Consider the following 144179-nt stretch of genomic DNA (forward strand, 5'->3'; position numbering starts at 1 on the left):
GCTTATCTAAAATCTGTTTTTCTTCATATTTGGGTTTAGGAGTTTACATATACAGTGTTTCAAGTGTTTTGTTTATGCTACAATATTCTTTAGAAAACCAAATGAGACTGATTATTGTACGAAAATTTATTACTTGCAATACATACACAAGTAAATATATAAAAACATTTATTTTAACTTTGTATCTAAGAATAGCATAAGCATAACAAAAAAATTCACAATGTTCACAATAGCCACTAAATGGCTATGTAATTAACACATACTATAGATTAATAATGCTTTCTAGATTACTGAAAATTACTGTGAAAAATGTGTCCATATATGCTTACATTGCTTCCGATTTGCTTGAATTGTTCTTGTAAATTAAGTAATATGTTTACCAATGCATAATTTATTTTTATGACGTAAATTATTAAATATAGAAATGTATAGAACAATACTCAAAATTTGTATTACTTAGCAAACATACACAAGTAAATATAAAAAAGGAACCAGTTATATTAAAGTTGTATCTAATAGTATAACAAAACAATTTCTGAGCATGCACAATTGTCACTAACTGTCAAAATGTTTACATAAATGCATTGTTTGCAATTTATTTAAAAGGAATTTATTTTAATGAATCTTGTACACTGAGTAATATGTTCACCAATATATAATCCATTTTAAATTTAGGAAATTAAATATAAAAATGTATAATAATGCTCAGTATGATTAATTGATATTTTAGCAAATGCTTAACTACAGATTTTAAGTACATGTCAGATTCACTTGTAGTTTCACTGATAAAGAAAGAGCGCATTGTGAAAACATTTCACTGTGAAAAGCAGATTTCACTCCTTCTGAGTAAGTGAGAAAAGCCGTCCGCGGGTCGATGTATTACCAGAATAAGTGTCAGAAGTTCCGTTTGAGAAAGAAGAGGAGATGTAGTTCTGGTGTACGTCTCCTTGACCCAGGCAGCCCAGACACATGACCAAGGCTCTGCGCCTGAAATACTGATCCAGAAAAAAGTAGATGGCTGGATTTACACAACTGTTGAGAAATGCCAGGCAGCAGGACAGCGTGAGTCCACTAAGTATGATCGACCTTGTGTGCCTGCTAAGATCTCCTGTGCTCATCAGCGAGATGACCTGGATTGTCTTGAACAAATTGAAAGGTAGCCAGGAGATCAGAAAAGCCGCAATTATGGCGAACACGATCTTGAGAGAATGTCGTCGTCTGGCTTCTGCACGTGAGTTTGTGGCAATATGACAGTGACGCCGCAGGTTAACCAAAATCGAACCATAACAGAGGCCTAGAATCAGTACGGGGAGCAGGAAGGTTAGAAATATAGTCAGGAGATTCATTCCTTGGACAAAAGAGGATTTTGAATCCTCCGAACACAACATATCGTCTGTCAACCGACGGTACACCAATGATGGAATTCCAAGGAAGAAAGAAATTATCCACACCATGCTACAGGTGATATGCACACACTTGCTGCTCCGTAGAAACTGAGAGTCCATGAGACGCACGACAGCCAAGTACCGGTCCACGCTCATGCAGGTGAGGAAGAAAATGTTGGAAAAGCGGTTGACCGCAATGATGAAGCTGCTGATCTTGCACAAGATCTCACCGAAGGGCCACTCATCATAATGTGCCGAAAGCGCCCACAATGGCAACGTGAGAACAAACACAAGGTCGGCTAATGCCAAGTTCAGCACGAAGGTGTCCACAAGACGTCCATTTTTCTGACGCCTTTTGCCAATGACCGCAATGACAAACAGGTTCCCCAAGCAGCCAATGAAGAACATGATGAAGTACAGCACAGGAATGTAGACCTTGGACATAGGCAGCGATATCAGATCGGTTGGGCTGTAGTAGTCAGCATATTCATCTGTGGAGTTCAATGGAAAATCAAGATCGTCGTAATTGCTTGTGGAGCTCATTGCAACTTCAGTGAGTGCCATCTCTGTACTGCTTGCCATCTGTGCACAAGTGATGGGCACAGCAGAGAAAACCTAACACGTCACATGCTTAGAAACCACAAACTGCAATAACATGCTCTCTCTCTCTATTTCCTTTAAAACGTTTAAATTTATCACTAAGAGGTGCATTTTCACAAACATACAGTTCTGAAATGTGAATCACTGGTATTTTAAGTTTTTATCTGTATCATGTCAATATAAAAAAAAGTTAGAGGGACTTGATTTACTGCTTATTGGGTCATCACCAGTGTATTTGCTTTTTAAACTCTTTGAAAATAACTGACTGAGAATCTAACATAATTGTATATATAATGTTAAAGCAGTTTTCTCACATGCAGTTACTTCCTCTAAGCAAGACTAAGAGAAAAAGCACCATGCAAGCAGTATATATAAAAAAAAGAAGTGAGAAAAAAAGTACCAGATGGTTGGTGAGATTCATTTTTTAAATCAACTGTGTCTCAAACGGATAAAAAGGGTGTGAAAGGTGCAGAGCTTATTTGAGAAGTTTACTGAGCTGTTGTGGTTTCCTGGTGTTTACAGGGGTACCACATATTTTACACATTTATTTTTTTTGGACTTGAGACAGGTTAAAGTTCAAAATATACTTTTATGGCCTACAGTCACAAGTAAAGTAGGAATAGTTAAAATGACAGTGCAAAGGTGTGATCACATTAGCAAAATGTCATTAAAATTTCACAGGCAAACCAAGGTTGATTGTATATTGTCAATATTGCAGTGATGTATGAAGCACAACTCAAACAGAAGTAACTTTCATTTTTGCATTATTGTTACTCATGCATTGACCAACAGATATCTGCTGGTTTGAATCACTTCCGGCATCAGAGCGCGTTTTCACACCTCACAACCGATTGTTTTGTGTCTTATGACAACAATGTGTCGTCACGAGCGCAGGGTTTAATTTGGATTTGTCTGTGCATGTTTTTTTAACTCTTATAGATGGTGTTCCCCATTGACATGCATTATACGACTGACAGACGGCAGCGGTTGGAGTTAAAAATCATCATTTGTGTTCTACTGAAGAAACAAAGTCACCTACATCCCCTGAGGATAAGCAGATAAACATCAAATTTTCATTTTTGGGTGAACTATATCCCTTTAACATTATAAAGGGACGAGAATACTTTTTGTGTGCCAAAAATAACAAAATAGCAACTTTATTCCACAATATCTAGTGATGGCCGATTTCAGAACACTGCTTCATGAAGCTTTGAAGCTTTACGAATCATTTGTTTCGAATCAGTGATTTAGAGCGTCAAAAATCACATGATTTCAGTAAATGAGGCTTCGTTATGTCGTAAGTGTTTTGAAACTTCAATAGTTCACGTGACTTTAGTAGTTTGATACATGCTATGAACCACTGATTCGAAAAAAAAAAAAAAAAGATTCGTAAAGCTTCGAAGCTTCATGAAGCAGTTTTGAAATGGCCCATCACTAGATATTGTTGATTAAAGTCGCTATTTTGTTATTTTTGGCACACAAAAAGTATTCTCGTCACTTTATAACATTAAGATTGAACCACTGTAGTCACATGAACTGTTTTAAATATGTCTTTAGTAGCTTTCTGGGCATTGAAAAAGGGAGTGTTACTGCTGGCGATGCAGACCTCACTGAGTCATCGGATTTTATCAAAAATATCTTAATTTGTGTACCGAAAATGAAAGAAGGTCGACATGAGGGTGAGTAATAAATGACAAAATAAATGACAAAATTTTCATTTTTGGGTGAACTAACCCTTTAAAGGGATAGTTCATGCAAAAATAAAAATTCTGTCATTTACTCACCTTCATGTTGTTCCAAACCTGTATGAGTTTCTTTCTTCTGTTGTACACAAAAGAAGATATTTTGAAGAATGTTGGTAACCAACGAGTTGATGGGCCCCACTGACTTCCATAGTAATTTTTTTTCCTACTATGGAAGTCAAAGGGTACCGTCAACTGTCTGGTTACCAACATTCTTCAAAATATCTTCTTTTGTGTACAACAGAACAAAGAAACTCATACAGGTTTGGAAAAACTTGTGGGTAAGTAAGTAATGTCAAAATTTTCATTTCTGTGTGGATTATCCCTTTAAGGCAGGTAAATGAACAGAAACGCAAACAAAGAAGTGTGATCATTTCACAACTAATCTTATACCTTTTTATCAGTATAAGAAAATCTGAGGTGAACTCCAGTGATTCAGCTGCGTACTGCTAAAATTCTTGCATATGTAATTAGATTTTAATCAATTTTTGATAAAAGTTTCCTTTTAAAATTTTATCTCCTTTAAAAATGTAATTTTAAGGTTATATTTTACTCATAATGTCTGTTTGGATGCTTACACCTGTTGTATTTTTTTTTTTCCAGATTGTTTTTGCAAGGACTAGCTTTTGATGTGGTTTCTGTAGTACCTTGTAGTGTTTATCACGCACTGGGTTTAGAGGCGGTTACATAGTGGTTAGAGATGATGGCGGTAACCTGGTGGGACGAAGATTTCCTGTGCTGATCATTGTGCAAGTCAGCAGAGAGACTGTCTCCTCTGCCAAAATTATGTGAAGACACTTTAAGGATAAATTAAATTAACAATAAAATTAAATGTATAAATTAAAAATTAAATACAAATTTTTATTCATGATAAAATATAAAACCACTGTGTTTGCTACTGCATATTTGTAAAAATTCTATATGCAGCCAACATGGCGATGCACTTGTTGAAGTTAAAAGGAATAGTTTTGTCAACAATCTGTAAGCTGTTCATTAAACAATAAAAAGAATTAAGATTTAAGAAGAATTAAGAATTATTGATTATTTCTACCTTTCATTGATGTTTCTGTTGACTATATTAAGTTTTTGAGGTGTTCTATAAAATATGAGACAGATGATAAAATAATCACGATATCATTATAAAATAAATAATTTAAAACCAATGATAATTTATGTTAAAACCAAGATTTTACTTGACTTATAATTAATAATAGATGTTTGATTAGGCCTGTCTTAGGTTTCACATATGGGTTGTTATTCTCTAATAATTCAATGGCAAGATACAAAGTTAGTGCAAACTTCAACACATAATAACTATTGCTTTGACTATCAAATCTCATCACTTTATATTTATCAACTTTAAAAATAACAATAAATGACAATTCTGCAAAACAGATGGTGTATAAAGATGCTTTTGAATACTTTACCATTGTTTTTTGTTGTTGTTGTTGTTGTTGTTTTTGATGACCTTTACACAGATATTTAAATTATTTCAAGATTGAGGGACTCCGTGGTGCATTGAAGGTTACGTTTGCCTTTAGATGGTAATCGTTTTGTAAAATCTGACATCTTTCCAGCACTGGAAACTTCATGACCTATTTTTTATGCAAAGATGCATAATTTTTATGCTGTCTATACAAACCTTTCTGCATTAAAGACCCCCTGTGGTGAAAATCAAGTTTTTAATGTTGTTTATATGTTTATGTGATGTTTTAATATGCTTTAAGACAAACCATGTGCAAATTCATAAGTCAGCACCATTGCTGAGTATTTTATGTTTTAAACTGCAGTAAATCAAAACCCCCCGGTTTGAAATCGTGGGTGTTTGCGATATGTCACAGACTACCTTGTAACCAATCACAACAACGTACCGGCAGGCTTTAGCATATCATTAACTATGAGCGCTCTGAAGCAGGAAAGTCTCGAGAGAAGCCAGGTTATCCCAGTAAATTTTCTGTTGATGTGAAAAATTGTGTAGATTTTTTAATATAGTGAGTCTATTACGATGTTATGATGAACTATATATACCTTTCTCCACTGATGTTCTGAGTTGTTCAAAGCGTTTGTAAGGATACTGAATGTTAGAAGGCAGCTGTCTGAGTCTGTCTGAGATAAAGAACAGGAATGGTGTGTATAACATTAGCAACACATTATTAGCTGTTTGATAACGTAGTCATGCAAAAGGCTATTTATATTAATTCATATTAATTAATGACAGAACGGCCGCAAGGGCTGTGCCAAGTGTGTGTGCGCATAGGAGCTCGCGACAAAGTAAAGTGACAGCTGACTTGAAGTAAAGCCAATAAAGTTCATGTTTTTGTCCTTCGAAATATTTTAATACTATAAAACATAGTTAAAACAATATTGCTCTGTGCGTGTGAGAGCTATTCAGTCCATTATAAATTCTGATTTTGGCCGCCTCTGGAATGGATCAAACAATAGATATTAGCCTACCTGATAAGTTCAAGTAAATGCGCTGGAAATCCGTGCTCATTCAAGGTTGTGCATTTATTTTATGTAGCCTATATCCACAACACAAACAACAAATTGCTCGTCACTATAGCAACAGTATACTCTCCGAGTTGGCGTGAGTGAGTGGAGGAGGGGCTAATTTGCATATTCATTGATCGGTGTATATTAAATGAGGCAAGGGTGTAGAGTTACATTCAAGCTATTTTAAGGCATGAAGAATTTTTTTTCAATTGGAATTTCTTTAAAATATGTAATTTTGGTGATCAAAGGTGAGTTTTAAGGGATACAATTGACTACAGGGGGACTTTAAGTAGAGAGAGCAAAATTAAATTATGTAAATAAAAATAAAATAAAATAAAAACTTCCTTTAATACACTAGCATACTAGACTTGTTTTCACGTCTCCGACTCCTTGCACGATATTATGTTATGATCTCAAAACACTTTTACTAAAGTCCATGATTATAAACAAATAACGTTACATTTTGAACTTTGCATCATTTTTCGAATGTAACAAGCTTGCTCGGTAGCTCAACTGGTACGGAAATGTAGGCCTACTTAGGATACGGAAGCCTTGGGTACGAATCCCGTGAAACATGATTCACGATAAACAAGCTCAAAGATGAGAGATCAAAAATAAGCTAAAACATCATGCTTATGGTTGCGTTTTGTGACATTTGCTTTTGTTAACACTATCGGGTAGGTTTACGTGTAATGTTGATGGTACGTTACGTAACTTAATGTAGCATTACACTTTTAGCGCCACTCACCTGACATTTCAAATCAGAACTACGGCGATACGTACAAAACCAACGTAGGCCTAATAAAAAAAACGTTCATCTGTTTCGGAAAAAACTGAACACGCTTTTAGTGCCACTCAGTGAGCATTTCACATTGAAACTCTCACAAAACGTAAATGGTTTTTGTTTTGCACGTTTTCCCACAGGTATAGCCTTCGTGACAGCTACGTGAGATATAAAGTATTAGCGAATGAGAATGTCATTATATTATACTATGTCATAGTGGCTTAACATGTTGAACTACTTTCATCTTGCCCTTTGGACCTCTACTATGCAGACTTTGTACTGGGTAAAGGGTAGACTTGTCTATCCAGAGCCTTGATGTTTCAGTGTAGCGACCAGGTCACTGGGGGAATCTGAGGATCTTTGACCAAGCCACGGCTATATTTCCTCAGGCGATCAGATATAGAATTATACCAGGTAATGAGCACAGAGATCACAGGGAGTTGCTTATTCTCAGAGCACAGGATAGGAAGTGCAGAAAATACCAGCTGACCATAACAAAGACACAATCATTTTCAGACTTATCTCTCTTTTTCTGCAATGATGAGCTGTTTCTGCATAATCTGATGTAACTCTCAGAAGAGAGGTTCAGTGAAATTGTAAATGTGCAGGCACAATCTAATGCGAGGCAAGTCATAGCACACATGGTTTAAACACATGCATGACGAAACCTGTTGTATTTACTATGCCAGATCAGTTAGTTACAATGTAGTTAATTAATATAACGCTGTACTTAAAAGTATAATTACACTGTAGCAATGACACCTTAAAATAAAGTGTAACCGTTAATAATTGTATTTTTTTAACAAAATATTATTGTCTTGAATATATTTTGATTGGATCAGTTAACATTTTAAGCTCTTGTTTGGTCATGTTCCAAATAAGGGGCATGTTTTCACAGTCCACTTCTATACTTTCGGGGTAAACAAAGAAAAAGTATACACAAAAAATGAAACTAGGCCACATATTTACTGGAGGTGTGAAATTAATGTATTGAACGTGGATTTACACAAACTGAGAAACTGTTGTGCCCCGCTACACTCATTTGAACAAAATGCAGTTAACACGCAAAAGCAAGACTTGATGTAATGAACTACAGAAAACAGGAAATAGACATGCATAGAAGTATAGAAAGTAGAGTGTTGTAGAAATAAGTAATACTGAACTCTGGTGGTGACATTGGACATTACATTAGGCATTTTTTCATACATTTCATGAGGATCCAGTTTGTTAAATGATGGACTGGCTAATTTGTTTTTTTGTTTTTTAACTTTATTTGGCAAATGGATTAAGAAGAGCAAATGTTTTGATTGCAATTCAATGTTTTTATTTCAAAACCAATGCATATTATTTCATTTTTACAAATAGATTTTAAAACATGAACCAAAACTTTAAATATGACCATTTAATTTTAGTTCAGTTTTAGTTTATTTTGCATTACTACTTCAGTTTAAACTAAACAAAAATGTTTCCTTAGCAACTAGTTCAAATAGAATAGGTAGAAGTTTTTATATTTTATTTTAGTTCAGTTAATGTTATATTTCAAGTAGTGAAAATTTTTTTTTTTTTTTTTTTTTATAGTTTGTTTTAGTTAAAGATAACAACCCTGTTTGACAGTGCTCTTAGTACCCATATGCAAGAAATTCACCAACCAAATCTCGACAGTTAATTCTAGAAGGCCACATAACCTCCACTAACAGAGTCACAGGAAAACAAGGCTTCTGGTTTTTAAAATTACTAACACAAGTGGTAACCATGGGCAGATCAGGACTTTGAAGTCTGCCAGTGCACCCAATGAGGCCACTGCATTAATATAAATATTTTTCTTAATCAGGCCTTCGGGCTCAGAAAATCAGCTGACTTTGCACCTGTGATTAATAAGCAGTCATGCAGATACTATCTGTTAGTGTCAAACTTCTGAGCAGAATGTCCCAACAACATTGTGACTTTTTATTAAATAATTGTCTACTGTATGTGTGTACTCAGTATCTTTTGTATTCAATTCAGATAACTTCAAAACTGTTTATGGGACACTTATCATACCATTTTCAGGTGAACAGGTTTTATGCATATGTTAAGATGTTTTGTTTGCTTATATTTGAAATGAGAGATAATTTAAACCATTTAATATGTAGCAAATTAAAATTATTATCATCTCATTCAGGTCTTTCTAGTCCTCCTAGCTCATGTGGAAAGTGATGCCACACTTGAACCCTCTCCAGACTGGTAATGTGATGATTGTAATATACATTAAATACCAAGCAAAATGGTCTGACTATATGTATGTATTTATTATTGTAAAAATAATACATTTTGTCAGGTAGACAGTGAGGAATTGAAGGTGCTTTCTTAGCCTCCTTTTATCTGTTTCAGCAGCTCACAACAAAATGTCCTTTCCTCGAGGGACTTGGATAAGTGCTTCTGCAGGTAGATTTATTGCACCAGTGAGTGGCATTTATTAGTTTACAACCAGTGCACCGATTCACTGTATATGCACAATTTCATCAGTGACATTTCTATTTTAATAATAGTTTCTTACTTTATTCTCTCATTTCAATAAGGTTCTTTAAAAACAGCATAATGGTACAAATATTTAATATATAATTAATAGGAAATTTGTCTATTTGGTTTTGTCATAAATTGCATTATATTACTATTCCCGACTACTGAAGAATATATGTTGGCTTATCCGAAGATCACTGAGAAGGGTTTTATGCCACGATACGATACGCATCACGATACTAAAGCCACGATACGATACGTATCACGATATGGTTCAATTTGGAATTTAAATTTCTTTTGAGCAGAGTTTAGTAACAGTAATATGCGTTTGTTGAATAACCAGTGTTACAACAGTCGTGATAACTGAAAAACAATTTTGTTTTTGTCATTAAATTTTCACTTGCAATGGTAAGTTGACTATAAGAAAACTAAGTTAATTATATCAGCTATTATATTATATTTATCTAAAAAATACGGGCTGCATGAGTTTACAATACACACTTTACAATAAGGTTCATTTATTAAACATCAGATAATGTATTAACTTACATGAACTAACCATGAGCAATACATTTGTTGCTGTATTAGTTCATCTTTGTTAATGTTAGTTAATAAAAAAAACTACAGTTGTTCATTGTTTGTTCATGTTAGTTCAAAGTGCATTAACTAATGTTAACAAGATTTAAATAAAGTATAAGTAAATGTTGAATTGTTATATAACTAACAAAGATTAATAAATGCTGTAGATGTTCAGTTCACGATTAGTTCATTTAACTAATGTGGTTAACTAATGTTAATTAATGAACCTTATTGTAAAGTGTTACCAAGTTATAAATTACAAATGTCATGTTATGATCATTTCTAAACCAGAGTAATGAAGCAGGTCAAAACAGAAAGAATGCTGAAACAGATCTGTCGCCACCCTGCAAGAGAAAGAATGTGGAATGTAGCGGCAGGTTATCGTGACATATGATTGGGTTGCTCTCGATGTCCAAGCATCGCAGGAAATTGAAACTCTCTGTGCAGAAGAAAGTGACAGCAGAACAAATTGCTGTTTCTGTTAAAAACTGACATGTTGGTATTGTGTATCGTGGTTCACACTCGAGAAGCAATTGTCTGAAGCCGTTATTCTCGACATGGCCGTAAATGCTGACATATGAAGCGCATTAATGTATTTGTAATCTTTTGAGATCGCCAAGACATTGGTAAGAGTTTTGAGAAGAAAGCATGAGGCATCGTTGGCTGCTTCTGGGATGACAGATAAATGCTACTAGGCCTACCTGCTACGACCAGGGCTGGCTGGTGTGGATGATGTCTTGACATATGCAGAGAGAGGTTCGTCGTGTTGCCGGAATACTTAACTTTTGTTTTGCAGTTCTTGCATATCGCATGACTCATGTCTAATGTCTGACTCTGTGGTTTAGCGTAAAACCCCAAATTCTCCCATATTTTTTATTTTACTTTTGTCGGCGGTGGAAAAATGATCCATTTTTAATGTCTCGCTCTGCTGCTTGCGTTGATAGCGCCAACTGACGTCACGTGACTGGCTACATTTAAAAGCACGAAAGACTCGATACGGCAACTGCTGTATCGATACGCGTATCGTCAGGAGTTCATGACGATGTATCGCTGTATCGATATTCTGAGCACAGCCCTAACGCTTATGTGGGGCTCCTCTGTTATGCTTGCCCTGGCAAAGTTCCCCATACCACTTTTGGCAGTCTTGTGTTGTCCATGTGTGATATGTTTAGTCCTGCCACTGCATTCCCATGATGGAAAGGAGGCACCACTGGTGGAAGTGTTCGAGCAGCTGGATGTGTTTACAGTACAGGACTCTTGACTCAGATCCACATATCAGGGTACTGAGAACTACTGCCTAGTAGACTTGGGTCTTCATTAACAGGTCCACCAGACATGTTTCTGGAGATGACCAAAAGAGCTGAAGGCTTTGACAAGTCAGTGGTCCATGTCCTAGGTTACTGTAGTGTCATCTGAGATGATGCTGCCCAAATAGATGAACTAGTCCACTTTGTGGTGGATGGCCATTGATGTTGATCTTGGGTGGGCTGTAGGTACCTTGTGGATACTTCTGGTACATGATTTCTTCAGGCTGATGGTCAGACCGAATGAGCTGGCTGCTGTCACAAAGTGGTTGATGAATGATGGAAGGGGCTACTTCTGTGCACGTCAACAGTGCGCAGTTGTCTGCCAACAGTAGGTCTGTGATCAGCTCCTCAGTTGTCTTTGTTTGAGCAGGGAAACGTCAAAAGTTAAAGATGCTGTCATCCGTCAAACAGGTGTGGCTGTGCTTAACACAGTTCCCAATGGGGAAAGTGTCTGAGAGGTCACTGAGTTTTACCTGTCCTTTCTGTCCTTCGTGCAGCTGCTGAGGACTGTGAGAAACTTCGACATGCATCCCAGCTTTATTAAGATCTTCCAGGGCCCATCTCGGCTGACTGTGTCATAGGCTTTCATCATGTCAATAAAAGCTGCATGCAGGCCCATATTCTGCTCTCTGCATTTCTTCTGCAGCTGGCGTAGCACAAATATCATGTCAGCAGTGCCTCTGTTAGCTTGGAAGCTGCACTGGCTCTCCAGGACTCTAGCAAGGATCTTCACTGAAATGGAAAAAAGTGATGCCTTGGTAGGTGTTCTTATACAGGGAGACTATCACTGCATTACAAAGGTTTTGCGGAATGACTCACTTCTCCCAAAAGAGTACGAACAGCATTGAATTCTGTCCACCAACAGTGTCACCATCTGTTGTGATGGGCCACATACAGTGCATAAGTATGCATAGAAGGCTATTATGTTTCCAGTGTCAGCATAAAACTGGATTTTTCAAGTTATCTCTAGTCACCAGTTGTTCTTAATAGGTTACAAACTTCTCTGTAAGCTAAGAATCTTGTGTGATGAGTGCTTTGACTGAAGAAGCTTCTGGATTTTATCATCATTTTCATTAAACCAATCTCTGTTTTTTCTGCTACATCTATGGCTGTTTCCTGTACAATAGTCTTTATCTGGTTCCACCGCTTCTCAAGGTTTGGTGGTTTTAGTTGACAAAAACTTGCCTCTAGCTCCCTATTGAAATCCTTTCTTTGTGCCAGCAGCTGGCTAACATGGAGTTTCTTGGTCTGAGGTCCCCTTCTCTTCGCTGTGGCCTTGATGGTGATTTTGAATCTTTGCTCGAACCAGCCTGTGGTATGTGTAGCAGTTTGTGTTTGGCATGACTCTAGTGTGGAGCACATTGCGTGCATCTTTTTGACACACAAGGATGTAGTCCAGGAGGCATGGCCGTATCTACCATTGAGGACACCGAGGTCAATCCCCCCCAGGTGTTGCTACTCCACAAACCACCAACAGAGCATAAAAAATACCAAAAATAAAAATATTTTTTAAAACATCGCCAAGTAAAACGCTGCGTTTATAAAGAAATGTCTCTTTACGACCACAACAAACGGGACAATTTCAGACAGGCATTCCACCTTCGGCTCAGCGCCAGGCGCAATTCAAACGAGCGCGGAAAATGTAGCTTCATTTGAACAACAGTGAACTGTGGTCAGATGAGATGTTGTCAGTCTATGTCAGTAAAACTCCAATCAGCTGTTAGGCTATAGCCTACTGTGCTCGAAGCGTGAACTCAAGAATTGCTCGCGCAAATGCGCGGCGCGTGCTGCATATTACTGCATTATAGTTCAACTAAAGCGCTAAAGAAACTACGGGCATGCACCATCATTATTCTGAGGTAAATGAAGTCATGGAATTACCAAACATGCGATTAAGCTGCCTCAAAACTGTGCATGCATGCATGTATTTGTTGACATGGTTTTAAAGCTATTGTTATCCAATTTGTTGGCCTTAAAACGTCTTAAAATGCATATATGTACATCAAGGAAATTAAAATTTTCTACCCCCATAGCAAAACACATTTTGTGACCTCGGTAAATATAAAACCCTGCGTACGGCCCTGCCAGGAGGTGCCAATATTTGGAGCTTCCATGAATGTTTCCATGTTGTCTTGAATCTGGCCTTCTGCTGAAATAGGGTGTTGGTGATAGTTAGACCATGCTCCATGCAAAACTCCAGCAGCACGTTGTTGTTACAATTACTGACACTGTAGTGACCCAATACTCCTGTATTTTAAAGGTACCCTAAAATCCTATAGCACTGATTCCTCTCATGGCTCATGGTGTGTGATTGTTTCAACTGCAGGCACATCTCATGAGGCCATTTATCCAATTTGGTCTAAGTTTTTAGAAATGAAGTGCATTTAAAAAGTAGAGGTTTTCATTCAAAATGTACCCCAATTATAACTAAGTTTTTTATATTAAATGCAGTTAAGAGTATCCTTTCTCCACTCACTTTTCACTGCATTAGATGAAAAACAGATCATGTCAGAATTGAAAGCTAAATAAAAATACATATAATTCAGAATGGATATATGCATCTTATATTAACTAGCTCTTTATATATCAGTGAATGATTATTGATGTTATTCATGATGTTAAATAAAACTATGCTTCAAGTAGTCACAGCTATCTAGTTTGTAGTGAAACTAAAAAAAGAGAAAAAGCAGGTAGACAGACAGTCTAACCACAAAGTGGTTCAGAGTTTGCTATCAAGGTGAAAACATCAGTCTCATACAAGTGCAAAGGGGTGTTGAGAGGCCGAATGCCATTTTAAACATTTCTTAGACAAGATGGAGGCAGTAGTGATGCTTCTTTATTGTTTTAGATTCTTTTACTTGCAGCCTCCTAAACTGATTTCACTGGATTAAGTGCATGCACTGTATTTGCAAAACATGCAAGGAATTTAAACTAGGAATTTTAGCAGAGACTTTGTCAGAGGCTGGGACCTTAGATAGTTTGAAAAAAACAAACAAACAAAAAAAAAAAACAGTTTTGATTATTCTGTAGCCAGACAGCCTGAAAGGAAAGCGCTATCCTATAAAGGGCCACGTGGTCACTCAGGGTGCAATACATCTGAACCTACATGCATGAGGTAAGACTGCGACTTCCAGTGCCAACTTGCATCTGTCATTTTGCCTCTGCTCTATCAGTGAAGGTCTTCTCGTCTGCGCTGTATCTGTTTAAAGTGAGGATTAGGGTGCGCAAACCAATCACACTCTTTAGGCGAGGTGTTCAGCACAGTGGCTCAGTGAGCTATTTTCACTTTGATGTCATCATCTCATGTAGCTACTAATGATATTTATTACACTCGAGTGAAAAGCTTTTTTAGAAATGCATACGTTTAGAGTACAAATAAATCATACCAAACGTTGAAAAATATACTTTAAATCTATTATTTATATAACAGCACAAAATATTGTATGATTTGTTCTCTGAAATAAAATTGTTCTGAGTCCATGTACACTACAGTTTAAAATGCTTTTGAAAGAAGTCTCTCATGCTCATCAAGGCTGCATTTATTTGAATAAAAATACAATAAAACAGTAATACTGTGAAATATTACAATTGAAAATTTAAATATAGCCTATATTATAAAATGTAATTTATTCCTGTGATGGCAAAGCTGATTCCGTTACACCAGTCTTCATTGTCACATGATTATGATCTTTTCAGTGTCACATGATCATTCATTTATGCTGTATTGATACTTCTTATTATTACCAAATATTGAACACAGTTGTGTTCATTCTTTCATAACCTCTCCATCGGTTTCACTGGTTGGTTGGTTGGTTGGTTGGTTTGACTAATAATGTGTCAACCACATCAGCTAAAACCAATCTTTGTTTTATGAGAATACACTAAGAATATCTTTTGCGAATACACTAGTCAAGTCAAGTCACCTTTATTTATATAGTGGTTAAAATACAGATTGTGTAAAAGCTGCTTTACAGTGATAACAGGTCAATAATTTTGGCTGCACAGCAGCTCTTAAAGGGATAGATCACCCAAAAATAAAAATTTGATGTTTATCTGCTTACCCCCAGGGCATCCAAGATGTAGGTGACTTTGTTTCGTCAGTAGAACACAAATGATGATTTTTAACTCCAACCGTTGCCATCTGTCAGCCAAATAATGTGTGTCAATGGGAACTTCTTTTATAAGAGTAAATAAAACTTGCTTAGACAAATCCAAATTAAACCCTGCGGCTTGTGACGACACATTGCACGAAACGATTGGTTTGTGTGAGAAACCGAACAGTATTTATATCATTTTTTACCTCTAATACACCACTAAGTCCAACTGCGTTCAGCATTCGCTTAGTGAGGTCTGACAATGGAAGTAATGTCTTCAATGAGTGCGAGACATCACTGCTGTTGTCAGAGCGCGATCAGACCTCATTAACCGAGTGCTGAAAGCAGTTGGACATAGTGGTGTTTTAGAGGTAAAAATTATATAAATACTGTTCGGTTTCTCGCACAAACCAATCATTTCATGTCTTAGGACATCAATTTGTCATCACGAGCCACAGGGTTTAATTTGGATTTGTCTGTGCAAGTTTTATTTACTTTTGTAGTAGAAGTTCCCATTGACACACTTTATTCGGCTGACAGACGTTAACGGTTGGAGTTAAAAATCATCATTTGTGTTCTACTGAAGAAACAAAGTCACCTACATCTTGGATGCGCTGGGGGTAAGCAGATGAACATAAAATTTTCATTTTTGGGTGAACTATCCCTTTAAAGTCTGCGTAAACCGGAAGTTGAAAATGACTGTTCTCCAGTGTTGTGACGTACTTCCAAGTGAAACGGAATATTGAATAGAGGGCAGAGTTCATCTCTTGCTCATGGCAGACTAACGGATGGAGGGGAGTGGTTTAAGCAATTTCAACCCAAGAAAACAAACTGATGTCATTAGAGAAAGGGCACCGTTGCAGAGGGGAGGAGCATTTTCAGATTTTGATTAAATATTACGAAGCCAAATAATTTATTTCTGTGGATTGACTTGCACGGATAAATTGTTCACCACAAAACTAGCAATTTGATCTGACAAAATAAATAAGGTCAATTTTGATTTCATGTGTACTTTAAAGAAAATGGCCTGTGGTTATACAATCTGGCACTGTTTTCAACTAAAAACTGAAATTTTGAAATCAAAACTGATTTTGAAAACAATACCAAAAACAGTGTTCAGTCTATAGGGGATTAATGTTTCTTTAACAACTCATGACATCGACATCGTAGCGTTTTTAGTAGTTTCGGCAGATCTGTGTGAATGGGGATTGTTTTGATAATGTTATTGTCTGTACATGAAAAATGCTTTTTAGTACATCATTGATGTTTAAACGTACCCTAAAAGCCTTCAGCACTGATCCCTCTTGTAACTCATGGTGTGTGATTGTTTCACAGTTGTGCATTTGAAAAGTAGAAGTTTTCATATGCATATTAAAGCTCTCATTTAAATATTTAAGTATTTTAAATTAAATGCCGGTAAGAGTAACCTTTCTCCACCCACTTTTCACTGTATTGTGTAAAATTGAAAGCTAAATAAAAATACATTTAATTCAGAATGTATATATGCATCTGATATTAACTAGCTCTTTATATATCAATGTTATTCATGATGTAAAAAAACTATGCTTCAAGTAATAGTTTTCAGCTCTCTAGTTTGTAAAAAGGAAAAGAAAAGAAAAGAAAAAAAAAAAAAAAACGGTAGACAGACAGTCTAACCACAGAGTGGTTCAGAGATTGCTATCAGGGAGAAAACATCAGTCCCATACAAGTGCAAAGAGGTGTTGAGGCCCAAGGCCATCTTAAACATTTCTTAGACAAGATGGAGGCAGTAGTGATGCTTCTTTGTTCTTTGTCAGATTCTTTTACTTGCAGCTTCCTAAACTGATTTCACTAAATTAAGAGCATGCACTATATTTGTAAGATGAAGGAATTTAAAGTAATTTGTAAAATTTGAAGTAAAAAAAAAAAAGTTTTGATTATTTTGTTAGCAGACAGTCTGAATTAAGAGTCTACACTGATCCTAAAACACAAACACAATTCAGAAACATATACTGACTCCCTCTTCTCATACTTGTCCTTCACTATGTCTGGTGTTATGTAGTTTACTTGTTGATTGCAGTAATGTTTTGCAATTGAATGAAGAGAAAATTGTTTCTCTGGCTTAACAAGTACTGCGAGTATAAGGTCACTTTGACATTTGTTGACATTGTTTTCTGCCCTCAAAACAGGAAGAGGAACTCCTATGTGTATTTCACCATCTGATGCTGCATGCTAATGCAGTGGTATTATGCTGTAATGCCTCCTAGTGGTTATAATTTGTTTTATATATCAAAATTAGCATTTAAGTAAATTATTGTTGAATTATTTATAATTATTCATAAAGTCTAATGTATCAAATTTGATATGCAAATGTCTAAGGTCTCTAAAATACCAACATGATAAAAACTGCTGAAAAAACTGTTGTACACAATACACTACATGCCTTCTGTCATCTGATTGATAGTTTATGCTTTCTTTCTTTCTTTTTTTTTTTTTTGCAATTAAATGCCTTTTTGTATCATTCTAAAAATGTTCCCTTCAAGTTGTGGTACACATGTTTTTTTGCTGTGAAATCAGATTTTTATCAAATAAACAGAATAACTTTTATATTGTTAAGAATAACTTGTATATTGTTAGTAATATTACAAAATGAACACTTACATGACTGAAGGTTTACCACACATAATTCTTTAGGAAAACCCTGTTAAAATGTGAGTATCAAATATGATAAAACAGGCTTTGGAGATTTATTTGTACATTTCACAATCATGATTGTATTGCATTGCATTATCAAACAATTTTATAAAAATACCAGCAAATTGCATATTTGTTCATTTTGGGGCTCTGAATAACATGTTTTTTTTCTCCCAGAGTGTACGCTCCTTATTCTCCTATATCATACTATATGAACCATAAAAGCCTAATGTATCAAATGTTATACTTTTTTGCCTACTTGCAAAAAATCTATGCTGTTAGTATGTTTCCAAATTTTAAATTTCAAATCAATTTTATAAACTGCACCACAGACCACAAACAAAACACTATCAATGGTTGATTCAACATGTTCTCACACTTTCACTGATCACTGTGAATGATCATGAATTTCGTTCTCCCCATACTGAAACTGTGCCTGCAGCCCAAACACTCCATGGTTTACACTAGACTGAAATATGAGTCAGTGCTGGGAAATTGTCTAGTGTTATGCAACAGACTGAATGAGAGCTGTGCTGTTCATCCAGTCCAAAGAAAATAAAGCTGAAGAAGAATGGAAAGGGCAAGAGCATCAGTTAATTCTCTTTTTACTGTCTAACTAAGCTATTGAGTCTTTTCCAAGCCTTTCAAAGTCTGTGGTTGACCTACAGTACTATCCATTTACAACAGTGAAAATATATTATTGTAAAAATAGACATATATATATATATATATATATATATATATATATATATATATATATATATATATGAGGTAAATCACAAATGTGAGTCATAATGAAACATAAATAATAAAATACTGGCCATTAGTAGTTCTGTGTTTTACCAGAGAAGGAGATGGAGGTAATCCAGCTCTCCAGAGAAAGAGCCGCTCCAGATGTTTTAGGCTCCTCCTCTCGTTCTGCTCTTTCTCTAAACATTCCAGCCAACTTAGTGCCTCTGCATGAGGGCTTTTCCACCCCGCCTGTCATAAACACATACTCACACACTCACCGTTTCTAAGCAGTCTCCTCCAGTCTTTAAGATGAGAGCCCTCCAGCTCCTTGTCCTCGTTCTTTCTGGCCTGGTTGGAGCACAGCAGCAGGCCCTTATGGACTACTTGGAGAGAAGACTCCTTGCCATTGAGGTAAGAACAATAATGCTCTCCCAGCCAGACCCTGGCCTCCAGATACAGGCTGACATGGAGTTTTGAGAAGAGAGAAGCTATAGAACAAGACAACAGACTGATGAAGTGTGGATTTGTTTAAGGATATGGTGCAGTTACTTGATTGTAGGTCTGTAATACATGGTTTGAACTTTGAGCATGAATTATCATTATTATTATAATTTTAAGTTCTGTGGGGTTCTCTATAGGAGAGAAGAGACACAGAAATGTTGGCAGTAGAGTACCTTAAATGTGATATAATGATCAAACAAATATGTATATACACTCTTTATTTTAAAGAACACTTCATGCCTTATTCATATATAAGGAGAATTAATTTATTTAATTTTTTTTTGTAGTGATAAAGTATGTTTTCAAACTGTTTAATAAAAAAAAAATGAATTTTGAGTAATTTTAGCAATTAAAACTAAATTAATTGCTTAAAATTATCCCATGGTGGGAGCCCCTGAAAGGTTCTATTTATAAAGTAACTGACAGAACCCTTTAAGGTTCCTTATAGAAATTGTGAACGCTAGTGTATATTTATATACATAAATATTTATGATTTTCTTTGGGTTTTAATGGAGCAATATAGTTTGTGTATAAGTAAAAGATAAAGAAGTTTGTTTTAATTAAAAAAGCATGTAAATAAGGGCAGCTAGAGAGCCCTTTTACACCAATTGTTGGGTAAAAAGCCCACTGGAGGACTAGAGATATACTGTGTAGCAAAAGTCTCTATGCATATGCAAATATTTTGCATATAACATGATATTGTAAGCACAAACTTACGTACGTAATGCATGACAGACAATCACAGCAACACAAAAACAGACGGACATGCACACTATCTCTCTTCCTTTTCTGCTTTCGTTCTATTCCCACTTTCTCCTTGAGTCAGTCACCTGATCTCCCTCTGTGTCTTGGATTCAGCCACATGAAGGAATTTTTCTCTCTTGTTTTCTCTCTGTGCTGACTCTGCACATACAGTTCTCAGGCAAGTCATTTTGTGTGATTATGCTAAAACGCACTTTGCTGCTTCTTTCCTTCCACTGAGTCACAAATTCAAAAAAGAACATTTGCTGCCAAAAGTTGATCCATCTGCAGCGCAAATGATACTGTTCCAATGCCAAAGTCCTCATGAATTCCTGCAGCTGTCAAGGGAGGGCTAATATTTGAATAATTTACACTCATGAGGCTGTCTGACTCAGTATTTAGTGTGCTTGAGTTCACGGTGTAAAATGTATGATAGCTTAGAACATGTATGTGCATTAAAGCCATCTGAAAACACTCTGCATGCATGTTCTAAAATAGTAATGTCAGTTAAATAAAATGTATTTGTATAGCACTTTTCGCAATACTCATTGTGTACATAAAGTTGCATATATTTATATGCGCTCTATCAAACCTTATATACAAAGCTGTGTGATAATGCAGTTTACATTTAGCAAAGATCAATGTTGGGGGTAACGCATTACAAGTAACGTGCGTTACGTAATCAGATTTTTCAAGTAACTAGTCAAGTAATGCATTACTTTTAAATTTACAAAAAAAACATCAGAGTGTTGTGTGCTCTGTGTAAACATGATGGTTATTCTAGACTAGTTCTAGACTAAATGTGAGCATTCATTTACTTCTTCTCCTGCAACCTATTCTTCTGTATTCCAGAATGGCAGCACAGCTGAAAGGCTTGTTTGTTTGAACTGCGCCCTCTGATGTACAGGCATGAATTTGCATTTCCTTTAGCTTGAGGATTATTCATTTCACATTTGGTGTGAAAGGGCCTTTACATTTGCCAAAAATAGGATTTTTTTTGTTGTTATATTAAAAAGAAACAAACAAACAGCCCAGCCCGGATGAGAAAAAGCAACGCTAACACATTACTTTCCATTAAAAAAGTAACTAAGTAATGCAATTAGGTTTTTTTTTAGGGAGTAACGCAATATTGTAATACATTACTTTTAAAGGTAACTTTCTCCAACACTGGCAATGATTTTAACAATAATGCAGCCAAATTGCTGTATAGTATTGATGCTGTATGTATGCAGCTAAAGTTGGATGTACCGTAGCCTATATATACAACTTTTGTAGCACTTTTTCAAACAACCCAACAGCAAAGGCCTGGCAACTTCCCAGAACATCTTAGCAACTGCATAGCAACACCCTGGTAACCACACAACATTTATTTTAACATACTATCCCACAAGCTAATTGCTGGCCTTCAGTTCATCTTATATTATGATGCCACTTTAACAGTCATGTTTACAACTAAATAAACATCTCTTTTACGGAGTCTCTTGAGACTTGTTTTTGTTTATTTCTCCATTGGCAGGATCGCATCTCCTTGTGGCATGAGCAGACCAGCCGCTACGCCTCTGAGCTGCGCGAGTTCAAGCAGCAGATGGTGGCACAGCTAGAGGGCCTGGACAAGAGTAAGGAGGCGCTGCGAAGTGAGTTGGACACGGTGGGAACACGCGTAGATCGCGTGGAGAGAGAGATGGACTACCTCGATACACAGAATGGTGCGCAGCCTTGCGTGGACGTGGATGACAAGCTGGTGGAGCAGCAGGTGACGGTTGTCAAGGAGAGAAACAAAGCCAAGTACGCCAAGCTTACAGGTAAAGAGCTTTAGGTAACATTCCACATGCTTAGATACTGGTCATGTTTGCCTCACAGCATGATGGCATGAGCCATAGCTGGATCATTGAACAAATTCAGTTCTCTGGAGACCCATTCTCAATGCTTTCAAGGCACAAATGCCATGTTTTTGTTGTGAGAACTTTTAGACATGTTAGAGATTTTATCTAAAGTAAAATAACAGAACATTAAAACAAAAAAAGATTTTATTAAAAAAAAAAAGAAGAAAAAAGAAAAATATAGACATTCTGTTGGATTGAGAGTATTCAACTAAAAGATAGATTAATTAAAAAAAAAAAATCTTAAATTTAGACAAAATTTTTTACTCAAATTGTAGTGTTAACTATATTTGTCAAGCTCAAACCTGTAAGAAATTATTAAAAAATTATTTAATTTATGGTAAATAAAAGTTTATCAATAACTACAAAATAACATTTAGTCCTAAACTAGCTAACCAGTAATGTGTGAGAGCAAACCTGTTACCTTCAACCCTGTCATCCATTCTGGCATTTTTTTTAAATTATTTTATGCATTTTGTCTAGTTTGATATTTATTAAAAGTTTATTAAAAATATTTATAAATAAAATAAGGTTAACATATATACAATATTTTAAGTCATTTATATACTATAGTATTTATTAATATTTTGAATTTTGATTTTATTTTTTACATTTTCAGGTTTTATTTGAATGTTTAAATGTTACATTCTTTAAGTTTCAGAAATTTTGTTATCTGCATTTGTCATTTTTATTTTTTTTTTTATATTTCTATTTCTATTTAATTTATTTTTTTATAAATTAGTTTTTATTTATTTCAGTTAGCTGCTATGTTAACATTTCAAATTTTCTAACTCTAAAGTTTAAATATTTTTCAAAAAAACGTTTTTTTCATTTTAGTTAACAGTAACGACACTGTTGCAGGGTTGAAAAAAAAATGTCTTAGAAATTGAATATTAAAAATAATTGTGGAAAGTGCCAGCTACGCTTCATAGATTCAGTTTTAAGAAGCTCTTGTAATGAAGGATAAGTGGCATGACAATGACAGGGAAGAGGTTTCAATCACATCAAGCTCTGAGCTATCACAACTTGACAGAATTTAATACATAATGCATTAAATAGTGGGTCTAATCTTCCTAAAGTCCTCGTTTAGAAAAGCACTTAGAGGTACTAAATAAAATGTATTATTATTCCATCATTGAGAGAGACGGTAATTAAACTGCTGGAGGGCAAATCATGATGCTTTCCTCTACACTTCAGCAGCTCTATATAGCCTTTTCATAGCAAAACGCCACAAATCTGATTAGCCCAGACTGTCATTAGTGTACTGTGCATTCCCATTAGGGTTTAGTGTTAAATCAGGCTTTAGTGGAAAGCAAATATTGATATTCTAATTCTAGAAAAAGATGAATTGCGAAGGAAATGGCATGGAATATTTGATGACTGACATATAACAGACTACTGAAAAGGAGAATTTGAAAGCCAACGAGGTGTTAATACAATATTTAAAGTGATAGTTCATCCAAAAATAAAAATAAAAATAATTTTTATTTTTCATTTATATATTTAGACTGTAGTGACATGATCTCCAGCATCAAAGCCATGAAGATCCTCAAACGAGTTGGTGGCAATAAGGGAATGTGGACCAAAGACACGGGAAGTGCCACCGGGAAGGTATACATCTTAAACGGGACAGAGGATAATACAGTGTATGAATTTGGTACAGTCCGTGATTTCACTTCCTCCCAAGGCACTTCTGGGGCCACCAGTGTCCAGCTCCCTTCAGCCTGGCGTGGTATGGGCCATGTGATCTACAACAACCACCTTTATTATCTGAAGCAGGGTAAAGAGATGAAACTAATAAAGTTTGATCTTCAGAAGAACATAGTTGTGGACAGTGCTGTATTTCCAGCTAAAAACCAGCTCCCAGTGTACAGCCTGAATCCTGAGACCTTCATTGATTTAGCAGTGGACGAAGAGGGTCTGTGGGCCATCTACGCCACACAGGAGAATGAGAGGCACATCTCTTTGGCCAAGATAGATGCTAAAACACTAGACGTTGAACAGATGTGGGACACCCCTTGTGTGAGGGAGAATGCGGAAGCAGCGTTCGTCATCTGTGGTACTCTCTATGTGGTCTACAACTCCAAACTACCCAGCCGCTCCCGAATTCAGTGCGTGTTTGATGTCAGTGACATGGTAACAAATGACGACGCTCCACATGTATACTTTCCCAAACGATACGGCACACATGCCAGCCTCAAATACAGCCCTGTGGAGCAGCTGCTCTATGCTTGGGACGATGGCTATCAAATCCTCTACAAACTCCAAATGAAAAAGAAGCTGGAGGTGTAGAAGGTGTACTGAAGACTGAAGTAAGCTGGAGAGTAAATGCCCATGTTATAGGCTTGTTTTTCTAATGCAACCTGGCTGAGTCGCACTTCAATATATTTAAGCTTTTAGTTACACGGAGAGCACAACATATGATTGATTGGACACATGTTTGTTTACTAGAAATAAATGTACAGGGCTCAAGAAAGAACCATTTTAACTTGCCTGGAGCAGAACTAATAAAATGATTTTATATTTTATGTTGACATGAAATGTGCTGTTAATAAATAATTGCAATAGTTAACAATTCACCTAGCAACTAGGGAAACACTGAAACAACATTACAGTAATATCAATACTTAAAAGGTACACTATGCAAACTTTGGCCTTAAAAAACAGCATGCATTTTGTGGAAGGTTTAAGGTTTATAGGTTTAAGAGATATAACCAGTTTAGATAAAAAAGGATCTCAAGCTGACTAGCTGAAGACATTACTGTAGGCTAGATAAAGCCATAGACACAATACTACCTTGAAAATAAATTCCAGCACAGCGCTACAACAACCATTAATGAAATGACCCTTCACATGTGGCAATTTATATGTTCAGTAAAATATCTTACTCACCTGTTGAGTAATAAAAACAGCATCTCCACAACGTTTTGAACCCCTCTGTTCCCTCCAAAAAGCCAAGCCAGTGTTGATTCTCGTTTTATTATGAGCTCTGTCACAAGAAGACATGCATACTTAATTTCCATGGAAAACCATCCCGCCCTGTTGAAAAAAACAGCATATGCTGGTAAAGTAGATTTTGAAGTTGGTATGCTGGTCCTGGACCAGCTTAGGACCAGCATAGGACCAGCATAAACTAGCTCAAACCAGTTTCAAAACCTACCTTAAAGGAACACTCCACTTTTTTTGAAAATAGGCTCATTTTCCAACTCCCCTAGAGTTTAACAGTTGAGTTTTACCGTTTTCGAATCCATTCAGCCGATCTCCGGTTCTGGCGGTACCACTTTTAGCATAGCTTAGCATAGTTCATTGAATCTGATTAGACCGTTAGCATCACGCTTAAAAATGACCAAAGAGTTTTGATATTTTTCCTATTTAAAACTTGACTCTTCTGTAGTTAAATTGTGTACTAAGACCGACAGAAAATGAAAAGTTGCGAATTTCTAGGCTGATATGGTTAGGAACTATACTCTCATTCAGGCGTAATAATCAAGGAACTTTGCTGCCGTATCATGGCTGCAGCAGTGCAATGATATTACGCAGCGTCTCTCACAAACGTCTCCATGGTTGCAAGGCGCGTTCCCTGTGCAAGCAGGGGCTCACGGGCGCTGCGTAATATCATTGCACTGCTGCAGCCATGGAACGGCAGCAAAGTTCCTTGATTACCTATATTTTGTCTATGATTTTCACTACAATCGAGAACTGAGACGCAAGATGGCGTCGGTCGCGTATAAAAAAGACTATGGAGTCAAATTAATGCCTTAAAGTTTTGCACAAAAATAAAGTTTTGCAAAACACAAAAAAGAATTGAGCTGTAAAAAAATGTTTTGCAAACACAAATAAAGAATTGCAAAGGAAAATAAAATATTGAGCGGAAAAAAAATAAGTTTTGCAAACAAAAATAATAAATTGCAAAATAAAATAAAGTAGTGCAAAAATAAAAATATAATCAATTACAAAAATCAATGACAGCTGTAATCCTATTTTATCTTTGCCACATATTTTTCATGCTCAAACCTACAAAATCATTTGTAACGCTCATTTTATTCTGCGTTTCAGTCAAGCGTGCGATCACGATACCGGTTTTCTTTTGCGCTGCACTTTTCTGTGCGGATCTCTTTATGGCACTGGTTTGACGTTGGGGTGGAGTCAAGAAACGGGGGCACGCCCCCGCGAAATACATTGGAAGGGAACGTAATCGGCGACAGGTGAAATAATTCTTTGACATGGTGAAAAATAATGCATGGTTTGTTTTTGTTGGTTTGTTTAGCATATGCTGTCACCGATTACGACCCCCTCCAATGCATTTCTTATAGTAATATGACCCGTTGCGCTCTGTCTCACTGCCTGTATCCACTTTTGTGTCCTTAAACATTCGTTTTTTGGGGTCGACTGCTTATAAAAACGTATTTCTGTTTTTTTTTTTAGCTTGTTAGCTGTACACCTTGTCACGTAGCAGCTTTTAGGCATTGTTCTGTTTATTGTAATGAGTCAGAAAAGACAAGAAGGCAGCCTCACGCAATACAAAGTCAATGGAGACGGTTGGATTGTTTTTCCCCGGTGGGCGTGGTTTTCAGATTATAATAAATGCGCTCTGTCTCTATGCTTGATCTGATCTGGGTAGCGTTTCCCAAAAGCATCGTAAGCCTAAGTTGATTGTAGCTCCATTGGTTTCCAAAAGCTTATGATGCTTTTGGGAAACGCTGCCCTGTTCTGTTGCGATCTGCGTCTCCTGCCGATGACGTGTTTCGCGGGGGCGTGCCCCCGTTTCTTGACTCCACCCCCACGTCAAACCAGTGCCATAAAGAGATCCACACAGAAAAGTGCAGCGCAAAAGAAAACCGGCATCGTGAGCGCACGCTTGACTGAAATGCAGAATAAAATGAGCGTTGCAAATGATTTAGTAGGTTTGAGCATGAAAAATATGTGGCAAAGATAAAATAGGATTACAGCTGTTGATTTTTGTAATTGATTATATTTTTATTTTTGCACTACTTTATTTTATTTTGCAATTTATTATTTTTGTTTGCAAAACTTATTTTTTTTCCACTCAATATTTTATTTTCCTTTGCAATTCTTTATTTTTGTTTGCAAAACATTTTTTTATAGCTCAATTCTTTTTTGTGTTTTACAAAACTTTATTTTTGTGCAAAACTTTAAGGCATTAATTTGACTCCATAAAAGACTAGTTAACCGTTTCAGGATAGTGCGATTGTCCAATACTAATCAAGTATTCCAGAGACCTCACCGTTGACCGTTACTTACGACTGCGGTCACTCACGCCCGTTATAAGTGGCAAAAGACTGAGTGGCAGCATTGGTTTTCAGCGCGAATGCCGCGAAAAACACACAACACATCCAAAACGGGAAAGAGCTTTGTGATTGACTGTACAAATAGCTTTGATACAAAACCTGAGGTAAATATTCAAAGACTGCAGAAAAGCTAACGTACAGAAAAAAGAAGCAAATGGATCACTGCAATTCACAGAAACAGCTGGACTCCAGGCAGAGAAACATGTTTTTTGCAGTTATCATTTTGTGTCGAATTGTTGTTAAAATAATATACCGTATATATTGTATTGTTATATTATGTTGACAACTCATCTATTAAATATTTTCCATCTTATATTCTGCATAACTGGGTGTTTTTCAGTAAACAACACTGACAAAAACTATACTATTAAAAAAAAACTATATATGTTTTAGGGCTGGACAATATACGCGGATTAACCTAGCCTACCTATATTATAAAATATTCACAGGCAGATTTCCTTTATGTATTTTCCGCCGTCGAAATCAGGCACATGTCAGGAAGCACAACTCCTGACTGCACGTCAGTATCCGTAGATTAGGTTTATTTGAAAAGTTGTAAGGAAAACATTCAATTCCAACCTTTAGTGTAATTCGTTAGTTTTACTCGCGTTTTCGCAGTTTCCCATATTAAATCCAGTCACGCAGCAGGTTCTTTTGCCACTCAGTCCAGCTGAGGGAGGGCGTTTTCGGCGGGAAAGTGATGCATACCCTCCGTTTCAGCGATGACGGACAAATACCTGATTGCTGGATGGCGCGATTGTCCAATACGAATCAAGTTTTCCAGAGAGCCGCGTAAAGAGTCCATACACATCAGTGGAATCTGCTCTCAAATTATATACGGCATTCTAAAACGCGGTGCTTTAAAAAAAAAAGAATTAGACTTTTTTTTTTTTTTCCCATTCCACCGCCACATGTTCTGTGTTAACGGGTCCTAATCATGCTAATTCAACATTTAACAAAGAATGAAAGAAGAACAAAATAACAGATAGAAGCAAGAACTTTAATCACACCTTTGAAGTACAAGGGGATGTTCTGAAACAGTAATATAGCCTACATTACAAATACAAATTCTCAATATAAAAGGGGAAAAGTGGCTCTGAATAAGGCATTTCATACAGAAACACCAGTTCCAATGATTATTGATACAGTGAGTTCCAGCCAGGCCAGCCAACAAAATACATCATGTTATCTGGAAAGAAAACACCTCAAAGGTAACAGGAAAAATACAGAACAATGAACATTTGTCACATTTTATGTAAAATACAAAACTGGTATTTGTAAAACAGTGCTTCTAATTTACATAATGATATAATTTCAAGTCTTATTAAAAGCCAGTGATTTTTCCATCCTTTGGATCTGACACACAACCCTTGCTATTCATTATGGTTATACTTTGGAAGCTACAATTACTGCATGATGAAATTATGATGACTTTAGCCAGTTGTACATTATGGATGATCCAGGATAAAGCTGTGCATGGCTGCATTTAACTGAGCTGAACTTGATCTAAGAAACTGATGGTAAATTACTTAAAATACTCATTGAACAATCAGCAACTTAAATGTTTAAATAAGAACAAAGCTAAACCTTTACAGTTTACACAGGAAGAGATATTTGTAGACAGGATAAAAATAATTCTTGGCATTGGCATTTTTGGTGGCAGAACAGTTTCACTACTTCACAAACAAAAGGAAGATCAATGGGATATCTCTGCTCTGTAAACAATATAGTTCGGCTAATATATTTCAATAGGTTGAACATATTGAGAACTTCACATATCTCTCCAGTCATAAAAATCTCTTAAATATATTTTACATTCAAAGAACACAAAAAAGAACTACAAGGATTATGGCTAAATATATAATAAACTATATCTTCATACTATTATAATGTCAATTAAAATATAATGTACATCTACTAACTATACAATATAAATGAACAAATACACCCTTTTACTCTTCAGGGGAGCTTAAACCATCTTGAAGTTCATCTTTCAACCCCTTTTGGTTGTGGCTTGTGGATTTATCCCACATAAGAGAGCAACACTTCCATCGAAACAGAAAAAGCTAAAACTTGGCTAGGCTCAGTTGCACTTTGAAAAGTTTTGAACAGCACCCTCTTTCTTCCTGCTGCATGTCCACACAGACATAAGTTGTGTCGCATGTTGCCTAAGGACATATCTTGGATCTCACCATCAGTCCCTGGGAGATACTTGGCTTAAAGACTTAGGGGAAGGCCATCCTTCCCTTATGGACTGGAGGGGAGTCTGGGAGATGGACAAGACCCCTGACTGTCAAAGCTTGCGGTGCGAGTCTTCCACTGGAAAACAGAAAGAAAGAAAGGGAAAGATGTAAATAATGAAATGAAAATGTACTTTTCCACTCTGGAAACTTGTAAGGACAGACAGTCACCTCCTTCTCAGACTTCTTGGGCTCTACAAGCGAGTGCCAATGAGCAATGGGTTTTCGAGGGTAAGCGAGCATCTCATTCCAGTGATCTCTCCCAAGTCCCTCAGCATGGATCCCTACACGGCAGACTCCAATGATCTCATTATGGCCCACTCTACACACCAGGAGAATAAAGAAACGATTGTGAAGCACATAGACAACATAATATTTGAAGACTTCAGATGCAAAAACCTCTAAGTGCTGTCTGAAATTTTCTTCTAAAACGAGCATTTTTATCAAGCATGTATGCTTAGGTTCAGTAATTTCACTTTAATGGCAATTAATAGGTATTTTCCATTGCCATTAAAGTGAAATAACTGAACATAAACATACAAGCTTGATAAAAAATGTTCATTAGAAAAAAAATTTCAGACGGCACTTAGAGGCTTTTGCATCTAAAGTCTTCATTTGTACAGAGAAAATATCAGATACTGAACAACACTCACAGATCGTAGTCCATAACTGATATGTGTAAGCTGACTTGATCCATATTCTCTGGGGGAATGTCAAAGATAATTGCCTCATTATACGTTGGATTCAACGTGTTCTTTTTTATGGAAGTTTTCTTCTTTTTCAAGCGTCTCCCATCACAAATCAGTGACACCTTCACATATGGATCTGCCAACAGAGCAGGGAGGTGTGACACAAATTTCTCAACGTATCTTTCTCTTTGTCTTCTCATGGTCTGAATATGTCTGATGAAAGGACTTGTAATTTGCTTGCTGACAATGATAAATGTGACTGTCCAAGTGTATGAACAGGAAGATGGAGCCAAGCAGACATATGAAAGAAAATAAAGACACAAACATAGGATCATACCTGAATAACCGGTAATATCCATGGCTTTGAGGTTCCTACATTTGATGACAGTAAGTGTGAGTCTCCCTGCAGTTGGCAAGTAGCAGAGAGAGAACATTACCTCTCCCAGATCCACACTCTCCTGCAGAATCAAATGGAGACACTCAAAATCCAGTAGATCATGGCATCATTACAGATAAAAGCTATGTTTACTAATATAGTTAAGTCAGTATTTCGAACTGAGGGTGAGTAATCTATAAGAAATTTAAATTCCTTTAATCCCAATTATGTACACTATCACAATTATGTTTGAGATCAGTAAGATTTTTACTTTTTGAAAGAAATTAATACTTGTATTTAGAAAGGATGCGTTAAATTGTTCAAAAATGACATTAAAGACGTTTATAATAATATAAAAAAATATATTCAAAAAAGCTGTTCTGTTCTTTAGCTTTTTGTTAGTCAAAGAATCTTGAAAAAAATGGATCACGGCTTCCACAAAAATATTAACCAGCAGCTGTTTTCAACATTGAAAATAATAAGAAATGTTTTTTTGAGCATCAAATCAGCATATTAGAATGATTTCTGAAGGATCGTGTTACTGAAGACTGACTGATGAAAATTCAGCTTTGCCATGGCAGGAATGAATGACATTTTTAAAAGTTGTATTTTAAATTGTAATAATTTTTCACAATATTACTATTTTTTACTTTATTTTTGATCAACTAAATGCAGCCTTGGTAAGATTAAGAGACTTCTGTCAAAAACAATAAAAAAATCTTACACACCCCAAGAGCGAAAATGTTTGTAAAACTGTTCTCTGATGCATTGAAAATAATTCACATAAGAATGGTTTTATGAACAATATAGGGACATAAAACCATGAGGAACAATTCCTATTAGTTTGGTAATTTACAGAACTTAATTCACTTTGGTATAGTGACCAAATTTTCAACCAAAATGTTTCAAACCAAATGTTTCAGGGTTATCTTCATTGATAATTTTGGAAGTCAGTCCTGTATTCTGTACACAAATACAATGACAATAATAAACGGAGCAATTCCAATTGGGTCCTCACACCATTGGTGCTCGGGCCCTAATTATAGTATTCACTGCCACATCTAAATGGGGTTGTTTCTCCATAAATATGCTGTACTACTAAGTCTCTTCAACAAGCCTTAAATCTAGAGATCATCTGATTGTGCCCAGGGCCAACTGCCATCAATAAATTGATCTGATAGACCATTCATTTGCACAAAAAACTTCAATAACCTCAGATGGAAAAAGGTATTGAGTGAGTGCATCACATATTCTTAGGTCTTTCTCCCACATTTAACCCATTTTGAGAGCTTTAGCCTTTTAGCCTTTTGACAGCTCATCTACTGAGTTCAGTGATCTGTCCAGCATAATCAATCATGTGAATGCATACCCCTTATCTCAGCACTATTAAAGTCATAGCTGAACACAACACCATAGTGAGATGACAGTACGATTACCTCGTAGACAACTGGGAAATTTCATGAGTCAGAGCCAGACTAGTTAATTGAACTGCAGTTTGCATGGCTGATGTATTAGTCATATCATCATTAGCATCCATTGTTTTACTCACATGTTATCAGTGCAGTCCTGCTGCGCTTATCATTGTGCCAATTGAAGGATTCCAATCTTTTCCATGCCAAGAATTTGATTTTGGTTTTTATTTTACTCTGATGAATAAAAGCTTTTATATATTAAACTGTACAGTAAACTGTATGTATATGATTTGGAGAGGCAGTAAATAGCTACAGTAACCTCTGTCAAGTGTAACTAGAAGCAGTGGCAGTTTTGACTTAAATTGTGCCCTTGGCGAGATCAGACAAGCCTTGGAAAGCTGCTTGGAAAACTTCAATTTCAATGAAAGTGTTGGGTGGAACTGAAAGTGTGCTGCACAATGCTGTCAAACTGCTGCGGGTGAGCGATACAGAAGTGGTGTGTGTGCGTCTGAAAGCTTTTCCTTGGAGAACCCTAGGCGACTGCCTATACTGTCTATGCCAGAAACCTCTTTCTGAGTAGAAGAGATACAAACCTGGAACTCAAAACACTACACTCACTAACATGTAGTAGTAAGAGGATTTTAAGTAGTAGTAAGAGTCCTGCTGCACCAAAATAACTTAATAAGAGGATGTGCAGCACATTAATGTGATGTACAAGTTGCTTAGAAAAGCCAGATGATAAATAGTCTGGCCTTATTTTGGAATTTCAGGGCACTGAGCATCCCTTTCCCTAAATATATTACATAAATTATATATGCTGCCTTAATCAGATACTAAAAAATCTGCACAAAAACATTCTGACCTTGAATAAAACAGCAGTTGACAATTAATGCATGAGTTTATAGTAAAAAAAAGGACACAACCGTGGATATTTTAAAAAATGTTTCAGTGTTTTTGTTCATACAATGACAGTAAATGGGGTCTATTTTTGTCTTGGACCCCATTGTCTTTCATTATATGGACAAAAAACATTTGAGACATTATTGAAAATATCTTCTTTTCTATTCTACCAAAGAAAAAAGTAATACAGGTTTAAAACAACATGAAGGTGTGTAAATGATAACAGAAGTTTCATACTTTAGGTGGAATATCCCTTTAAGACAGCTCAGATTATTGCAGACTCAGTATTTTCATATAATAAAGCAATAATTCTTGTTTATTGCCCTCAATGTTTTTAGTACTTAATATATGTACATTGCACAATTTATCATGTTTGGTAATTACAATTTCGACAAATTACCATATCACACCCCACAGGACACAGTCTATGAATCATCTAATTATTCACTGTTTGTGTTTTCAGAAATACTCAATACAAGTGTATTTCTATATTAAAAAACCAAATCATTAGGGTCACATTAATGTGACATATGCCTCATTAATGTGATAAATCACCAGTGGGGTCTGGATTCACTAAGTAGTAAAGAGGATGGTCTTACGCTAGTGGCGTACTGGATGTCCTTCCAGATGGATGTCTCCCGCGAGAGGTCTGAAACTTCAAAAAGGTTTTCCAGTATCACTTCACCAATCATATCGTGCCGTGAGAAGCGGTCAAAGTCAAACACGCTTAAGTGAAGCTTTCTGGACCCCAGCTCCTCGTATGGGACTGGAAACTGAAAGGTCTCGTCAAACGTGGGGTTGAGCGTCTTGCGGTGCACGCGAGTTTGGAATTTACGCTTGCGGTCGGGGAGCAGGTAGATCTTGACGTAAGGATCAGAGCTGCCGCACAAATCCTTGGCGGGTAGGTCGAATGCCTTGAGGATGGTGACGAGGAGGAGCTCTCCCTCATAATCATACTTGAGGGAGAAGTTGATCTTGCCGCATGTTTTGGCAGTGCCGTTCTTAGATGACTCCTCTGCCTCCATCGTGCTCTGTTTGTAGAGTTCCGGTTGGATGCGTCCAAGAGAGGCAGCGGTGCAGGTGGGATGGTCCTCCATGTCTAAAAATTCACTTCCGCGGTCCAAACTGGTGACATGGTGCATCTGCCTGGGAAGGTGCTTCTTGAAGGAACTATGCCTGGCAACAATCAGACAAAATTTGGCATCCTGATCTGATGAATTGGTTCTTTCACAAAAAGCACACCAGGTGCTAATCTACATTTGAATTATAACCCGTGATCAAATGCAAATTGATGGTGATAATTCTGGATATGCTGTAAGGTACTCATAATATTCTTGCTAAATATGGTTTTACTCTGGAGTTAGTGTGGTTTTCCACCATCTGACCTTCTTTGTAGTCTATAAAATCCAGAGACCTCCTTCAGGTCTAATTGTGTCTGACATTTACAAGATTTCCGAAGTATTAACATGATTAGGAATGACTGGAACTAACCTCATAACGGCTTTGTATATACAGTAAACCGAATGACCTATAAGAAGGTCTTCAGACACAAACATTTCTTCATTCTTCCAGAACACTGACCTGTTAGAGGAGGCTGGCTCGGTTGTTTGCCGTGAAATACGCGTACGTCTCAGTAGATGATCCTTCATGGACAGCTGCACGTCTGCTGGGATATCTGGCGACGTATGACTAATCTTCACTGCCGCCTCCAGAAAGTTCCCAGGATCTTTCAGCTTGTCTGCTGCCATAATGTCTCCTAGGGCTGGGTAGTAGTCACTGTGACCTTCTTCTCTGTGTTGGTCTCTCTCTGGCCGGGTGGGGGCAAGGGCGGTGGCACTAGAGGAAAGCACTTTGCTGCGCCAGGGCACCCAGCACAGCTTCCAGGTGGCGACGCTGATGACACCCAGCAGGGCAAAACCACACACCGCAAATACAAGCAGCAGGAGACTGAAGGAAATGTCTGGACAGAAGATACAACATGGACAGAAGTGGACATTGTAAAAAAAAAATGCACATAATGGACTTCTAGATAAATTTTCATCAATGTTTTAGCTTTAAGCAGTTATAAAGTGTATTAAAACAGGTTCAAATTCTTGTATGTTGATCCATAAGATGCAAAACATTACTGATAGCTTTTTCGCAATTAATGTTTTTAATATTATATAGTTAATTTCCATAAACTACAGAAAGCTGCTAATTTATTAACCACACTATCGTTCCCATATAGATGCAGATCATAGAGTCAACAGCTTTCTACACAACATCATTTTTCTGACATGCTGCTGAAATGAACTGAACAATGTGTTTGTTCCTTGTCATTACTTTATGTAATGTTTTATTCATCACAGGTTCCCTCATATGTTATACACCAAGGTTCCTTTATGCATTTTTGCACATGAGGCACTCCTCAATTGTTGACAAGATCTCGCCCCTCATTGACTACTAAAGTAGGAAAAAAATACTATGGTAGTCAATGGGGGGCGAGATCTGCTTGGTTACAAACATTCTTCTAAATATCTTCCTTTGTGTACAGCAGAACAAAGAAATTTATACAGGTTTGGAAGAATGTGAGGGTGAGTAAATGATGACAACATTTTTGGGTGAACTACACTGTAAAAAGTAATGCGCTCTATCTACTTACTAAAATTGTAGCAACAAATTACATAAAATATTATTAAATTCAACATATAAGAATTAAGTTAGAATCAAATTAATTCCTTCAAAGTCAACAATTTAAAATGTGTAAAATTAGCAAAACACCATTACAAAAAACACAAACTGACTTAAAAAGCAAAGAGTCAAACTGCTCAACTAAATGAAACACCGACAACCATAATGGTGACCAAACATTTTCAATAAAATAAACATCAACATCTAAATCTCTGTTAATTCTTGTGTTTCTCTTTCCTTCAGTGATTCTGCTTTTTATCATCAGGTGTCTTCAATGCTAGCAATAAAAAAAAACTATAATAAATAGTTCTTAATTCGTCTTCGACGCCTGTCGATTATTCAGATATTTTTGTTTACATTTTACTTAAATTTAAAAATAAATGTTTATGCTTTATATAAACAAATGATCGCCTTGCACGTGCTTCCGCCAAAACTGCACTTCCGTAATCTTCAAAAGGCTTATGCTGTATGTCCTACACCTTCCCTACAAAACAAACACAGCGACAGTTCGATTTTTTTCTGTAAGTAGAATAGGGAAGGCGTAGGACATACAGCGTAAGATTTTTGAAGATTACGGAAGTGCGGTTTTGGCGGAAGCACGTGCAAGGCAATCATTTGTTTATATAAAGCATATACATTTAAATTTTTTTCAAAAATGGCCGATCGTTTCGCTAGATAAGACCCTTATTCCTAATCTGGTACTGTTTGAAGCCCTTTGAAGCTGCACTGAAACTGTAATTTTGACCTTCAACCGTTTGGAGGCCACTGATGTCCACTATAGGGAAAATATCCTGGAATATTTTCATCAAAAACCTTAATTTCTTTTTGACAGAAGAAAGAAAGACATGAACATCTTGGATGACATGGGGGTGAGTAAATTATCAGGAAATTTTTTGAAAGTGAACTAATCCTTTAAGTCAACATGTCATTTTAATAAGAAACTATGCTTCTAACCACAGCTCGACAGCTGAAGTTGCAACCACGTAAGTATGCGATACTGTTTGCAAATGTTTGTTGGAACTATGGTTTCGGGAAATGCCAAATCTACCAACTACCTTAAAACTCCTTCACATTGACCCTGAGCCAGTGGGCCATCCTTATTGTTGAGCCCTGGCATATAAAATCAGCAACAGCAAGCAGCTCTTTATAAATGAGATTAAAAAGCGAGCCGCTTAAACATCAAAGAGAACCTGTAGAGGTGTTATCAGTGGCTTAGCCTCTCGTACATCACAGCAAAACTTGATACCAGCATTCATCGGTTTACTAAAACAGCATGTTTCAACTAAATATCTTTCTTTATCCTGTGATGAAGGTAATTAAAACAAATGTCCTGACCATTCTGCAGCAAACGTCTTGATCAAGCACCACAAAGTACTCACATAAATATTAATCAGCACATGCTGAGAAGACAACCTACAACATAGTTGTAGAAATGATCATTCAGTGTGATGCACAGATAGTTTGCCTCTTTATAGGGACAGCAATTGGTTCTTAAGCTTTTGAAATAGGCCTCTTAAACCCATCTCTATTGTGAATATCTCAGGGTAATGAGTAAATCGTTAGACCGCAAAAATATTCTCCACACTATTGGGTAGACAGCATTAACACTGAAGTGCACCCAACTTCCAGATGGAATTGCAAATGAGCTAAATGTAATTACAGGCTTCTTCATAGAAGAAGAGCAGGTCATTGGTCAAATTCCTGCTCGACGGCAACAATTATATATCTGAGTGGATGAAAACGTTGATCTATTTTTTATGATTATTACAAATGCGTTGGAGTGCACGCCTCTCAGGGATAGAGCACTTGGATGGCAACCAAGAAAACAAACAGGTGCGGCATCGATGTACATTCTCATTTCAATCACACTCTCACAGTTAATCGCTTCTCCTACTGGGGGACTGTAGGAGCACATAAACAACTTGACAAAATAATTAATGTGCCAATAAATGTGGAAAATCAGCCACTTGGGATGCTTTGTGGCAAAAAAAATTACGAACGTACAACACACATGCGCTGGATATTCAAAATGAATAATTCATCACTTAATTGCACATGTGTCATTTCTGATTTCTGTACCCTCTAATATAGCAGAGCAAATGCACCAGTGGCAATCAATCTGCAGTTGACTGCTTTTGTATATCTAGGTCTTGTCTTTAATATGAAAAATAAACAACAGGACCTTTGTTATCATTATCAGGACTTAAAGGTGCAATATGTAATATTTTCTGTCCGCTATAGGCCTATTCAAATCAAAGGCGTAGCTCGATGACGGCAAGTTTGAGTGTGGAATCTTGGGACATGTGGTTTTCACCTCAGTCAGTGGAAAAGAATCAGGATAGGACTCAGGAAGAAGTCATGTTCATGGATGTGATTAATTAATGTTATTGTAGTATGAAGAAGAGCAGAACAGAGTGTTATGGGAGCTGAATGAGGCCGCTGGAGCGATCATGCGTGCCGCGAGCAGCAGAACTTTTATTATGCCACAGTCGCCGGCGCCGCTTCCGCTTTTCTGGTCATGAGTATGAGGTAATGCAGCTCTGTTTATCATATTAAATACATTTTAGTGTGTTGAAAATTATGTTAAAACATTACTTTTTGCGTTTGCTTGGTGGCTGCTGTGAGACACTTGTTGCACACAGCAGTAAGCTAGATCAATTTTAGAATATCATATTAATAAATGCTGGATGGCTTGTGTTGATAAATAGCGTGCAAAATTAATTATTGTACGATGGAGAAAATTCTGTATTACTGTTACTAAAAATAAAGCTGCATCTGATTATGCTGTGTTAGCAACTTTACAAAATAGTGTTTTTCTCTGAGGCATGGTACTCGCAAAAAATAAAAAAAAATTAGATTTAAACAATAAGACTAAACGTGTTGAGCTATATAACAACAATTCGTTTTCTGTCCATAAATATATCAAAACAGTTGTTCCCTTGCCTATTAAAACATGTAAATATTAAAGCGTCTTTGGTGTTTCCATGGTTTCTACAAAATAAAACTGGAAACCGAGCATAACACGGGTATGACGCAATTGACAGGCGACTCCTCACACATCCCGGAGCCTTGGTTAAAATTGCAATTTTGTCATGATTTACAAGTAGTTGCAAACATTTGGGATATTGTAAGTACTCAAGTGAACAAAATATATAACACTGGCCTAGTGGTTATTGGATATTTTACTACAAAGTTCTTACATATTGCACCTTTAATATCAATACCACTATTATTTATTGTTTTGTTTTTAAATACAAGAGTGCTGTCAGCAAGTTCTGTTAAGACATGAAAACCCCAACAATTCCCCTAAATGATTTAAAGGGATAGTTCACTCAAAAATGAAAATTCATCATTTACTCACCCTCAATTTGTTCCAAAACCTGTATGAATTTCTTTATTCTGCTGAACACAAATGAAGATATTTTGAAGAATATGGTTAAAGAAACAGTTGATGGGCCCCACTGACTTCCATAAAATGGGGGGAAAAATACTATGGAAGTCAAAAGGGTCCATCAACTGTTTGCTAACCGACATTCTTCAAAATATCTTCTTTTGCATTCAGCAGAAGAAAGAAATTCATACAGGTTTAGAACAACTTGAGGGTGAGTAAATGTTCATGAATGCTGTATTTGAGCTATTTATAATAATAACAAATCAATAATGATTTCAGTTTTCCTGTAAACTTTACTCATTTACACTTTATGTACGAATGATGTATTGTTTAGAATTCTAAAAACATCAAAAAAGGGCTTTAACCATCACAAAACACTAATGATATTAATGTAACAAGGTTAGTAGATATGGGAAGAAGGAGGCGGGAACCGGCGAACATTCAACGAAACTTTAATATAAAATAAACAAAGAACAAAACGAAAGTAATGCCGGCAGACCCTCGCGGACGTCTGCCGGCCACACAAACATAATAAACCATAAAATAAAGTCCAGGCCTGGTCCTCTCTCGTCCTTCACTGATGTCGCTCCTCCTTTTATGCCTCCGGAGCTCCTCCGTGAGAGACTCGAGGCCGGCACGCCTCGCAGGTGACGCTCATTATCACTCGCGTCACCGGCCTCGCGCCGTTCCCTCACGGCTCTCGCCCGCCCTGCTCGTCACATACCCCCAACGCCCCTCGCAGGCCGGGGGGTACCTCCGAGACTGCGCTTTACTCCCCCCCGGGGCCTGTCTCGGCGGCCGCAGCACCTGGGGGTAAGGACAGACGAGACGAGAGAAAGGAGACGGAAGCAAGGGGAGCGACAGGACGAGAGAGGGGAGAGAGGAAAAAGAAAGAAAAAAAAAATGCTGGCTCCCATACACACTGCCGCTCGGTCCTCAGCCTGCCAAGAGGCTCTTCTTCGCGGTGCCATGCGGTGGCACTGGACGCTCGGTGGACGGCCCGATCCTCGACCGCCTCCTGGCGGCCGGCGATGGCTCCTCCGACTGAGGGCAGCCGGCAGCGAGTCCCCCGTCCCCTGCTCCTCCCCTTCATGGCGGACGGCAGCAGGCTCCGGCCCACGGCAGACGGCGGCGACTCCTCCGCTCCCTCCAGGTCCAGGACGGCAGCCACCCCACCTCGTCCCAGGAGCACGGCATCCGGGTCTCCGTCCCACCTTTCACAAGGCTCCAGCACCACCGCCTCGGGCAGCCTTTCGCGGTCTTCACTTCCGCGCTGCCCGAACTCCGCAGCACCGCGATCCCCCTCAGCAGCGAGGGCTCTCCGACAGCATGTCCCTCCTTCCTCCCGGGTTTCGGCACCAACGTAACGAGGTTAGTAGATGGGGGAAGGAGGAGGCGGGAACCGGTGAACTTTGAACCAAACTTTAATATACAATAAACAAAGAACAAAACGAAAGTAATGCCGGCAGACCCTCGCGGACGTCTGCCGGCCACACAAACATAATAAACCATAAAATAAAGTCCAGGCCTGGTCCTCTCTCGTCCTTCACTGATGTCGCTCCTCCTTTTATGCCTCCGGAGCTCCTCCGTGAGAGACTCGAGGCCGGCACGCCTCGCAGGTGACGCTCATTATCACTCGCGTCACCGGCCTCGCGCCGTTCCCTCACGGCTCTCGCCCGCCCTGCTCGTCACAATTAAGTTCATAGGTTACTTGGACCCTCATCAGACCAGATAAGCAGATAAGAGATGTATTAGTCTCTCAGACAGTTAGACTCTTTTCTGCCACAAATGAAATATTAATGGGAGTGATGCAAGATTACACAACCATTAGACTGTTTACACTTTGACAGCTTCACCTCACACAAGCTGGAGTGCATTAACAAGAACTGCAATCCTACAAAGGCCTTGGAGACTTTGCAGTGATTTAAATTCAAAAAGACATAATATTACTGCTTTCTCCTCATTAATCCTAATAGTTCCAATATGTAAAACATATGCGTTGATATAAAAATGATTCTGTGGTAAAGTAAATACTACAGAAAAAAACAACTGTAATTTCTATATTGAATAGGATAGTTCAGGCAAGAATTTTTAAAAAAGTAAATTCTATATTAGTATTTGATAGTACAATTTAAGCTTGTAGAAATTAATCTGGAACTTATATTTTACTTGGTTTGTTATGTTTACAATTATTCTTTGTGCAAGTATCAAACTTATAAAATTAACTAAAACCTACTCAACTTTCTGATACTGATGTTCCCATCATGCTCTGAGTTATGAATAATTAATAAGAATGCATTTTTCACAGTTTTCTAGTTGTATTTAGTTGTATGTATTGTTTTATCATTGCTTTTGTTGTTAAGTTTAGTACCTACTGTGTTGTTTACTTAAATGTTTAAAAAAGTAAACCATACACATGGCTTAATTCAATGCTACATCGAATAAAATTTACACAAAGTGAGTAAAATGTATTTGAAACAGAGAATTGCAATTACTCAGCAAACTCTAACTGGCCAAGTTAAATTTACTTATTCTCTTTTTTAATTTTAAATAACTTAGTTAAGTAGATTTGACTTAATTCCATACATGTGAAATTTACTTAAAAATATCTGTGCAAAAACTTGCAAAAGAAAAATTACATTTTTTTAGTGTGCATTTAGATTGTAAACATTAGTTTCTACTTTTGAGTGGAAACTGTTTTACTTACTAATATTAATTACAAGTTCACTGTAATTATGTACATAGGTTCAACATGAATCAAGTTACACAAACATAACTTCACCAAATTTAATGGCCCGAAGTTATTTTTAAGTGACCCAATTAAGCATTTTATATGATTCCCTGAAAGGATCAATTTATTCAGACAATTTATTTCATACATTTAGTTCACTGAATTATAAGATTGTATGAAGTCTCCCCATTTTCTCATCTTGCTTAAAGACATAAAATAATTGTTAATTTCAACAGTTTAATCTACCATTAAAGGATTAGTTCACTTCAGAATTAAAATTTCCTAATAATTTACTCACCAACATGTCATCCATCATGTCATCATCATGTCTTTATTTTTAGGTTTTTGAGGAAAACATTACAGGATTTTTCTCCATATAGTGGACTTCAGCGGAGATCAATAGGTTGAAGGTCCAAATTTCAGTTTCAATGCAGCTTTAAAGGGCTCTACACAATCCCAGCCGAGGAATAAGGGTTTTATCTAGTGAAACAATCGGTCATTTTCTTAAAAAAAAAAAAAATCATATACTTTTTAACCACAAATGCTCAGCTTGTACTATACTCTGCAATCCGCCACGCATTATGTAATTGTGACGAGCAGGGCGGGCGAGAGCCGTGAGGGAACGGCGCGAGGCCGGTGACGCGAGTGATAATGAGCGTCACCTGCGAGGGTCTGCCGGCATTACTTTCGTTTTGTTATTTTACATTAAAGTTACGTTGAATGTTCGCCGGTTCCCGCCTCCTTCTTCCCATATTTACGAACTGTGTTACATTGGTGCCGAAACCCGGGAGGAAGGAGGGACATGCTGTCGGAGAGCCCTCGCTGCTGAGGGGGATCGCGGTGCTGCGGAGTTCGGGCAGCGCAGGAGTGAAGACCGCGAGAGGCTGCCCGAGGCGGTGGTGCTGGAGCCAAGTGAAAAGTGGGACGGAGACCCGGATGCCGTGCTCCTGGGACGAGGTGGGGTGGCTGCCGTCCTGGAGGGAGCGGAGGAGTCGCCGCCGTCCGCCGTGGGCCGGAGCCTGCTGCCGTCCGCCATGAAGGGGAGGAGCAGGGGACGGGGGACTCGCTGCCGGCTGCCCTCAGCCGGAGGAGCCATCGCCGGCCGCCAGGAGGCGGTCGAGGATCGGGCCGTCCACCAAGCGTCCAGTGCCATCGCATGTGGCACCGCGAGGAAGAGCCTCTTGGCAGGCTGAGGACCGAGCGGCAGTGTGTCGGGGAACCGGACCAAGAATTTTTTTTTCTCTTTCTTTTTCCTCTCTCCCCTCTCTCGTCCTGTCGCTCCCCTTGCTTCCGTCTCCTTTCTTTCGTCTCGTCTGTCCTTACCCCCAGGTGCTGCGGCCGCCGAGACAGGCCCCGGGGGGGGAGTAAGCGCAGTCGCGGGAGTACCCCCCGGCCTGCGAGGGGCGTTGGGGGTATATGACGAGCAGGGCGGGCGAGAGCCGTGAGGGAACGGCGCGAGGCGTGCCGGCCTCGAGTCTCTCACGGAGGAGCTCCGGAGGCATAAAAGGAGGAGCGACTACAATGAAGGACGAGAGAGGACCAGGCCTGGATTTTATTTTATGTTTTATTATGTTTGTGTGGCCGGCAGACGTCCGCGAGGGTCTGCCGGCATTACTTTAGTTTTTTTCTTTGTTTATTTTACATTAAAGTTACGTTGAATGTTCGCCGGTTCCCGCGTCCTTCTTCCCATATTTACGAACTGTGTTACAGTAATCATGTTGGAAAGGTCTGACGTAGGTGGAAGTACCACGGTAGGGCGAAAAGCATCTCATTTTCTCCTCCAACTTCCAAAACTTCATTGAAGCTGCATTGAAACTGCAATTTGGACCTTCAACCCATTGTACCCAAGTGAAGTCCACTATATGGAGAAAAATCCTGGGAAGTTTTCCTCAAAAACCTTAATTTTCCCCACATAACTTGATTTAGTATATTGCACATTTTAGAGAATTATAGTAATTAAAACCAAAGAAATCAAGTTTAAAAGAGGAACACAATTTTTTTGTGTAGCCTAAAGATCACATAAATCAGAAGATTTGTTTTTCCTGTTTTTTTCAGTGTATAAATAATAGAGTCTAAATTCATCAATTAGTATTATTATTTAACATGACTGAGTAATATTAAAGAGTGTTATTTTATGAATGAGATTTAAATGTGTATTTTTGCTTTCTGAAGCTGAAACAAATCCAGTGGAACATTTCCTGTGACCAATAAATCTAATTAAGGCTTGTTAGGTACCAGTGGCAGACAGCATCCAAAGCCCCAGGGTTTTTTTTTTACTTCTCTTCAAGTGTCTTCAAATCTAACCTGGTATCCATAGAAACCTGTCCATTAAACATATCCCACCCCCTATTTTAACTCTGCCACTTAAGAAGTATGGGTTTCACTCCATTGTTAATAGTGTTGCTGTCAAAATTGCAAACCAAGGCTATATTTTGCTTTTATCTGTCATAGTTTGTTAGAAATACCTTATTCAGTTATCCCTCAAACCTTCATGCAATCATAAAAAAGTGCTGAACATTTGTGTCAGATTAGTTTCAGTAACAGTAGCTTTGTGATATAATAGCGGTGGTGTTGCCATCAAATACTGTTCTATTCAGCCATGAGATTAAATAGAAAACTAATGACATTATTTTTTAAAATGTAAAGTGTATGATACATTAGAACAAGACTACATGTCTTCTTTAAAAAATCGCTTTTAAATAGAATTTGAATTCTATTAACTGCATTCAAGAATCTATTAGAGTACTTTTTCCAGAACAATAAACCCATTCAATCATTTATTGATTTACCATATAAAGTAAATCAAATGCTATGAGAAAAGAGATTTATACAGACCTAACACTTCCTCTCAACCTCTAAGACTCGATGTAAGCTCCATCAAATACTACTGAGCCCTATCAAAGCTCTGGAGGGGAGAGAGTGAAATCCAGTTAAATGTGCTCCTGCTATTAGCTTGCAGCCATTCACAAGTCCCTGTGGTATATGGTTGTGACAGCTGTGGTCAGGGCCGGCAAAGGGAACATAAGGCTATTGCCCACTTTAATGAATAGAGAACAGCGTGCTTGTCATCAATACTCGAAACACAGGCCTAAAGCAGATACAAAGCACTTTAATAAAGCGTCTCAAACGTGCTTCATTAAAATCGCACTATTTATAGTGCTGGTATGTTGCGATGATTTGCTCTTTTTAATCATTTATTTCATTCACTGCAGGACCAAGTATTCCCTGCATGAACAAACCGCAGGGTGAATTGATGCCAGTAATAAGATCTTACATCCTGCAGATAAGCTGGTAGTCTTTATTTGGCATGAATGCTTGCATCAATCGAGTAGGCCTTAAAAAGTGAAAACTCCTGAAGCAGAGTGGATTAAATAAAAATCACTGCCGTGATTATTTCACTGCCATATTTCCCTCTGCTCTTGCCCTTGTGGCCATGTTGACAACACGGGAAAGTCCTCTTCTTTCATGCCCTGCTCTAGCAGCAATTTGCAGACAAGCAATTACGCTGATTGCCGAGCAGTAATCGCCATAGGCTAACCTACGATTACCTTTCTCTATTGTAATTCCAGTGCCCCTTGTGAATAAAACCCATTTCAACAGTACAGTTATTGGTCATATGTTATGCCTCTGTTGAGTCTTTTGACTACAGCCACCTACATTGAGCAAACCATTCCACATCAGTGCGATTCATGCAATCAGTGATTAAGTTATAGTGACAAAAAAGCTATGGATACTTTTCAATTAAAGGAAATTCTTCAATGAGAACAGTTAGGTACAGTAAGAATAAAACAAAATATGATCAAAACTAAATATTTGGAGGTGAGATTGCTAAATCTACTGGCTTTATTTGTCTGTAGTATTTATCTGAATTTTGAATTTATTCAAATGAATTTGAATTGTGATTTACAGTTGATTTCAGTCTTCTAATTTTCTGACATTTAGAATAACAGCTTGACCGTGTTCTGTATTCCTGACCAGACTATGCAAGTGAAGCAGGAAGAGTTGTGATTTTACCTGAAGCGAGGAACTTTTCAAAGTGAATGTGATCGCTCGGAGCAAGGTTTCTCTTGCTCCAAGATTGCTCGGAGCGGGGTTTCTCCCAGAGTGGAGTGATTGCTGGGAAAATTGCTGATGCCCTTGCAGCACTTAGCTACTCTGTGCGTTACTTGGCAACATGCAAAATTTGATGCTTTGGCTTCTATTGGAACTATATTCGTTGGTAAAAAAAAGTAGTGACTGATCTTTTCTTCTGTATTGTGATGTACATCCAAGAGAAGCATGCTATTAAAAGTCTGTAGGCCAGTCGATTCAGTTCGACTGCCTTATTCTGTGTAAGAAGCTACATCATCTCACAGAAGGATGCTAAACTGTTGTTATGCAGTGAGTCTGGAGTAAAAATATGTTATTAGGTAAATTATGTTACAAGCACCGATGGTGTGAGGACCCTATTGGAATTGCTCAGCCAATTATTCTTCTTCTCCAAAATGAATCGCATTTTTGAGGGCCTAAACATTCTCAAAAACTCATGAAACTTTGCACACGCGTCAGAAGTGGTGAAAATTTACATCTGATATGGGTTTCAGAATTAGGTGTGGCAAAATAGCTCGATAGCGCCACCTACAAAATAAATTAAACGCCCTTCGTGCTACATTTCACGTACAGTTATGAAATTCGGTAGACAGATGTAACAGTCCAATACCTACAAAAAAGCCCCTGGGTGCAAAGTTTGTAAACCCAACAGGAAGTGAGATACTTTGAATTTTCTCTACAAAACTTTGGCAGTTTTTGCCATTTCCACATGTTGTACTTTAACGAACTCCTCCTAGAGCTTTAATCAGATCAACATCATATTTGGTCAGTCTAATCTAAAGGCCTTTGTGACGTTAAATTGCGAAGATCTAGAGTTTTCACTGAGGGGCGTGTCCGTGGCGGCCTGGCAAAGTTCGATGTTTCGCCATGAAACAGGAAGTTGTTGTAACTCGGGCATACAATGTCTGATCTGCCCCAAACTTCACATGTTTTTTTAGAGTCCTGGCCTGAATACATCTCTATGGCAATATTCAGTTACAGTCATAGCGCCACCTGGGGGCAACAGGAAATGACATGTTTTACACTGTGATTAACTCCTCATAGAGATTAAACCAGATCAACATCATATATGGCCAGTCTAATCTTAAGGCCTTTGAGATGTTAAATTGCAAAGATCTCGAGTTTTCATTGAAGGGCGTTTCCGTGGCGGACTGACAAAGTCTGATGTTTCGCCATGAAAGATGAAGCTGTTGTAACTCAAGCATACTATGTCTGATCTGCCCCAAACTTCACATGAGTGATAAAAGCCCTGGCCTAAAGACATCTATATGAAAATATTCAGCTAGCTATAGTGCCACCTGTTGGCAGCAGGAAGTGTGGCACTTTACATGATTTTGCCATAATTCTCCTGTATTTACTCGCTCACATGCATGTCGCCCACTGTTCACTGTTTTTCTGAGGCCAACGGATGGCGATGAGCCCGGGTGCGAGGGCCCTTTCATCGCTGCTTGCAGCTTTAATTAAATGTTGTATTTTGTTGGACAAGATGTTAATAAATGCTTCTCATTCTTTTTCAAATGCACATTTTAAGCAACTCGCAGTGCTTTCAAATGGATTAGCATTTGGAGCCATACTTCATTGACGAGCCACACATAAAAAAATAATCGCAGCCTTTGCGATTTCATAATCTGCGTTCACACTTTTAGTTCGGTTCATTTGGTTCATTTGGTCCGGACCAAAGAAGAAAAAAAAACATTTAGTCCTGATCCAATTAGCGTTCAGATTGGCAATTTTATCACCGAACCAAAAGATACCGAACCTTCAGGCATAGGGATACATTCACAACGTGATTGGTCAGATTTTATGACGTATTGCCTATTTTGAGACGGAACTTACCGAACATCCAAAACAATGCTGTTTTCTGAGGTAAATGCGCTCGTTGTGTGTGCGTAGCGGTGCGTAGCCTGCATGTGATGGTATTTTGGCCAGCTTGGAACTCGTGAAGGAAGGAATCTCGTGTAAAGGAATCAAAACACTGGCGGGAATCCATCCGTCACACACACAAATGATCTGCTGCATGGAGACACGCGCCTGATGCCTGTCATGGGCAAACTCGCGACTATGACAAGAAAAACCGACATGCGTGAGGATTCTGTCCTTTTTAGGGTCTCATCTTCCTGTTTTTGGTTCGGTTACATGTCTTTGGTCCGTGTTGCGTTCATATATCATTTGAGAGTTCGCTTGGAAGCGGACCGAGACCCATAATTTCAACGGTCTCTGTCCGCTTGTTTGGTGCGCACCAGGGTTGGGATGGCAGCGTTCACATATGTTCAAATGAACCGCACTAACCGAGCAATTGCACCAGGGTTCATTTTAATCGAACCAAACATGACAAGTGTGAACGCACCCTAAAGCTCATCTTTGATCACCAAAATTATATATTTAAATGTTTTTTTCCTTTAATTTTTTTTTTCATGCCTTAAAATAGCTTGAATGTAACTCTACACCTTTGCCTCATTTAGTATATGCAGTTCTATGAATATGCAAATGAGCCCCGCCTCCAATCACTCACACTAGTACAGAAATCCACTTCTTGACAATCACACATTGACGTGATTGGTTACAAGGTAGTTTGTAATGTCAGAAATACCTGCAATTTCAAAATACTCAGCAACGGTGTTGACTTATGAATTTGCACATGGTTTGTTTTAAAGCACATTAAAACCACCACATAGACATAAACAACATTAAAAACTTGATTTTCACCACAGAAGGACTTTAAATTATGACATTTTGGTTAAAACTTATGAGGTCAAGAAATATGTAAAAATAAATAAATGTACGGATGAATTGTTCACAATAAAATCTGCATTTAGAAAATAGATTTTTGGATGTTTGTCTCATGTCGACTTTAACAAGTTGGGGGGAGGGGCCGATATAATATATGTAAATACAATTTATTTTGCATTGTTGTTTTTTTTGAAAATGTGAATAAAATTTTTTGAATTAGAATGCAACTAGAGGACCAATCCAAAAATCAAAAATATTAGCTCAGTTAAGCTCCAAATATAACTGTTTAACTATTTAACAAAGTCATAAGCAGTGTTGGATTATAAAAAATACTCCTAGTAATTAGGTGAAGAAGAAAAATCTTACTGCAGCTTTAACAAGTTATTAGCATGTTCCTCGCCTTCATTGCACCTCACAGGCTGATGTGTGTTTGGCACAGAACAGAGAAAAAGAAAGCGAGAACTGAGAGCGTTTATAAATACAGCTCATTACATGCAAAACTGAAAAGCATTGTTTTCACCCCAAAGGCCATATAGATCGGATACAATTCAGGACGGTGTCTTTTCCAGATAAGCAAAAGAAATCACATCATGTGCTACGTTAGAAGTGCCATTCCCTTCCTTTAGGTTGAAACTGGGCTAGATTAGCATTTGTTGTGCAGGCGAAAGGGGAGTGTGAGCCAGAGATAAGGCGAGAGAAGAGCTAGCTTACTGGTCTTGATGGACACAGCCAGTCATTCACAGAATGGGCTGAAGTGAGTGGCCAATGCCTCTATTTGGCTACACAAATACCCCTAAATCTTTCTGTCAGCCAATTCTGAAAGGCAACATCAAGGGTGCCATGAAAGGTGAAATTGAGGCATTTAAGATTACAATATGGGGTGACATGGTAGTAGCCATAGCTACAGTTGGCTACAGCTTTAAGCCTAAAGGTAAAGCTGTCCCTATGTGTTTCCATCAAACGCAGCGTACTTTGCGCAAGAGAAAGAGAAACAAACAGAGGATGCTAGCAGCTTTCAACAAAACCTCAAACAAGTTTTAACAAAACACTGAGGTTGGCCATATAGTTCGACTCAGTCATTAGTGCTGTACTGATAACACAGCACAATTGGTACTATAAAAATACAACCCTGTCAGCAAAAAGTCCACCAATATTATGCATCCATTATCGGTAAAGCTCATAATAAAACCCTGCTACATAGTTTGAAGACAGTTGCCATATAATGCAAGTGGTTAAATATGCTTTTCGCCAAGTTTATTAGTTCCAACATCAAAAGATGCCTCATGAAATCATAATTATCTCATGTAGGTCACTGTGAAACAAATGTAATATTAATATCATTACTAGCAATATCATCAAGCAATGATTGTAGCCCACGTGTCTCTCACTACAGCACAGTGAAGGCAACCACTGCCGAGTTGCATCTTTCTTTCTGAGATGTTTTGCCCTGAATGCACATTTTGGATATTTTTTCCCATTCCCAGTTGTACCATAACAAGCAATTCCATCTTGGACAGCTAATGCACTGACAGCAGTGTCATTATCACCTAAAGGTTGGGACACTGAGTCAGTGTAATACTAAGGGATGATAAGAAATGCACTGCAGCCTGTTGTAGCCAGATCTTTCATTTGCCTACATTGCAGCTTTGGGAGATGCAGCTGACAACAATGCTTTAACACTATCACCTCCAGTGTGATCAACTGCCAATGCAGAAGGCTCCAGACTACCTGCTGAGAGGAACCGTGATGGACCAGACTGCCACTGCACCAGCGAAGCAAGTCACTGCACTTGCTGTACCCTTATTTACTCACACATTCACATAAACACAGAGAACAAAAATGTGCCATGTAGATACACACATTCTGACTGCAGTTTGAATTAATGATAATGTATGTGCTGTTTACACACCATATTCATCCTTCCTTCTTTCAGCACCCTATTCACAAATGGCTGGATCTGCACACACTATGTGCTCGAATGAACATGCATGAAATGTTAACTGCTGTCCTAAGCAGCCCCAGGGCACCACCATCACCTTCCTTTCACTGCCATATGTTTAATATGCTCAAAGATAAAGCACCGAGACACTACTGTGAGATCAATACAACGTTGTATAAAAGACATCAACCTTTGTACTTAGGTCGTAAAGACTTTTCCTGGGACGAAGAAGCCACAGATGGTACCTATTAAGAGGTACTAAAAACTAGATTAGAAGAAAACGACATAAAAGTCTTCCACCCCCTCTCAAAGTTATGTTATGTTATGGAGATTTGTTTTTTTTTTAATTAGCCTATTATGAAACAGGGCAGCTTATAATCTCTTCAGTAGTCGAGGGAGCTTCAAGAGGTGTTGATGCAAATTAGCTGAACACCTGCATGAAAATCCTATCAATGCTGCAGGAACTTTGAACTCTTGAATTAAACAACAAATGAAACGAACAAAAATGATAATATAGTTGGAAATAGAGCATATAAGTACACAAATGTACCTCAAGTGAAAACATATATATAGCTAATGCGTCTTTGTAGGTAATGCGGTTCTGTCAAAGCACGTAATGCTCTGATATTGGGAAAAAATACCCTGCTAACTTTATTGAAAACACACATATATAAATATATATAATTTCTTACCACAAAGCGTTTTTTCCTTGTCTCTCACTTCAGGTATTCCCACTTAAACTCGCTTTCTTGCAGTTTTTGAGACCCCCTGCCTCAAAACAGCTCTTGTCTTTCCGCAAGCTCGCCTCAGAATGAGCTCTCCACAGCAGCGCGCACGGGACCGCGTTTCTATGGCACCGCGAGGAAGCCAGCCATTGCTCAGCGCGAGAGATGCTGTATTGTAATTGTCTAGGGGCACACACACATACATACACCACACACACACTATACTTTTGCCAAGCCAGAGAGCGGTCACAACTGCTTCAAACAAATAACCCCGCGGCTTATCAATATACTGTAGATACAACATATAGCCTATAGTATCACTGTAAAAAAGCAAACAGTTTTTACAGTAAAATCTCGTTACCTTACTATAGATATTAGATTAGATTGTATGTATTTAATGTATAATTGTAATCAATTTACCTTAAATAATGTTAATGGAAGTTAAAAGTATGAATCAACCAAGAATAGCTATATTGCATTCAACTAGATTTATAGGCTACCTTTACAATAAAATATAGCTATGATTGTTTTGTTTTTTTGTTTTTTTTTTTGTACATTTTAGATACTATTTCAGTTATCAGTTATATATTATGGCACATTTTATGCTACACCTTTGTTTTGTTAATGTTCATAGCATTATTTATTATTATCAGGCTATTATTATTAAAGCAGATAATATGTTCAAGATGGTATATAACTTTATCATTTTTTTATGAAATAGGTTAAATGGTTATGATTTGTAAAATACACATGCACCAGAAAGCCATCCGGTACCATCCATCCAGTTTTTAAATATGGTTACCACCTGTCAGTGTTTTTTTTAATTTTTTTATACAGTGCACAATAGCTGATTATGCATCTCAATACGGACTAAACTGCTATTATTTTAAAAAATTAACTCATGGGAAATTGTATTGCCATAAGTTTTAACTTATAATAGAGAATGAATTATGTAAAAAGCATGCATATTATTAAAAAGCCTCATGAATTTCAAAAAACACTGAAAGAAAGGCAGTTGTTGTTTTCAGAATGATTAAAAGGCAGGAAGGGTAATTAAAAAGACTTAAAAGGTTCAACTTTGATATGCAATGAATCATGCAGTAGACTTTATCAGACACTTAAAGTGATAGATCACCAAAAAGGGAAAGAGGACTGGGTCTGTCAAGCTCCAAAAAGACAAAAGTATTGTGATTCATACAACTCGTGCACTGTCTTTAAGTTTTGCATGAAGACCATGTATGGATTATTTATAAAACTTTTATATTGTTTTTTTGGTCAATTATAGGAGCTTGACAACCCCATTTGCTTTCATTACATGGAAAATAGCTGCCAATACATTCTTTAAAAATTATGTAATGTGTACCACAGAGGAAAGTCAGTCCAACAGGTTTGGAACAACATGAGAGTTGAGAAAATGATGACAGAATGTTCATTTTGGGTGAAATGTTCCTTTAATTCTGCTCATGGATCCATGCAGCATCCAGGTCTGACTGTGACTAGGATCTCAGTTGTATGCACACTGATGCATGCATGGCTGCATTAATAGGCTCCTCCGTCTTACAACCCTATGTGTCTTGTTCTTACATTTATGTGGTTTGCTGCTACTTCTCCAGCTGCGATGCCACGGTTCCCCCTAGCCGACTTCTAGACAGATTAACATCAGTGATCTTGTAGCTGCATTGGGAGGGGGATGTGCTCTTGGTGAGCAGAGCCCTGGACTTTCATCTCTGCTTTTCTCAAAGGCGGTTAAGCAACACAGAACACTTCATGCACACACTTTACTTAAACATACTGAAACTGCTCATAAGAACTTCAAGAGATAATCTGACACTATTGAATGCAAAGATATTCTCTAAATATTTCCACCCATCTTCCAATGGTGCAGTGCTAGCATATTTCTTTCAGTATATTTGAAGCATGATACTACACATCTTTTATTAAACACACAATCTCCTTAGTGGTAATTGTGGCTTTGTTATCTTTTGTACCAAAACACGAATCAGGATCTTGGAATTCAAAATATGGGCAAAAGGATGCTAATGACGGCAGATACAAGGCTGCGGTTTGAATGCGGAGCCTCTGGAGGGTTTGGTCAAAAGCCCAGCTCTGTTTTAATTTCCATCTCCTGCCTACAATGAGATACTGTATAACAAGGCTTATTCTAATGTAAATCATGTGGTAATTATGTGCGCTCTCAATCACATTGGCTATGCTTTTCACTGTGCAGACAGATTTTACAAACTAACAGAACGAAGCATGCAGGTTTGGTAATTTATTCTCTGGACATGAGGACATACAAGGCAGTGGTCAGCTATACGGCTAGAATGGTAATGCACAAGGATAGTCAACAATTAAAAGGATAATTCACTCAAAAAAAAATTCAGTCATCAATTACTTACCGTCATTTGAAAGACAATAGTTCTAAGTGTGTTTTAATGCCTTTAACTTTCATTGTATAGACAAAAACAGCTGAACCATTCTTCAAAATATTTTCTGAAGAAGAAATATTCTCACGTTTTTGGTTGAATTATCCCTTTAAATAGGGAAAATGTGCAGGTTATATAATAATAATCAAATCCATCACGTCACACAACAAAACAATAGTGGCAGAAAAGAAATGTCACCCTAAAACAAATCAAATATGTCTGGATGGGTGCACATTATTGTTTCATTACACACAATGCAATTGAATTAAAATACTGCATGTAATGTAAATGATTCAAAGTTTCTTGTGGGGTGGGAAAATCTGGAAATCACTTAAACCATAAAAAGTTGGAGAGGAGGAACAATTTTTGATCATTCCTGTCTATGGTTCATTAATTATACTAATGGTTTATAAAGATGTATTATTGTATGCTACTTGAGTATCTCTGTGCCTTTGTTCAGTCCTGATAACTCAACCATATTTGAAATCAATATTCACAAGCTTTGGATAATGATTCTGCCAGGCATGATGAATTTGCCTTTTGTCCTGTATTGCAGTCAATGAATCTACATGTGCTAGCAATACTACATGTTGACACAAAAGAAAATAAATGCTTACAGTTCAAATTTGCCTTCTTTATACTACAAAAATTGCACCCTCTACATGCACACAGAGAGTGTGTGACCTCTATGAAAAGCAGTTCATGTGGAACTGCTGAATAAAAACTGAAAAAGTGGTGGATAAGTGGATGAGTAAAAGGTCAGGATGAAACTTAATTAAAACAATTTGAGATAATCTCCTGGCCTATGTGTGGATTATAAGGAATAGTGAGAAATAAGGTAAATAAATGAGAAAATGAGGTAAAATGGTCATCACTGTCATTGTATCTACCTTTTCTTGTTAACATAAGTATTTCTGGAATTCAAAAATGTATTCTGTGCTTATGAAAAATTAAAATTCTGATCATTTACTGACCCTTATGTCATTCCAAATCCATAAGACTTCCGTTCATCTTCAAAACAAATGAAATTTCTGTCACCCCAATGAAAGTCTATTCACCCAAAACTCTGACACTTCTCTCCAAGTGTGGGTATCTGCAGGTTGGAGAAATGGGCATGGTTGGGGGTGGAGAGAAAGGTCTTTATCATTGGTTGCGAATGCTGTCTGTCAGGTTGTGGGGTAGGGTTAGGGGTTTATTTCTGTTATATACTGTAAACGATTTCCATTGTTTTCACAGTATTATACTGTGTTCTCAACAGTTCCCTACTGTAGAATCCGAGTACAGCATATTACATTAACTAAATTCTGAAGATTAAATTAATATTTATTAACTTTCTGAATGTTATTAATTCATATACTGTTAAAGGTGCCCTCGAATTAAAAATTGCATTTATCTTGGCATAGTTAAATAACAAGAGTTCAGTACATGGAAATGACATACAGTGAGTCTCAAACTCCATTGTTTCCTCCTTCTTATATAAATCTCATTTGTTTAAAAGACCTCTGAAGAACAGGCGAATCTCAACATAACACCGACTGTTACATAACAGTCGGGGTGTACGCCCCCAATATTTGCATATGCCAGCCCACGTTCCCAACATAATCATTATGAAAGGCATTAGACAAGGGCAGAATGTCTGGATGTGCAGAGCTGAATCAACAAACTAGGTAAGCAAGCAAGAACAACAGCGAAAAATGGCAGATGGAGCAATAATAACTGACATGATTCATGATATCATGATATTTTTAGTGATATTTGTAAATTGTCTTTCTAAATGTTTCGTTAGCATGTTGCTAATGTACTGTTAAATGTGGTTAAAGTTACCATCGTTTCTTACTGTATTCACGGAGATAAAAGCCATCACTATTTTCATTTTTAAACACTTGTAGTCTGTATAATGCATAAACACAACTTCATTCTTTATAAATCTCTCCAACAGTGTGTAATGTTAGCTTTAGCCATGCAGCATAGCCTCAAACTCATTCAGAATCAAATGTAAACAATATAACAGTATACAATACTCACATAATCCGACGCATGCATGACGAACACTTTGTAAATATCCATTTTGAGGGTTATATTATACCTTTGTAAACTTTAAGGCACTGTTTAAGGCAAGCGCGAGCTCTGTGGGCGGAGAGCAGGGATTTAAAGGGGCCACAGCATAAATCGGCGCGTTTATAATGATACCCCAAAATAGGCAGTTAAAAAAATTTATAAAAAAAAATCTATGGGGTATTTTGAGCTGAAACTTCACAGACACATTCAGGGGACACCTTAGACTTATATTACATCTTTTAAAAACACAATCTAGGGCACCTTTAATATTGGACATCAAACTGAACATCATTCTTAGCATTTTCTTTACACAAAGCTCAAATGCAGTGCATTTTCATGCCTTCTTTTGATTGACAGGATATATCGGCCGTGATTATCGGCTGTTTTTTAACTATCGGCCGATAGCCGATAGTGTGAACATTTGCTTTTATTGGCCAATACCGATTATTGGCCGATATATCAGTGCATCTTTAGTTTTGGGTAAATAAACTCTAATAGAAATGTCTCAGATTTTATTAAAAAATATCTTCATTTGTGTTCCGAAGTTAAATGAAAGTCTTATGGGTCTTTTATTTTTATTTTATTTAATTTTTATTATTAAAGTACAACACCACTTAACTCAGCACAAACTCACATTAAGATTCACCATAATATCAAGTATTATGTATATATTATATATATTATATAATTATATTATGCAAACTAATTACTAACAAGTGTAAGAACAATTAACTTGATAATTAATACACAGGACAACCTCATATATTTGCTATATGAAGGAACTGTACCAAACGGTGCAGTTTGAAACCAGAGCACACTTCTTGTGTCTCACAATGCAATGCAGCTAACTTGCTCCATTACCAGAGTGATGAATGAATAGGTCTAAAATTGGATTAAAAATGCAAAATAACCATATGTATTTTCGAGATGATAACTGGGCTGCACTCGCTGAATTAAATGTCATTGCAACAAAATATTCATCTTTCCATACTTTGCAAAGACAAATGTTTTATCTTTGCAACTTTGCCCTTTAGTATAGCAGCTATCATGAGGAGTGACGTCAAAGGAAGTAGACAGGAAAAAGTCTATGGCTGCATCTGAAATCGCATATTCTCTTGAATAGGTACTTATTTTGAACAAGTAATTACTTTGCAATTGCTTAAACAAAAGTATGTTCTATATAGTATGAATGTTTGTAGTATAATACAGATGTACTACATTCACTATGTTGTCATTATCATGTGACCTACCAGTGTCAGTTACGTCGCTTCACTGCCATTCACAAATCCTCTCCCATGGCCACATGGGATAGTAAAGTGTCCATTGTATGCACACTTCAAAATCTTGCCGGAAGAAGTAGGTCTTCGGGGTACTTTTTGCCTACTCTTTTATGAGTACTGTGAATTTGGACATACTTCTTATGTCACATACTGTTTTTTGCTTACTATATAGTAGGGAAGTATGCGATTTCGGATGCAACCAATTTCTTGATGTCTCATGTGATACATAATTATTTGTTTTTTATTGTTTGACCAAATCAGATCTATTGTGTTGCATGTTATACGCTAGTACATGTTACATGGTACATGAAGTCTGTGCATTTGGCTATTTAAGTGATAAAATTATATCGAATGATGTGGGAGTCAGCTCCTACACTGATCTAATGAATTATCATAAATGTTTGGCAGCAAATGAGTTTATGATATCTCAGCATGCCTTGGAACCACTGCAAGAGTGATTGTACCTCTGACTTCTCATGAATACGGTCTCAATGGCACTTTTGTATTTGCCGCTGTGTAATCAGCTTCACGAGCTGAAAAATTGTATGTTCTATTCCCAGGTGGTGAAAACAGTTTACTGCCAAGAATTGAAAAGCACTCTAGCTCATGGTTGTTTGTACATCTAACATGTTTATTTATTTGTCACCCGCTGAAGTGTAGAGCTCATTGACCAAGCAAATGCTACATTACGTTTATTCATTTTGAAGAGGCTATTTTATTAAATTAATTTTTAAAACATGCTCATAGTAACAATCACATCTTACAGAGGGATTTGTGTCTATACGAGTGTCTATATGTGCGTAATTTAAAGACACTTGGACGGTTACTGATGCCATTGTAGAAAAACTACTAAGAATATGCAATAAAGTAGAAATTAGATGAGATTACATGATCTTACACATTACTGTTCATACTGTTCACACATAAAGTATACAGATATACAACCCCAATTCCGAAAATGTTGCATAAATGTTTAAAATACAATTTTATGCACAAAATGAGCTCATTTCAAATTTGATGCCTGCTACAGGTCTCAAAATAGTTGGGATGGGGGCATGTTTACCATTGTGTAGCATCTCCTCTTCTTTTCAAAACAGTGTGAAGATAATGAGTTTCTGGAGTTTTGGTGTTGGAATTTGGTCCCAGGTTTCCAGCTGTTGAAGAGTTTATGGTAATCTTTGACATATTTTTCGTTGAATGATGCGCCACATGTTTTTTATAGGTGAAAGATCTGGACTGCAGGCAGGCCAAATCAGCACACAGACTCTTCTACAACAAAGCCATGCTGTTGTAATAGCTGCAGTATGTGGTTTTGCATTGTCCTGCTGAAATAAACAAGGCCTTCCCTGAAAAAGATATCATCTGGAAACCTTTATATACCTTTCAGCATTCATAATGCCTTCCAAAACATGCAAGCTGCCCATACTGTATGCACTTATGCACCCCCATACCATCAGAGATGTTGGCTTTTGAACTGAACGCTGATAACACGCTGGAAGGTCTCCCTCCTCTGTAGCCCGGAGGACATCTGTGATTTCCAACACGAATGTCAATTTTTGGACTTGTCTGACCATAGAACACTTTTCCACTTTGAAACAGTCCATTTTAAATGAGCCTTGGCCCACAGGACATGACAGCGCTTCTGGACCATGTTCACATATGGCTTCCTTTTGCATGATAGAGCTTTAGTTGGCATCTGCAGATGGCACGGCGGATTGTTTTTACTGACAGTGGTTTCTGGAAGTATTCCTGGGCCTTCCATTTAGTAATTGTTTAGTAAAAGTCCATTTAGTAAAAGTCCATTATTCCATTTAGTACTGTCAGATACAATCATGCCGATGAGTGATGCAGTGTCGCCTGAGGGACCGAAGACCAAGGGCATCCAATAAAGGTCTTTTAAGCACAGAGATTTCTCCGGTTTCTCTGAATCTTTTGATGATGTTATGCACTGTATGGTGAGATTTGCAAAGCCTTTGCAATTTGACATTGGGGAACATTGTTTTCCACAATCTTTTTACGCACTCTTTCACAGATTGGAGAGCCTCTGCCCATTTTTACTTCTGAAAGACTCTGTCTCTCTAAAATATCCTTTTTATAGCTAATCATGTTACAGACCTTATATCAGTTAACTTAATTAGTTGCTAGATGTTCTCCCAGCTGAATCTTTTGAAAATGTCTTGCATTTTCAGCCATTTGTTGCCCCCGTGCCAACTTTTTTCAGACCTGTAGCAGGCATCAAATTTGAAATGAGCTCACTTAGTTTAAATTTAAACATTTAAACTATGTTTTATTGTGAATAAAATATTGGCTCATGTGATTTAAAGTCTTTTATTTTTCATTTTATTCAAATTTAAAAAATGTTCCAACTTTTCTGGAATTGGGGTTGTGTATATATATATATATATATATATATATATATATATATATATATATATATATATATATATATATATATATATATATATATATATATATATATATATATATATATATATTTATATATCACTCACTTTAAGTTGAAGCATATAATATACATCATTCATTGCCGAGCAGTTTTGCAAGCCCATGCATTGCACTAAATATTGAAAATATAGTTGAATTTCTTTTTGTTGAGAGGTTTGGCACTGAGAGGCAGAATCAGAATCCACCTCTACTTGCAGGGCTTGTCAACGACTGCATACATGGCTTGTTAACTTCAGCCCATGCCACTGAACGGAGAACAGATTTAACACAATCAGGGATGAAATGTCACAGTCACCCCATAACAGGCAGACCCTGGAAATTAGATTTTAGAAATGAGTCCATTTAGATGTTGCTCTCGGTCTAAACCCCCTGAATCCTCTCCCATGTCCCGCTACAGGGCGGCCTGTGATTCAATTTTCTTTTGTTATAGTCAGGGCCATTTTCAGTCGCCTTCCTTTTTTGCTCGCTCTCATCTTTTGAGATGGTCACAGCTTAAATGTCTTGATTCCTAGAAGTGATGCACATGGAGATGGACATCAGAGATCAATATCCTTTCCAATGCCTAAACACTTTTGACACAAAAGGGCTTCCATTATCTTATTCTCAATGACCTCAACCTGTTTATGCAGTGAATGGATTTTAGTAATGTAGCATTTATGGGATAGCTTTCTAAAAATTTTAAATTCTTTCATTATTTACTTACTCTCATGTCATTCCAAATAACAAAATAATAAAATAAAAAAATTCCATCAACTACAAAATAACAACCACACCATAAAAGTGTCATAAAAGTGGCCCATACAAACTTGTACGCTATATTTCAGTTCTTCTGAAGCTTAAAATCAATCGCCTGACGTGCTTATAAAAGTACATAATAAAAATAGAGATATCTGTTGTGAACAAATTATTCTCTTGAGTCAGATCTGTTGATCCACTTCACAAAATCAGCCTGATTTATCAGTTGACACAGCGATCCCATTGCAGTTAACAGCCCAGAGTGGAAGATTAAGTGAAAAACAACTTAAATTTAATTTCTTTTCACACAAAGCTATTTGGATTATAGCCAATATGTCATATATAATTATTAAAGATCATTTTATAGTTCTTTTGCATCCTTTTTGAAGCTTAAAATCTACTGAAGATCAATAAGAATTTTTATTTCTGGAATAGTTAAATGAGCTCTGACACATTCGGTCTGATGCCAGTGTGATATTGTGAAGTTGAGAGACAAGGTTGAACTGCTGAATTTGTTCTCACAATTACTTTTCTAGAACATTGGCTGTCTCCATGTATAAATTCACATTATTCATACCTTAGATAATGGCACTGCCAAACTCCATACAGATTTCACTATTATAAGAATAAGCCAGAGGAGTACCTGGAAACCATGCTTGAGTAAAAGTACAGATACCTTACAGCAAAAATGATTCAATTACAAGATGCAAGTCACCAATTCCAATACAACTTGAGTGAAAGTCTTAGAGTATCTGATTTTAACAGTACTTAAATTATGATTTGACTTTTTTAACTTTAGTTAGTGTGTAATGTTGCTGCTTGAGCATAAACAATGTCTGCAAAGTTAGGATGCTCAAAGTTCATTGCAAAGGCAGATATTTTCTTTTAAAAAAATTCTCTGTTTAAGGACTACAACAAATGGCTGGTAGGGACAACGAGTTTCTTCCTGGGTTGGTAACATCACTAACCCTAAAATTTACATAAACCCTGCCCCTGAGAACACGCAACAAAGGGTGCCATGTTACTGCAATACAGTACGTAACACAAATGCAATAGCATGTCAAAAGCAAGATGACAACATGTCAAATTATAACTGTAATTAAACTAAACTATACCTGTTCTATCTTCATGCAGCATATATTCTCTGGCTCTGTAAGCATCTTACAACAGTTCCCACACGAACGATTTATAGATTATCATGACAGAATATGCAGTCAGTAATTTTAAGATAGTTAACTCCACATCAGCTACATAAATTAATCAACTAACCATTCAGAAACGTCATGTTGCATTCTACATGTTGTCACTTCTTCTTGAGTCTCTCCATCATTGTCCGACTCCGGTTTGAACATAAAAGGCTGAACAGTTTCTGACTTTTTCAGTGAGTCTGCGTGAGGTAATCGGCACTGCTAACTTGAGCTCTTGAAACTCCGCCCTCTTCTTGAGAGCAGCAACTCATTTGCATTTAAAGGAACACACAAAAACTGAGTGTTTTTGCTCGCCCTCAAAAAGTGACAAATTTAACAGGCTATAAAAAATGATCTGTGGGGTATTTTGAGCTAAAACTTCCCTTAAGTATTTCATTCATACTGAATATAGGCTCAAAGATGCACTAGTCCTCATCACCAAAGAGACAAAAAATTTGTAAAATCAAATAAAACTGAACACTTCAAAACTGCAATAAATCAAGGTCGACACGACAACCTTTTAAATGTCTACAAACACTCAGGTCTCAGTTAAGCTCAAGTGCATAAGTAAACCTTCAAAATGGTCTCTTCAATATAACAAATAATGCTAACTAAACTTAACTAGCCAATGTCCACTTGCACTGGACGTGCTGTTTCGGCCTCATCACTGGCTGCAGTCATGTCCTCATCTTAAAAATCAAACATCTGTGATTCAACAACTATCCGCTAATGCACTCGCATTCACGTAATGTATACGTTGACAAGTTTGGGTGAATAAGGGCAAAATGAACAATATAGTACCTTCACTACCCTGTAGATGGCGATATCACTTTTTTATAGCAGAAATAAACTGCTGCAGAAAAAGTTAGGTGCCATTCATTACTCATCACAAATGTATTGGAGTAAAGAGATAAAAATGTAGACAAACACAGAGTAAAAGTTGCTAATATCTTTGATATTCAGTAAAACTACCAAGTATCCAAAAAGATTGCATTTACTTAAATAGGCCTACTTTACACCACTGGAATAAGCTTTGTGCAAGTGAGCGCTCTTAAGTCCAATAAAGAAAAATGACAAAGTGGGTAATTTTGCCTGTGCCTAGTCTACACCTGTTCAGTAATTAACAGAGCCTATAAAGATATGGTCACAAATTAGCTTGGCACACAACACTGGGATTTGCTAAATTATTTAATCAGACCTCACAGGGCTTCACCAGCACACAGGAATTCCCCTTTGGGTTACTGAAAATCAACTCCCCCCATAGTGATTTTACACAAACACACACAGCCACACAAAACTCCATCTCTGTCTTGTTCCTTCTTCAGCAGGGAGGAGAATACATAGAGTGTGTATGCTATTTTCCATGCTGGTCTGATGTCTACTTTCTGTTTTATTTATTCATGGCCACATAATGCGGTAGCTGCAGTAGTAAGTCTAGAATGAGCGGCTGGCTTACTGCAGTGGAGCTTAGTGTGCTAAACTACTGTTTAGTGGCTAATAGTAAATTTCTGCTCAGTGTGCTATAGACACAGGAGGAGAGGTGCTACTTTCTAATGCAACCACCATTCTGCATGGTTTCTCTTCATCTTTTTCAACTATAGTGGAAAGAAATGAGGTAACCCCTCCACATGCCCTCTATTGCTCAACCATTATACTCAGTCATATCCCTCTTGTCATGTTTGAAAGGAAATGTAATTGATTTAACCTTGAGGGCTTCTATACAATAGAAATGGGGTGAGAAAGATGGTCATCCATAACACGCCATCATCGTGTGCTTGAGTGGCATTATATTGATTTTGACCATCTTAAATTCTCCTTCCTCAGCATTCTTTTTATACAAGCCGGTCAATAAACTTGTAATGCTTGTTTACAATGAGAATTAATGATGGCTTCAGTGTTTACACTTTGATCCTGACCAAGTATATGGGCATAGGCATAACCAGATTAAGATCTTTTTAACATTTTTAAGTTTTATAAATATTTTCATTTACAAGTCATAACTGAAATGTGAGTGATTTAGATTTTTTTTTTTAGGTCAGTGGATAAATGCATGAAACTGCAGGTAAATATCAAGCATAAGTTGTTAGTCTAGTGATAGCATTATATATAACTACTATTGTGCCAAAAATGCTACTTAAAGGGTTAGTTCACCCAAAAATAAAAATTCTGTCATTTATTACTCACCCTCATGTTGTTCCAAACCCGTAAGACCTTTGTCCATCTTCAGAACACAAATTAAGATATTTTTGATAAAATCTGATAGCTCAGTGAGGCTTCCATTGACAGAAAGACAACTAACTCTTTCAAATGCCCAGAAAGGTACTAAAGAACAGTTCATCTGACTACAGTGGTTCAACCTTAATATTATGAAGCGACGAGAATACTTTTTGTGCGCCAAAAAACTAAATAACGACTTTATTCAACAATATCTAGTGATGGGTGATTTCGAAACACTGCTTCATGAAGCTTCGAAGCTTTACGACTCTTTTGTTTCGAATCAGTGGTTCGGAGCGTGTATCAAACTGCCAAAGTCACGCAAACCATAGAAATTTTGAAACGCTTCGAAACGCTTATGACGTAACGAAGCCTTGTTTACTGAAATCACATGACTTTGGCAGTTTGATACACTCCGAACCACTGATTCGAAACAAAAGGTTTGTAAAGCTTCAAAGCTTTGTAATGACTGAGGCAAATCAGACACAATTATTGGTTAGTTAACCAATAGTTTTAAGCTCACTCTGGAGTCTGTCCCCATCCCCCGGGAAGTTTTCAGTTACAAGTTTATTGCGCTGAGGAATGTGGTTGCCGCATGGAGAACAGAGTAGAGACACAGAAAATCTGCATCTTCCCTGCATTTTCCACACAGAACACAGACTCTATGGCATTAATGTATAGACAGACTGTGCTATAAATGATTCCTTCTCAGGAAATGGTATCCATTATTACTGATGTTGTATTGTACTCATTGTATTTACATGTTTGATGATTGTTAAATGTTATGACCTGCACGGTAACTTCAATCATGCCATGTTTAGTGTCTATACGTTCGTAGCGGGAAGACTTAAATGCTTGTGTATGCGGTACATCCATACCTGTGCAACACATCAGTATTAAAAGAATATTTAATAGTTCTGATTCAAGAACTCAGCTTGTTAATCTTTCTGGGTTGTAAAAGCCCTGACAGGAGGGGTGTTGCCACCCAGAATTACAACATCTTCATTGGTCCGGTCAACAACTGAGAGGTGTGACTTTGACCAGAGGTTAAAAACCAGCGAACAGTGCCACTCCCTCTCTTCTTCCTTGCTTCTGAACGACCGAATCGATCTCCTTGCGGCCGGCCTAGGCCAGGCCTGGAAGGCCTGTAGGCCTCGGCCTACAAACGAGCCATGTGCTCCTCATCCCACATGGAAAAGACTGGCAACAACTTCGGACTGAATCACCCAAGATCTCTCCTCAGATGGCAGAGCCGATGCTCCTCAGCCTAAGGGCATCTTGCAAGTATCGTACATTTTAACACTAAACAGCAAGTTAGTATTAATTTGTAAGACTTACCTTGCTATTGCTGAAGAAACTGATGATTCCTTTCCAGATTGCCTTTGACATTTCATGTAGCTCTAGTAACAGCATCTCTTCCGGTTCAACACTATCATTACTCATTCTGACTTGTGTGTGTGTGTGTGTGTGTGTGTGACCCTTTATGTATGTTATGTTATGTTATGTTATGTTATGTGTTTGTTAGTTTAGTTATGTGTTTGTGAGTTAGTTAATAAAGATTGTGCACAATACACGTTTGGTTCTGACTCCGTCTGCTAATGAATTGCCTCTTAAGTGATAGATCCGGACTACGTGAGTAGTACAGTACAATAAGAAATATTATTTTTTCCATAACGTGGAAATTGACATTTCTTAGAATTAATAAACAATCAACACTGAGCGTTCACTGGACGAACAGGTTAACTGATTGTAATGTTAATTTTAATGTAGCTACGTCCAGTTAATCTGATTAACGGATTTGCATATTCATAATTAATCATAATTAATAATCATAATGAGTTATGAATAATTATTAATATTTCCCCTTTGAGTTAATTTTCGCTACAGCTTCATGAAGCAGTGTTTTGAAATCGCCCATCAGATATTGTTGAATAAAGTCATTATTTTGGGGGGGTTTTGGCACACAAAAAGTATTCTCGTCATAATATTAAGGTTGAACCACTGTAGTCACATGAACTGTTTTAAATATGTCTTTTGTACCTTTCTCATTGTAGATTCACTCAATTTATAGCTGAATTGACTGAGATGAATTTTGCAACATTGACACTGCTATTGAACTGATTTGATTCAGCATTGAACTGACTCAAGCTTAGCCCGGATTTAATATTTACTTAAAAATATAATTACAATATACTTCAAATATTTAAGTTTGATTGCATTACTTATAAAATATAAGTATATTCTACTAATTTGTGGGTGTACTTCAATTTGTGTTAATAAATGTATAAGTTAAATGCACTTAAATTATGAAGTTTTTCTCCTGACGACGCTTCCTACACACTGGTTTGTGGCAGATAATGAAACCATTTTGTCGTGGTGTGTGTGAATTCAAGGAGCTATTGATGAGCAGTTGGAACATTTGTTTTGGCTGTTCTACAGACATTTTTTCCAAACATTTACCTTTTTATAGTTTTTCACCAAAGGAGAAGATCAAAATTTTTAAGTTACTATCATCGAGGCCAGGGTTTGTTTTAGTTGAGCTCTTGACCCTTGACTTTTTAATATTAGATTTTGTTTGGGCAGGTTTAACTGCATTAAAACCAACCAGACAAGCAAAGTTAAAAGATGATCAGGTGGTGTTGGTTATGTTTTCACATAATCATTATTTGATCTGAATCACTGAACTCATTTAGAGTCCAATCTCTGAGTTAGATTTACATTATTGATTACAGCAGCACTGTGATTCTACAGCGGAATACGCATTTAAAAAAAATGTCCTTATAACAAAAAAATAAATAAACATTTTTAGGCACGCACAGACATCAAGAATCAGCGTATGTATCTCAACAACGGTGACAAGCAACATATTCTGATAAACAGATCAACTCTGAACATTAGAAAACAAACTACTAAAAAGTCACAGAAAAACAGCAAAATTTAAATAGTGAGAATAAAGAAAATTACTAAGACAATTCAGCTCATAATTTATTCATGCAGCAATGCATGATGGGAGGCATGGATGAATTTTGATTGGTGGCAAGTTAACTTGCTTAGTACATTGAACTTAAATATACTAGGTGTAATAACTACAAAGTAATTAATATTACAAAACATTTTAAGTTAAATGAACTCAAATTATTAAGTTAACATTACTTAATTTTTTGTAGGGCAACCAGTTTCCTCAATTTTTTTAAGTAAATTCAACTTATCCGGGCTAACAGTGTAAATAACAACACTATTGTCTTCTGTAGAGCTGCTTTTAGCTGAAATTAACTAATTAATAATAATTCAACATAATTGATGAACTTTACAAACTAAACTGAATCAACACTGAACTGAATAATGACACTATTGTCTTCTGCAGAGCTGCTTTACAGAACTTTATTAATGTAAAGCTGCTTTGAAACAATCTGTATTGTGTATAAAGCACTATATAAATAAAGGTGACTTGACTGGTGTTGTTACGATGACACTAAACATTAGTGCAGAGTATTTTTTGCACTGTGTTTTGTCTACATCTGCAAAAAAATACACATGCGAGAACCGAATGCTGTTTCGGTCCATAACGACCACGCAAAACATGAAAGATGACAAATTTGGACAGGTAAGACATTCCTTTGTAGTCCATTACACAGATGGCATAAAGTGTTTTTATAAGAGCATAAAGTGTCGTGCAGGCTTGAAAGCATCCAGGCCCGTGTACACATTCTTTGAGTCAAAGTGAAATATATAAAGATACTTTGAACCGTGGGGGGCAAAACCTGAATTATTAAACAAACAGCTTTTTTGTTACGTTCAGATCTGACATCTTTGAAATATTCATTCATGAGAAAACTGAAGCATGACTTCAACACAAGCAACCCATGAATTCCTAATAGAAAATGACGCTCTTTACTACAGTGCAGCTGCAGTAACACATGCTCTTCCATGTCAAGAGATCTATTCGAGAGGGATGTTGGACAATTGCTTCAGATAATTAGCACAAACTGCAGAGCGTTGATCAGTGCCTCCTCTGTTACGTTCTCAGTCCTGCTCTATCGTGTTGGGTTTTGGCATTGCACAAGTGCTGCACCACCTGGCTCTCCTGATGCATGACCTTTGCTTTTTGGCAGGCTGGGTGCAGCTCTCGCCATGGGGTTGCGGAGGCCAGCGGTAGTCCTCCATTCATCTAGTATTACTGCCTGTGGACTGCAGGTTCCAGAACCTCCCTCCACTCCTAGTCAAGTCAGCGGGCATCTCCCTTCACACACTCAGCGCTTCCTTCCTAATTAGAGCTCAATCATTATGACTTTATGACATTATGAGCTTTTTTTTTTTTTTTTTGCTATACCATTACTAATAGAAAAAGTAGTAGAGAACATTGGTTTTGGGATTTTACATTGGACATCAAGTGGCAACCCAAGTCTAATGGAGGCTGAGACATTTTCTATTGTCTTGTCCAGTTTACATTATGGTTTTTCATGTTTTTCAGGCTGTCCGTGTTGGAAGCTGACTAATTAGATAGCTTCTGAGTGTCAAAATATGATTATATTGGACACATGGTTTTGACATCAGCTTATTTCTTTTAGGATTACTTTTGATATGCTAAAAATGAACAAGTATATTATTATAATTTAGATTTTTATAATAATAAAATACAAAGTGCAAAATATTTAAATACTATTTAATAAAAATTTTATATAATTTATTTTTTTATTTTTTGTATATAATTAATGTTTAAATTATAGTATTTAATTATATAAACAATTGTATTACAATTTGAATAATATATATATATATATATATATATATATATATATATATATATATATATATATATATATATATATATATTAAAGCCTTTTTAAATATATATTTATAAAATTTCTCTTATATTATTTGAATTTTGGTTTGTTTTTTTTCCTAATTACATCTTTGACCCACCAGTTGAGAACTACTTGTAATAAGTAACAATATCACATGTAAAATATAGGCAAGTTAGCATTTTATTACAGGCTATATATATATATAATATATATATATATATATATATATATATATATATATATATATACACAGTACAAACCAAAAGTTTGGAACCACTAAGAGTTTTAATGCTTTTAAAAGAAGTTTCGTCTGCTCACCAAGGCTACATTTATTTAATTAAAAATACAGTAAAAACAGTAATATTGTGAAATATTATTACAATTTAAAATAACTGTTTTCTATTTGAATATATTTCACAAAGTAATTTATTCCTGTGATGCAAAGCTGAATTTTCAGCATCGTTACTCCAGTCTTCAGTGTCACATGATCCTTCAGAAATCATTCTAATATGATGATCTGCTGCTCAAGAAACATTTAATGTGTACAATTGTACAAAATATTTGTGTACAATATTTTTTTTCAGGATTATTTGATGAATGGAAAGTTCAAAAGAACAGTGTTTATCTGAAATCGAATCTTTTGTAACATTATGAATGTCTTTTGATTGATTTAATGCATCCTTGCTGAATAAAAGTATTCATTTCTTTAATTTCTTTTCAAAAAAATAAAAATAAAAATTCTTACTGACCCCAAACTTTTGAACGGTAGTGTATAATGCTACAGAAGCTTTGTATTTCAGATAAATGCTTTTCTTTTGAACTTTCAATTCATCAAGGAATCCTGAAAAAAAAGTACACAACTGTTTTCAACATTGAAAATAATCATAAATGTTTATTGAGCAGCAGATCAGCATATTAAAATGATTTCTGAAGGATCATGTGACACTGAAGACTGGAGTTACGATGCTGAAAATTCAGCTTTGCATCACAGGAATAAATTACTTTGTCAAATATATTTAAATAGTACACAGTTATTTTAAATTGTAATAATATTTCACAATATTACTGTTTTTTACTGTATTTTTAATTAAGTAAATGTAGCCTTGGTGAGCAGATGAAACTTCTTTTAAAAACATTAAAAATCTTAGTGGTTCCAAACTTTTGGTCTGTACTGTATATATATCTATATATATATATATATATATATATATATATATATATATATATATATATATATATATATATATATATATATATATATATATATATATATATATACACTACAGGGCTGTTGAATACTTGATTCTGATTGGTTGACCAATGTTCTTACAGCCTACAACTGCAAAAGAAACAACCCACAACGACATGACAAAGCAAATAAATATAGTAAACAATAGGATGAAAACGTCAAATTATTGTCATGGTTTTTGCCACAAAATATGCTTTATTGTGTCCTGAAAGCGCATTCTCTCTCTCACTCAAACGTACACACGTACAGTATAGTACGGACACACACTCGCACAGAAACGTTTTTTTCAGCGCTGCTCTGATGAATTAATCAGTAAAATAGTTTAGCAACTTAAAAGCTACATGACATTTCTCACCAGCGAGGTAATAACTGTGCGGTTCTTGAGGTAGATAAACTTATAGTTTCGCTGTTAATAGAGACACTGCTGCCAAGAGAGACGCACAGACTCAGGTAGGCAAATACACATTTGCTTATTCTCTCTCTCTCAACTGCGTTAATAACTGTATCAACTGTATTATTCTGCTATCAAGGCTCAAGCCTCCCTTAATAGTTCTGAAATTTTGGAATTAGCAACGGAGGCTTGGGATGAGATACGTAAGAAATTAGTCCCACACACAAGAGAGTTTTAAGGACAAAAACCTGACAAATGTCTTGAAATACAACATTGGAACAGTGTCTTGAGATGCGGTAACCGTAGTATAAGTGGAATAATTGACTCCAGGCCATTGAATTCTTAAAAAAAAAAAAAATTATTTTATAAGAATTCAACGGACAACGGCCCATTGTCAATTATTCCTTATATATATATACACACACACACACATTTAAAGTGACTTCAGAAGTAGTTCAGCAATGTCAGAAGAGCTGACATTAGAGCTTTCTGTGGCATCAGTGATTCATGTTTATTTGTGGATAACACACAGTGGCATTCACTATCCTTGTGGTCGGGGACATGATGCAGGTCAGGGCCTGCGGTGGTTTATTTGATTTCTCCCGTGACAGAAACTCAGAGTGACAATTAGATTCTGTGTCTTCCTCCATGGCAGTTCGCCAGATGTGGAATTCATCATAATTTGTATTGCTTTAGACATTCCTTTCACCTGCCAACTCAGAGATATCACTGCTTCTTCGATCTTGTGTCCAAAATTCAATTTCATGTCAATTTTACCTTGTGTGACTGCCGTGAACCTGTAGTCTGGAGCGGTGCTTGTAAGACACTTGCATCCATCTTCCTATGAAGCACATCAATGAAATTTCTCCAACTGAAGCTTAATTGTGCACTTGTCATTAGACAGGAAAAAAAGGAGGTGCCACAGTTACAAATGATCTAAATTGCCAATGACTAGCATCCTTAATTTATTGGAGAACAACATCAAACACAAGCAGGCTCATTAGGCAAATAAAAAAGTGCCAGGTAACTAATGGCAATTCATTATTTATACAGAACTTACTTTCAAAAAGTCTGTTAGCTCAGTTTTAAACGGGCAGAAAGTGGGCATATCTAAAAGGTCATGATCCTTTGAAGTCCTACCTCATACTCGTGCATATACGCAGATAAACATAAGCACGTCCCCCACCAACGTCACCCCCAACAAACACGCTTCCCATCAAACACTGCAGGAAACTTACCTGCGCTGGAGATGTTGGGGTTTCCGTTGGTCAGAAGCACAAGGAAATCCTGACAGGTTTCCGAGTCTAGCAGAGGGCTGTCATCCAGGCAGAGGTCAACGATAAGGGCCACTGCCTTCTCACAGAACATATCCTGGTCCTCAGTGGCGATAGCACTCATTCTGTGAGCCCAAATCCCAACTGTTTTGTCCTTTTAGCATCTAGAATGGAGACAAACAGTGATCGTTGCACTTCAAAAATAGCTACTCTCTGCTACTCTTGGATGTTCACATATGGGCGAATGGTTGTGTGGGAAAGGGGGCTTAATGAAGCAGTAGTAACCCCGGGTGCTCAGGGAACCAAAGTGCTGCTTCACATTATGTCTAGATCTTCCTCTAAGCTACTGTTCAGGTTTTGGAGATTTTTGTCCCTAAGCCAGCTTTTGTCCACTCCCCTCTCCTTGTTCCTCCCTTCTCTTGTCATTCTTACATCGGATAGGGAAAAGGAGAGCTCCTCCTCCCTTCCACCGCTCCTCTCCATTTATTGACCCTGAATTTGCTAGAGGCTTTTTGTTATAGACTACATTCCCCAGTGTTCAAAGATTCTATTATTTAGTTTGATGGAGTATTCTGCATTCTCCTCTCATGTTCTTGTGAAGGTTTTCCTTGATGTTACAACCTTGTTGTGGGATCTGAATGTTTTCCAGTAGCTATTGATCATCTGATGAGGCATTTTTTTGTTGAGTAATGGTAAGCAAAATCCCATTTCTTGGGCCCATGCACTCTATCAATATCACAAAATGTGTTAATCTCTCCTTTTCTTACTCTATTAATATAATATCATGGTCAGTAGTGCATTTCTGTTTCAGGTAGATATATATCTGTATATTGGAGCTGACTCTTGTCAGTGGATAGAACAGCATAAATGTTGGCAATTAAGTCACACATCCTTTTTACACATTTAATATTTAACTTATATATTCCATATTTAATGCACTTTTAATTTATATTATTTATTATATTATTTAATTTATATTATTTATATATTTAATGAGTAAGTCTTGTATCCCAGTGGCTAAAAATTTTTACATAATCATTGTCTGTTAAATTACGTAATGAGAGCATTTTTACATTTATATTTTTCTATATCATAGAGTGCATGTGTGTGTGTATTATTGGTGTAACCAAAAAAAAAAAAATATAATATTCCTCTCGTTTATGATTTATCATATAATCAATAATTTTCTCTTGTTTACTGACTAGACATATCTACGTATAGACAATGCAGAAATAGTAATTATACAACAATTATATTATATTATATTACTGTTCAAAAGTCAGTAATTTATCTCATATGCTCACCAACGCTGCATTTGAAATATATAGTATTAATATCTTAAAAACAAACAAACAAAAAAAAACTATTGAACAATATATTATGTTGACCTTCACTGGTCATTCAAGACATAGGAGCTTTTATTCTGGGGATTGATTCTTGAATTCCTAATGGATAGTTTGTGGATGTAACATTCAGCTGCACTTCAAAACTGTAGTCTATCTCAGTTCTTAGAGAAGACAAGATGTGTAGTAAAAATCTGGCTTTATTAAAAATTTACAGAGAGAGTAGAAAGAAGAGTGTAGCAAGGACGTGGCCTCACTGCTGCTCTGCCTAAAACTTTTATGTTTCCATCTACAAAGCTTTTCTTTGCGCATAAGGAACCTGAAGCATTTGTGTAAGAGAGTGCTGAATTGAGAATACATAAAAGAGGGTTTGCTTCTCTCATTCAAAGTCTGTGCATTCAATTGAAAATCTCTATAGGTTGTCACCGAGGATGAGTACTGTTCAAGAAACTATAAAGGCCAAACCATATTGTGTCTCCATGAAATATGACCTGATCTCACAGTGTTCTTGTGCAAGTACAATAGCTTTTAGATTAAATGTTCCCTCATGTATTTATTGAGAGGTACAAATTAATAGGTATTTTATAGAAAAATGTATTTTATAAAAAAAATAATTTGTTGAATGAATGTGATTTAAACGTAGCGCCCATTATGCATCTAATCAAATCAAGTAAACTTGGACTGTTTTGAATATTTTATATGAACAAAATATGTAGATTCTGATTAAACATGATTTTAATATGTCAATGTAACTTCTTTGCAACTAACTGAATCAAAATGTTTGTATTGGGTTAGTCTAATCAAATATCTATCTTGTTCTTTTAATTAGATTTGTTTTAGATTAAATTGAATTATTCAAATAATTCTACAATAAATGCTTCTTGTTTAGTCCTGTAATTTACATAAAATTCATGATGAGATGTTCTGTGTTGGTGGTCTAGAAGTGATACTGGTTTCATCCAGGGCTGCGTTTCCCAAAAGCATTATAAGACTAAATTGATCATAGAACCATTGCCACCAACAGAGCAACAATCAACTTAGGCTTGCGATGCTTTGGGTAAATGCTACCCAGAGCACTATTGATTACTTTATTATTAAAGTGATATGAATGCTTGTTAGCAGGTCTTCAACCCAAGCACAAGCTCAACACTTCATCACAATGGTAACCCTAAAACTATTATCATAACAGAAACTTTTAAATACCAACATAATAGAACAGTAAACATTAAAAAGTCTCTCCATTTTCTCATTTTGTAAAAAATGCTTAAAATAACACTTTATTTCAACATTTACTCTCCCAGTTCAGCCCCTTTGCAAAGCATGATAGGAAGTAAAAATCCTGTTTGATTAACTCCTAATTGTGTTACTTGATTGAAACATGCTATTTCAATATGAAAACATCAAGTAAAGTCAAAGAGTAATCGTTTCAAGTCAATTTAACATGAAGCAAACACATTTAAACCAGAAACCTGATACAATGGTGTTGAATCAAAATAAATTGTTTAAATAAAGTGAACAGCATCAAAAATCATTTTTTAATGTACATTTGGCACTGTGACTATGATTTTTCAAAATAAAGAGAAATGGAAAATGAGAGAGAAAAGTTTGAATTGTGACTCAGCTTTTTATGTAGATTAAAATCCTGGAAATGGATTGAAAATTCTCATCATCAAATGATTTTTCTTGGTCTATACTCTTAAAAATAAAGATTCCATATAGCAGTGGTTTTCAAAAATTTTTATGCTATGAACCTCCAAATATAAACATTTAAACATTAAATGGAACCCCCTAAATTGTAAAGACAGCAACATATTTTCTTGTATAAAGACCCAATACTGTGAAAAGCAATCTACAGTATATGTAAAATATTATCTGGTAATTAATTTGTATATGGGTCAATGACGTGATGGGTCATTTTTTGTCCAAAGGCCTTAATAATAATAATAATAAACAAAGATATGACATCCAATGTAAGGTAGTACAACTAGATCTCTTTTATTGAATCCAAAAGGTTTTAATTATATTTTCCTATATATAAAGGTATTTTAAAGATATTGAAGTGTCAAAAGGTCATTCAGTTTAACCGTCCAAAGGCAGCCATTTCGTTTGTAATTAAAATATCTTAAAATGTAATAAATGTATATATTCTTTATTCTGGCATGATTTTATAACATCATACAGTACAGTCCAAAAGTTTGGAACCACTAAAATTTTTAATGTTTTTAAAAGAAGTTTCGTCTGCTCACCAAGGCTACATTTATTTAATTAAAAATACAGTAAAAAACAGTAATATTGTGAAATATTATTACAATTTAAAATAACTGTTTTCTATTTGAATATATTTCACAAAGTAGTTTATTCCTGTGATGGCAAAGCTGAATTTTCAGCATCATTACTCCAGTCTTCAGTGTCACATGATCCTTCAGAAATCATTCTAATATGCTGATCTGCTGCTTTGTGTACAATATTTTTTTTTCAGGATTATTTGATGAATAGAAAGTTCAAAAGAACAGTGTTTATCTGAAATCTAATCTTTTGTAACATTATTAATGTCTTTACTGCCACTTTTGATTGACTTAATGCATCCTTGCTGAATAAAAGTGTTAACTTCTTTAATTTCTTTTCAAAAAAATAAAAATAAAAATTCTTACTGACCCCAAACTTTTGAACGGTAGTGTATAATGCTACAGAAGCTTTGTATTTCAGATAAATGCTGTTCTTTTGAACTTTCTATTCATCAAGGAATCCTGAAAAAAAAGTACACAACTGTTTTCAACATTGAAAATAATCATAAATGTTTATTGAGCAGCAAATCAGCATATTAGAATGATTTCTGAAGGATCATGTGACACTGAAGACTGGAGTAACGATGCTAAAAATTCAGCTTTGCATCACAGGAATAAATTACTTTGTCAAATATATTTAAATAGTACACATTTATTTTTAAATTGTAATAATATCTCACAATATTACTGTTTTTTACTGTATTTTTAATTAAATAAATGTAGCCTTGGTGAGCAGACGAAACTTCTTTTAAAAGCATTAAAACTCTTAGTGGTTCCAAACTTTTGGACTGTACTGTATATCATCATAGTGCAAAATGGTATTAAAATTATGTGTAGAAGTCGTTGCTTTGTTCTGAGAAAGAATATCTGGAAAAATGTTGTGTAGAACAACTTCTACACATAATCAATTTCATTGATGTCATTTCAATATAACCAATATAAAAGGGACCATTTTGGATCAAGTCATGTGACAGGATGTGACATCATTCAGACACCTGCAAAGGACCACATGGTCATGAAGCAAAGTAACTAACTCTCTTTTAACTATTTGAAAAATTCATGTTTTCACTTGCTCATACCCATGTCCTGAAACAGGTCATTTGGTACAACCGTTATAAAATATTGTAATATTTTAAAAACTTGTGCTAAATATAAAATGTTTCATTGTCCTTTTGCTAGCTAGCTAGCTAGCTAGATATCAGTCTGTTAGCATTGTTTGAAAATATCTTTCAGTATAACCAAAAGTGTCATTCGGTAAAACAGAAATTTTAGTTAAACCGAATGTCTTTTTTGGTGACAACTTTTGTTTTTCTACTTAGAAAACCAGCTACTGTTGCTGTTAGTCTCCATGCAGTCAAAAATATTTTTTGATAGGATGAGAGTTATTTGAAAATAACTATTTAAGAACCTTTATTTTTGAGGGTGTGATGTGATTCATGGCTCCACAATTATCTCATTTGCCTATTTCCTCCTCCAAACTTAACTGAATCAAACACGGAAATGAGGAAAAGCAATAACACAGTCAAACAATCACAGGCAGAGTGTGAAAACTTTAAGGGGGAAAAAAAATAGAATGCTTGTTCTGCTCATATTCTTTAATAGGGAGCATCTGCTTGGAACAGGCTTATCGGCTCCTTCCGTGGAGGCCTAGAACACAGATGAATATTTCATATGCAAACAGTGAGGGGCCTCAGCTGCAACCTGTGAGTCTCTACCAAGAGCATCTAGAGACACATAGAGACCATGAAGAAAAACAGCCGGTCTCCAGAGAACTCATTTCAGCTATCCCATCCTGTATGAGATGCTCAGAAAATCACCTCTGAAATGCACAGCTGGAGATATGACACTTTTTTTTTTTTCTCAGTTGAACCATCAAATCTTAAGTATTTAGAGATTCTACCAACAAAGAGTTCAAATGTTAAATAGAACTCTTATTAAAGAATATATCTGACAATAGTACAGAAGGTTATACATACTTCTTTGAATCTATGAATTGATGTTCTGCTTCAAATAATGTACATAAATTCATTAAACTCTAATAATAATTTCTCTAATGTACTGGGCTATGTAATGATATGATTCTGCACTGAGAATCAGGATTCATTTATTCTTGCTAATATTCTTGATGGAAGGCATCCTGTAGCTTGCCTGGAAAATCGCCATTGAATCAATTTGATTTCTAGGGCGGAGCAAATCCGAGCAAACAGGAAGCGGAGTAAACCAATCAGAGAAGGGCGGATATGACGTTAGCAAAGCAACAAGAGAGTCAACAGCGAAAAGTAAATAAACTGCTGGGGTTTTAATGACTTAATGTGTTTTTGGTCATTTAAAACTGAATTCACGTCTGAATAGAACAAACTCTCGGGTCTTGTGTGCGCCATCTTTGTTGATATTGAATGGATTTTAGCCGCACTAGAGTGACGCTGTTTGCATCACTGAAATAAATGAATCTGATTGCACGGTACAGTTTGGAGTTGACTTGAGGCGCGACGTAGTGCAGACTGACCAGACTGATATATCTAGTAGAAGATATATCAGTCTAGACTAGGTAAACCCAGCCTGATCTGCCAGCGATTTGATTTCACCCGGCAACTCAGTCTGGAAACCCGTACATTCATTTCTGCTGCATCTGTTACACTTTTGCGGGAACCAATCACAGACTGGCTTATCCACCTTGCTCGCTATTGGCGGGTACAGAGATCATGTCTCTGGGCGGGTATAACACGATGACGTCTCTCACACGACCGTCAATCCAATTCCTTTTAACCTCTCAACGATGCTAAATGACTTCTTTAGTTTAGCAAACAAATTGCTCGACTGGGTGTAAATACTACTCACTTTCATGTTTTTTTGCACAGCCTGCAAAAATCGCTCGATGCCATTGCTGCTTCTGCAAACCGCTGATCAATGCTACAAACCAATACAAACTAAACCTGCCTGGATTTTTTTGCGTCGCTCTGCAAAAGTACGTCGTCCGGATCGTTGATCTGACTGGTTGAAGGACTATCCAATTGCGTGAATAATACTCGCCTATCACGCCTCTTGTGCAGTAGGAAATACATAGCAAACTCCCCAGACCAATGTTCAATTTTAAATTGTGGACTTGCCAGGCAATCCTGTAGTATCAAACTGCTTGATCCCACAGGTTTGACTTTAAAGCATGTTGAAGGTCTCTATATGACCCTGGCTTAGATTTACTGTATTTGCTCCACGCTTGCACGACTGGGACATCTCAATTAACATCCATTCTGAGGCACCAAATCAGTATGCATGGGTTTTCATTCAAACAAGAAGTAATCTGTATTTTCCCACGCACATCCAGATTGTGAAATCACCTGTGGGATTTACAGTAGCTGAACAAAGCAGGTTAGGTCAGTAATGTAGTACGTGGGCTGTGTTTTAATTTTTCAGTGGTTTCTGCTGTCCTACCAAAGATAATTTCACAGCTTTTTTTTAATGGTACTATAACTGTGCTGGCAAAATCTGCAAACTTTGCAATCCTATAATGTACCCTATCTTAACTCAAGAAATTGAGGTACAGTAGCTGATCAGAAACGAAAGTAGAATTATAGTTCATGTTCATACAGTATTTCTGCTCTTCATTTTACTATAATTTGGTTTTATTAATCTTCTCTTCCAAAACTAAATTCATCTCTCTGCTCGCATTAGGGTGGCTGAACAGTTGGGATGCTAATAAGGTGCAAATTCTGAAGGAGGGCAGTGCATGTGTCACCTTCTCCAGATTGAAAGATGCTATATTGACGCAGTTCAAGGAAACTAATGCACCCACTAAGCACCCGTGTTAAAGGGATTTCACCCAAAAATGAACACTCATCATTTAATCACAATTGTGTAATTCGAAAGCTGTACACTCTAAAAAAATGCTGGGTTGTTTCAACCTTTTGGGTGAAATATGGACAAAACCCAACTGTTGGTTTTAAATTTTAAATACATTTTTAAACTGAGCCTTTGGGTTTGTCCATACACTCTAAAAAATGCTGGGTTAAAAACAACCCAAGTTGGGTTGAAAATGGACAAACCCAGCGATTGGGTTGTTTTAACCCAGCGGTTGGGTTCAATGTTCGCCCAACCTGCTGGGTAGTTTTATTTAAACCAACTATTGTTTAAAAATTGCTATATGGCTAGCTTAAAATGAACCCAAAATAGTTGGGAAATTAAAAACCAGATGCAATTAGAGGCAACAATAATAGGTTCACAAAAGGTGAATGCTTATTAATAAGCTTTAATATTTTATTAATATAAATTTAATAGTTTAATAGTTTATTCATATAAATTTGTTAATAAGCAATTTAATAAATGTTTATTGTTTAATAATTATTCATTGAACATTAATAAATGTTCATTCCAACATACTTTGGGTTAATTTTAATTAAGCAATACAGTAATTTTTAAACAATAGTTGAGTTAAATAAAACTACCCAGCAGGTTGGGCAAACATTTAACCCTACCGCTGGGTTAAAACAACCCAATTGCTGGGTTTGTCCATTTTCAACCCAACTTGGGTTGTTTTTAACCCAGCATTTTTTAGAGTGTATTTGACCCAAACATGTGTTGAAACAAGTGTAGGATGTTATTCTTCTGTGGAACACCAAAGCAGACATTTATCAGAATGTCTAAGCTCCTTTCTTCCATACAATGAAAGTGATTGGGTTCTGTCAAGATTGTTCTTTCTTCTATTAAACACATAAGGAGATATTTTGAAGAATATTTGTAACCAACAGTTGATGGGCCTCATTGACTTCCATAGTATTTTTTTCTTCAATACTATGAAGGTCAGTGGGGCCCATCAACTGTTTTGTTACCTTCATTTTCAAAATATCTTCTTTTGTGTTCAGCAGAAGAAAGAATTTATACAGGTTTGAGGGTGAGTAAATGATGACAGAATTTTCATTTTTGGGTGAACTATCCCTTTAAGAGAACTTTTTTCCCCCTCTTAAACAATATAAATAAGTGACTAACTATAATGGAAATGTTTATTTCACATTAGTCTCCCAGAGGTCAATGTGTCACCATTATTCTGGTGATAAATATGTCTCTGCATGTGTTTGGATGTTTGCACATACAGTTATTATAACTCCACATATACAGCGGTTATATAACTCCGATGTACATGATCAACTGCAGATTTACATAATTATTTACTGTCAAATATAAAGAATTTTCTGAATCTCATTGTGTATTCAAACTAATCCCATTTTCATGCTCAGCCATCTGCAATGCAACTTATCAATGAAGAAAAATGATGCAGAGGAATGAATGCTATGGTGTTGTGCCATGAATGGCCATTGGCTTCAGGCCATCCAAGACTGTAGTATAAGATGGATGTCAGTGTATGCTAGAGTTAAGTTGTGATCTACAGCCCTTGGTGTCTTGTTTCCAGATGAGAAAACAACTAATGCAAAAATGTCTCATTAGCTATCAGTCTATGTCCTGACCTGCACAACCGTGACACACCAAACAGAGATACAGAGAGAAAGATTAAAGGATAGGGTGAGGCAAGGCGGATCAGTTCGACTATAGAGGATTTTGCGGCTGTTTCATCTGTCCAGACCATCACTCTTAAATCTTTGTTAAAGTCAGTGAGTGAAGTTATACTCCCATTAGTCTGCCAATCATCTAGATAGATTTACTAACCCATTCTTATGAAACTCTGGGAGAATTCACAATGCTTTGTATTATGCAAAGACCTGAAAATTGCGTTCAAATGTTATATCAGCCATAAGTTACCATATAAATTCACAATTTTAACTGAACAAATGTAATGACCTACAGGTGCTGGTCATATGTATCATCAAAAAGTTGATTTATTTCACTAATTCCATTCAAAAAGTGAAACTTGTATATTATATTCATTCATTACACACAGACTGATATATTTCAAATGTTTATTTCTTTTAATTTTGATGATTATAACTGACAACTAAGGAAAATACCAAATTCAGTATCTCAGAAAATTAGAATATTACTTAAGACCAATACAAAGAAAGGATTTTTAGAAATCTTGGCCTACTGAAAAGTATGAACATGAAAAGTATGAGCATGTACAGCACTCAATACTTAGTCGGGGCCCCTTTCACCTGAATTACTGCAGCAATGCGGCAGTGGCATGGAGTCGTTTCGCTTTTTGAATGGAATTAGTGAAATAAATCAACTTTTTGATGATATTCTAATTATATGACCAGCACCTGTATAAGACAAGCCCACTTCATAGTTGTCAATTTTTGTTTTGGACACAAGCTCTTTAGATATTCTGCATGGATTGTTTTACTGAAAGCAAACTTTTTTTTTTTCATCCTGTTGAAGTACTGGCCAGCTTTGAGGTGAATGAATGCTAATGTTGTTGGATGTAATTTCATATGTGCGTTTGGAAAAAAGACTTCATTAAAGGATTAGTCCACTTTTAAATAAAATTTTCCTGATAATTCACTCACCCCATGTCATCCAAGATGTTCATGTCTTTCTTTCTTCAGTTGAAAAGAAATTAAGCTTTTTGATGAAAACATTCCAGGATTATTCTCCTTATAATGGACTTCAGTGGCCTCCAGACGGTTGAAGGTCAAAATTACAGTTTCAGTGCAGCTTCAAAGAACTTTAAACGATACCAGACGAGGAATAAGGGTTTTATCTATCAAAACGATCAGTCATTTTCGAAAAAAAATACAACTGTATATGCATTATAAACACTTTCCGTATTCTTTAAAAAGCTTACGCTGTATGTCCTACACCTTCCTTATTCAACTTACAGAACGAACACAGCGCCCTGTCACCGGTTCACTACCTTGTTCCTTCCTTGGACCACTTTTGATAGATACTGAACACTGCAGACCGGACCACCCCACAAGAGCTGCAGTTTTGGAGATGCTCTGACCCAGTTGTCTAGCCATCACAAATTGTCCCTTGTCAAACTCACTCAAATCCTTATGGTTTCCCATTTTTCCACATAAACTTTGAGGACAATATGTTCACTTGCTACCTAATATATCCCACCCACTAACAGCTGCCATGATGAAGAGATGATAAGTGTTATTCACTTCACCTGTCAGTGGTCATAATATATATATATATATCAATTTATTTGGAGCTTGTTTCCAAAAAGTTAGTGTACTTAAGACAGATTACTAAAACTAGTTAGTCACAGACAAAAACCAGACCATTTGAGACCCTTGTATCAGACAGAAAATCTAGATCAATGCCTCTTTTTTATGTTTACTTTCTTTAACAACATGAACTAAACCCTGAAAAAAAAATAGCCCTCACGGACATGTCATAAAACCCGCGCTATGGAATCCGGCATTCATTATTCCCTCTTATTGCGATGGATGAGAGCTCTGCTGTAATGCAATCAGTCTGGAGGGGGAACCGAAATGAGAACTGTGAGCGATGGACCTCCTGTAGGCACCTTAGAAGATCTTGAGACCATCATCCATTTATTCACTTTGAGACTTCTGCGTTAGGACGTGAGTGGAATGCTTGATTTTAGATCATTCCAGAAGGGTCATTTAGCTTCTCAGCAGCATATGCTACAGTATGACTAAAAATACACAGAGTTTCAATGTGGGAGGTTTCAGCAGGGCTACTGTAACTGTGAGCGACTTCACCATTGTTATCTTTGCTTCCTCTAACTGTCTAAGGAGAGATAAGAAGCTGCTGACCTCAGGTGGGGGCATTCTGGCATGTGGCCCTGTCTTAATGAGGCAAAATCCAATAGTTAGCTTTGTAATGAGCGAGGGTCAGCCTAAGAAAGACCTCTGCCTGTGGGGTAATCTATAAAGTGTTTTCCACATGGGAGGATTGAAAATCGATTTGTGTCTGTGGTGCGCTCTGTCTAGGCTTTACAAAGTCGAACCTGATCAGGAAGCAGTTGAAAAATGTAGAGGTTATTTTAAATGTTAATTAGAATGGGTGGTAGGTAGAAAGAGGATAAAGCTTAAAAAAAGTTTATAATGGCTCGAGAAATGATCAAGATAAGGTTTATTGCTGTGAAGTGATATAACATATGGAGAGTGGACAGAGAGTTATGCTAAAATTAACAGGGGCTACAGCAGCTTTTTAAACCTTAAAGCAAGGAGCAACTGTGTGTACAGCAAGTGTTTATGTGAGTGTGGGTGGATGGGTGGCACACATATGCTTTACATGTGCTCTATTAACTAGAATATGGCACATAGAATTCACACATAACAATTTCAAATAAGTGGGAAGCTATTTTTAGTCGCTAAGTGATCTGAGATCTTTTTGCTTCAACATTAAGCTGATTGTCACAGCAACAATTGTAGGTAGCTACTGTATATAGTTTAATTACAGATAAACAATACTTTTAGTTCAGTAACCATTGTAAATGAGCATGCACAATTCAATATCCAATACTGATTGATATATATCCACCACTGATGATAATTTTATAGAAATTAAATGCCTTTGAAAATCATCAGAGATGCCCAACCATCAAACTGCAGTCTTGTGAGCAAAAGAGACTGTAGATTGTCACTAAAACATTATTTACTATGTTCATAAAGCTATGTTTCTTGAGAGAACTATTGGCTGGTACCCCAAATGCAGGTGATTTCAGGTTTTTATGGTCCTTGGTGTAAACCAACCCCCTCCCATATAAACACGAACCTGCAATGCAGCTGCAACTGGCTAACTTCAAACCCTCTGTGCTTTCTCTGTTGATGATAGCCTGCAGGCTGGATACACTGAATTCAGTATATTTGTGCCTGAGGGAATGAAATCTGACAGCCCGACCCCAGAGGAATATCTAGCAGCAAACTCACTCTCACACGCAAGTGTTAACAGCTTCTGTCACCAGGAAAAGCAGCAGAGACAAAGCGAAAAGGCCCAGGTGACTCAGAATTTCAGTCAGTTGATTTCATGTGATAACAGAATCACTTACAGTCTGTCCGGTATTTACTAGGTTTTACCACCAGAGGGAAGTAGATGCACGAGAACCAAAATCAGAGGAAGCGATAAAAGAAGGGGGTAAACCAAAACAAGTTTTTGCTTCAGTCATAGCGGAATCTGTATACACAGAACTCCACAGAATCATTCAATAAGCTCTGCTATTTGTATCTCTTTATTAAATATTTTGAGTAGTTTTAAAAAGTCGTTTTTAGCCCAAGCTTGTACTAGTACTGTTAGTTTGCTTTAACTTGCTTTACCATTTAAGTGCATTTTGCTGAATAGATTCCACAATAACTATGCAATAATGTCAACATCTTGCATAGTCATATGACTCATATCTTGAATGTCAGGGGTGTCAGAGGTGGATATGGAGGAAACAGAGTAGGGAAAGGATAAAACTCACTGTAGACATGAGGCATGGGAAAATAAAGAAATAAACTGAAGGAAAGGGCAAGTCAGGGGAGAGGAGGAAAGGAACTGATTAAAAACCATCTGATCAAGACCTCAGGCAGTCTTTCTCTTTTTCTCTTCACCCTCTCTGACTGCAGATTTTGGCTGTATGCTGCCGACAGTTCCAATTTCAAGCATCTAAATTTAACCTTGAAGAAAAATGAACAGTCGAGATGAAAAGTAGGGGAGACCGGGAGCAATTGTGATAGGGGCGAATTATAACACACTAAATGTCTGAAAATTATTTTTGAATGTCTAGTATTATGTTTTTTAAAGTCACCATGAAATCACCATGAAACTATAATTTTATGGAATACTGCAGTATTTATTATAAATGATTTATATGTGCACATCATTAGCTTTAAAAAAAAAAATCACATATACATATATACACACACTCCTGAGCAAAATGGCAAAACACTAATCTTTTAATTGTCTTAACCACAAATTATTGGTCAGGAAATAAGCAAAATTTAAGCAAATCTTCTTCTTCGTCCTAGTGTGTTTTCCACAAGTGTGGAGTCCACTTTTCGGATCTTGGCATGGCATTTTGCATGGTCGAGTATCCTGTTCTGGTGTAATTTGGCGATCCTCTTATCTACGTTGATTGTATCCTGCCATCTTTAAATTGTTCATCCATGTGGCCATTGGCCATCCACCATGAAGTGGTAGGCGGTGTCAGCGACAGGTCCTGCTCTTATGATGTGCCCATACCACCGAAGATGCCTTTGCCGCATTTTCTCCTTAATTGGTCAGCATTCGGCTCAATACAGCACAACTGAACGTGCTACCATTCGATATATCTTTGCCACGAGACGGACTGGTATGTGTTTATCACCAAGAACTCCAGTGATTTCTTTCCAGTGCATCCAGGCTGCATTCACCCGCCCATGTACTTAGTTATTGATACCACCGTCTCTTTGCAGGCACAATCCTAGGTACTTAAAGCTGTATGTCTTATTCAGGGCTTTGCCACTTAGCAGCATGTTGCCATCAGAAGGATTGGTTTCCAAATATTCAGTTTTCTTGATGTTGAGGCAGAGGCCATATTGGCTGAGGTGGTCATTCCATACCTGGCCAGCATAATGCTGTCCAGGGCCCATGGGACACCCTGTTGCAGGTCTCGAGTGATGGCGACAATGCTGAGCCTTGGTGTACACCAACCCTCACAAGAAAGCTATCAGGAATGCCAGCCGTGCATCTTACATAACTACTAGTGTTCTCATAGAGCATTAGAACCCATTTGATGAGTTTTTCAGGCACTTCATGGTCCCATAGTGCATACCAGATCAGCTGATGCGGCACCTGGTCGAAAGCCTTTTCAAGATCAAGAAAAGCTATATGCAGCAGCTTCTTTTTCTCCCAGTGGTTTTTTATTAACATTCGCACTGCAAATATTGCATCACTGGTGCTGCAGCCCTTGATGAAACCACATTAGTAGGTGGTGAGTTGACACGCAGCTCCTTCAACTTCCGCTGGCTCAAAATCTGCTGGCAGATCATGCTATCAATAGCTTCAGCAATTTCTTTAGTTGTAAATTGAGGTACTGGGCCGGCATTTGGGATGCCTTCAGGAATCGGCAATGTGGGAATCTGATGTTGAATCTCCTTGAAATAGTGTTGCCAGCATTTTAAGATCTCACTCCTGTCCTGTAGTCAACGACCATCCTTTTCTTTCATGTACATATAGCGTTCAATATCTTATGCCCCTTTGATCTTCCCACCTTCTTTTTGTGTCCACTTGCTCATTCAGGTCTTGGTCGTGTTTGGCTTTGGCCTCAGCAACAGCCTTCTTTGCCTCTCTTTTTGCAGTAGCATACTTCTTCCTATTATCATTGGTCTTTTGCACAAAATAGTTCTTGTACGCAGCTTTCTTCTTCCAGACTTTCTGTTCAACAACATCTGTCAAGAGCCACGCCTGTTTGTTGATGCGACAGCGGCCTGGCTTGATGGTTCCTAGGGTTGTCTTTGCAGCCATGGTGGTAGAGTCACATAAGGTATTCCAGGTGCCATCTGTGGTGACTGGAGGGAACACAATGCGACTAACAAAGTCCGCCTTGTGGTCACTCAATTTCCATCACTTGATTTTCGCTGGGTCCATGCATGGTACCATTGCTTTTGCTAATCTTCATGTCAGCAATGAGCATCTTATTTTGTAGGGCAAGACATTAAGAGGCAATGACCTTCACACCAGAATGAAATCGACCTGGCTGGTATGGTCACCACTGGCGTAGGTAATTAGATGGCTGGTGTGTTTCTTAATGATCGTATTGATAATGATGAAGTTATTCGCCTCAGCAAAGTCCAAGATTTTATGTCTATCAACATTTCGTGTACCATACCCATTACCTCTATGGCAACTAACCATCCTGCATACATCCGACATGGCCGTTTAAATCACAGCCGATAACAAAATAATCTATTTGTGGGCACATGGATACGTGATCTTGTAATTCCATCCAGAATAGGTCTTTCTCCTCTTCTTCCAGTTTGCATAGGCCAAGGAAAGGTGTAACCGGTGGGCCGGTCTGAATAGCGATGGACTTCTGTCACTTGGCTATGCAAGTCGGCATTAACAATAATGGGTACACCTCTGCTGTTGGTCATACTATGGTAGATGAGCTTATAGCCATTGCCAATGTCCTGTGATTTTTGTCCCTTGACATTGCATGTATGCATTTCACAAGTTCACACTTAGATATAATTAAGTAGAGTAAAGGTTAAGCTTATTTGCGAGCTGTCCAGGGTGAGGGCTCTGAGCTCTGAATTTTGGCACGAACCCAGAGTACTCCCCTGATGTGGTAAGAATAGTTAGAAATAGAAGTGAGGAGATGGGTGGTGGAGGGATGCTGATAAACTGTCAAACGAACAGAGATAAGCAAGATTGCTTGTCGTTAATTAAGTTGATTAACTGAATGCTCTCCACTCGTATTAATTAGGTTAATTATCTGAACATGCTCCTCCCGAACTTTGTTAAGAAAACATCATGTAATGTTAACATTGCGTTAGTGTACCAATGTTCAATGTGACAATATGCAGAGATTTCACTTCGGCTAACTAGCCGGTGTTGCACATGAACCGATCTATTATCAATATTCAATTCACTTATCATTCTTTCTTATAATTTCATTGTAAGTCGTTCTCAATGTAAATATTTACTATTACTTTTGGAACATATGTATGTTTGTTATACCCAAAGATGGCAGAGAGATTTGTTGTTCTGAAAAAACTACATTTGGCCTCTGTCCACTGATAAATGTATTTCCAAACTAATGAATTAATCTGCAGAGCTGCTAATCAGCTTAAGCAGAGCTTGTAGAGACAGCCATGAGTGTGAGCAGACACACATGCTCCGCTCACAAAAGCCAAGCCGGTGATAATTTTCAATAGACAGCATATGTGAGGATGATAATGATGAGTAAATCATCAAGACCATCATGAATGTATTAATTTATTACTCTGAATGAGGGTAGTGAGACCATAGAAGCATGTTTACTTAGGCAGAAAGGACAGCTGGTGTATATTTTTCTGCATTTTTTTTTTAAATCAAAGATGAGGTAATCTGTTTTAATCTGTTTTAGATTATAGACCATGGTCAGGTGTGGGATAAGAATTTAGACTACTTAAACAACAGATTTACCCTTCTCTAAAATGTCTGACAGACCCGGTTTATAAAAGCATAGTTGTTGTCAACCCGAATGGATTAGGGATTTGTCACACCTGATAAGAGCGATCTTCTACACGTTGATGGGATCTGATCCAAAACAACCCAGATATAGATCATCCAGTTTTGCCGTTCAGCTCACCAGCTCAGGGAACCAATCCTGACAACTCACCAGTCATCATGAGCATCATCAGAAACATGTCCAGCTCAAAGGTTCAGACACCTTCAACATGTCCACATTCCATACACATGATTCACTGTCTATATCAGGGACCAATAAGCCTCAATTGTGATGGATAGCACAATGAGTATTTTTCACAAAAGTGACAGAAAAATATATTTTCTCTAGACGTGCTGTGTCAGAAACATCTATAAAGAACATAAATAGTGGTGATAGTATTAGCTCAGAAGATTAAGGCAGTATTGTCTGTTTTGCAGGCTGTCTGAGTAAGTGTGGTTTATGCACAAGGTATAATGTAGGGTAGGTGGAGGGCAAGAGAGCTGCAGAGGATTAATACTCCACATATGGCCAGCTTGGCAAGCCAGGAACAGGTTAGCTTGTACTTAAAAGAGATGAAAAGAGATGGGGGTAGGCTTTGAAGAGAATGCTTCCATTATTTTAAAGTCACCATGAAATCAAAATTGACAATTCTTGTTTTGTTTTTTAAATTGAATATTGCAGTATTTGCAGTTATAATAAATGATTTATCCATGCACATTTTTTAAATACATGTGCTCTCATAAACTTTAAAGGTGCCCTAGAACTTCTTTTTAAAAGATGTAATATAAGTCTAAGGTGTCCCCTGAATCTGTCTGTGAAGTTTCAGCTCAAAATACCCCATAGATTTTTTTAAATTCATTTTTTTAACTGCCTATTTAGGCTGCAGCCACTTTAATTCTCATGCTCCCCTGCCCCCGGAGCTCGCGCTTGCATTGAACAGCATAAACAGTTAATATAACCCTCAAAATGGATCTTTACAAGATGTTCATCATGCATGCTGCATGCATAGATCGGATAATGTGAGTATTGTATTTATTTGGATGTTTACATTTGGTTCTGAATGAGTTTGATAGTGCTCCGTGGCTAAAGCTAACATTACACACTGTTGGAGAGATTTATAAAGAATGAAGTTGTGTTTATGAATTATACAGACTGCAAGTTTTCAAAAATAAAAATAGCGATGGCTTTTGTCTCCATGAATACAGTAAGAAACGATGGTAACTTTAACCACATTTAACAGTACATTAGCAACATGCTAACGAAACATTTAGAAAGACAATTTACAAATATCACTAAAAATATCATGACATCATGGATCATGTCAGTTATTATTGCTCCATCTGCCATTTTTCGCTATTATCCTTGCTTGCTTACCTAGTCTGATGATTCAGCTGTGCACATCCAGACGTTCTGCCCTTATCTAATGCATTGATCATGGGCTGGCATATGCAAATATTGGGGGCGTACATATTAATGTTACATAACAGTCGGTGTTATGTTGATTCACCTGTTCGTAGGAGGTCTTTTAAACAAATGAGATTTATACAAGAAGGAGGAAACCATGGGCGAGGCAAGCCTCTTTTTAGGGGTGCTGAAGCACAAAAAAAAATATCCCCCCTGGGTGATGCTACTCCTCAAACCACCAACAGAGCATATAAAATACCAAAAATATAAATCTTTTTTTAAACATAAAGTAAAACGCTGAGTTTATATAGAACTGTCTCTTTACGACTACAACAAACGGGACACTTTTCAGACGCGCGTTCCGACTTTGCCTCAGCGCCAGGCGCGTCAAACGAGCAGAAAAGGTGCAGGTGACGACGAGGGAGCTTCAGTTGAACAACAGTGAACTGCGGTTAGATGAGATGTTGTCAGACTATGTCGGTAAAACGTCAAACAATCAGCCGTTATACTGTGCTCGTGGCGCGCACTCAAGAATTGCTGCGCAAATGCGCCGGCGCGCGCTGCACAATTACTTTATTACAGCTTAAATAAAGCACAAAAGAAACTGCGAGCAATGACCGTCGTTGTTCTGTTGTAAGTTAAGTCATGAAATTACCAATCATGAGATTAAAGCTGCCTCAAAACTGTGCAGGCATGCATGTATTTGTTGACATGGTTTTAAAGCTATTGTTATCCAATTTGTTGGCCTTAAAACGTCTTAAAATGCACATATGTACACCAGGGAAATCTAAATTTTCTCGGGGGAGCATGCCCCCGAACCCCCCTACCATACTACTTTTTCTGACCTCGGTAATTATTCATCGGCTTATTCTATCTAATGAAATCTGAGGTAAACGTGCATTTCTACAAATGTGCGCACTTTTGGAATAAACGTTTGTGTGTATGCACTGTGATCCAAAATAAATGGGACCAAACACGATTGAATTTGTGTCTCGTTATTCAATTAATAACTAGGCTAAAAAAAAAGAAAAGAAAAAAATCTGGATTTTGGAGTTAGTTGAATCAATGTTAAAATGATAGTTATTTTTCAATAGACATATTTTTGGTTTTTGTGTGAAAAGAGGGTGGGTGGTGGCAGTGGGGCTCATTGGGTGCTCAGCACCCCTAAAGCTCTGACCCTAGAATCGCCCCTGGAGGAAACAATGGAGTTTGAGACTCACTGTATGTCATTTCCATGTACTGAACTCTTGTTATTCAACTATGCCTAGATAAATTCAATTTTTAATTCTAGGGCACCTTTAATCAAAATAACTTCCCCTTGCAGCAAATTCTCTTCTCTTATGCCGTGTTTACTGGTGTAAGGACGCCCTATTTATTTCTTGCTCGAGAAGCTCATAAGAGATATGTCACAAGGGAAGAAATTAATATCACAACATCCATTTTATGGTGACTTTACCTCACCTGAGTCACTTTTGGAATAAATGGCAGTATATGATTGATTGATGATGAGAATTGAAAACATATTTAACAGCTAATTATGATGTGAACAAAGAGCATAAATGTTAAACAGGTTATTTCACTTTTTTCCTAGTGATAAAGTGTGTTTAAGAGTGGTTTAATTCATACATTTAATCAAAATAAAAGTGAATTAAAACAAAATGTATTGTTAAAAATAAATCTATAAAATGATCACATGATGAGTGAAGATGGGGAAGGGAGGGAGGTTGGTGAAACGCCTGCGTGTTTAAAGTAGGTGAGACACAATGAAGTTGGAGGTAGTAACAATATAGGAAACGTTGGAGACAACAGTGTGTTTTTGTAAAATCACATGTCTGCTTTTTTTTAACATGACACAAAGCTGTGCGTGCTATAAAGATGTAATGTTGACTTTGAAAGTGGATATGCCATGTTCTTACAACGCAATTCAATAAGTTTCAGTAAACCTTGAGGCAAGAAAGGAGACAAAAACTTTGTGCGTCAACGGCACAGTCAACAGGTCCTTTTGTGTTTCTGCAGCACACGGAAGGTGAAGAGCTTTGGACGTCACTCAAGCATACAGATAAGATATTTTTAAGAAACGTAATAGCTTTGCAGTGTACTATAGGGAACCATCATTATACGCTATACATAATAAAGTACAAATATAGATGTCAGTAAGTAATATCAAACTTACAGTGACTTATCTGGCGCTTTGTTTTTGGAGGATAGCCAAAGGCGCGTCAGAGCCCCATGTCTGCTCAACTGCTGATACTCAGCGGACGGTATGGTCGGATGTCTCATCTCTGAGAACAACGGATGAATACACGCCGGACTTGGAAATTAACCCACATGGTTAGCAGCACATAATGCATCGATACGGATCGCCACCGAAGAGCTGGCTTGGACTTCGTTTGCGACTTGGTAAGTGGCATTTTGCCTTACAGTATGTGTTACCAGCTGTAATAAAAAAAAAGTGAGGTGTACCTGTATATTATACATTTTTGTGGCAATGATGACAACTAAAACAGCGTGCTGACGCGATAAGTTTGAGGATGTCTTAAAGGGATAGTTCATACTGAATGCTGTCTCACCCTCATGTCGAGAAATATTGCAGAATGTCCCAGTCACTCTTTTCAATTTAATGAGAATGAATGATGAATGAAGATGTCAAGCTTCAAAATCATCATAAACGTATCTTCCTCATGTGCACTATGTAAGCCTGATGTGATTTGATATATTCTCCATGCGTATCTGTTTTTTTTTTTTTTCAGTATGAGTTATTATACACTACTAGTTTTCACAAGTTTGGGGTCAGTAAGATTTTCCCTGAAGCATTTAACTTGACTAATTTAGACTACAGGAAAGTTTTCTCTCTAGGCTGCAGGTGTGATGTCTGAGTAATTTCAGTACATTCTGACCCTAGAATAGTTAGCCACTGTGTGTTTGATACCTGAAAATACACTGAACTTGGTTTTACTCCTAATGTAAAGTTAACTCTGGACAGGATTATGTCCTTTTTTTGGCATTTAAATCCAGATTTTCTGCCACTCTTGGTCATGGCTTTTCTCATTCCTCACAATTCAATTTGGCTAAATTGTGTTTACATTGTGACAGGTAGACAGACGGCTATGTGGTTAACTTCTGGCTTATCATAAGGAAATGTGATTCATTCTGTATCAACAGTCAACAGCTCTGTTTCAGCAGCTGCAAGGGTAGATTACATTTGATTTATGTTATTTTTTATCAAGATAAAAGTTATGTCAGCTGATTTTACAGGAAGTGCCTCCAAGTCATAGATGACTATTATAATTAGAGGGTCAGTATTTGAAATATTACATTTTAAATGTACAGTTAATTTCCTTCATGTCTAAAAGTTCTTCTCTTTTGATTTCCTTTCAATTGGTTACATAAAATGTCTTATGTTCATTTAAACGTATGTATTTACATGCTCTTCATCCTCGCTCACCAAAGGAACTGACATAATGTGCAACTAGTTAATTTTATTCCAAGATTGACTGCAAGGTCCTTAATTTATATTCTTTTCTGCAATATAAATAGTTAGTAATCCTTATAAAGAATTTTTTTGACAGTGGAAACAAAGTATCTATTCAACCAAAGTAAGTTCCTCTTATGTTCTGTCTGTGAGGTCCAGGGCCATAGTTATTAAATTCAAACTTCAAACTAAGAAACAGGGCTTTTATGAAGCTCACAGTTTATCAGTAAAGCTATTGAGTGGTATTTCTTAAAGTATGTCAAATATAGACTAAGCTTTTGAATTTATGATGAAGAACACCAGAAATAAAGACCTGTTTACCTGATTTTGAATAGGAGCTGTTGCATGGAACTGTCTTGGCTATTTGGGAACTGTCACATGGCTGACTAATTTGCCATCTAGCCTCCAAACCAAGCCCATTACTGGTTTCAGATAGACGGGCCTGTTCTCCATGTGCATGGCTATCCTAATGCTAGTTTTTTAAACAAAGATAAACAATGTCAGGAGAATCACAGATCAGAGGATTAGCCTAGTTATTATAATTGACTGTAGTAGCTGTCACACCACAGTGTTCTTTCATGAGTGGCCAACATGCTGGTGGTAACATATGTTTTTCATGCTGAGTATTATGAGCTGAAGATAACATGATGACAAGCCAAATGCAATGCTGCAAACAAAATTTGGGTGTGGCACAGTATGTGATGATCACTAGCATTTAAACAAATTAATATTAGTAGTATATTATATTACAATCTCGCTAGGGGCACCATCGGATGCAGATGGACAGTGGGGGTCTGTAGCAAAAATGTATATAAAATTTTATACACACAGCTACAGAGCAACATACAGCAAACACAAGACCGCAATGCTGTCTCAACAATAAAGGTTGAACATAATTATTGAATGTAATAACAGCCAGATGAAACAAGCTGTAATTATAAAAGACGTTGTCATACACCAGCTCGCAGAGAGAAATGTCTAGGTGAGAGATCAAAAGAGCTTTGTTGTTTGTATGCGTCCCAGCGAATGATTGAGCTGACAGAGTCTGAGACTGCGGCGTATTGGCTTGACTGCCACTGAAAGCCTGGTCATTAAAACTAACCCCTGCACGTCACACTGCTCCAAATCACTACCATATGGCTGGAAATGTTGGATCCCAAGAGCTAAGACTCTCCCATGCTACTCTCTAATTTGTCAGAGCAAAATTAGAAATTGTGGGGGTTCTGGAGGGCACTCGCCAACTCTTGCAGCTATTCTCTTAATCTTTTATCTTAACCCTTTCTCACTTTCAACTTTCTAAACTTGCTTTTGAGAGGTTATTGTTCTCCATTACTTTCTCTATATCACTGACTGTGGCTTGAGAGTCTGTATGATTTCTGCTTCATTGCTCTATATGATACTGTAACTTTGAGATGCATTGAGTTTGTGGGCTACAAGTAGGTGGACATCTCAAAAGGCAGCTTTGTATCTCTTGCCATTCTGAAAAGTCACAGGTCCAAGTCTCCCTCACATCCCAGCATGCACTTCACATGTGGATGAATGCATCGCTTGTCTGGCGTGCTGTGTGGGTCAAGCCCCCCCTCTTTTTCCCCCTTCACATACTGGCTCACAAAGTCCAAAGCACCCTGCCTGGAAACTTTAGAGAAATCCAGTATTCTGAGAACTTTTCTCCACAAGAGAAGTCACTGAAGTTTTAATACGTTCTGTAATTTGGGGAAACATGAAGAGAAGTAATCATCTAAAGACTGATGTTTGGTTCAAGGTGTGATGAATCTCATCTCAATCTTCGCCGTGAGTTAACAAGTGAGATGTGGCGTTAGATTTATCAGTTGCGCTTGGATTGTGAGGCACGATGTTTTATTGGAGACGGCATGGGTCTTATGAACTGGAAACTCTGCCATGTTCACAGAGTGAGTTGGGGGTGGAGAAGTACACCTGGACCTCCCTCATGGACATTACCCAGAAGTCTTGTGGTAAGAGATTTTAATTGGCACCACTGAATGGTGTGAGACCGTTCGGTTGAATCATTATCTATATTTTTTACCCCAAAGGTAAATTGTGAAATTGTGTTTTTAAAGTTGTTTGTTTGTAATTTTGAAGATATTACATAGAATTGAAGATGTATAGGCTCTGTGTTATGCCATATTTTCTCATGCCATGTTTCTTCTTACAACCTAGTACGTTTTCATTGAATGACTGTTACAAGATTGCAATATACTTCTCAGAGGGCCTATAGTTCACCCCAAAAACAAAAATTAGATATTTAGCAAAATATCCATGCTGCTCCATATAATAAACATAGATTGAAACCATGGACTATCAAGCTGTGAAATGAACAAAAATCTTAAAAGAATCATAAAAATAGCCCAAACAAAACATGCACAACTTTCCAAATCTTCTGAAGTCATATGATAGCCTGAAACTTTTGTTTTTCACTGAAAATCTGGCCTAGAAAATCTGTGGTCACCATTTTCATTGGAAAAGAGCAACAACAAAGGACATTCAGCTACAGTATAAATAAACAAACTCCTTTTGTGTTCCATGGAAAAAAGTAAGTCATACAGGTTTTGCAAGAGAATATATAATGATAGTTTTATTCAATTTTTTTGTGTGTAGTAGTTTGTGCGTGTGTTGTTCAGGTGTACCCTACGTTATGGGGAAAAAATGTCCCCACAAAGATGGCAATATCCAAATACTTGTCATTTTTTGGTCCCCATGAGGAAAATAGCTTATAAAGCATACTAAGTGATGTTTTTTTGAAAATGTAAAAATGCAGAAAGTTTTCTGTTATGGGTAGGTGTAGGGTTAGGGTTATAGGATAGAATTGTTTGTACAGTATAAATGTCCCGATAAAACATGAAAATCCAATGTGTGTATGTGTGATCCATGCTTTCACATTTGGGTATAGTAGAAAAAAAATGGCTTCTTCTTTTTTAAACTTTTGTTTTCAGTTTTGTGTGGAGAACCACATGTTTGGTTTTCACTAAGGACTCAAAAAGTTTAAGAGACTACTGTGACACCAAAGTGCAGAGGGAGAGTGAGTTTTAGCTTGTCCATAATACCCTTACTATTTAATCTGTGTGCTAATACCCCAATTAGGACCCTCTCAGAATGACCTTTGCCTCTGGAAATATTTTGTCTGTCTAATCACTCACTCTATCCCTCTTTATCTATAGTCAAGCTAATGTTTTTTTTTTTTCTCTTTACCTAAATCTTTAGATTTATTTTTAAACTTTTAGGAGTTATGCAAGGAATTGAAGTGTTTCATTTCTGTGACTCTATAGTACAGTGGCCCAGTAGTGCACAACACAACGAAATTAAAAAAGCAAACATAAGTTCTTAACACAACAAAATCGAGCCACAACGCAACAGAATCAAACCACAACTCAAAGGAAATACTCCCGACCACTAGGGGGCTCTCAGAGCTCGGTAAAGTTAGTTTTCCTTGCCAATGTTCTATAGAGTCGGCAGTAATATCAATACCACGATTAGTTTAAACATTATGTAAACATTGTATATCGACATGAAATATTAATTCAAAATCACCTACGTGCAAAATAGCTTCATATTTATACCTTTATGCGCTCTACACAGTGCCCAAGGAAGTCGACTGGAAGTTGAAGTTGGCCGCGTGCTGCCATCTTGTAGCAGAACTTCACTTGCGTTAGCATCCCCATTGACTCCCATTCATTTTGGCGTCACTTTGACAGTGAATAACTTTACATCTGAGGTGTTTAAAGACTCCATTTGTCCATTATTTATTTCCAAAGATACACGACAATGTATAAAGGGCTCCATTACCTTCTATGTTACATTATGGCCCCGTAGAAACAGTTTTTGTAAAAATAAGCTAACGATTGCGTCATAACCACTCGACTCTCTGTCGCACAGTAGAGAAATTACCGTACAGACAGGAGGAGAAGCTCGCAGGCAATAGTATGCATTAACTTAATATGGCGTACTGGTGTTACATTTTAAAATACTATACAAAATAATTAATCAGAATACTTACTCCTGCTCACTCACGCCAAAGAACTTCCCGCTCAAGCTCGCCGTCTCTGCAAGATTAACGATGGCAGTTTGCACGCACAGCTACTAGAAGATTTACATCTGTCAGACAGGTTGCGGACGTCATCAAGCTTAGTGTGAGTCTGCGCATCAGAAACGGAAGTGCAAAAAATCGCTAAAAATGGGCTTCACTTGACTCAATTGAGTTCCAATGGGGTCGCTGTGTCCATTTCTTTTACTGTCTATGGCTCTACCACGGTGCATGGTGAAGGGATCGTCTGCCAATTGGTTAACCAAGTGGTTAAAACGTATAATTTGTATTCACATTACTTATAACATTTAAAAACAGACCTATTCAAATTCTAAAGCTTGTCAGTCTTACCAACAGGAACTAACAATCTTTGGAATTTGAACATGTCTGTTTTTTAAATGTTAAACAAAGTCATTGTAATGAATACAAATTATACGTTTTAACCACTTGGTGGAATTGGTGGATGTTCCCTTCATCATGCGCCGTATCGCGTCAAATCATTCACAAGTATAAATATGAAGCTATTGTGCACGGTTGATTTTTAATTAATATTTAATGTCGATATACAATGTTTACATACTTAAAAATAATCATGGTAATGATATCTTTGTAAGACTGTCGACTTTATAGAACAGTGGCAAGGAATACTAATATTACCGAGCTCTGAGAGCCCCTAAGTGGTCGGGAGCATTTCCGTTGTGTTGTGGCTTTATTTCATTGTGTTGTGGCTTTATTTCGTTGTGTTGTGGCTTGTTTCCGTTGTGTTGTGGCTTTATTTTGTTGTGTTGTGGCTTTATTTCATTGTGTTGTGGCTTTATTTTGTTGTGTTGTGGCTTGTTTCCGTTGTGTTGTGAACTTATGTTTGCTTTTTTAATTTCGTTGTGTTGTGCACTACTAGACCACCGTACTATAGTGGGACCAAAAAGAACTGTGAAAACAACAGTTTACAAACAGGTTTCCCAAAGACATTGTCCATCTGTCTGTGGTAACATAAGCAGGTTGTGCCTCCCCAAACTCACGGCATCGGTTGAGCTAATTTTGCTATGTCAGGTTGTGTCTAATCTCATTTAAGCCCAAAACGTAAGAGGATAAGTTAGCTAGGAATAAAGAATCAATGACAACTCCGCTTCCAGACCTTCTGCTTCTAATGTTTTGACATTCTCAGACCTTCCAAAACATATACTGGCATCCATGGCATCAGCTTGGTGTTCCTCCAATGGAGGCAAAAGGAAACAAGTATTGCATGAAATATTTCCGCTGTAGCACTTGAGACAGTAGATGTGCCTAACGCTCCTCAGGAACTTCAGCAAACAACTGGGTAAACAGAGGGGCATGAAAAACAGATCCTGGCATTCTGCACATTCCTTACATAGAGGATTTTTAGGAGGTGCCCTCTGCCTCTCTGACTAAAGAAGGAGAAATGGAATATTCTTCATCGAGAGATGGAGGCGAGTATGGAGATGGAATGCTAGCAGTGTTAAAGATCATATCTAGAGTCTGGCTTGGACTGTGTGGTGATGTTCTTCCTTCAGGATGTTGGGAAAAATGCTGATACCTTGAAGTAGGAACTGTTCACCTTTTAAATACCATGGTATATGAATGTAGCAAACATTCACAACCATTGTCTATGGGCTTTTCAAGTTCTGTCACTTTTTATTATTTTTTTTTTATTACCATTTATTGATTTATAACCATGATGTCTTTTTATGCAAATATAGAACATTATTACATTATTACATTTTTCTAAACTATGACATTCTAAATGAAGAGTAAATAATCATAAACATTTTCAATATTTATTGTGTGAAAGTGTATGTGTGTGTGTATATATATTTATTATTATTATTATTATTATTATTATTCAAATTATGAAAGTAATCAATCACAACCAAAATTTTGCTTCTGATCAAAATAAATAAATAAATAAATAAATAAATAAATTTCACCCAATGCACCATGATGCAAATTAAATTTTTTCATGAAGGTTCAGAGGGGGAAAAAAGCTGTTTTTTAGTTTGGGTGTTTCACTTTTTCAAAAGTGCCCACAAGTTAAGAAACACCCTTGTATCAATGTACCATCACTGTACTTTTAGTATTTTGTAAGGATCTTTCGTAAGGAAAGTTTACCTGTAAAGGAATATGTTTTCAGTAATATGTAATGTCTGCCCTCTGTGTTGTCTATGTTGTTGTCTGTAATCATCAATACCTTTTTGTTTTGATCCAGTTTTGAGGTGGCAGCATTGCTAGAAAGGAGAATGAGGGGTTGAATCAATTGAAAATCTTGCACTCGTTCACATTAAAACCTGTGGGTTTCTAGGTAAGAGGAATACCACTGCCCTCACTGAAAGGAAAATCAGTCAGTCTGCCAGCAAACTTGTAATGTCTGGAAATCTTAGATTTCCGCCAACTTTTTTCGCTCTGTCTGTTTTTCTCTATTTTTCCTCTTTCTTTTCCTTTTTGTGTTATTGTCAATTCTTCAGTTTTCAGTTAATCCTTTCCTCAAGGTTTCATATTTATTGTCATTTTTAATCATTTCTCCTGGTACCAGTTACTAGTCTTTATAAAATTGATAGCATGGCTGAAGGAAAGGGTGCCATGGCTAACTCAAGTTATATATTTTATAAAGAGATACATGCAGTTTTATTTGACCAGCATGTCATGAAATTAAGTAGTTGTCACTTAATGTATCACTAGCTTTTGTTTGTGGTTCTCGGTTTTTTCAATCGCACTCTCCTACATATCCCCCCCCAGCTGCCTCATCTATTGCTGTGTTGTATTGCTGTTATGTCTTTTGGCTCATGCCCAAGGACATATCCCCCACAGGCTCACTGTGTTCAGAAGAGTTCCTCCATGGTACCCTGTTATGAAATGTCTCAATCATATTTATCTCCTTCATTAATCTCCTCTATATTACTCCTGGATACTTGATACTTCCATATAGAGCTGCTGTTCAGTTTGTAGCCCTAGAACTAGGAAGAGAATTAGCATTTTTGAGTTTCCCTGTTATTTCTAATGGGGTTTTAAAATGTTTTAATTGGTTTCATTGTAAAATGCGCAATGACGAGCACAGTTATGTGAGTTTACATGCTTGATGTTTCAGACAAGCTAGAAGCTTACATTTTCAAACAGCAGTTTCAAAATTTATCTTTGAGAACTGTGTGTAATGTATGTTGTAGAACAAAATGTGAAAGTCTCTTTTTATTCCCAAGGGAATCTATAGCAATTAACCTTCATGTGCTATCACATTTACTGTTGTTCGTCAAATCCAGTCGTTTAAATAGGAATCCACACAAATGAGAATGCCACATGAAGACAAATTTCGCAACAGGTTCAGGTTGGTCTTTGTTGACCAAAAGAAAGCTGATTGGTTGAAAGCTGTGCTTCATACTGTACATCGCTACACTACTGACAAGAGACAATGAAACTTTTTTGTTGGTGAAATTTGACCGCACCTTTCCAGTTTGGCCTACACATTGACCTCACTTCTAATTCCCTTCCACGTACAGTTGACCTTTAACCTCTGTTTGTGTTTTGTTTCAGGTGAGAAGCCTGCACAAGAAGAGAAAACCGGCATCTTGTGTCAGCATCCCAACTGTCCTGAACGCCGGCTTGCTTCCAAGGTGAGACATCAGAATGTGTCACGCGGCATAGGAAAGCCCTGCAGGGGTGACGCAAACTGCTAAATCTTCACCTCTTTAGTGTTTTTGTTGACTCGTATGGACAAAAAAATCCCAAGTATGCCTATTGCATTTATCAAATGGAATATTCCAGCACAATAATCATTTGTCAGCATGTGTGCTTGGGGAACTGACAGGAAAAACAAAAGTTTTGTTTGTCTTTGTGCTGTTGAAAGTTCAGTGGCGAGAGGACGGATGTGATGTTATAGGCGGCATTTCACCAGCTTTCTCCTGGGAGTCTAGGGATGCGGGCATGGAAAAGTGAGATTAGTGCTCGCACGTATATGAGGCTGTTCGCACATAAACATACCTAAACAAAACGTAATATGTCTCTCCCTTCCTGTCTTTCTCTCTCTCTCTCTCTCTCTCTCCCTTTATGAACTGTATCTCTTCCTATGTCTCTCTCTTTTTGTCTGTTAAAATGTAATACGTCTAGTCTGGTGACACGTTTTTGATTGCATTTTATTGTCATGGGTTCATTGCCAAACTGGTTTGGCTAAAGAATCAGTTTATTCCTCCCAGTGTCCCTCCTCCTTTTAAACATCAGTCACTCACATTTTTCCTCACTGGCAAACCCGGTGCCTATTCATTACCCACACTTTCCACTTTTGTGTTTTAACAGGTGTTCCTTTACCTTTAAATTTGTAAATTACAATGACGCCACAGTAATGTGCTGATGTATTGGTCTTCAGGTTGGATATAAACAGTGTTTGAATTGGGCAAAAACACCAGTATTCCCTTTCTTTGCATATATATATTGAGAAAAAATTAAATTATGTATGATCATTGGAATTCATTGACTCATTTTATATATTATTTTTATTGAAAAATATTTAATATTTTTTTTTTTTTTACCCACAATATAGGGAGAAAATCCCCTCGTATCCCCTTAAACGACTTCTTTAAATACATGTTGGTCTATTACCCACCACTAAACATCACATAAAAACAACTGAAGTTTGATTGATGGCTTACATGTAAGTCAGATAGCTATAGTTCATATTTGAATGGGCTATTATTGGTCAAAACAATGCATACAATCAAACCTGGCTTGTGAGTCTTTTGTCTACTAAGACCAAGGAGGCAGGCTATCTTGTTGAGCAGGTACAGATGAGAGTACTGACAGTTTTTTGTGTGCAAGAATAATAATGTACCAGTCTTCTTCAAACTGTGGATACAGATAAACCCTGTATGAAGGAAACCGATAAAGTTTGTTTACACGGAGCATGTCTGATTCATTATAGGACATCACAGTGATGCTTGCTTGTTTTTTTTGGTGTCCTACATTTCCTGTCTGCACAACTCTGCCAGTGTCCTCTGAACTTTAGTGAGCTTTTGAAAAGAGTCTCTCGGTAAACACTTCTGTTTCTAGTCTTCTCTGATCGAAGCCAGACTTAACTTAATGTACCCAATGTTTTTATCTGAACCAGGAACATGCTTATGTCATTACCCTTAAAATATGGAAAGATGAGAGGAACTCTTGTTTATTTAAAAAAGAACGAAGGAGAGTTTTCAAGTGTGCGCATGTCCGTGTTTATGTTTTGAGGTCTTTGTGGCTCATCTCTCGTGGGATACAAATTTCATATAGGTTTGTTCTTCCTGTCTCCTGCAAGGGGTCAAGAGGTGAAAATACACAAAGATGATGACGATAGTTTGCTGTTGACGTTTAACTGCTCATCCTGCTAGCTGACATTTAAAGGTGAAGTGTTTATTTTTTCAATGTTCAAAAACTCTTATCTCAGAGACAACTATAAGTAAGCAATTCATAGATTTATTTTCCCTGAAAAGTGTAAATACTGTGGCTCTGTAGCTCTTTCAAAACATTTATATGTTTGTTTGAGCATCCTGACTAGCAACAATGGCTCAACCAATGGCAGGAGTTTGGGGGTGGGGTTATCTGTTTGTCTGACCAATGGTAGCTAGAGGCAAGAAATTACAAGTCACCATGAATTCAAAATTGACAATTCATATTTTTTTTATGGAATATATAAGTATTTTTAAAAAAAATTATTTTATACTTTATACTTTAAAGGTGCTAAAGACGATCTTTTTGTCGACTGAGAAACCAAAGACTGTTACTGAGTTTTTGAAATGAGCGCATGCGTAAGAACAACCCCCCTCCTTCACAGCTCATTTCGAGGGAACGCCTCCCAAAACTCGTGCACGAGTATTGGAACACGAGTGTTTACCACCGGCATTCGCTGTGTCGTGTTAGTGGATTCATTATGTCGGACAAGTGATTGACAAGCCAGAGGGCCAATCGTTTACACGATGATCGCATAAACGATTGGGCCCTACCTCGTGCACAGATTATGTATATTAATATTATTCCTTTCAGTGCACCTAATAAATAGTCCTTTATCTGTTAGTAAAGACAGTTTCAAGTAATATTGCAAAAATGTATAAAACAAAACATCCTCTTTAGCACCTTTGAACAATTTACTATACAATTAACCATCCAATCAATTCCCAATGAACATGCTACATGTTTTCTTGTTCGAGAAGCCGTTCAACTCAGATATTTGTTACAAAATGGAAGAAAAGACTATCATGACTTCCGTTTCATGCTTACTTTAAGTTTGGCTCTTTTCGTGCCTGTAAACTTGCTTATTTTTGTATGTCACAAAACTAGATCCATTAGAGATTAGTTCCACACAATATTAACACAGAACAGGATCTGTAATATTTTAACACAGCATGAGAGTGTGTATGTATATGCGTATTTGCTTTGATAATTTATGTATGTGTGCGTTTCATGCTTGTGAGCATGTGTAAATGTGTGTAAGTTGTGAAATAGGCTGACCGTCTTCATCCCTTTACACAAACACAGACTAAACAGTGACTGCACTATAATAAACACAGACATTAGCAGCTGACTGTAATTTGTGTTGTAAAAGATGAATGTGCTGCTTTACCAAGACATTACTAAGCTGCAGGAGGACAAGGGTATTATGGGTTAGCAGATTGGATAATGGTGTCTTTCAAACACTTTCTTCATGAAAACATCAGAATATCGCCCTGTCACAAGGTTGCCAATGTATTGGCTTCAAAGGCTTTATTTCAGTTAGAAAAGTAGGTTAATTACTTTTCAGTCTTCAATAATATATTTAATCTGTTGGCTTGAGGTTAACCTGGCATCCCGTCGCAATGGATTTTCCTCACAAAGTAATTTTAAAGACATCAAGAAGCTCGCAACCATGAAATGAGCTTATTAAAAGAATCGTTCACCCAAAAATGAAAATTGTCATCATTTATTCATATAGTTCAAAAGTGTATGACTTTTTTTTTTTTTTTTTTTTTTTCTGAAGATAGTGTTTTTGTCCATATAGTGAGTCGATGTTGTTTGGACCCCGATGTACTTCATAATACCTTCTTTTGTGATACTTTTCCTTTTAAAAACACTAAGTTCTCAAACTCCTTCGTTCACAGTCATTAATATGATTGAAAGCATTATTTCAGCTTCTGCAGCAGATCTGTGCTGTTTTCTCTGTCACTGCTTTATGTCTCTGTCTGTTCTCACACTCAGCTGTTAGGCAATACAGACTGAACTCACACCTGTAACATAACAGTCTCGGAAAACACAAACATTCAAAACTTAATGTGCTGCCTGAAATGTTTCAAGGACAAAAGAATCGAAAAGTGAAGTAAATCAGTGCTTGTGGAATTCTTTGGATTGTGAAGCCTCACTAACACTTTCGACCACCAGATGGAGCAATAATACTCCGCTATTAGGAAAATTTCTACTTTGTGTGTGTGCTTGGAAAGTCATATGGACAAAATAATTTAAATGCAGATTATTTTAATCATTATTAATATAGCTATTAATATTTCAGCAGGAAATCAAACTATATTTCTTGTCGTATCATTCTTTATTTTCTTAAGAGTGTAGTTATTTTGATTTAAAAAAACTCTCATATCACATAACTATAAGTAATCCATTTGCAAATTGAATTCCCGAAACGTTCTCTCTGTGGCGCTATCAAAACATTGCTCTGTTTGTTTGAAAATACTGACTAACCCTACCGGGCAACATTGGCTCAACCAATGGTGTGAGTTCAGGGCGGGGCTATCTGTTTGAGTGACCAATGGAAGACTTTAGGTGTGATTTGTGAAATTTTTCACGTTTGAAATACTGTTCTATGCCACTAATGGAGGTAGAAATTACATGATTGAACTTACTATTTAAAATCAATAAAAGTTATCTCCCAAGTTTTTCTCCCGTTTGTACTCACATCGGACAACCTATATCACCTCTCATATTTCATGCTCTACCAGCTGTCAACATTAAAATCTCTGATTCTCTCCTTCTTGTTTGCTCTCTTTTGCCAAACATAGCTCTCCGCTCTCTCATTCACTCCTTTAAAGGAGACCTCTGATGTCACCAGGCAGGAATTAAGACTCTGGATGAACAAAGAGGTCACAATGCATGACCCCTAAGGTGTAAAATTACAGTAATTTTCAGCTCTGCATCAGGTATCGAAATCTTCCTCGCCTCAGGCGTAGCGTAGGCACATGTAATGACGACATGCTTCAAAATAAAGCCGTTTTGATGAGCGCATGGGATCAACATGCTGTTTTTTTGTTTTTTTCAATATCTGAACATAGTATACTTCTTTACATATAAACAATTGAGGAAAAAAGATTCTATTTAAAATTATTATATAACATTAATGTCTTAAATTGAATAAGATACTGTTTAGATACTTCATTATCATGTACTGTAGAATGTAATTTTCTAATGCTTGGTCAAAACGTGCAATGCGACCGTGTTTAACTCAAGAAATTTTTCAAATGCTTGAGTGCTTCCCATCATAAACTGAAAGACAAACAGTGAGCTCACGCTTGTAGTCCTCTTACGCATCCCAGTCCTCATAAGGGAAGGCCGAGAGTCGTGGCCACAGGAAGTTGTTGTGGATTCAGAGTTGAGTAAAAACAGGAAATGGATACAAGAGTGACGTTTAACTGTTGGAAATGATGACACGTCTGTCTCCCCATGTTTCTGAGAGTATGCCATCTCTGGGTCGTGATTTACCTGACCTGTCACATCCTTTGCTGTTTAGTTTAGTCTTGTTTTTTTCTGAGGTCATTAATAGCAAATTGTAAGAGATCTTTGAATTCAGTATGTTTTTATTGTTGTTTTATCATAAGATTATTGTGACTTTAAGGCACAATATTTTATGAACTAAGTCATTATTAGGCCTTACATCAGCCTGCTATATAAAGCACAGACAAAGAAAGAGAGGAAGGATGGAGAGAGTAAAAGAAAGGGGGTTTTGATACTGTAATATTCTGGATTCAGTAGAAGAAAGCTCAGCCGCAGGCTTCAAAGACTGTTTTTATGTAGGATATCCTGACACCACATGACCCAGCCCCTTACATGGGTGTACTCTGGGAAGAGTGAAGTTGATGATGGCAGGAGACAGTTGGTAATGGAGCGCACTGGCATATTGAGGAATATTGAGCAGAGAGTCACACCGTTCCGCTCACATGCTTTGGTTGGTGTAGATAGAAAATAGCAATTGTTTGAAACCATTTTTGATTTTTTTTTTTTTTTTTTTTTTTGTATCATTATAAATGTTTACTGTCACTTTTGATCAATTTAATGCCTTACTCATAAAAAAAATTATCTCAAGTATAATCTATGTAATTTGTTAAAGGGATATTTAAAAAAAATGAAAATTCTGTCAATAATTACTTGCCTCATGTTGTTCCAAACCAAAGACATTCGTTCATCTTTGGAACGCATACCAAATTGGTTTTATGAAGCGATGTGAGTGCTTTGTTTGCACACAAAAAAAGCATCATTTGAAGATGAACAAATATCTTATGGTTTTGGAATGACATGAGGGTGAGTAATGACAGAATTTTTATTTTTGGGTGAACTAACTCTTTAATGTCAGTTATTAATATTTCACACAATCACATAATTACCGAACAGAAGCTGATTGGCCTCTGCTAATCCTGCAGCCAATGAGATCTCTTGCTAAACATTTAAATTTGGTTTAGTGTTTGATGTAAGCTAGTCTGAGAGTTCCTCTGAAATCCTCCACCTGCCTAGATCTACTATGGGATTTATGCATGCCTATTTAATATATATATTTTTTTTTCTTCTTTTTTTATAAAACTGTAGGTTATTGTACACATTGTCTCTCTATTTAAATAAATTCAATTATAATTAACATTTTTTTAAGGATACAACATCTATCTCAGCTAATGCTGTAAACTATATACAGGAAGCCCTTTATTGCACATTACTATAATATTAACAATGGAGCCCAAATTATTAAATTCACACAAAAAAAAACAACAAAACAAAACAAACAATCATTTGTTTCAGCTTGCACATAAGGCAGGTTTTGCATTAACTTCTAAATCTAATTAGAAAATGATTTTTCTTCAATTCATTTTTGAAATATAATCATTTAAACAGTTACTGTCATAACTTGTTTTCATGACAGATTTATTTAAACACATTAAATATTACTAACAGGTAAAGTACATATAATAAATATATAATTTAATATTTTGCATATATTTAGTGAAATGCTCCCCTCTAGAGTTCAATTCCCTACTGAACTAACATGCTGTTGACACTAAATGGCTTGCCTGAGGTAAATGTAATGCTTTGTAAGATATTATTCTCAAACTGTTTTATTTGTCTTTCTGCGGTTAAAACACAGGTTGAGAGATTACACATAAACATATCTGTGCATAGATCGTCTGTTCTATTCTTCTTCTGTGCTTTTCCCTGTTGTGGCAGTTAGCAAACAGCATTGCATTACTACGCACGCCCCCTTCTGAATTGGAGTGTGGATCTGACTGTATTCATCATCTGACATAATGCACCAAATCGTGACATCCGTACCGTGATGGTTCGGAACAAATACATGTACCGTTACACCCCTAACATTATAAAGACACTTAAAATTCTGAACAGTTTTTAATTAGAATGCACACTCTAGAATGCACATGCTAATTAGCTGATGATCCTGACAGATTACTGTCTTTCCCATGTGTCTTTCCCTTGTCACCAACATGGACTGATTGGCCTTAAAGGTACCAGACGAACAAGACTAATGCTGATCATCTTAAAATTCCCCCATTTTAAAACTGCAGTGCCGATATATTGGCTTGTCACTAATATCATACATGCATGCATTTGTCTAAATGGCTGCTTTTCGAAGGTACATGTCATCTGATCACTGTAGATGATAAATGACAGAACTAAAAATGAGAACAGGGAATGAGAATCTGCAATGAGACAGAGCTTTGTGTGTTTGTTTTTTGTATGGGTGGTTGGACAACTGTGTTTGTGCACGGCAAAATCAGTGGGAGCGGGTGTGGCTGGAAAACCGCAACTCTTTCACACCCACATTTAGATCCAGTCAGTACACACAGCTGCTTTATCTGAATCACCTATATCACCACACACACAGGCTGTTCAGAAGCAGCCAGTAAGAAAGGAAGGAAGCAGGGGAAGTGGAAGAGGGGAGAGAGGGAGAGCAAGAAAGGGGGGCGTTGGGCTCTCAAAGGATTGAGTTGTTCCGAGACTCTACGTTGTTGTCTGCCATTCTTACGGACCGCGGAGAAGCTGTCACTTCAGGGGGGAGAGAGACAGGCAGGCGCTCGCAGACGTACACACACACATGCGTGTGACACCAGCATCAGGTGTGTGTCATGAATGCATTATTGTATGTTATTTCACGGCGGCAGCTGAGGTTTTGTGGTTGTTATTAAAAAGTCTCTGAGCTGCGTGAAGTCTCTGCATCTCTGAGCTGCGGTTTTTAACACAGATGTGTGAAAGGTCTCCGAGAAATGAGGCATAGCCAAATTGATGACAGAGTTAGTGCTCTCTCTCCTAGTTATCTAAGTGTGGTAACTAAAGTTTTGCCGTGTGCTTTCCTTCAATGGCTTTTTGTTCTGAGTCAGTGTCCTGTTGTAGTGCTTGTTAGATATTGCACTTTGTGGTCATTTTAATCATTTTTCTTGTGTAAAAAATCTCTACAATGACCTTTAAATGTGGGCGTGCATTAGTGTGAGATTGTTTGAGGTCTGCTCAGTTCATGATAACTGCGAGGAGAGAACGATAATGGACTTTTTTCCCCCCAGTCCTCTCCAGGGCCTTTGTAAACGATTGCACAAGACAATCACAAGCTGATTTTTTTTAACATGGCTCTAGATTCTCTTGAGGTCATGTGGAGCAAAACTAAAGATGGATTTTGCACTCACAAGGCCTTTGTAAAACCTTATTGTGCCATTTGGCTTACTGCAGAATGATCGCTTAAGATCCTTACAAAAAGATGTTAGTGTTTGCTTTTTAGTAAATAGTAATATGTGTTTTATTTTACTCAAGGATGCATTAAATTGATCAAACCTGACATTTATAATGTTATAACAAATTTCTATTCCAATTAAATGCTGTTCTTTTTAGCTTTATTCATCAAAGAATCCTAAAAAAAGTATCGTGGTTTCCACGAAAATATTAAGCAGCACAACTGTTTTCAACATTGATAATAATAAGTAATGTTACTTGAGCACCAAATTGGCATAATAGAATGACTTCTGAAGGATCATGTGACACTGACTGTAATGGCTGCTGAAAATTCAGTTTTGACACCACAGAAATCTGAGAGATTTAATATCGCACATGAAAATGCAATAATGGCTGCTGGATTGTTTTTCTTTTTTACTTAAAATTAATATAATTTTTGTGTACTTCGAATTTAATTTTTTAGATATGAAATAAATAGATAAATATGACAAGTAAAAAAAAAAAGAGAAGAAAAGGCATTGTTTCAGCTTTTCAGTTCTTCTCCTGGCTTTCAAAAGATTTTTTCCTTATACTGTAACTCATTGCAAAGGCATTTCAAATAAAAAGACAAAGACAAAGGGAAAATAGAAAAAAAGTTCCAGGTAGGATAAAGTAACAGTTTGGCTTGGCAGTACCTTCTCCCAACCTTATTTAGCAGCAATCTGGCTTTATTTATTCACAGCTGGAATCTCTATTGGTAATGTATCGATCATGAATGTAAATCACCACATTTTCAGTCATAACGATTATTTTTCAATCTGTGTGGGGTTTTTTGGGTTTTTTTTTTTTTTTGGGCGATCATGTAACCTCTAGAATCTTCCCATTTTCCTGTTACTTGTCTCCCATTGTTGTTGGGGTTCGCTGACACATGCCCTCTGTCTTGCTTACTTACTACTTGTGGTTTTCTCTCAGAAAGTGCTCAGGCGCTTTGTCAGTACATCAGCATTTGTTTTGGCACCTTCAAAAGGTTTAGCTTGAGTATGTGTACTTGAATATATTTTGAGTGGTTTTCATTTGATCCTGAACAAGTATAAGAAGTAGCCAAGGTGGAGAAAAATCACTGCTTTTCATAGGACGGCTCAGTTTTTTGCATGTCTTTCTGTCTGAGTGTGTGCTGCTTCTGTTCAGTCATATCAAGAGAACAATAGAAGGAAGCACACAACCAGGAGGTCTTAATCCCCCTTTCTTTTTCTATCTTTCCACACATTATTTCCTGTTGCTGTTGGTCTTATAGAACTTGTCTCTGAAATAGACTTTGATAAGAATGCTAATGCTAATTCATGGTACAGTAGGTTGAGCCTTATGGTAACATAATGTTTCGTAATAGCACAGCAGGGTGTTTCTTGAACTTTTTATGTCCCAGTTTGCAACTTTTTCTTCTTTTTGTTTGTGTTGAAGGTCACATTAAAGTTATGGAAATATTATACCATCCTGTCTTCATTTATTTTTTACTTTTTCAAAAGCCTCAGACCAAATGTGTTAATGTCAAAAGTCTTTCATATGTCTTAGTTAGAGCCATATTAAACTATGGAAATCATAAAAATGCAGATTATTGCATTTTAAAACCCTTGATAATCTACAATATCAGTCACAGAGAGCTGTACGCAATGGAGCTTCCAGTACAAAGACAAAAATGAGACAATGGAACACATTGTGTGTTTTAAATAATATAAAATGTATAAAAGACCCATATATGCATAAACAACATGTGAAATAAGCATCAACCATGTGAACATTTATTATGTGAAAATGATTTCTATACATTTTTACGCCAATTTCGTCTGCTGTTCGTTGTGGCGCCATTTCCACTGCATGATGAACAATTTTGCCACTAATAAAATGTAATCAAATGTTAGAGTACTAAAGTGTCAGAGGATGCATAAGGTGGATTATGAGGCATATATTGTATGAAAATAAAAAACAGTAAATATCATTTGTGAACTGAACGTATTGTGCGATTTATTTCAAATTATGCTAAATATATCTGAATTATTCAGAATATATTATGTAATTTATTTCAAATTATGCAACAATTGTGAAAACTCTTTATTTATTTATTTGCGTAAGATGCATAAAATGTAGTTTCCATCACTGTCATTTACACCACAAAATGCTATAAACACAAAACATAATTTGAGATGTGGTAACAATTGCACTGTGCTGGAAATGTTCTTGACTTTCAGAAAAAAACGATTAAATTACAGAATTCTCCTATGGTGTATGGATATACACTGCTGGAAATTGTTAGAGGACAAATTAAATAAGCAAGTGAGAGTGTGAAAATTACTTTAACAAGGTTTATTTTAAGTCCCCAGGGCCAGAAGCGCCCATAGTTGAAGAAATACCCATCACCATTAAATTGGATGAAAATTGGGTTTTGGTCATACTGCCAAAACCAAGTGATGCACACATTTGGATTTCACACTGCTGTGTTTTTCAAATTTGACATTATTGATTTCTGATTTATGCCTCAGGTTTGTCACCACCCGTCGTGTCAGAATCTTAGAGACGGCAGCCCACTGCACCTCTGTGAGTCATGTGACTCAAACTGTCATCCCGTCGCCCGTGACGGCATGCTCTTTGACAGGCACCCACGGTTTGACCTGCAGCCACAAGGTAGAGCTCTCTCTATCTGTTATCTTTTTCAACCAATCACTTGTTTCAGCAAATTTAATTCAGATGAAAAATTTAAAACAGATGTCAGCTGTTCTCAAGACAAGGATGACGCTTATGGTTAATTATAATTACCAGCTTCTGGCAGGATGTTAGAGTGGCCTTACTTCCTCTTGCCCACAGGTTCCATCCTGGCCCGGAACGTGTCCACTCGTTCCTGTCCACCTCGCACTGGTCCCCCCTCTGACATGGAGGATGGAGAGGATGGATACGCTGACCTAGGGTCAGTTCTTTTTCACACTTGTCCTTTTATTCTTACATCCATTATGGGCACAGGCTTGCGTTTGTTATAATGAAAGCGGAAGCCTGTGTACTTTCCAGTGGCGTCAGTCCCATCTGGGATGGGATTATCTTTTTCTTTTGATGATCAAATTGCTTAAGTAAATGGAAAAATGGAACGAAGAGCATAAATCTGAACTCTTGAGTTGGCAGCATTATAAATGAATGAGTACAAACTGTGTTTTTGGCAGGCTTCCCGAAACAATTGAATTACGCAATTAATTCTATTTGAGAGACTTAGTAGCTTTAACTTACGACGCATCTCATTTTTGGTCGTTACGTACATGGGGGGATTTCACTAAGAATGAATTAGAACTACTGAAATAGTTTATAAGTCACTGAAGCAAAGATGCAAATCGGGTAACATACAAACACATGTTATTTAAGAACCAGGGCTCTCATGATGTTGGACACCCTGGATATACTGCATGAGGCAGTATAAAAGTGTGATTTCTAGACCTGGAAAAGTCATAGAAATTAATACAATTAATAATTACAATTAATTAATTAATACAAAATAAAGAAGTAATTATGATGAAGACCATGGAGAACATTCTTTTATTGGAATTATGGGATTTAATTGTTTATAATTATAATTTTATATTTTAAATATAATTATAATTTTAAAATATTAGCACTCCTAGCTACTGTAAATAAAAAGAACCACTGACCAATTTGCACACTACAGTTTGTAAATTTGCAGTTCAGTTCTGAGAGTGAAATTGTGGACCATACCTCAGTCTGCCATACTTTGCCTTCTCCAACATTTGACCACCATTTGATGCTTTACTGCTACTATAATCAATAGAATATGGAATCAATAGAAAATTTTCTTTTGCCACCTGCTTTCTGTGGATGGCAGTAGTGCGTTGCTGTGCTAAGCACATTACGCTGACTTTTTGAACAAGGTGCAACCTAATTTTCAAAAGTGTGCTGTGCTGAAATGAATGACAACGACTAGTGCCTGGTAAACTGAATTATGTGTGGTTAGTGAAAAAAACACTTTTTGTGATAAAATGCTACACACAAACATGCATTCATTGTAGGTTCAATTATTCATTGTTTTTTTTTTTTGTGTTTCTAAGGGACCGCAGGAGTGGAGGAATGAAACTGGTTAAAAAGAAGACCAGACGCCGACACACAGATGTAAGAGAAGAATTAGAGTTCTGGGGCCGTATTCACAAAACATTTTATCTTATCACTAAGAGTTCTCCTAAATAGCAGTAAAAGTCCTACCTATTCACAAAGCTGCTGAGACCAACTTTTACTAAGGAATAGAGAGAAGTCTTAAGCTAAGAGTAAGGGCGGGGTTGACCTTGTTGCTGTGGATGATGTCAACACACTTACTAACTATGCCCACAGTGATTGGCTGATGGGGGAGAAGTCTCTGTCAGCGATTTAATCATAGGAATAATGTGGAACGAGATTTTCCACATATTGTTTACATATTCAAATAAATGTTTTAAAATACAAATGTTGCCATATTCAGAGTTTTTTTTTTTTTTTTTTTTTATAAAAAATGTTGCCATATTGAAATAAAGATTTTAAAATGTAGGCTAAGTGTCACAAATTAAACCAGTATATGTTCAGTTAATTGTCCGTCTCTTACATGTCTCGAGAGATTGCAGAATTCAAGTGACAAATGATGCTTTATAAACAAAGTTTTGGAGGAGCGTGTTCAAATGGTCTATCTAATCAGCTCGAGTGGAGGTATATATACACAGACGAGAGCCGACTCGCCTTACCTCGACAGGCTGGGATACGGGGCGAACTCTGGGTTTGGGCTAAATAAATTCCAAGCTCGGAGTTTGGGCAAAATAAATTCCAAACAAATTCCAAGATCAGAGCACTCAATCCCCTTGGACAGCATGCCAAATAAGCTTATTTATAATAATATTATTATAATATAATATAATATAATATAATATAATATAATATAATATAATATAATATAATATAATATAATATAATATAATATAATATAATATAATATAATATATATACTCTACTCGATCATTTGTAAGTGTGAACCCGTGAAAACAACTGCCACGGGTAATAGTACGTTATTTATATATTTATTTATTTATTGAAGATTTATTTTTGGCACTTTATTGTATTCCATAAATCAAAATATGTATTGCATTTATGAAGAAAAGGTGCAGCACCCAGCTTTATCGCTATTGCCTCAATGGTGTTCAGTGTCTTTAGTTGTATAAGGACTGTTTGTGATTTGGTCTTAGTGACTTAGGAATCCTCTTGACTACTCCTAACGTTTCACAGGTTTAGGAGCTAGTTTTATTGCTAAAATACTTTGTGAAATACTCTTAGAGAAAAAATTTAGGAGTCCTAAATTTAGGACTGACACACCCATTATTTTTAAGAGTTTCTGTTAAATCTGTAAGTTAGGAGCTACTTTTAGCCTTAAGGTGTTTTGTGAATATGGCCCCTGATATTTATTAAGTCTGTGTGCCATTTTTCTTTCTCAAACAAATGATTTAATTTTGCTGGTAAGATTTTGGAACTTGATGTAGCTCTGAGTCAGTGCTCTTGACCTTTCTTTGTCTGAAGATTTAATCATACTTTGTATTTGCAATAACGGTTTTCCTAAATCCCAAGCTGATTGAACATTCTTCACTCCTGTAGGATCCTAGCAAAGAGTGCTTCACTCTGAAGTTTGACCTAAATATTGACGTCAGCATGGAGATTGTCCCAGCTGTGAAGAAGAAAACCTTAAGGTGATTTTGTGTTTGAACCCCTAGGTGGTGCAATGAACATATAAATGCATTTAAAATCATGTATAGCTGACATTTTAGCTTTGTGTTTCAGAGAAGTCCTGGGAGCCGTGTTTGAAAGAAAAGGCATCGAGCTGTCATGTGTCAACCTGTTCCTAGATCAGTCCAATACCCCACTTTCACTGGGATTTGAAGCCTACCGCTTCGGTGGCCACTACCTCAGAGTACGAGGTAATGCTCTGCTTCTAGTACTTCCAAGCACTACACTGTGAAATCAATAGATAGTTTTGGTTGTTTAATTTTTAGTTTATTTATCCCCTTAGGGAATGTAAGGTTGCAGTGAGCTCACACAGACATAATAAGAGTCACAACTGGCATACAAAATATCAATACATAATTCAATTAACTAATTTAATAAAACAAAATTGTCCAGACCAGCTGGCTAATCAATTGATATCAGAAGAAATAGAATTTAAAAATTTAATTGCTTGGGGGATAAAAGAAAATTTCGACCTGTTTTTCATACACCGAGGGACACAGTACCGTCGACCTGATGACAACAATTTAAAGGCACAGGATATAGGATGTCTCTTATCTTTCATAATATTATCTTTATTCAACACTCTATCTTTGTATATACAGTACATTCCTAAAGTTTGGAACCACTAAGATTTTTAATGTTTGTAAAAGAAGTTTCGTCTGCTCACCAAGGCTACATTTATTTAATTAAAAATACAGTAAAAAAACAGTAATATTGTGAAATATTACTACAATTTAAAATTAAAAAACTGTGTACTATTTAAATATATTTGACAAAGTAATTTATTCCTGTGATGCAAAGCTGAATTTTCAGCATCATTACTCCAGTCTTCAGTGTCACATGATCCTTCAGAAATCATTTTAATATGCTGATTTGCTGCTCAATAAACATTTATGATTATTTTCAATGTTGAAAACAGTTGTGTACTTTTTTTTCAGGATTCCTTGATGAATAGAAAGTTCAAAAGAACAGCATTTATCTGAAATACAAAGCTTCTGTAGCATTATACACTACCGTTCAAAAGTTTGGGGTCAGTAAGAATTTTTATTTTTATTTTTTATGAAAAGAAATTAAAGGAATTAATACTTTTATTCAGCAAGGATGCATTAAATCAATCAAATTGTAAAGACATTTATAATGTTACAAAAGATTAGATTTCAGATAAACACTGTTCTTTTGAACTTTCTATTCATCAAATAATCCTGAAAAAAAATATTGCACACAAATATTTTCTACAATTGTACACATTAAATGTTTCTTGAGCAGCAGATCAGCATATTAGAATGATTTCTGAAGGATCATGTGACACTGAAGACTGGAATAATGATGCTGAAAATTCAGCTTTGCCATCACAGGAATAAATTACTTTGTGAAATATATTCAAATAGAAAACAGTTATTTTAAATTGTAATAATATTTCACAATATTACTGTTTTTACTGTATTTTTAATTAAATAAATGTAGCCTTGGTGAGCAGACGAAACTTCTTTTAAAAACATAAAAAATCTTAGTGGTTCCAAACTTTTGGACTGTACTATCTCTCTCTCTCTCTCTCTCTCTATATATATATATATATAATACAGTAAAGTCCAAAAGTTTGGAACCACTAAGATTTTTGGAACCACTATGTATATTTATATATATATCCATGCTTTTAATATGGATAGATAGATAGATAGATTATATATATATATATATATATATATATATATATATATATATATATATATATATATATATATATATATATATATATATATATATATATATATATATATATATATATATATATATATATATATATATATATATATATTATAGGACTGGCTAGTAATCAAATTCAAAACAGAAATTCTCATATAAGAACTCCTGTAAGTATTACTTTTTAATAAGTAATACTTACAGGAGTTCTTATATGAGTAATTCTGTTTTGAATTTGATTACTAGCCAGTCCTATATATATATATATATATATATATATATATATATATATATATCAATATACATATGAAAAGCATGGATATATATGGATATACTTAGTGGTTCCAAAAATCTTAGTGGTTCTGTAAGTATTAAATATCTCTTTTCACTAATTTTCTTATTATAGAAATAGACTTTTTTTAAAAGTTGTAATAAATGATTTGGTGAGCTGGAGTTCTCAATGTAGCATCTTATCGGAGAAGGAGAAGGTCATTTTATGATTTAGATGTTTCTGTGATGGCATGATGAAAATATACTATATGAGTTTGACTTTTGCTGTTGAAATGGTCATAGAACTCTTGCATTTTACGTTTACATTCACGTTCTCTAGAATTTCATTATGATTTGAGAATAATCCAAAGAGCAGTTTTACTTACAAAGGAATTAAATAATCAATTATAATAATTAGTCAATCATAATTCTATGAAAGAATTTTATTATGTGTGCAGCTCGACCAGGAGAGGAGCTGAGGGTGGAGAGGTGTGTGAAAGACCCCCGTTCTCTTAGTCTGCCTATCATGAGGTCCGCCAGCACACATATTTCCTCTACTGACCGAACAGAGCATGGCTCTCTGGGACGCCGAGAGGCGGCGGACCTGCTAGTCAGCCTGGTAAGTCACTCCCTCTGTATAGGCGAGACCGGGGCTAGTTGTCACGAGAAGTTTCATTAATTTTTTTGCTTTTTAGATTTTATTGAAAAGCCTTGGTGACAGCTTACCACATTTAATAAGTGTATCTTGTTTCCTGGGCATTAATGATGAAAATGTAAAATTTTGTACTTCTTTTTTTTTGTAGTCAAAGTCTTTAAGGAACATTACGGTTAAATAATGTGGGATTTTTAATGTGTGAAGTCTCTTACACTCGTCAAGGCTGCATTTACTTGATCAAAAATACAGTAATATTGTGAAATATTATTACAAATTAAAATGACTGTTTTTTTTTATTTTAATATTTTTTAGAATGTAATTTATTCTTATGATTCTTGTGTAATTTATCTTTGATGAATAGAAAGTTCTTAAGAACAGTATGTATTTAAGACATAATTTTTTGTTATAGTGTAAAAGTCTTTGCTGTCACTTTTGATCAATTTAAGGCATCCTTGCTGAATAAATTATTTCTTTAAAAAAATTACCCCAAAATTTTGAATGGTACGTGCCTATACAGAAAAATACTTAAAGAGCTAACCTTGAGTAAATATTCATCAGAGTAAAAAGTGTGACAACTAGCCCCAGTCTCCACTTTCTCTGTCATTCATTCTAGCATTTCTACCACTTCCAGTTACCTTTCAGTGTACAGTATATGATTTTTATCATCTGAATCCCGTCAATTCCACCCATTGTGCAAACAAAATTGCGACATATAATTACGATAAATGTTTTTTCAAAAGTCAATGTTGTTTTTTTTTTTTTTTTTAAGTACTTACCGCAAATCCTGTGAATGATTGAATTATTGTTTTGGATCAAGCTTGTGTTGCTACCTGTAATTTTTTCCCAGTTTAACTCTCAGTTATAGACCAAAAGGTTTCTAAACCAGCCACCCTTTTTTAGGATCATATCAGAGACACCTTAAGGTTGAGTTTGTTTAAATACAGGGATGTGTCTCGGAAATCCTGATCACGCTGCCAAATGACTCGACTTCCAGCAGCATGTGCCAGCCTGAGTATTCAAACTCAAAATCAAACAAGAAACTTTCCCAATAAATTAAACACATCCTTTTAATGTAGCATGTATGACATTTCAAATGTGTTTTTAGGCCTATGCTGAATTCACCCACCTCCCATTTCCCATGGAGCATTTGCATACTGTATCAAACAGGAGCAAAGTTCAAAGCTCATGAGATTTTATTTCCATGTGACTGTCCAAAAGTTCTTCTTCATCAGCAATTCAGTGGAGCACAAGGTTAACAGATTTTACCCAGGATGTCCCTGATGGAAAATTAAAGATTGGCTTCTTTTTTACTACCACCACTTATTTTTCACTTGAAAGACATAAAAAATCCATTGATAATTACCGTCATTTTTTTTTTATTTTTATTTTTATTTATTTTTTTTATGAGAAAGTCTGGCTTCTGGAATTCAACATAATGTATTTGTACTCCTTCGCTCCTCATACACACTGATCCTGGATCAGCTCAGATTTGTAACTAAGAATGACAGGTGCTGTTTACTCTAAAGATATAATGAAGCGATTATGTTTCTCTACTGCAAGGTTGCTTTTACTGTACTGAGGTCAGATGTGTGCTGTGTCCTAGCCAGTCAGGTTTACATAACTAGCCATAAAAGTGATTGTCAAGCCATAGAGAAATGATAAGATAGTGCCCTACAGCCTGTTAGTGCCATCTGGAAAGGCAGTCGTGTGTGTCTTGACAGTGAAAGACGGCACAAAGTGGAACAGAGCGACCAGGAAGAGGTTCAGCATTGGCACAAGGTCAAAGGTTAGCTCAGAAGACTAACACACAAACAAAGAGAAACGCATGTGGAACAACACAGGAAGATAGAGAAGGAAAAGAAGAAGTTTGGTCTCATTTTGATCGACTTTTGAAGTGGATTTGAATACAGCCATCAACCATGACTCAAAACTTCAGAAAATTTGAAGAGGACTAAATCATTTTCAAGGTATCTTTTGTACCGGATCTGCTGGAACTGCTCCATCTGGACCTTTACGTGGTTAAGAAACCTGTGCCAGCGTGGAAATGTTGAATTTCCGTCAGAGGACATGGAATGTGCCCAGCATGTCAACATTCCCAGAGGTTCCAGGTGGAATGCTGATCCACTACAATCCTCTGAATGAGCTTCCCCGGATTCATGCCCACAGGCCTCATACTACAGGGTTGGTGGCCGCCCGCGTGCAGCGCTTTGAGGCTGGGGATGCACCACCTCCGAGCCCCAAGCCTGTGAATACACCAACCCTTCAACCCTTCAACAGCCCCACGAATCCACCGGAAGATACTAAACAAGGGATCAAGGTAATGCTGCATTATGCAGGCTTAATATCCGTCTCAAATCGTCTGGTTCAGAAGAAGATTGCTGTATATTTTCTCTGTAAAAAAACATCAGGTAACCTAAAAAAATGTATTAATGTGCTTAATGTGGCAACATCTAAATTAACTACTTTTAAATCAATTTATATTATATTATATTATATTATATTATATTATATTATATTATATTATATTATATTATATTATATTATATTATATTATATTATATTATATTATATTATTTAGTAAGTGAATTCATAAATATCAGTCAGAAAAAGCTCTGAATTATATTGATTTATTTATATATATATATATATATATATATATATATATATATATATATATATATATATATATATATATATATATATATATATATATATATATATATATAATAAGGATAAATCTGTATTTTATAGCTTTATAAATATAGCTATATAAAATATGTTTGTTTTTATAATGCATGTAAAATTTAAAACCAACCTATCACTTGCAGGCAATTCTATTATATTTTGTTTTCCCCTTGATATATCAGGCAACATTTTTAAATTTTTGTGTAATTTGTGACTAATATGAAATATATAATTTTTATGTTGTAATTCCCTTTATTGTCATTAGGTCCTAATCTTTAGTGGGAAACTGAAACTTAAACTATCTTTCTTGTTATCTTTATGCAGTATCATATGATTAGAGGCGTGTTACTTACTGGGGAAATCTGGGTAAATGTGTAACTATGTACAGAAGCACCTGGAATGTTTAATGCTTTTGCTGTGTTTCTTTATTTCTGTACGTGTAAAATGTGCCTGATCTTCACCACCTCGAACTTATTTATTGAAGGAGGTACATTGTGGATGTTCTGCAAGCAATATTGCATGAACAAAAGTGCTTACATGTTGAAAACAACATGGCCAGCTAGTTTTTCTTCAAAAACAAAATATTTATATTTAAAAAGCACTAAATAACACTAATATCTCCCTCAGCAGATGTATCCTAATAATAAGGTTTAACAGGATCACAGAGAGCTCAGCAGAGGTTTTCCCGTCTTGCTTTCTTTTACCTGATCTTAATGTTGGTTTTTAGACAGAGATACTCTCTGCAAAATGCAAATTAGGCCGTTATGCAAATTGTGTAAGCACCTAATTAGTCACAGTCACTTAAGTCACCTTTAGATTTGTCACAAAGTGAACAATTGTGTGTTGTCCCTCAGAAGACAGGACCCCAAATGTGTTTATATTCACAGTGCATATTTAACATGTATCGACCATCCTCTACGCTTAAAGGGACAGTTCACTCAAAAAATAAAAATTTTGTGGTCATTTACTCACCCATCATGTCGTTTCAAACCTGTATGACTTTTTGATTTTGTGGAACACCAAAAAAGATATTTTGAAGGATGATTCAAATGTTTTTGTCCATACAGTGAAATGTAAACTAATTATCTATATATCAGTGATATATTAAAATTTGGATATATAGTACATCTATTACTTTATTTACATGCATACATATATAGCAATATATACTGCCTGATTTATTTTATTTTGGCACAAAATGTAACTATATTATCGCCCAGCTCTTTATATAAAGTATGCATGTCGAACTTTATCTGCATACATACACTATACATGAGCAGGGCAATAAACTATATAGCATATCTCAACTGCTTGTTTGCTTGTATTGTTGTAAAATGTAAACTATATTATCACTCAGTTCTAATCTGATAAATGCGACCGTAAGGCATGCAAATATTAAAGGGTTAGTTCACCCAAAAATGAAATTTCTGTCATTAATTAATCACCCTCATGTTGTTCCAAACCCGTAAGACCTTCGTTCATCTTCGGAACACAAATTAAGATATTTTTGATGAAATCCGAGAGCTTTCTGACCCCCCATAGAAAGCAATGCAATTACCACTTTCAAGGCCCAGAAAGGTAGTAAAGACATCATTAAAATACTCCATGTGAATAAAGTGGTTCAACCTTAATTTTATGAAGTGGTGAAAATACTTCACCACTTAATTTGTGTTCCGAAGATGAACGAAGGTCTTACAGGTTTGGAACGACATGAGGGGCACATTTTTCATTTTTTGGGTGAACTAACCCTTTAAGATGTTATAAACATTAATGGTGCAATTTCTTGAGAAAATGAAGTCCAGGCCGTGGTAATGTTGAAGGAAAATTATTTATTCATTTCCAATTAAATTTAACCTCACACGCAAATTTCAATCAGTAATGAAAATATTTAATAAAACCAAAAGGTAAAAATAAAAAATCCGAAAACGAACCTCTATGATAAGAACATTCTGCATAACATTGGACAATTTCTATGTTCTCGTGACAATTGACATTATCAAACAGAGCAAAAACACCCCAAAATAGTCTCTAAATGGGTGGGGTAACACCTTCATCGGAACAAGACAATAACAAGTTAACATTTTCTCAAAAATTCCCTTTCATTTGAATACAGAAATACAAAATATTATTGCAGAATAAGTACATCATGTGATCCATTCTAAGAACATCTACGCTTTGGTAAAATTTTGGCCCAACTCAACCACAAAGGTACCAAACCCTCTTTTACCAAGAAAACTTACATTTCACTTGGAACTTCAAAGTCACAAAGTTCAACAGGTGAAAATAACACAATGAAGATCAAAATAACAAAAAGAGAATAATATGGAGTAAATATGTGGTTCTACTTGAATATAAGTGAGTATATTTGAGTAATTTGAGTAAGGTGATATGAATACTTGAAATTATAAGTAGCATTAAAAATCATAACCAATAAATGATAATAAGAGATTAAAAATGATTAATAATGGATTAAAATGATTACATAGAATATGCATAAATGAATATAAATCATTTCGGATTCATCAGTTAACATCATGATTTTATGTAAAACTACTTTGAAACAATGTGTACTGTGAAATTGCTAAATAAATACATTTGACTTGACTTGACTTGTACATTGGCCAGCATCAATATTCCCTTTCACCGCCTGCATTCACAGCAGATGTGCGATAAACGTTGTTTTGCAGTCAGCTCATGTCGTTCTTCCAGAGCTGTTGATTTTAAAGCGAGCCTCTGCTAGGATCAGTTGTTTGAGGTAGCTGAGGTAGCAGAAGGAGCTCCTCCTCCCCTGCTCCTTTCCCCTCTCTTCCTGTTCACACAATAGGAGGGCAGGATTCTGCAGTTACTATGACACCCGGCCAGCCCTCCTCAGCAATGCAGCGTTCTACCGTTCAGTCCTCTCAGCCTCCTTCAGGTTCACTCGCACGCACGTATACTCGCAAGCCGACGAGCCTGTAGAAGTGGATTTAAAGGCACTAGTCCCTTTGACATCAATGTAGCTTTTGTGAGGGTGCAGGAGGGAAGCAGGTTGCAGGAGATTCAATCTGGGCGCAGCATGGGCCTGGCTCTCTTTTGATGCCGTGCAATGCTGTGGACTGCCTTGGAAATGCCTCTGACATCTACGGTGAGCTGCTTATTGCTTGACTTGTGTGTTTGACACTGGCTTTATCCGCATGGTACATTTAACCCTTTTTGTAATCAAATATGAATGTTCAAAGACTGTCTGTCTGGGAAATAATGGGGAAAAAATGTTGCCTGCAGCGCTCACATCTCTTCATAAATATAACAAATAGAATGGGTTCATCACGCACATTGGCTTCTTTTAAAAGGGATTTTTTTATTAGCGAATAAGCCAAAATGTACTTTTTTTGGCATGGTTAAGCATATACACAGGTCTCTGTGATAACTCTCGGAAATATAACATCATCACATTCTGTCTGGGTGCAGTGTTGACTTTGTGTTCCTCAGAGAGAAACTAGCCAAACAAATGAGTCAAACAGGTTCTCCGGATGGACATAGACCAAGACAATGTCAGCTTGTCATCTTTGAAGGATGACTTTAATTAGTTTTCTGCAACCAGGATGGTCTGTCAAATGTAGCAAGTAGGGGAGCATTGATTGATCAGTGCTGTTCAGAAATCAGAAATCTGGTGAGTGAATTTCTCTGATCAGAGCAAAAAGCTCTGGACATGTTGAAATGATCTAGAAATGTTTATCGATCTGGGGAAGCAACAAATTGGCTTTTGTCTTCATCATGAGGACCATCTTGGGCACAGAACATTCTGTCCGCTTAGAAACATTGGCATTGTCTCAGAACATTGACGAATGAATTGGCCTGCAGATCTTCAAGATCTTCCTCTGACGAAAAAAGCCAGGTTTGTTTTTAACCCATTGTAATTGTGTTTTCCACTGAAAAGAAAGGCATCATCAGAACACAATGTCCAAGTAATGAGCCCCAAGGGACATTGAGTGGCTTTCACCACTACACTCATGCATTCTTCATTTCTTTCCATTGTCGTGAACAGGGAAAAGCCTTTCCCCTGTTTTCCGAGACATGCCTTGCCTCTTTTCCTGTTGTTGCCGAAGGGTTCCTCTCGCTCGCTCAGGTCACAGGGTTCGCTAATTCTTGTCAGTCAAGTCTCTAATGCGTCAACCTTTCTGTGCGGAGAATGTTGGCAAAACCCAAATGACCTTTTCACCTGTTGACAGCTGAATATGCTCCCTAAGGTCAACAGAGTTTTTTTTTTCTTTTTTGACGCACATGTGCTGTCCCATCTTCAGATGAAAGATGTCCCTGAATCTACAGAGATGGTCTGAGAACAGGCCTGTCTTTGTTTATGTATAAATGTCCTGAGTGTTTTGTTTGCACTTCCTTACCTGTCAGAGCCAGGCTGCTTCTGGCACTTTACATTCCACAGTTTAGCCCAACGACTTTACAAAGTTTGCTGCTTTGACTTCTTGTCAAAGTTTGTATGACAGAAGCATTTCCTCTGTGACTATTGTGACAATGTGACCATTGTTGGTCAATTTAGCTTGTATATGCTTAGTTTGCTGTTCTAAAAGTAAAAGCAAAACTAAAAAAAAAAAAAAATAAATAGATAAAATAGTTTAATATGCAACATTTCTGTCTTTTTTTTTTTCTTTTTTCTTTTTCAGAAAGTGATCAGAGGTTAATTTATATCGAAGATAAATTAAGCACTTAAAGTGTGTAAATAATATAAAATAAATGGCAATAATTTGAGTTGTTTTAAAATTACAAATTGAAAAAAAAATCAAATTAAATTTATATATATATATATATATATATATATATATAAATATATAAATTTTAATATTTTAATTATAGAATTAATAAAAAATAAATAATAATAATTATATTAAATATTAATATTTTATTTTTTGTTGTTGTTTTGTTGCTGCTAACGTTTTTTTTATATAAATATATAGTCAAATTTAATATTCAATTATACAGTCAAACCAAAAGTTTTTCAGACATTTTTGATATTTTTGGTAGATTTTTACTAGTGGGTGCAGGACACTATAGTTAATTTATGTAAGTGAGGATAGCAAAATAAAGTAAACGGTGACATATTATACCCAAAAATTCTTCATACAATGGACTACTAGTAAAATTGATATAAATTTGGAACCAAACATTATTCAGACACTTTGACCTGACCATGTTTTGCTTAAAGCTGCTTTCTGTAACTTTTTTGGTTAAAAATGATCCAAAATCGATTTTTGAGCATGTACATAACCAGCCAGTGTTCAAAACTATCTCCTTACCTCAGCCCGATTCACAACGGTAAGCTTATAATATTGTATTATAATTCGGGTGGTACTGGTGGGTTTCCACGGGAAATTCGAGTGTCTTCGCGTCATTGTGTCATGTCTGTATATACTGTATATAAACGAGTCCCAGCTAGTAGGCTATATTCCATGTAAGGCAGTTCATTTATAGCCTTTTCTCACAGCAGCTGCAATAAGTAAACTTATAATTTTGATGGTGGATTGTATGGTATGACATTAACGTTAGAGATTAGACTGTACAGAAATTTAAATCTACAGGTACATATACACTAATACACAGTCACACAATGCTGATGTTGTTAACTTTAACAATTTGAAAACAAAGTATAACAATAAAAATAATTTGCACGGTTTGACATCATATGAGCTAAGCAGTCGTTAGATTTAATCACCAATGGCAGCGCGATTTACTGTAATGCTTTTTTTCCCTCAGTTAGTCAGAACAAAAGTGGCAGACATGTTACTTACAGACATTCTTCAGTGAAAATTCTTACTTTGGTCATACTTCTAAGACTACAATCTGTGATTATGAAGTACAGTATCCACACCCATGTGGTGATTGACAGCAAACATTAGATTCATCCGCACTGAGTCATGACGAGACACAAACCACGTAAAGATAATAATTCCGCAAATAACTGCAATTGCAGGTTTCAAACAGAGATGGCGACAAAGAGGCAAAATTATGGACTGCAGCTTTAAGTGTTATCTGACATAATTAAGATTAATTTTTTCTGACAGTCTAACTCTTGTGATCTATAGTGAATAAACTGCATTAATGAATGAAATGTTCAAGGTGTCTGAATAAATTTTGGTTTGACTGTGTGTATATATATATAATATAATATAATATAATATATATTTTTTAACAATACAGGATCCCCCCGTTTTTATTTATTTTATTTCTTCTTTGTTTTTTGCTCTTTAACACTTATGGGGGGTCCAGGACCTGCCTCATTTGAAACATTGGTCTGTGTTTACTTACCCTTTTTTTTCATTACCTCTTTTTTTTCTATCTCTGTCTCTTTTTGTCTGGACAGGGTCAAGCGCGGCGGCGAAAGAACATGCCGGAGTTTCTGGGTGAGGCCAGCGTCCCCAATCAAGACTCTTTATCCCAGTTGAGCGGTTCTCTTCCTGGATCTATAACGGGTACAGACCGCTGGAGGAACCGCGCCGCCAGCCGTTTCAGCGGCCTCTTCAGTTCCAACTCAGGAAACGGCTCCCTTGGGAAGGTCAGCATCTGTGAGCATCCAAGCGTTGATTTACATGTGCAAGGCACTTTCTCATATGCAAAACAAGCACTTAGATATTCTTGGCAAGCTTTTTGCATTTCACACTTGAGTGAGTGTGTAACCACTAAGGAAGAGATATCAATTTGTCCAAGTATTGCTCCACTTAACAGTGGACCAAAAACAGGAAAATGTACAAGTAGACTTTTCCTATAAGTCCACACTCAGTTTTCCCTCACGTGCAGGGACCATTGGTGTGTTTCTGTTAGCATGCCCTAGAGATTTAGGTTGGTTGACACCCTGGAGTGTAAACTTGGGGTCAAAGCTCAGGCAGAGACCTCTTCCTCTTTGTGACTCTTGTAAAAATCACATATAATAGCTTGAAGTTGGTCCGGTATGGACAACAATGCCTGCTTAGAGGTGACCATGGCCTATGAGATCATTAAATGTGTTTTGAGATTTACTCCAGGCTGCAAACAATACACCATAGTGTTAAAATGATTACTTGTATTATATATTGTGTCTAATATTAAACATAACTCATATGGGGTAAAATAAAGACATCATTTTCCAATTCTTCTTATTTTGAATAGCTGATGTTATGCTTGGGATGCACAATATATCAGTACCATATCGTTATCAGGTGATATTAAATATTTAATTTGTCTGTTAATATTTAATATAGATTTTTGATTACCTTTGCCGTCTAATGCTAACTTAAAGTTAATCTAAACCCTAATTCTTTTTCATTAATCATCCATTTTTCATACTGTACATTATAATGATGTGATGTCTAAATTTACTTAAATTGATAGATTTTTTTTTTGTCTGTTTGTTTTTGTTAGTGTTCTATTTTTAGTTTATTTAAAAAAAATTAAAGACTTTTAATGATTAATTTTTGACTTCCTCTCCACTTTAATTAATATTTAAATTTCTCCTCTCAGGAATGTGATCGTGTGGAACAGCTGCAGAGTAAGCTATACTCATACACTATGTTCGGATTACCCAAGATGCCTCCGCAGCTCTCGTTCCACAGAGACTCATGGGAAGAGGAGCCCAACTTGGAGCTAGAAGAGAGCTGGAAGCAACTTCTGGAGAATCCTGAGGTAAACACACTCCCCTACCCGTTGAGAATTTTTATATAGATCCATTATAATGTTATAACCCATAATAAATTCTGGATCAGCGTCATCTGACAGTGATAAATCATAATCAGTTATGAATGGTTTTATAACTTCAGCTTTTCCATTGAGGTTTTTGTGTTAGGTCTTTGCAGTGTCATGGAGATGAATGTTTTATTGCTTTTGTCGTGATCAGTTTTGTAAGAGTAACTAAAGTAACAAAAAAGAACTCATAATTTTATAATTATTAAGCAAACACTACACTCTCTACCTAGTATCATTTACATCAGTTGTCTTTTCATCCTGCAGACACTTCAGCTCCCAAGCTAAGCACAATATATACTACCAATGACCCAACTTCCTATGAAATCCATTATTTATTTATTAATTTGCTACACATTGTCATTACCATGAAAGAGATATTCACAAAATGAGACACAGCACCAATGTTTTGTCACGACAGTGTTCAAACTATACAATATTCATACATCAGAAATCATTCTAATATTCTAATTTGGTGCTCAACGAACATTTCTTATCAATGTTGAAAACAGTTAGATATTTTTTTAGATTATTTGATGTATAGAAAGTTTAAAAGAACAGCATTTTTTTAAAATAGAAATCTTTTGTAACATTATATATATTTTTTTTATTTGGGTTGGTTTTATTTTATTTTTTTCTTGTAGATTTTAACCAGACGTCAGTGCCATCAGCAAGAGGCCATATGGGAACTGCTGCAGACGGAGTCAGGCTACATCAAGAAATTGCACGTCATTACCGATGTAAGAACCTGCTGATGTTTAACTTCAATACACAATCATATTGTCCTTGTATAATATGTGTAAATATGGTCTCATGGTTTTCAACAAGTTTCCATGAGAGGAAATTACGATAGTTCTCTTTTCGAGTGCTCATTTTGACTGTAGCATTTATGGTACTTTTATGTGCCTTGTGACAGTTTGGATCTGACACTTTATAGTACAGTATAATCACAATCTCTTCCTCTTTCGCCAGCTGTTCCTATGCGGCCTGCTGAACCTCCAGGAGAGCGGTTTACTAACTGAAGTCGAACCTGTGCGTCTCTTCAGTAACATTCAGGACATTGTGCAACTGCATACATCCCTGTGGTCTGAGGTCATGCTGCCGACACTAGAAAAAGCCAGACAGAATAAAACCGTGCTCAACCCCACTGAACTACATCAGGGCTTCAGTACTGTGAGTGTGCACACTATCTCACACAGCAGACGCTAGTATTTTCACTCATTCACTTTCATTTTTTGTAAGACTTAGTTGTCAAAAGTACCCCTACATTTGTACATTTCACTGACCTGATTTAATTTTTTTAATGTAGTTTGGTTTCAGATTCAAGCCCTACATCCGTTACTGCATGGAGGAAGAGGGCTGTATGGAGTACATGCGCACTTTACTGAAAGACAATGAGCTCTTCAGGATATACGTAACTGTGAGTAATTATTACCATCCACATCCGGTTGCTCTTCAGTCAGACACTTTAACCTTTTAAAGGATTTTGTATGACAGTTCATTGTATATGAGAGAGAAATATGAGAGGTCCTTAACATAACCTGTATTGTAACAGCACCCTCATTATGACTCAGTGATTCCCTCATGGTCTGCTTGTGCTTTGAGTGTATGTTTATGATTGTTCACCAAATGAGACTTTCAATAAACTTTTCCATCCTGTAGTGGGCTGAAACTCATAAACAGTGCAACCGGCTGAAGCTGACAGACATGTTAGTGAAGCCTCATCAAAGACTCACTAAATACCCACTGTTGCTCAAAAGTGTGCTGAAAAAGACTGATGACCCAGCAACTCGTGAGGCCATAAACAGAATGGTAAGAGATTAAATCTTTCAAAAATCTATAAAATGAAGCACAAGTGCACATTACTTAGTAGTATATAATTTAATTATATTTACAATAGTGAATGGGTCAATGACAAATAAAGCTTCAAAAACTGAAAAGAAGGTTGTAATGCATATTTTTGAGTCATGAACAATGTGTTTAAACAGGTTTCAGTTGTTAAATAACATTTCAAAGTGTTTAAATTCATTTTTTGACTTTTTATGTCAATTTTTTTTTTTTTTTTCAATTATCTCAACAGCTTTAAAACTACTGATTTATAAAAATTTGTTTATAAGTAGTTTTCTTAGTCTGTTCATTTGTTCGGAGAGTTGCACCACCTGACATTTTGGGGGTTTAAGATAGCAAAACATAAAGTAAAATGTGTTATTTGTATGTACTAAAAATGTATTCAAACTAAATAGGTTTTATAAAAATAAAATGATATACAGTATGGCATGAAATCAAATTTATCAAATTATTTTAAAAGGTAAATAATGCACTTGGACACAAAAATATGCATGTCATGTCATTGACCCGTATTTAAGCCACTGGGATTGCCAAATTGAATTGAATTATATTATGAAATAGAGAAAACAAGTACAGAAAAATAGAATAAGTTAACACATTTTTGGATGGCCAGTTTTGAAAGAGTAGAAGTAATATACAGTGGGTTCAAAAGTCTGAGACCACATTTATTTTTTGGATAAAGTAAAACAAAATCTTGGAATTTAAACTGGTTAAAGTTTAAAATGTATTATATTATAGCAGAATAAATATTTTAGATATACTTTTATCCCTCCATCTTATCTCCAAACCGTCCACATTTTGGACTTCACTGCACTGTATTTAGGGGCATTTTTTTTTTTTTTTTTATCATCTTCCATTTATATTTTCTTCATTATCTATTGACGTCCCAATAATATATATATATATATATATATTTTTTTTTTTGTCAGGTGGCTGCTGTTGAATGCTTCATTAACAGTGTGGACTCACAAATGAGACAAAGGGAGGAAAAACAGAAGCTGGCTGCCATCGCTGGACGTATAGAGGCGTATGAGGCTGTGGAGGGGGCCAGCGAGGAAGTAGAGAGGGTGAGATACAATGAGGCTTTCTTTTGTCTTATGGGTTAATATGAGATCTTTTATCTTGGGTGTATTTTGTCATTTACTGAAGAAACAAGTAGCAACTCCATTACCTGCTTGATGTCTCTATAATCACCCATCATGCATTGATCCTTCAGATCCTCAGGGAATATAATAACTTTGACCTGACTGCTCCAGTGATGGGCGCCCCACCCGAAGAGACCCGTCAACTGCTCCTAGAGGGAGCTCTGAAGATGAAGGAGGGTAAAGAGAGCAGGGTACGATTTCTTATTTTTATTTCTTAAAACAAGAAGAAACGGAGCCAGCACTTCTGAGTGCACTTTAGTAAGAAATAGATTTTTAACTAACAGCCGATAGTTGTCTAAAAGCTTCTCACCGGTCTCCATTACCTCCTGTTTCCGACAGATGGATGTGTACTGTTTCCTGTTCACTGACGTTTTGTTGATTACTAAGCCGGTGAAGCGTGTGGAGAAAGTGAAGGTGATCCGTCAGCCTCTCGTCATCCATAACGTAGTGTGCCGAGAGCTGAAAGACCCAGGAAGCTTCCTCCTTATCTACCTCAATGAGTTTCGCTGTGCCGTGGCCTCCTATTGCTTTCAGGCCAACATTGGCACTCAGGGCCGCAGCTGGATTGAGGCCATCTACAACGCACAGGTATTAGAATTAAATAACACACTGCAAACTTTTACTAATGGTTGGTTACTAATGGTTGGTTTCCTAAAACCATTGGGCTTGATTGCTAGTTCTGATAAGAAGTTTTTCCATGCAGAACCAGCTCCAGAGACTTCGCTCTGAATCCCAGAGAGATGACACAGATGACAGAGATGAGGATGAGACGGAAAGCAGCATGTCCACCTCCAGCTCTCCATCACTGCAGCACAGAGAGTCGCTTGGCAAGAGGTACTGTTTTTAAATTATCCCTTATATACTCTATACATGTACTGTATATAGATTATTCCTGTAGCTCAGACAGTAGAGCATGGCATTAGCAATGGCAAGAACACACAGTAGGTTAACTTGCCAGGGAAAGTAATGTAATTCACTACTAAATATATATATCAAAATCACTTAATATAAATAAATATATATATATATATATATATATATATATATATATATATATATATATATATATATATATATATATATATATATATATATATATATATATATATATTAAGTGATTTTATATATATATATGTATGTATGTATGTATGTATGTATGTATGTGTGTGTATATGTATACGTGTGTGTGTGTGTGTGTATATATATATATATATATATATATATATATATATATATATATATATATATATATATATATAATATATATATATATATATATATAATATATATATATATATATAATATATATAGCTATGGAAAAAATTAAGAGACCACTTAACATTGATTTCTGATCTTGGAGTGGTCTCTTAATTTTTTCCATAGCTGTATATATATATATATCAAAATCACTTATATATATATATATATATATATATATATATATATATATATATATATATATATATATATATATATATATATATATATATATATATATATATATGTATATATGTATATATGTATATATGTATATATGTATATATATATGTATATATATAATATATATATGTATATGTATATGCATATGCATATGCATATATATATATATAATATATATATGTATATGTATATGTATATGCATATGCATATACATATACATATACATATACATATATATATATGTATATGCATATGCATATACATATACATATACATATACATATATATATATGTATATGCATATGCATATGTATATGTATATGTATATGTATAATGTATATGTATGTGTGTATATATATATATATATATATATATGTATTCATAAATATTACTAATATTGTATTACATTTTTCATATATATATATATATGAAAAATGTAATACAATATATATATATATATGAAAAATGTAATACAATATATATATATATATGAAAAATGTAATACAATATTAGTAATATTTATGAATACATTCATAACATACAATAAAATATAAACATATTTAAAAAATAAAAGATGGATATATTTCAGAAAAATATTTAAATATTATAGTAATTTTCATAATGAATAAACATTAGTGTAGAAGTACTATAGTCACTATCAGTACAGCTCTTAACATGAACTGCCCTAAAATGACATAAAATATTTAGTGAAAGATCGAAGTACAAGCAGTCTAATAAATATTCATTTTCTTTTCCAAAAGCCTTTCTGTTTCACCAAGTCACTCTGATGGCTCCACGGAAACTCTTTCTGTGGCTGCCATGGAAGAAGCGGATGAGGTTGGGTCCTTGTCAACTGTTCAGACTGCATCGTTGAGAAATTCCCTAATGTCTGATTCTTCAAGTCTGCGGGATTCTTTCTCTGCTAGTGACAGCAAAGCTCTGGGAGATTTGGTCACAACGGACTTGGATGCAGAAAGTCGCTCTCTTTCTATAGACAGTGCATATGGAACTCTCTCACCTCAATCCCTGATCACAGAACTTGAATTAAAGGGAGCAGTTTGTCAGAGCGAGGGAGAAGAGACCGATGCTGGGGAGGAAGAGGAGGCATTTGAGGACGATGAAGATGTTGATGAGGAGGATTCGATAACTTGGAATGGCTCTCAGATTACTGTAAATGAGTCCTACGTTTTAGATCATGACCATGCAAACAATGAGAAGCTCGGGCAGAAGAATGACTTTTCTGGGATGTCTCAGGTCACGGGTTGTCGTTCCCAAACGCTGCGGCGCCGTTCGCCCGTCCAGCCCCGCCCAGACTACCTGCAGCTCTTTTCCCTCAGGTCACGCTCCGAAGATGACCTCCTTCAATGCCTCACCGGTCCTCTCCGCCCCTCTGGCAGGAACAATGTAAGCAAGAGCTTGACACACCTTGCCAAACAGACGTCTCATAGCGCTGAGTTTTTCCAGACAGACGAGGAAGACCTCTGTGAGGACTCCACAGCATTGTCGAGCAAACTGACGAACACTCTTATGAGAGCAGAGGCCAGGCATGTGCAAAGGACCCTCAGCTGCCCCAATGGCCAGGCAGACTGTGAGATTACAGAGTTTGAGACACTCCCTCCTGGTGATCTGGAGGAAAAGAGTGACTTGGTGCTTTCCCAGCAGCCACATCAGCAGCATAAAAAACTAACAGTGGCTCAGTTGCACAGGATACGTGCTACCATGGTGCTCAATTCAACACTGACAGCATCGTAAGTCTACAAACACACTGAATATTTCACATGATCCTTTTTCATATGAATATCATTTCAAGTCATACTTCACTCCAAATAAAAAAATAAAAAAATTAAAATATTTGTATATTTTATAATGCATAAAATAAAAAAAATCATAAATGTAATATATAATACATTTTATATATTTATTTTATACAAACATAAGAAAGCCTAAAAAATATATTAAATATATTTAAATAATTTATTGCATATAAAAAATATGTATTTCAATGCTCTTGAGTTCTCTCACAAAACCTCGAGGAAAAAAAAGCCAGCACTGAAATATATTTTTTCCTCTCATTTCATATTTTTTCCTTCACCATGTCCTTTTAGGGGCTATGTAGTAGCTTGTTGTAATATGAAAAATAATAACAGTAATGCAAAAATATCAATTTAAAAATTTGTCTTTTTAAAGTACACTACCATTCAAAAGTTAAAATGTTTTTAAAAGAAGTCACTTAGGCTGCATTAATTTGATCAAAATACTGTAAAAATATTACGATGTGATGGCAAAGAAGAATTTTCAGCGTCATTACTCCAGTCTTCAGAGTCATATGATTCTTCAGAAATCATTCTAATATGGAAACCGTGATTTTTTTTTTTTTTTTTTTTTTTTCAGGATTCTTTGATGAATGGAAAATTCAAAGGAACAGTATTTATTTAAATAGAAATCTATGTAACATTCTAAATGTATTTTCTGTCACTTTTGATCAATTTAATGAATTCCTGCTGAAAAAAATATATTAATTCACTGATCTTTTGAACAATAGTGTACATTTGTTAAGTACAATTTGGTAGTATTTGTTGCACTAAATTTCTTGGCAGGATGATTTTCATTTTCATGAGAATGAAATTTTAAATTATAATTAAAAAGTAAATGGTTTCAGTTGCGTATCTACAAGCAAGTTGCGATTAAAACAAGCCTTAAAGGTATAGTTCACCCAAAAATGAAAATTTGATGTTTATCTGCTTACCCTCAGGGCATCCAAGATGTAGGTGACTTTGTTTCTTCAGTAGAACACAAATGATGATTTTTAACTCCAACCGTTGCCGTCTGTCAGCCGTATAATGTGGGTCAATGGGAACTTCATCTATAAGAGTAAATAAAACTTGCTTAGACAAATCCAAATTAAACCCTGCGGCTCGTGACGACACATTGATGTCTTAAGACACGAAACGATCGGTTTGTGTGAGAAACCGAACAGTATTTATATCATTTTTCATTCGCTTAGTGAGGTCTGATCGCGCTCTGACAACGGAAGTGATGTCTCGTGCTTATACTTCAATGAGAGCTAGACATCACTTCCGTTGTCAGAGCGCGATCAGACCTCACTAAGCGAATGCTGAACACAGTTGGACATAGTGGTGTTTTAGAGGTAAAAAATGATATAAATACTGTTCGGTTTCTCACACAAACCGATCGTTTTGTGTCTTAGGACATCAACGTGTCGTCACGAGCCACAGGGTTTAATTTGGATTTGTCTAAGCAAGTTTTATTTACTCTTATAAAAGAAGTTCCCATTGACCCACATTATACGGCTGACAGACAGCAACGGTTGGAGTTAAAAATCATCATTTGTGTTCTACTGAAGAAACAAAGTCACCTACATCTTGGATGCCCTGGGGATAAGCAGATAAACATCAAATTTTCATTTTTGGGTGAACTATCCCTTTAAAACTTAGTCCTTGTCTTTCTTCACCAACTGAACATGGTAATTTAGCCATTCCTATAAAGTTGCTATTAAGAGATGTCAACACTAGGCATTAGGATGTACCCCCCAAAATCACTAAATAGCTTGCTGACAGATTGCTACTGCAGGTTGTTACAAAACTCTCCCTTGTTGTCCAGACTTGCTTGCACAGCATGTCCTCCCCATTGTTAATGTTCACCGCAGAGTGTGGCACATCATTAACCGTCGGTGTGGACTCATTAGAAGACAATGTGCTCTTCTGATATAGCTTTTAATAGTGCAAGACACAATGATCTCGGTCACTGAGGCACAGGATAGCCAAGCCCCTATTGTCTTGCCATTTGTGGGAAGCTGGCATTTCAACATCCAGGGCTTTTGTCCCTAGTGTGTTTTATCTAATAATCTCAGTCTCCACCCAGAGTTATTAGAGAACTGGACCTTCAGAGAGAATGACGTCATCTAGAATACTGTGTACTGAGTTTTCTACATTTTTCCATGTATTGTATCTATTTTTACCTTGTGGAGGGTCTCTAATTGTTCCTTGATGTTTAAGTGAATGATTTGGTGTTATGAAACGCTATAATTGTTACCAGCTGCTTTAATATAAAATATATAAAAAGATCACATTACAGATATATTATTAGTTTGCTATTTATATTAACATTATTCTGTTTTTTTTCTTTAGGGAAGTTTAATGTTTGAGTCAATGAAGCTGATGCCATTAGCTGGTCTATTGGTGGGACTTAATACCTTTGGTCCAAGACTTCATCTTCAAAGATATGTACCCAAGGGGACTTAAAACTCAGTGAAAGGAAGAAAACCAGGAAGAACTCTTTGGAACTCTCCGTTAAAAGCCATGACCATAATTTAGTAATTTAATATTAACTATAAAGTTGAAGGGTCATGTATACAAAGACACACATTTTGTATAATACCTGTCTGACAATGAATCAAAGAGACTTGTTAATCAGTTTTTATTTAACGATGTAACAGTCAGGGCTTTTGCAGAGTAAAAGGGACAGAAAAAGAATCATGTTCTAACTTGTACTTCATGCAATACTGCCCTGTGGAGGTCTGTCTATCACAAAAAAAGTATGAATATAAACTCTAAAGCACTCTTAATCATTGAATGAATCGTTTGATGGACAGAAAAATCGGATTTGAGGGCTTTTTGCTAGATGATGTAGCTCCTCAAACACCTAAAATAGATTGACTCTTTTAGGTTGTAGGAATTTACTGAATCACACTTTGGAAAAAAAAACTCAAAAAAGAACAACTGTGGACTACTTTCGCTTCAGACGCCACAATAAAAATCAACTTGCATGCATTTGTTTTGTTCTTTCAGTGTTCTGTAAATATGATATTTATTGAACCTGCTTTGTTTTGTAGAAAATATCCTTAATGTTGATGCCTTTTGATTGTTATGTCTCTTTTTGGCACTGTCTCTAATTTGACTAATGACATTATAATAAGGGCTGAATCCATGTCTTGGATTTTATCAGTTTACATATGTGTGTAGCTTCAATATTTACAGGTAACAAATTTGCACAGTGCTCCCAAAAAAAGAAGAAAAATCCCCACAAACTTCCAATTAAAATGCTTCAAATGCCAAATCCACTACCAAGATGTGTCTATTTTGTTTATTTACAAAGCAGAATGGATGACACAATTTCTTGTTTATGAGAAGATATTCCAAAAATAGAGATCACAACAAGAGTGACTGCACTAAGTATTCCTAATATTTATGTCCTTCCAGCACATCTGAATGCTCCTGGTCTCACTTTAATCATGTTTAATAGCTTTAGTTACATTATGTGCATGCTTTTTGTAATCTTTGCAAGCAACATGGGTTTATTTTATTCGGTAAAAAGGAGGTGTGGAGCATTTCAATGATCACCTGGGGTTGCTTCCAAGGGGGAAAAAAACGTTCTACTGTGAAAAATCTTGGTGTAATTTTCGGCTCCGAGCTTATGCAATGTGTTCACTGCACCAACTGCGCAACAGACTGACAGGGAAGAGGAAAAACTGTTGAATAAAGTTATTTTTGTTTTGTTTTTGCGCACAAAAAGAATTCTTGTCGTTTCGTAAAATTAAGGTTGAACCACTGCAGTCACGCCAACTGACTTAACAATGTCTTTACTACTTTTCTGGACCTTGAAAGTGGTGGTTACATTGCTGTCTATGGACAAGTACCTCTCAGATTTCACCAAAAATATCTTAATTTGTGTTCCGAAGATGAACAAAGGTCTTACGGATGTGGAACAACAACATAATTTTCATTTTTGGGTGAAATAGCCCTTTAAATTTGATGAACAAATGAATGCTGCTGTTTTTTCCACCTTAAGGTAATTAGATCTAAGTTTAATTAGATCTAAGTTGAAGTCTATCTTACCCTTTCTCCAAGTACTCAGAGGAGAACACTAGAATAATGGTCTGTCATTAATAAGTAACTATGCAGGAAGTAATGCAGGACAGCTACTATTAACTAATATAGAAACAAGCTTAACTAATCAGTAAGTAATATTAAATTTAGAAGATAGTTTATTAGCTAATCAATAATTACCTAAAGAGATTAACAACTAACGACAAATTGTAAAGAACATTATCGTGTGGAGACGTAATCAGTCATCATTTTTACTCTGAATATAGTCATAAAATGCATCATTAATTACTCAAGTGTTAACTAGTCACAATGTAGGAACTACTAGTGATCAGGACCATTATTAAAAACATCTTTTTCACTTCAAAATAATGGTCTAGATCACTAGTAGTTCTTGAAGAATGACTTAGAGTAATTAGTGATGCATTTTATGACCACGTTGAGAGTAAAAAAATAATTGCTCACATCTCAGACATTTTAATGTTATGATTAGCAATTAATTAGTAGCTAATTCTTTATAATTTGTCATAGTTACCTATTAGTTCTTAATGATGCCAATCCCATTCTCTAATTATTGATTAGGGAACTATCTTAGTCCTAAATTTGATATTAGGCTACTTACTGATTAGTTAAGCTTGTTTCTATATTAGTTAAGTAGTAGCTTAAGTGTTAATGTAGTAGGCTCATTAGTCCTGCATTACTTCCTGCATAGTTACTTATTAACGGCGGACCATTATTCTAAAGTGTTACCTGAGAAAGTTGTGCATGCCTTTGTCATCCAAGTTGGATTGGATTGTATCTGGGTGCGAGTCGATCCTCTTTCTCTCGCCTGCAGCTTGTTCAGAATTCAGCTGCTAGGCTTTAAACTGAGAGCGCATTACTCCTGTGCTAATCAAACTACGAAGCGCTCCTATATGTTTTCAAAGCTTTGCATGGCCGAGCCTTTTCTGTAGACACTTTTCTTTAGCATTTAAAAATGTCATGTCATCTGTTGCTTGTTTGTGTGGAACATGTTTTAATTGGTTTTATTTTCATTTTTATTTAGGCTATCACATCGTGGTGTTGAAAGTGCTTTAGATGTTGTGAACAGTGCAGAACGGATATTGGTTCGTTGTTGACCTGTCAAATAATTACAATAATATACTTAATCCAGAAGGTGGCAGCAAAGACCAAATCTTTTTACTTCATTTGTTGTTTGTACAGCTGATGGAGAAATATGTGGTCATACACTCATTTTTCCATCATCATTATTTGTATGTTAACCCAAAATATGAGCAGGCCAATAGATTAAATCCACTAAGCAGACGCTTAGTAGGCTATTCTTATTACCAGAAACAAATGCTACGTGCTACAGAAGGCTATATCAGTTATCACATTTATAATTTAGTACGTACAATCGTTTTTTTTTTTTTTTTTTAAATGTTTGGTGAAATGATAACTCCTTGTTAGTTTATTTGAGCATGAATCTCAAAGTCTGCTTTCACATCATTATAAAGTAGGCCTAGATGTAGTAATACAGTTGCCTCTTAATTGTCTCTTTGCTTGCAGACGTCTTTGGGTTCTTATGCTGTCTTGATTGTTCCCTGGAGTTTTACTGCTCATTGCGGGAGCTGAGTCTGCACTGTGGCCCTCAACCATGCTGCGAGCAAAGCCTGTAAACACACCAACAACACCTTGAAGAAACCGCGAATGGGGTAGCCTACCATTAGTAACTATTACCAGGTGTTACACCACATAGGCTACGTCTCTGTCATAAGCTATATCAGCATTATTTATACATTTAAAGCAGAACTAAGTTACATTTTTACCTTCATAAATAGTTGTCTAAGTCTTTACGATGGTTAATTGACTTGTGGTGTGTTTGACTTGTGGTGAAAACAGCACTTGCAAGTTGAGCTGCGCCGACCCGACACAATCTCGCTTCATGTTCGCGTTCACGCGAGAGTGACAAGTGCTTTACGGTAATTCAAAAACAATGTAGGCTATATGATGACTTTATAAGACATTTTCGAAAATTACCCACCTCCATCGAGATTTGTACTGTATTTGCAAAACTACTGCGCCGGTGAGCGATGTAGTCGTTGTAGTCCAGAGCTGCGCTTGGAGTATTTACGACAGGGATTCACTGACGGAACCTAGGGGGAGCTTCGAAAATCTTACTGAGTTCCGCTTTAAATTAAATATTAAAAATAAAAATAAATAAAAATATCTGAAGTAGGCTATTAAAAAATAAGATTTTTTTACACTTTTGCGTCAACTTCGCATTCGTTTGCAAAAGCAAAATAGTTTTTCCCACCTCATGTTATTTCCATTACAAAACTGTTGCTAACGAACGCAGTTTATCGGAGGAACACAAAATTTTTTTTTTTTTTTTTTTTTTTTTTTTTTTGGCACAAAAATATACGAACTGGACTAATTTTTTTTCTTTCTCTCTCTCATTAAAAACTAATTCTGAAATCGGATTTAATTTTCTTGTGAGCACTGCGTTTAGGTTTTCACATTTGCTCGCCAAAGTCATCGTTGAGTAGGCTATTTAGTATTCCTGCTGGATAACAGGAGAATATGAACAAAGACAGTAGCTCAAGTGTTTGTTGCTCGTGTTTAAAGGGGCAGGCCAGGCGGAGGGACTGTGAATGCTGAAGGTGGGTCAGTAGAGCAGACTGTTGCCGCTGCTGCTGATGTCGCTGGTCGACAAACAGCAAGTCTTCCTTTGCGATAGATGTTTGTCAGGTGAACAAAGCCTGCAAATTTGCTTTTGTATTGTTTTGAACACATCCTAGAGTCATCAACTCGAAAGGAAATCGGTCATGAAGAATTTGGCTGTTCCTTTGAGCGCTCGAGCGCTTTTCTTGGCTCAACGTGAGTATCTGATTTACCTGTATCAAGTAAAAAGTTACTGAAGTTGTTCTTTAAGTTTTATTTTTGTTCTTTTTAGATTGAATGCTGATGTTATAATGGATAAATGCTTGTCTGTTACGTATTTAAACAGACATCTATAAACGTATAGCCTAATTTTGGATTATAGAGTTTGTTAGGTAAGATATGTAGCTACAAGAAACTTGTCAAGTCACTCTCCCCTCACCTGAGTGTGTATATCTTTTCATATCTCTTGAGAGTCATTGTACATGTTTGTGAATATTCTCTTCTGTTTAAACGTTTTATAATGTCATGTAATGGGTTTTCAGTCTGTATTTTGCACTGTTGAGACCCAGACCCAAATGCTAAAACCAGCTGGCGCAGATAACTTCAAACCTGTGTCCAAGACTGATAACTTTGTTTTGAACTAACCCAAAGAAAAGTTTATGCTCCCATTAAAGCAAAGTTGTATAACTTGAACATCAAAAGTTGACCAAATAAAAAAAGCAAAGGAACTGGACATTCTGTGGAATAAATCCCAGATGTGGCATGGAATTTTATTTAGTTCGGAGGGGAATTTGGGTGGTGGGGATGAGATGTTTAACCATGATGACTGATGATTCACCAAGAGCCGAAGCTTATTCTTTTGGAGGTCTCTGCACTGAAAACAAAATGAATCAAGAAAATTCCCCTTACCTAACACATTGGACCAAGAATTGCACGTTTAGAACTCAAGAGTGACTCAAGGTGATTCACTTGACATAAACAGTAAAGACACAAGGTATAATTTAAAGCAAGTAAAGACGTACTGCTCTATCACAGATCGAGTCAGTATTGTAAACTTATGATTAACCAATTTTGGTGAGTTAAGACTGGCCCCATTGGCAGATCTTTTTTTCTTTCCCCAATTAGAGCTTGATGTTTCATGGTCGGTAAACTAACCCTTGTATGGAATGGAGCTGTCTTTGCCTCCATATTAACTTCTAAAAGGATTCAAGCCTGCTGGATGCTCCCTACACTGACTAACTAAAGTAAAATACTTACTATATTCTCTATCTTAAACATTCTTGACATGTTATTATAGTTTTTATTTTGAGTGGAAAATCCCATAACATTAAGATTCTGCACACCCGGTCTGTAAGAAAAAAAAAAGTTTAATATTTTAAACAAACCTTGGCTATAAGTCTTTTAAATATACCCAGGCCTGACAAACAACACTGCTCAGAGTTTTCTACTAGGCTGAGAATGAGATTGAGAACATTGGCATGATTTACTGTAAAATTCTTAAAGGGAAAGTTCACCCCAAAATGAAAATTGTCATTGTTTACTCATTCTCATGTCCAATCCTGCTTGACTTTTTTCTGTGAAACACAAAAGAAGATATTTTTAAGAGATCCCAGTGTTTTTTTTTTTTTCTTAGTGGGGTCCTGTGTTGTTTGGACTTGAACATTATTTAAAATATTCTTCTGTTCCACAGAAGAAAGAAAAGTCACACAGGTTTGGAACAACATGAGAGTGAGCAAATGGCACAGAATTGTAATTTTTGGGTGAACTATCCCTTTAATTTGAATAAAGAACGTAATATGAGAAAGATATAGAAAGTGAGATGCAGTTTTGTAGGTTCACAGTCTCGTGTGCAGGTGTAGCTTTGCCCACAGCACGTTAGTGTGAATATGAGTGTGCGTGTGTGAATGAAATACGCATATATGAGTATACGGACAAGCCTCTGCGTTTCCTCAGTGCTTCCTCAGCAGATTCCAAACCCTTGACCCTCTCCCTCCTCCTCCTCCTCTGCCTTTCGCTCTGATGTTTGTGGTTCCTCTGGCTTCTAACACATCCTTATTACTGCCTTTCTATTGCCCTCAGGATTTGCTGTATATTCTCAAAAGTATTTATTTTTTTCTGATTTGACACAAAATCATTATGACATGCAACAACCCTCAAAGACCATACGAAGTTGAAATCCTATGTGAAAAGAAGTATTACTGTGAATTATTTCTATATTGTAGAAGTCTTTAAAAGGTTTTATATTTTGTGCTGGCTTTCAGAAGAACTGCCTCTTGTACAGACAGTGACAGATGACTATTCCAGTAGTTAAGTCATCTGAATGCAGTAACAGCTGTTAAAGACAGCTGTGCAAAAATTACTACTTCTCTAATTTTTTTAATGAAATGCTGTGTTTAACAATGTTGTGAAACATTCTACAGGTTGTCTGTTTGTGGTTGTTTTGTACTGTATGTTTTAAGCGTGTGGGTCATGAGAGTGGAATTTAAAAAACAAGTAAACTAACCCATTTTTAGATAAATCTCTTATATTTCCAGCATGCTGAAAAAGGAAGCACAGAAAATGTTACCACTTAATGACTAAGGGAGTGGTTGGATTGTCCCAGACCCTCTTAATGCAAGAGATTCTGGGACTGTACAACCACTCCCTTAGTCATAAAGTTCATAAAATGAAAATTCTGTCCTTATTTACTCACCTCATGTTGTTTAAAAAAAGTTTATTAAAAGCAGTCCATGCAATTTGTGTACGATATTCCAAATCTTCTGAAGCCTTACGATAACTGTGAAACATGCATGTGAGACATTATTCCCTGATAAGGTGTGTTCACACCATATAATTACCATAACGATTCTGAACTGTAAAAATCCTTCATATTCTTGTAGAACATGTAAACTCGTAATCTGAGAGCTATAACTTAAAACTTTAAAGGGTTGGTTCACACAAAAAATGAAATTTCTGTCATTAATTACTCACCTTCATGTCATTCCACACCTGTAAGACCTTTGTTCATCATATATTAAGTTATTCTTGCTGAAATCCGAGAGATTTATGACTCTTCCATAAACAGCAATTTAACCACCGCTTTCAAGGTTTCCAGAAAGGTACTAAAGACATTGTTAAAACAGTCGGCGTGACTGCAGTGGTTCAACCTTAAATTTATGAAGCGACGAGAATACTTTTTGTGCGCAAAAACAAAACAAAAATAATACAAAAAGTACACAAAACACAGAAAGTACTCTCATCGCTTCATAAAATTAAGGTTGAACCACTGTAGTCACGTGGACTATTTTAACAATGTATTTAGTACCTTTCTGGACCTTGAAAGTGGTGGTTAAATTGCTGTCTGTGGAGGAGTCAGACAGCTCTTGGATTTCATCAAAAATATCTTAATTTGAGTTCCGAGGATGAACGAAGGTCTTACAGGTGTGGCATGACACGAGGGTGTGTAATTAATGACAGAAATTTCATTTTTGGGTGAACTAACCCTTTAAGGTGTGTTCGACCTGAAGCGGTGCTGTGCAGACAGATCGGTGTATGACATCAAAGTAATCTTCCAATCCAGTGAGCTGTTAACTGCTGATTCAGTGATTCATGTGATAAATCTGATTTGACAAGTTATTTGTCAAACTGAATAAAGAAATGAACTGAAAAAGGAAATCAGAAAAAGGAA

The 144179-nt window shown here is 36.4% G+C and overlaps 5 protein-coding genes and 1 pseudogene across 9 annotated transcripts in view; 3 read left to right on the forward strand and 3 right to left on the reverse strand.

Annotated features, from left to right (window-relative positions):
- Positions 1–833: 833 nt before the first annotated feature.
- Positions 834–1967, reverse strand: gpr25 (G protein-coupled receptor 25). Its single transcript, XM_067388841.1, has one exon. It carries the CDS (start codon positions 1965–1967, stop codon positions 834–836), a length of 1134 nt encoding a protein of 377 aa, XP_067244942.1.
- Positions 1968–19146: 17179 nt separating this feature from the next.
- Positions 19147–25035, forward strand: olfml3b (olfactomedin-like 3b). The gene is made up of 3 exons (XM_067387299.1): positions 19147–19299; positions 21647–21932; positions 23518–25035. Exons 1-3 carry the CDS (start codon positions 19198–19200, stop codon positions 24300–24302), a joined length of 1173 nt encoding a protein of 390 aa, XP_067243400.1. The 5' UTR covers positions 19147–19197; the 3' UTR covers positions 24303–25035.
- A 4372-nt stretch (positions 25036–29407) lies between these two features.
- Positions 29408–71417, reverse strand: syt6b (synaptotagmin VIb). The gene is made up of 7 exons (XM_067387300.1): positions 71258–71417; positions 34518–34896; positions 33536–34112; positions 30586–30706; positions 30213–30384; positions 29731–29881; positions 29408–29638 (listed from the first exon to the last, which is right to left on the reverse strand). Exons 1-7 carry the CDS (start codon positions 71415–71417, stop codon positions 29567–29569), a joined length of 1632 nt encoding a protein of 543 aa, XP_067243401.1. The 3' UTR covers positions 29408–29566.
- Positions 71418–85054: 13637 nt separating this feature from the next.
- LOC137021865 (uncharacterized) lies at positions 85055–85792 on the reverse strand (annotated as a pseudogene).
- Positions 85793–91565: 5773 nt separating this feature from the next.
- Positions 91566–137487, forward strand: plekhg5a (pleckstrin homology domain containing, family G (with RhoGef domain) member 5a). 5 transcript variants are annotated; one of them, XM_067388149.1, is made up of 20 exons: positions 91566–91758; positions 100410–100489; positions 111332–111473; positions 111654–111753; positions 112895–112955; positions 114453–114544; positions 114636–114772; positions 117011–117171; positions 126242–126433; positions 127375–127536; positions 128238–128333; positions 128566–128766; positions 128903–129013; positions 129256–129405; positions 130371–130508; positions 130658–130777; positions 130926–131174; positions 131290–131420; positions 132788–133774; positions 136175–137487. In XM_067388149.1, the coding sequence occupies exons 1-20, from the start codon at positions 91704–91706 to the stop codon at positions 136182–136184; spliced, it is 3375 nt and encodes a 1124-aa protein (XP_067244250.1). In that variant the 5' UTR covers positions 91566–91703; the 3' UTR covers positions 136185–137487. The 5 variants fall into 5 exon arrangements, with proteins under 5 accessions (XP_067244250.1, XP_067244249.1, XP_067244248.1 ...); XM_067388148.1 differs by lacking the exons at positions 91566–91758; positions 136175–137487 and adding exons at positions 94473–94803; positions 134418–134766; XM_067388147.1 differs by lacking the exon at positions 91566–91758 and adding an exon at positions 94474–94803.
- Positions 137488–140486: 2999 nt separating this feature from the next.
- mxra8a (matrix-remodelling associated 8a) overlaps positions 140487–144179 on the forward strand; it is a 27659-nt gene continuing 23966 nt past the window's right edge. Inside the window, exon 1 of the mRNA XM_067388152.1 lies at positions 140487–140728. Within this exon, the coding sequence (XP_067244253.1) occupies positions 140677–140728 (52 nt within the window). The 5' untranslated portion in view covers positions 140487–140676. The remainder of the gene's footprint in view (positions 140729–144179) is intronic.

This window comes from Chanodichthys erythropterus, chromosome 6 (assembly GCF_024489055.1).
Source record: "Chanodichthys erythropterus isolate Z2021 chromosome 6, ASM2448905v1, whole genome shotgun sequence".
Taxonomy (NCBI): Eukaryota; Metazoa; Chordata; class Actinopteri; order Cypriniformes; family Xenocyprididae; genus Chanodichthys; species Chanodichthys erythropterus.

Excerpts from the sequence above, each read along its gene's own strand:
- gpr25 (XM_067388841.1), bottom strand. The coding sequence starts at position 1,967 with ATGGCAAGCAGTACAGAGATGGCACTCACTGAAGTTGCAATGAGCTCC.
- olfml3b (XM_067387299.1), top strand. The coding sequence starts at position 19,198 with ATGAGAGCCCTCCAGCTCCTTGTCCTCGTTCTTTCTGGCCTGGTTGGA. Across the intron at positions 19,300-21,646 it reads GAAGACTCCTTGCCATTGAG|GATCGCATCTCCTTGTGGCA; the intron begins GTAAGAACAATA and ends CTCCATTGGCAG. Across the intron at positions 21,933-23,517 it reads CAAGTACGCCAAGCTTACAG|ACTGTAGTGACATGATCTCC; the intron begins GTAAAGAGCTTT and ends TTATATATTTAG.
- syt6b (XM_067387300.1), bottom strand. The coding sequence starts at position 71,417 with ATGAGTGCTATCGCCACTGAGGACCAGGATATGTTCTGTGAGAAGGCA. Across the intron at positions 34,113-34,517 it reads GAGCCAGCCTCCTCTAACAG|GCATAGTTCCTTCAAGAAGC; the intron begins GTCAGTGTTCTG and ends GATTGTTGCCAG. Across the intron at positions 29,882-30,212 it reads TCAGTTATGGACTACGATCT|AGTGGGCCATAATGAGATCA; the intron begins GTGAGTGTTGTT and ends CCTGGTGTGTAG.
- plekhg5a (XM_067388148.1), top strand. The coding sequence starts at position 94,683 with ATGTTTTATTGGAGACGGCATGGGTCTTATGAACTGGAAACTCTGCCA. Across the intron at positions 126,434-127,374 it reads GAAACGGCTCCCTTGGGAAG|GAATGTGATCGTGTGGAACA; the intron begins GTCAGCATCTGT and ends TTCTCCTCTCAG. Across the intron at positions 131,421-132,787 it reads AGAGAGTCGCTTGGCAAGAG|CCTTTCTGTTTCACCAAGTC; the intron begins GTACTGTTTTTA and ends CTTTTCCAAAAG.